Raw genomic sequence first — 144,179 nt, forward strand, 5'->3', positions numbered from 1 at the left:
GGCAGTTGGGGAGAGCAGTTGGAGGGGGGGTCCATGCCTGCAGGGGATGGCAGTTAGGGGTGACCAGGCCTGCAGGGGAGGGCAGTTAAGGGCAAACAGGCTGGCAGGGGAGCAGTTAGGCATCAGTTGTCTGTCAGGGAATGGTTAAGGGGTGGTCAGGCTGGAAGGTAGAAGTGGTTAGGAGCAATCAGGAAGTCATGCAGGTGAGCAGCTGGGAGCCAGCAGTCCTGGATTGTGAGAGGGATGTCGATAGGCCCGATCCTATCTGAAGGACACACACCCCTGTGCACATATTTTGTGCACTGGGCCTCTAGTATTTCATAAGATGGTAATGCAACCCTGGTAGGGAAGACTAGAAACTAGCAGGATGCAGGGTTTTTATTTATTTATTTTTTAATAGTGAAAGGGAGGGAGTGGAGGAAAAAGGTAAAAAAAAAAAAAAAAAAAAAAAAAAAAAAAAAGGAAGGGAAGGGGAGCAAAATAAGAAAATGTGAGACCGAAGTGCTGCCACTCGCAGGGAAGGCTAGGGAGGGAGGCAGGATGCAGAGCTTTTTTAATACAGTGAGAGGGACAAATCTAGAATGACTAAGAACTGCAAGCAGACTTCTCTATGAAGTGAAGGGCATATTTTGGAATGATGGTGATAAGAAAATTAGTAGGGATTAGAAAGTACAAACAGAATTTAGCATCCAAAGGGTAGAGTAAATTAGGCAAACAGTTGCATTAGGGGCTCAGAAATAGCAAATGGGTGTCCAAACAGTTTATCAAAGCCCAGAGATTGAGAATTCAGGAATAAGTCACTCTCCAAAGTCCAGCAAGACAGTCTGGGAGAGATAACAAGCTTAGGATTCTAATCCATTCCATTTAGAAGTAAGTAGCAGCTTAAAATTAGAATGAACTTGGTGGTAACATTCACCTAACAACAGGTGTTTACCACATGTGCTTCAAAGGGTTGATTTGTTGCGGTAGATAACAGGGACATGAGAGAACTTCATGGATTTGGAGGTGAACTATGGACAGTGAAATGCCTTCAAGTGGAGCCCTGATGAGTTTAGCAGGCCAGCCCTGTAGGAGGTGGAGTGGCAGTCACCAAAAATGTCATTTGATGATGGGTAGTAAACTCAGCTGCTCCCAAATGACTTCTTGATTGGTCTGCTGTTTCACTTGATATTTTCAAATCTGTTTTTTCCCCTTGTCTTCCCTAAAGGGTTACTTACTGCTTAGCTGATTGCCTATAAAATATAGATATTTTGCTTAGATAAAAGGTCATAATAATTCGATGTTGATATGTTTTAGTGTATCAGAGGCTCAGGCACAGAGAGAACAGGACAAAGAACAGATATGCTTAGTGCAGGGTAGATGGAAGAGGAAGGCAAGAATCAAGGACTGGGATCGGTATCTGCAGATTGCAGGTCTGTGTGAAGGGCAGTGATGGTGTTGAACAGCTGAGAGATTGTGAAGTCTGTTGGTGCTTTGGGGGAATAAGAAAAATTCAAATTAGGGAAATCAAGTAACTCAGTAAAAGCAAACAGCAGCTATTTCAAAATTGTGCCGCAAGACCAGTTCTGTACAATAATATTGAATAATTTGTCAGGTTAAGTAAAGTTCATTCATGAAGGAAAGAAAAGTCAGGACTCGTGTACGTGTGTGTGTGTGTGTGTGTGTGTGTGTGTGTGTGTATGTGCGTGCTTGAGCAGCAGCGGGGGGGGGACGTATGGTACATGCAAATACAAAAATGATGAAATTAGACTGAAATATATAAATGACAAGGCATAATGAACAGTGAGATGCTCTAAAGCACATGTGTCAAACACAAGGCCCTCGGGCCAAATCCGTCCCGCCAGGCCTTGCAATGTGGCCCACACCGCGCTGTCATCACTGCACTCCGCTGCGTTTCCATCACAGTGACAGTTTATGACTGTTCAGTAAACCATTCGGCCCGCGATTTAGGCTGGATTTTAGATTTTGGCCCCTTCTCTGATTGAGTTCAACACCCCTACTCTAAAGGGAAGAATAAGGACTATTCAGGAGGGTGAGTTATACATCCATAGAGTCTTAAAAAAGAAAAGGCATAAAAAAGAGAGATGAGAGACACTTAAAAGGATTTATATGTTCAAAGGATATAATGAGATGTTCATCAAAAGGCTTTAATGAATGACATAAGGAGAAGTTGACAGAAGGTTGATTGAGGAAGTGTTTAATAGCTACAGATTCAAGATACAGGGTTATAAACTTAATAAAACATTTGTAGCAGCAAAGAGCCTGTATGAAAACACTGAGCTTGTTCAGCATTGAATCCACATCATTGCTGTCATTCTTTCTGTGCCAAGTAGAAGTGTACACTGTCTGAAGAAAACTAATTATAGAATAATATACACTTGTGTATATAAACAGATCAAAGGATGATTGGCAGCTTCAGAAAGTGAATCATTTCGGCATTAATCATGCATTCTGAGACTCATCTCTTGGAATTGGCAGGAGCAATGGGAAAACCTGATCTGAGCTCTTACCAAGGCAGGAGGCTCATCTCAAGCAAATTAATTACATATTGTCTTAGCATTATTTTATAACACCTCATTGTGTACAGTAAGAATTTTGCTTTTTTACATTTATATATGGGATACTAAAGTAAGAAGATGTCCAGTCACTTAGCACATTAGGCTCTGATAGCCAGCCCAAGTGTCTACCTACCCAGCTTTCTAATATAACTTACCTGCCACCAATATTATCATATGTCTCCTCTATTGGAGATATTCCTCTAAGTGTTAGATTACAGAGACAACTAGAAGGTGATGCATCTTTGGACTCACACAAATCTGGGTTCAAACATTGGCTGCAAATAATTAATGTGAGTCAATTTAATTGTTTGTGAAATGGAGTTAGTGTCTAAGTCCTTGTTTTTTCTTATTCGTCTAACTGAGATAATGAATATTAAGTTACCTAGGACAGTCCCTGACACATAATGGGTGCTCAGTAAGTGTTAGATTCTTGTTCCACATATACTTCAGTTGTCCACTTTACTTGTGAATATGCAGCAGAGCTGTCTTAAGGAGAGGCTAATGTCTGCAACTATATGTCCTTTTAAAAGATATAGTTCTTTCCTTTTTAATATGTGCCAAACATCTAGCATTTTTGCAGGCTGTAAAGGATTCATAAAAATTCTTAATTTTGCCATATTTCTATCATTTTGAATCAGAAATTATTGTTTGAACTACTACAGAGCTTTGCTTAGGAATTTGATTTATCGATATTTGTCTTTTATCTTAACTGAAATAAACTTGGTATTAGACTTCTGCTTAAGTTAGCTGAATTAATTCTGCTTTAATTCAACTTCATCTCTGCAGTGGAAAATGGCAAGCATTATTGAGTTCTGTTACACATCTAATAAGGAATGCACACTTTTCATTCTTGTGGGAGCAATTTAATACACTGCAGAGTCTGTCAAAATTCAATTCAAAGTTGAATGACTAATGCATAAAAGTCAATTTTATACCCTACCAGAGATAAAACCAGTTATTTCTTTTTATCTAGTAGATGGGGATGCTATTTGGATCTCTAGTTGCAAAGGTCTGAAACTTCAGGTTTTGCAAAGTTAGAGGAAATGTGAGTGTGTATGTGTGTGAGTGGAAAACTCTGGCATTACAGGAGTGGTGTCTGCTTAGAGAAATAAATCAACACAGAGTCTGAGTTGATTATTTTATCCTTGGTGCAGGTACAATTTTCATAGCTTTTGAATGAAAGCACAGACTCAGTGCAAGCTGGGAATAGGAGGAAAGAGAGGTTTTGAAGGCTCTTAAATGTCCATGGATGAAGTCCTAATTCCATCTTATATCTGTGCATATGTGTGTACATATATGAGGGTGTATATATGTGGCTGTGCACCCATAAGTATGTGTGCAAATGCACAAGCATGGGCACAGGTCCTGGCACTGCAGGCAGCATCTATTCACAAACTACCGTGTTTCATGGAAAATAAGACATCCTCCAAAAATAAGACCTACTTACAGGTTTCCTTCTGAGTGAAATATAATGCATCCCCCGAAAATAAGGCCCCCCTAGGCTAAACATGAGAGATTTGATCCACTGATTCTGAAAGAAATGGAGTCACAAGAAATTCACCAGGAAATTCAGGAATTGGATTGTTATGATGATGTTTCAGAAGATGATGACATGATTGTCATTGAATAAATGAGTAAATTCTTGATACTGTAGGATTTACAGTTTGTCTGGTTTGTGTTGACAACTACTGTACTACTGTATCGAATACAGGTAATACATTTCCTTTATTTTCATTTAACAATAAATGTGTACCATATTCTTCTTCATGGAAAAATAAGACATCCCATGAAAATAAGACCTAGTGCATCTTTGGGAGCAAAAATTAATATAAGACACTGTCTTATTTTCGGGGAAACAGGGTATTAATTAAGCATCTTCTGAATGCTGAGGGAACAGGAGTAAAGAAAGCATACAAAAATCCCTGCTTTATGGAATCTTCTATTTTAGTTGAGGGAGAAAGATAGTAAATTAAAATAATAAGTACATCACATTGCATGTCAGATGTGCTATAAAGGAAAAGAAAACAGAGGCAGAGGAAAAGGAATATTGTCGAATGTAAAATTACATGAAATAGATTGACCAAGGGAAGCTGAAGTGACCCATACTAAAGAGAGTTCTTTGGGGAAGAGCATTTTAAGCAGAGGGAACAGCGGGTTCAGAGGCCCTGAGGATGGGCATGCTGGCCATTCTGGGGGAACGTCAGTCAGGGTGGTTAGAGCAGAGTGAGTCATGGAGAGTAATAGAAGACAAGATCAGAGAAATAAGAGGTCTAGATCCTATGAGACCTTTGACATGATTGTAAGGACTTTGTCTTGTTCTCTGAGTAAGATGGGAGCTATGGGATTGAGCAGGAGGGACGTGATATGTTCTGACTTTGTTCCATTGCTCTGGCTGCTGCATTGAGAATAGACTGTAGAAGAACAAGGGAGAAGTAGGGGGACCAATTTGTAGGCTCTGAGGATGGTAAAATGTCCTGTGCTGATAATGACACTATTAAATGTAACCAGAGGCAGCCATAGCCAGAGGACAAGATAAATGGAGGAGAGGAGGCCAGAGAGATCATCTATGAATCTGAGGCTAAAAGTTGCTCTTTAGGAGTCTGGCTGTGTAAGACCTGAGGCTATATGCCTGCTAAAATCTGAGGCCCACTGTCATTGTGCCTAAGGAAAACATCCAGAACACTCACTGGAAAGGGCTTGAGCAAACTGACTGACATTTTCTCATTGTTGACCTGTGCCCTCAGTCTTTCTCATTAGCTGTTAGCCAGATAGTTCCAAACCTGAGAATTAATAGAGTACATGTGTTAGGTACTGTTCTCTCCCACCAGTATCCTCCATCTCCTGTCTTCAACATTCCACTCATTAAATACATTTCTAATTCTCTTGGTATTGTGTTTTTATTTCTTTTGGTGGGAAATTCTTTGTTTTAATAGAGAAAATAAATCTTAAGTAGGTACATTTTTATGTTATTTAACCAGACAATTATGTGTCTTTTAAAATTTGTGTACTATATAATTTTTTTTGTGTGTGATAAATATAAGTCAGCATTCTTTCATCAGTCAGTAAATCAAAGCATTTCATTCATTTCTTCTATATGGACAAAACTATATAGAAACTCAGGGAAGAGTTACAAAGGGATTAGAAGATATGATTTTTTTCTTCATGAAACGTACAGGATATTCTGGCATATGAAGAGAAATATAATAATTTTCAAAGCAGCCCACCAAGCAATAATCTAGCCCACCTTGGAGTGGAAGTATAAACAGAACTATCTAGGCTTAATCATAAAGGGCTTAGAAAGATGGGCATTGCTTGAGCCAGGTTTTGTAATAGGTGAGATTTCAAAACTCCCTGGGAGGTGAGGAGGCCAAGGAAATTCCAGAGGAACAGAATGAAAAGAGGTCAATGTAGAAGATGGCAAAGTTGACATGTTTGGATGGAACGTGAAAGGAAGAGAAGGGTTAGAAATTAAACTAGGGAGTCTTCCCTGAGACATTGTTTGGGGGTTTGACATGTGGAGCAAAGGACTCTGGGCAATAGTGTGATGCCATGAAGAACGATGTGGGAGCAGTCTGCATGTGGACAGAGCAGATGTGATCTAGCACAGTGCTTGAGGAGCAAGAAAAATGTTACACTGAGGATAACACTTGAAGCCTTGGTGTGAACTGGATGTGGGAGGGCAGAGTGTGGTCACATTAATGAGGAGGATAGGGAGGTTTGGAACATGTGTTGACTGAAGAAAACAGATTAGGAGAAGAAAAGGTTCAAAAGTCAGACAAAGACCAAAACCTTGCCCTCACCGTTGACTCATCTCTTACATCCTTTCATCCAGTCATTTACAAATCATATGGAATTTATGCTCACAATTATTTAGAAACTAACCACTTCTTATCATTTCTAATAGCTGATCTAAGCCATATTCTCTCTTTTTTGAAATTTGATTTTATTATTGACAGTATTACAGATTTCTCTTGTGTGTTTTTTCCTCTTTGCCCCCTTCCGCCCAATCCCCACCCACCTAAGGCCTTTCCCATGCTATTGTCTGTGTTAATGGGCTATGCATATATGCATATATGTTCTTTTATTAATCTCTTCAAGTCCTCTCCTCCTCATCATGTCCCCCTATTGAGGTCTGTTATTCTGTTCCATGCACCCATACCTCTGGACACATTTAGTTTGTCAGCTTATTTGTTCTTCAGATTCCACTTATAAGTGATATTTGTATTACTCTATCTGGCTTATTTTGCTTAGCATAATAGTCTCCAGTTCCCAAGAGGTAAAAGATCCTTCATTTTTACTGCTCCATGCTATTCCATGATGTAAATGTACCACAGGTTTTTAATCCACTCATCTGCTGATGAGCACTTGGGCTTTTTCCAAATCTTAGCTATTGTAAATTGTGTTGCTATGAACACAGTGTGCATATATTCTTTCTGATTGGTGTTTTGGAATTCTTAGAATATATTCCTAGAAGTGGGACACTGGGTCAAGTGGCAGTTCCATTTTTAATTTTTTGAGGAAACTCCATACTATTTTCCATAGAGGCTGTATGAGCCTGCATTTCCTCCAGCAGTGTACTAATATTTCTTTTTCTTCCCATCCTCATCAGCACTTGTTGTTTGTTAATTTATTGATGCTAGTCATTCTGACAGGTGTGAAGTGATACGTCATTGTTGCTTTGTTTTAATTTGCATCTCTCTGATGATTAGTAACTTTGAGCATTTTTTCATGTGTCTCTTAGTCATCTATCTATATGACTACTTTGGATAAGTGTCTGTTCAGGTCCTTTGCCTATTTTTTAAATTGGATCGTTTGTCTTCTTGGTGTTGAGGTATATGAGTTCTTTATATATTTTGGAAATTAACTCTTATCAGATGTATCATCAGTGAATATGTTTTCTCATAGAGTAGGCTTTCTTTTCATTTTGTTGATGCTTTCTTTTGCTGTGTAGAAGCTTTGCAGTTTGATGTTAGTTCCATTTGTTATTTTTTTTATCTTTGTTTCCCTTTCCTTAGGAAATGTATCGCTGAAAATAATGTTATGTGAGATATCTGAGATTTTGCCACCTCTGATTTCTTTTAGAATTTTTATGGTTTTGTAACTTACATTTAAGTCTTTTATTCATTTTGAGTTTGTTCTTGTATATGGTGTAAGTTGGTGGTCTAAATCCATTTTTTGTATGCCAAATTTTCCCAACACCATTTATTGAAGAGACTATCTTTTCTCCATTCTATGTTCTTACCTCCTTTGTCAAATATTAATTGGCCATATTGGCATGGGTTGATTTCTGGAGTTTATGTTCTGTTTCATTGGTCTATATCCCTGTTCTTACATTTGTACCATACTGTTTTGATGACAATAGCTTTGTAGTATATTTCTATATCTGGTATTATAATCCTTCCAACTTTGTTCTTCTTTCTCAAAATAGCTGTGGCTATTTGGAGTCCTTTTTGGTTCCATATAAATTTTTGGAATATATGTCTTTGGTATTTTTCAAATATGTTTTTATTGATTTTAAAGAGAGAGGAAGGGAGAGGGAGTGAGAGATAGAAATATCAATGAGAAGAAAACATTCATAGTTTGTCTCCTACAGGCCTCTTACTGAAGATCAAACCAACAATCCAGGCATTTGTCAAAACTGGGAATCAAACAAATGCCCTATTAGTGCATGGGTTAGTGCTCAACCACTGAGCCACACTTATTGGGCAATGTTTGTATTTTACAGGTATTACGTTGAATGAGTAGATTGCTCTGGGTAGCATGGCAATTTTAATGATTTTAATTCTTCTATTCCATAAACACAGTATATGCTTCTACTTTTTGGTGTCTTCCTCTATTTCCTTTTCTAATGTTCTATAGTTTTCTGAGTACAGGTTTGTCTACTTAGTTCAGTTTATTCCCAGGTATCTTTTTTTTAAAGTATATTTTTATCGATTTCATAGAGGACAAGATAGGGAGAGAGAGAGAGAAACATCAATGATGAGAGAGAATCATTGGTCAGCTATCTGCTGCACACTCCCTACTGGGGATGGAGCTCATAACCTAGGCATGTGACCTGATTGGGAATGGAACTGTGACCTCTTGGTTCATAGGTTGATGCTCAACCACTGAGCCACACTGGCTGGGCATATTTTATTTTTTGTTGTTATAGTTCTTTTTCTGGTGGTTAATTATTGATGTATTAAAATGCTATTGATTTCCTGGTGTTAATTTTGTATCCTGCTACTTTGACAAAACTAAAAGCATCTATTAAATTTAGCAGGGATTTTTTTTGGTGGAGTCTTTAGGATTTTCTATGTATATTATCATGTCATCTGTGAATAACACAGTTTTACTTCCTCTTTTCCAATTTGTATGTTTGTTTTTTTTAATCTTCTTATATGTTTTCTGTGGCTAGAACTTTCCATACTATGTTGAATAAGAGTGGTGAAAGCAGACATCTCTGTCTTGTTCCTGATCTTAAGGGAAATGCTTTCAGTTTTTGTCCATTGAGTATGATATTGCCAAGCCATTCTTGCCTGGTTTATATTAATAACTTCCCATTTTCTTCCTTGCCTGCCCTATGTTCTACTTATAGCTAGCACAGATTTTCTCAACCTGGGTGCTGTTGACCATTCAGTCAGATAATTCTTTGTTGTGGGCATTTGTAGGGCACATAGTAGCATCCCTGCTTTTTACTCAGTTCGCAGTAGCACACCATCCTATCCTAAGTTGTGCAATCAAAATTGTCTCTAACCCTAGTTGGTGTGGCTCAGTTGGTTGGTCATTGTCCCATGCATCCAAAAAGTTGCTGGTTTTATTCCTTGTCAGGGCATAAGCCTGGGTTGCAGGATCCATCCCCTGTAAGGGGCATTGAGGAGGCAACCAATCAATGTTCATTCTCATATTGATGTTTCTCTCTCTCTCTCTCTCTCTTCCTTCTTCTCTTTATAAATAAAAATAAATAAGTAAGCTGAGAAAATTTGATTGAGATCTTCTAGAACAGTGTAGTAAAGCCTCTATTTTCACACACACACACACACACACACACACACACACAAAAAAAAAAAACAACTTTTTTTAAAAAAAGTAAGTCATGTCAAGTTGCTTCATGACTCAAATCTTTAATATTTTTTCATATTACCTAAAGAAAAAAAAACCCAAGTTCCTACAATGGCCTAAAAGGCCTTACCTATTGTGTGCTCACCTGTTCTAGCCAGGTATCTTTTTTTTTCACCTTGTAGTTTTGCTTATCCACTTTCTTGCTCTTCCCTAAATGTTCCAGGTACATTCTCAAAGAAGAGCTTGCCTCCTTGCTATTTGCTTCATCTGGAACATTCTTCTTCTCACACATCTTCAGGCTTGCTCCATCACCTCCTTCAGATCTTCATGGGAAGATCCCCTTCTCAGAGAGGCCATTCTAGATCATCTATTTAAAATTGCACCCTGTTCCTGCTTTATTTTTTCACACACTTATCACTATCACATGGTCTAAATGAATTACTTTAAAATGTCTTATTTTATTTATTGTTACACTAGGATGTAAACTTTGAAAAGCAGTGTTTTCATTGGTTTTAGTTATTTCTATATATAACCTAGAACACTATAGGAACATAGGGTGTGCTCAGCAAACAACTGCTGAAAAAAAATGAATGCCTGGCTGGCTGGCTGGCTGGATAGCAGCTGCAGGCCAGCTAAGGGAACTGAGGTAAGCCATAGGCCTGGTCTACAATTGGACCCTCCTGAACTTTCAGAATTACGGGCCATCTCTTACAGTCCCCTGCTACTGCCCTGTGCTGTGGAGCATGCTTTTCCTACTGTGAACATCAAGTAGTGTCAGCCAGCAAGCACCCGTGCTGGGGCTCTTACCAAGCACAACGAATGATATTTAGAAACAAAAGAACCTCTAATGAGGACACCAGCCAACTTGTTAAACAGACCATTAGTTTGGTGGCAGAAGCTGCTTATGTGATGAATCTACTAACTTTTTGGTCATTATTGGACATTAGTTAAATGCCAGGCAACTCACATCCTAGGAAACACTGGGGAAGCCTCTATTGCTATGGAGATATTGGATGTGCCAGCCCTAAATAATTGTAGAGCTTATATTTCATAATAAATGAGTGGGTAGGTCCTACATTTTCCTAGTGTTCTGTTACTATCTCCAGAATTGTTTCTGAGTTTTCATTTTGAAATAAAGTCATACTACATGCTGAATATTTAAGAGGAATATTTATAAAGAAAGATAAAAAATTAGTCTTTCTACTCAAAGTCACCTTCTGGATGCATTTTTAGGTATTACCCATAAATATTATTGTATATGTATATTTCAACTCTATACATTAATAATAAATATATTATATATTATATTATATATAGTATATGATATGTAGTATAGACACATACTATACAATATATATATAGTATATATTTAGTGTGTATATATTACACAGTCAGCTTTCTGTATCCATGGGCTCTTCATCTGAGGATTCAAGTAATGACAATGAAAATATTTAAAAGGTTTCATTGTTGCTCTGGCTGGTGTGACTCAGATGGTTGAAGTGTTATCCTGTCTTGTACACCAAAAGGTCACAGGTATGATCCCTGGCCCTAGTCAGAGTGTGCATAGGAGGCAACAGATTAATGTTTTCTTTCACATCTATATTTCTCTCTCTCTCTTTTTTTCTCCCTTCCCCTCTTTCTAAGAATCAATGAACATGTCCTTGGGTGAGGATTAAAAAAAGAGTTATGTTGTTGCTGACATGTACTATGTAGTTAGGCCTAAGATGATTGTGACTCTACTGAACATGTACAGACTTTTTCCTTGTCATTATTCCCTCAATTATATAGTATAACAACTGTGTACATAGCATTTACATTATATTAGGTGTTATAAGTAATCTAGAGATGATGATTTAAAGTATATGAAAGGATGTGCCTAGGTTACATGAAAATATTATGCCATTTTATACAAGAGACTTGAACATCCATGACTTTTGGTATATGCAGAAAATATTGGAGCCAATTTCCCATCATACAAAGGGGTGAAAATATATTACATTTATACTCTATACTACATATAGAGTAAATAGATAATATATATAGTATGCATATATTGTTTTTATATTATATACTAGAGGCCCGGTTCACAAAATTCATGCATGGTGATGGGGGATGGGGGCGGGTCCCTCAGCCCAGCATGTACCCTCTCACAATCCAGGACCCCTCAGGGGATGTCCAACTGCAGGTTTAGGCCCTATCCTAAAGGGATCCCCCTCACACAGGCTCCTAACTGCTGGCCTGCCTGCCTGCCTAATCACCCTTAACCACTCTGCTGCCTGCCTTATCACCCCTAACCACTTGGCCTGCCTGCCTGACCATGCCTAACCACTCTGCCTGCTGCCTGATCACCCCTAACTGCTCACCTGCCTGCCTGATTGCCCCAACCACCTCTGCCTTGGCCCCCACCACCATGGCTTCACCCAGAAGGACATCCAAAATGACATCCAAAAGGTCATTCAGCTCTTTGGTCTAATTAGCACATTACATTTTCATTATTACAGATATTCTCTCTACACACACATATACAAACACATGTTTTAAAATGTCACAGACAGGATTTTACTGTTTCACATCAGATTTCACGTAAAATCATATTTAGGGGATTTTTACAGTAGAAACAGAGTCAATTCTTGTATACATGTGTTCAATAATTAATAAGATAGTATTGATTATGTCTAAGTTTTATTTTTATAACCATTATGCAGATAACAAGATGGATGTACCAATAAGTATACTATGACATAATTTTGTGACATAAATTTGTGTTGCTAAGGCAGATTCCTAATAGACAAATATCTGGGACAAGAAAAATTTATATTAAAAATATGAAGCTGCCATATTTATACTCTAACAGAGAGATATCAGAGTATTTAATTTCTTTACTTTTCCTAACCTTTTATATTTTAAAACTTTTTGATCTGTGACAATCTGAAGGTTAAGAAAATTATGTCTAATTTTTAAAATTTGCATTTATTTAATTCTGAGTATGGTTGAACATTTTTCCCCCCATATATTGTACCAATTAGCCTTCTATTTCCACGTTTGTATGAAGAGGAGGTTAACCTATCATTCAAAACCTTTGCCTTTTTAAAGAGTGTGCTTGGCTTTTTCAGATAGTTATATATTTCTACATGAGATTTATTTTGATCTGTCCTTTTTATTACTCCCATAGGACCCCATAATAAAAGGATTATAGCATATGTAACCATTCCTGTTGCTGTGCCAGTTTTGTAGATGATTGGCGTTCTCTTACGTATGGATATTGTGAAAAATTGACAGGGAGTCCATTGATGTGGTAATCACCTTTAGTAAAAATAATGGACTAAGTGGCAATAAATCAAATAAATAAATAAATATTTATTTGATTTATTGCCACTTAGTAAAAATTTAGATAGGAAAATTAAGAAGTTTGAAGGTGGTTTAAATAGGCAATTTTCTAAAAACTCACTCCAATTAAGTAATCATATTTTTATAGTTTCTGATGCTGCATGACTTTTTCACTTTAGTTTGTGACATTTATAGTAAAGTAAATATATTTAAAATTTATTATTCACTGAGATCTCTATTTTTTTTGTTATTTTTATTTTACCAATGTTGGTATTTTCTTTGTAAAGCATGATAGCTCAAGACTGACTTTTATAAATATTCAGGAGTCCATTGGTTTCCTATTTAAAGTGGACATAAAAATAGAAATTATATAGGAAATAGAAATTACATATTAGAATTTCATTTACCTTTCAGGAGAAATACTTTTTAAAATAGGAATTGATTCAAGCTTTAAATTGAATAATCATAATATTTAGGATACTTCTTCAAGCCAAGTATCTCCTGGAATTAAATATATTCTACATATCAAATATGAAAGTCTCCTTTTCAAGCAGCAAATAACTTTAAGCATCGCCTATATCGTTTAAATGGATATGTGTATTTCCTTTTTCTCTCTGCATTGAAAGTAACTGGAAGGCTGTTAGGATTCATGGCCAGTTGTTTTAAAGTCACGATTGTCTCCATATTTGTTTGTGGTCACACATCTGGGAAGCACACATTAAATATAAAGAAGGCTCCTTTACAACCTATAGTTCTTAAAGAAATATACTGGAGCATCAAGAAAAATAACAAGATATTGAATTCCTATCTAAGATGTTGTTGGAGAAAGTAAACACAGGAATGATTCAATATAGTAGGCCCCTCTTATCCCATAGGGGATACATTCCAATAGATATCCAAAACCACTGATAATACCAAAGCCTAAGTTTTTCCTACACATTCTCTTTGCCATACCCAAATTGCTAGCATCACTACTCGTGTACTTTGTGGCCATTACTGAGTAAAATAAGGGTTACTTGAACACAAACGCTGTGATACAGAGAAAGTCAACCAGATAGCAGAGCCAGCTACCAAGTACCTCACGATGTGTATCATATCCAGTGTGTGATTGTGAGACTAAGGGATGACCCACATCCCAGGCAGGAAGGAGTGAGATTTCATCATGCTACTCAAAATGGTGTGCAACTGAACACTTACGAATTGTTTATTTTTGGAATTTTCTATTTAATAATTTTGGACTGCAGCCAACCACAGGTAAGTGCAAGTACAGAAAACAAAACTGTGGATAGACCCTCTGTATTAAAGAACAATAAAATACTCGGGAAATCAGTTGATATTACTAAAGAGAAAAAGTGTTCTTATCAGGAGAAGGGAGAGCTATATCTACTGGGAGAAGGGAGACACCATGAGACAGCTGAATTGTTCTGCATAAAAAAGACAGAGGGGAGGAGTGAGGGAGGGAGGAGCATGACTCACTTCTGAAGGGTTGGTCAGGAGGCAGAAAAAGGTGCATGGAAGTCATGAGAGGAAAAAATAAAAAGGTGGCAGCCAGAGAGAAATTGGACGGGTTCTAGTTATCTGATTTGTTGCATACAAATCACCCCTAAGTTTAGTGATGTAATATAATCATATTCATTATGCTCCCAGTTTCTGTGAGCCAGGAATTTAGTGACTTAAGTTTGGCTGGGCAGTTCTTACTTGGGGTCTCAGTAGTCACATGCTGGCTGGGGCTGCAGTCATCTGAAAACCTGACTGCATTGGAAGACCCACTCGCTCAGCCAGTGAATTAGTGCTGGCTGATGACTGGAGTCTTCTCCATGTGGGCCACTCCACGGAGCTGCCTAACAATCTAAGAGGCCACCTTGGAAACTATAATGCCTTTTATGACAGCCTCAGAAATGGCACATCATCACTTCCATAATTTGTTATTGATCACTCCAAGCCAGCTCTGATTCAGTGTAGAAGGAGACCACACAAGAGCATGGATGCCAGTAAATATGGACCATTGGGAACCACCTTGGAGGCTGGCTACCACAAGAGGGTACCACAGAGATATCTACTAGGGATATAAAAGTTAATTTTACATGTAGTGTGCCATGCAACCATTCCCCAGACTCCTCACATAATTTTCAATAAATCTAAAACACTTAATAATGGTTTGTGGAATTGATTCTCTCCCCCTTCTCCCACTCCCATAATTGGCCTGCTATAAAGGAATCAGAAAAATCAGTGTAGAAAATTCAGTAAAGTCCCATTTTTGCCATATTTACAAAGCCCTATTTGTCCATATAAGACCCTTTTTCCTTCCTCCTCTCCTTCTTTAACACCTTGAGGAGGAGACACAAGTTAGGTGAGGGTCCAGAACAAGAATCAGGAAGAGGAAGGAGGAAATGTTCTACTTCAAAGAACTTTGGATAGGAAAACTTTTTCCAGTTCATTTCATCTTCTCAATTGTGGGGAAGATGATTAATTCTGAAGAATGAGCTACTCATCAAAAATACAGTCGAGTGAAGACAAAGGTAGAGAAAAAGGCTCTGAACTACTGTAAAAAGGGCCAAGCATCTGTTATTGCTATTTCAGATTTAGTCAAAAGATAATTTGAGTAGCAATTGCTTTTTATAAATGCACTTTGGGGCACAAAGCTCCCTGAATAGTCTCTAACAAAACCGTTACTGTGAATCGATGAAATACTTGATAGCATTTCCCTTTGGAACCCAATTTAAAGTATCTATTATTGTGATGACTAGAATATGCTAAGTACATAGACTCTTATCTATTTGATTCTCTGTTGAGAATTATTGCAAGGTACCAAAGCAGTTTGATTATCACAGGGAGATTTTTATTTTCAGCTTTGCCAAGCTGTGCATTGGGTTGCTATTCCTTCATTTAAACATAAAGTTCTGAAATTAATTTACAATAAATCCAGGGAAAAGAATCATTGGTGTAAAGCAAAAAGCTACAAAAAAGTGGTAAATTTAGTTTCCCCGTAGACTTCATATTAAATTTCAATTCAATTGAATTAACAGTTTTTTTAATGCCTTCAGGGTGTGTGTCGCTATACTAGGTACCAGAATTTGAAATATGCATATGTTCAAGACTGTTTCAAGTTGATTTTGTGAATTTGGGTAGAGAAAAATTGGAATTATTTAAACTGTGTTCTTTTTGAAGTCTACATTTTCTTTGATAAATTTTCAAAATACTGTTCAATTTGATCAGGAACTCCCTAGGAATGGGGTGAGGAGAACAGAAAATGTTTTTTATTTTATTTTATTGGTCTTAAATTTGGCATCAAGGACTTTTTTAAAATATTATTTCAATAATGATTTAAATACTATAACATATTAGTTAAAAATAAATGAAAATGAACAGATATTAGTGTTGCTTTTAGAAAGACACAAATAAGGCTCCTGTTACACACACGTTAACATTTCAGATTTGCACTAACTTACCCGGTAAGAGCCATTCTGAAAAATAGAATAAAGAGTATTCTAGTAGCACCAGGAACCAGAAGGAGAGTGGAGTAAGTTTTATAACTGCTAGAATTTGCCAAGAGATGTACCAAAATTCAGCAAAATATGACCACCTACATGTCTCTGGAGCCCTTCTTACCTGAAAATGTTTTGCATAGCTGCCGATTCTTTTTCTTCAAAAAATCAAGGACGTGCTTAAAAAGAAAGTTGAAGTAATGGGCTCCTTTTGTAGGATCAAAACACACACCTTATCTTCTATTGATGAAAGCAAAGTCCACAGCAGATCCCCAAACACTAAAGCACTGTTTCTTTATCTCTGTTACACTCTCTTTTGTCCTGTTTATCCTGTGGAATTCTTTTTTTTTTTTTTTTTTTTTTTTTAAAGATTTCATTTTATTTTATTTTAGTCCGTATTGTTTCTTTCCCACTACACTTCAGTGGCACTTTTGTTATGCGTTTGTGGGTCTGTGACTGGACTCTACTTAGTTTCATTTTTCTATTTGTCTCTCCATACATCCATTCTACACTGTCTTCACTACTGTGATTTAACATGAAACTTTTCTATTTGAAGGAGCTCTGACTTACTTTTTCTCCAAGGTTGTTTTGAGTAATCTGCAGTCTTTTTATGTCCATAAAATTTTAGAATCAGTTTGTCAATATCAACAACAAAACACTGCTGGAAATTTAGTTGGAATTGCTTTTAATCTATAGAATAATTTGAGGAGAGCTTAAACTTTACAATGTTGAGTTTTCCAGTTCACAAATATGGCATATTTTATCATGCATATAAATTTTGATTTCCCTCAAAAATACTTTCTAGATAAAAGTTTTATATAATGTATATTTATTCATATATATATATATATATATATATATATATATATATATATACTAATAAAAGGGTAATATGCTAATTAGGCCGGGACACTAGACATCTTCCTATTGTCCAAATTTCTTCCAGACAAAACCAGAGTGGTGGGAGCCAAGACAGAGGCAAGTAGAGGTGATCAGGCCAGCAGTGGAGGGCAGTTGGGGGCCAGCAGAGGAGCAGTTAGGAGGCGATCAAGCCAGTAGATAGGCAAGTGGTTAGAAGCCAGCAGTCCAGACTGTGAGAAGGATGTCTGACTGTTGGTTTAAACCCAACAGTTTAAATTGGCAGTTGGACATCCCCCAAGGGATTCTGGAATGGAGAGGGTGAAGGATGGGCTGAGGGACAATCCCCCTGCCCCAGTGCACGAATTTCATGCCCTGGGCCTCTAATATAAATAGTCTCCCCACGGCCCAGAGGCCCATTTGCAGCCGGGCATGGAATGCTTGTGTCTCAAGCGTTCCCCTCCTGGTCTGTCTGTGCCCACTGCCCAGAGGCTTTCTGTGGCCGAAATGGAACACTTGCCTCATCGCCACAGTGATGAAGCAAGCATTCTGCCAGGCTGCCCATGCTGCCCGCTCTTAGTGGCCACACCCCTGGGACTGGGGGATATTGGTAGGGCTGAGATGACTGGGCACCACCATCTTGTGGCCATGAGTGCCACCATCTTTGTGAAGAAGTAACGATTAATTTGCATATTGCCCTTTTATTAGATAGGATTATTCGGTAGGATATAAATGCTAAGATAGAATTAAATTCTTTTATTTTCCAAATGTTTGTTGTTCAGAAATAAATATACATTTTTTTTTGTATACTGACTTTGCGTCTAGAGCCTTTCCTAAATTCTTAATATTTTGTTTGTATGTCTGTATGTGTGTATATACTATACCCGGATAATGGCAACTGCTATGGCTGGCCTTCTTTTAGGTCAAGGACTCTGATGCTGAAGAGGGAGAAACAGGTCTCTTCTCAGGTTGGTTGGTGCACATTCTTGTCTAGATTTTATAAATATGCTGTAAAAGATGGAATGCATTTTCTTCTAGCAGGCTTGACAGTTTACCCAAGGGGAGGGTTATATTATATGACCTTTGAAAGTCAATTTTCATCCCAAGATTTTATATTCCAATTATGTCTGATAGACTATTTAAATAAATGATGGTCTTTCTATTAGAAAAGAAAATGGACTGGAGCTGCAGAAATTTGAAAATAGGTCAACTCTTAATTATCCAGAGTAATAGGGAACATCTTAGATGGATTATTCTAAACCACAGGTAATTAACAAAATGTGCAAATTTAGGCACTGATTCATAGCATTCGTTAAAATTTACATTTAAACTACTACTTAAGCCAGCTACATTTGTAGATGAGCAAATCAACATGGTAAAATATAATTTTAAGATGGATACAGGCATTTTAAAGAAAATATTGAGTTGAAAATATTGCTGACAGTCTGGACAATCTAGAATATTTTATACTCTAAAATTTGAAACATTTAGCTAGAGCTCCATAAGGCATTTGACAGGTTTTAGCATCCTATTTTTGTAAAAATATGAGAGAGATCAGCAGAGGCATTGTACTTCATGGAAACTGCCTGGTGCTGTGAAAAGCAGCTCTGTATATTTAGGCCTACGGGGCTATCTCTCTGTCCACTCCCTTCCGTGAAAGAGCTAATAGCAACAGAAAGTCTAGCACAAGTGAGGAAGTAAGAAGGAGAAACTAGAGATACAAATAATAACAGGACAATCCTTAACTGATTATGAAAAACAAAATTTTATCTGTGTTCTTCTATTATCCTCAATTTTTTTTTTTTTTTAAACACCTGGTCTAGAAAGATCAATCTTTTGTTCAGTAAGTAAATTTTATTTTGTTATTCTAAAAGTATTTGCTAGAATAATGCATAATAATTTTAGTGCTTTTATTTTTATTGATAACAATTTATTGCAACCTGTAGGGTGCCCAACACTATTTTGAACACTTTGTTAATGTTATCTCCTCCTTACATGTTATCACAGCCTTATGCAGTGAGAATTTTGCAGCTGATTCTCAGGGAAGTTCATGATAGTATATGGTGGAGATGGCCTCTAGACCCAGACTGGTCTGTCTGATGCCAAAACCCATGTTCTTTCTACTAGGCCAGTGATTTTTAGTGTGCCCCTCTCTCTAGACTGGCTTTGCCACCCCCATCCAGTCTCCTGAGAACTTGGAAATATGAAAATTCATGCCTCACCCCAGATGAGAATACTGAGTTACTGAATCAAAAACTCTGGAGTTGGGGCACAGCAATCTGTTCTCATAGGTCTTATGAATCACTTTCATATGTAATTCTGAAATGCTCAAATTTGAGCAGTATTATATTTTGAGAGCATAGGTTGAATATACGGTGTGAGTGAAAGAGAAGCATCACAGATGACTCAGATTTTTGGTTTAAGCAACAGGCAAAAAAGAGTTGCCACAACTGAGAGGGGTAAGAATGTGATTAGGTTAGGGAAAATGAAGAATATTCATACTTATGCCATGCTTCCTTAAAAAGATCTTTATTTTTTTTGAGCTAGAGGCACAGAATTGTTACTGCTGCCACATGAGGAGAGATGTCAATGGTCTAATTTAACTGAGTATCTTTTTTATTTTAAAAATATATTTATTTATTTGTTTGTTTGTTTGTTTGTTTGTTTTTATTAGGCCGGTCAAGTGAAGCAGTGGGGGTGGAGAAGGAAAAAAGAAATCTGTAACTGGCTATGATCAATTAGTTGTAAGACATCACTGCACTAGGACCAGCCTAAAAATATATATATTTTATTGATTTTTTACAAAGAGGAAGGGAGAGAGATAGAGAGTTAGAAACATCAATGAGAATCATTAATCAGTTGCCTCTTGCATGCCCCATACTGGGGATGTCCCGGCAACCAAGATACATGCCCTTGAAGGGAATCAACCCAGGACCCTTCAGTCCCCAGGCTGAGCCATACCAGTTTCGGCTTGAGTATCTTAACTGGACTTTCTGTTACAAATTTCTTCTACTCTCTGTTTTTCTTGAAGTAACCAGGAAAAAATTTCCCACAGTCATCCAAGGAGAATATTCCATATTCTAAATCAGTGGTTTCCAGAGTGGATTATGTGCAATACAGAGGTTAGCAAGAGCATTCATTGAGTGGTTGGAAGGAAATATTAGAATTTCTAATTACATTTAATTTATACCTAAAATCAGAACAAAATAAACTTTATTAATATTTCATATGGTTGAGAGTAACACAGAACTTCTATATAGACATATATACATTGGCTGCACATATAGGCCTCCCACCTTGGAACACACTCTTGTTTTACCTTTGTACTATGCTATTTGGCAACTGGCTGTGCACAGGTATAACCTGTCAGCCTCTTGCATTAGCTGCTCTGTATCTCTCTCACCTGTTATCTGGGGCCTTCTCTCCCTTTGTCCAGACATTCTCATGCATGCACAAATCTGGAAGTGTAAGTACCTTGACTCAAATGAACAGAGATCCAGTAAATAGAAACTTGTCTTTCCCATGTCCCAGATGAACAAGTCTGAAGTACATATTGCATGGCTTCTCATAGGGTACTCAGCATGACTGACCTTATCCACCCTTAATAATAACTAGTCCAATTTTATATCTTTGAATTGACCTTTGACTCTTCTCCCTCATCCCCTTTTCAGTTCCTACTTTTGTTTTTGGTGGGATCATTACCGAAAACAAAGTCCCTACATAGAAGCCGCTGTCTTAGACTTTTTTTTTTTCCAGAAGAACCAGGCTAAGTAAGGTACATGCTAAAACATTTTGTGAAAAGACATAAGATAAACATTTTGGAAATTACTGGTCTAAACAATTAATTATCAACTTTTTAAAAAGAAATGAACCTATCAGATGCTACACTTCTATGAATGCATGCCATTTTTGTACCCATACTATCTCTAACTCAAAGCCTTCTTTTACCACTCAAGGAAGCATATCAAATGCAAGTCATAAAAGTGCTATTCTTAAATGTGTTTTAATTATTAGATATAGCTAATCAAGTATATAGCCATTAGTACTTGATCATTTACACAAAAAAAATTTTAACATCTCAATAACTGATGGTAATACAGATTTGATTCTTTCACTGAGATCAGTCTAAAAAGATTTGAACAAGCTTTAAAGCAAACAGACCCAGGTTTAGAACCAGGAACTTAATGGTAACAGTTATTTTTCATGTTTAAACAAATTAACTCATTAATTTTTAAACTATTACATCTTTACGCTAGAGAATAAGGCAAGAACTTTTTGCCATTTTATGTCTTGTTGAAAAATAAGACATAAAATGGCAAATGTATGAGTTTTCCCACAAAACTCATAAATCAGTCTAATCATGAGAAAACATCAGACAACCCAAATTGAGAGGCATTTTACAAAGTACCTGTTCAGTATTCTTCAAAAGTGTTAAGATACTGAAAAACAATGAAAGATTGAGAAAGTGTACTGATCCAAAGGAGACTAAGGGCACATAATGACTAAATATACTGTGATATCTTAGATTGGATCCTGGAACAAAGAACACTATAGTGGGAAAACTGATGAAATTGGAATAAGATCTGTAGTTTAGCCAACAGCATTGTGTCAATATTAATTTATTATTATTTTTTTAAATGGGGGTGCCATGATTTTGTAAGATGTTAACATCAAGGGATACTGGGTGAGTGGTATATGGGCATACTCTGAACTATCTTTGTAACTTTCTGTAAATCTACAATTACTTAAAAGAAAGTTTATATAAAACAAACAAAGAAAGAAAACAACTCAGGTAGACTGAACTTGGCCTCATGTGGGCAGAATATTGCGTTCAGGTAATACTGAGGAAATCTTGAAGAAGACATGGTCTGTAAAAGCAGAGGTTATGCATGGAGGAGTGAGGTCGACTCAGGCAAATAAAAGCACTCAACTGAGATTTTGCCAACGATACAAAGAGCTAATTTGTACCTTAGAGAGCCAAAGACTTTTGTTTTCTCCTAAATTTAAAGACTTTTTGGTATAGAATTATCTAATTACTTCAAGGTGTCACTTGGCTTTGCCAAATAAATCTAGCTGTTTCTTCAGAAGAGCAAGTGGTGGGCTCATCATTTTTGTAATTTTTTTTTCTTTTTAAAAATCTTAATTGTTGAAAGTATTATATATGTCCCTTCTTTTCCCCATTGACCCCTTCTAGCCTACCCCCACCTCAGCCCTAGGCCTTCTCCTCACTATTGTTTGTGTCCATGTTATGCATATGTGCATACAAGTTCTTTGGTTGATATATTTCCACTCATCCCCTCCTTTCCTCTGAGATTCCACAGTCTGTTTTATGATTCTTGTAATTATTTCTCTATTAGCAACTCTCAGTAAATCCTTTTGCTGTTGTTGCCCAAGGGATGCCAAGCACTTCAGAAATGAAGCCCCAAATCTAAAGATGGAAGCCCTATTTTTGAACCAAGCATTTAATGAGTAAGAATTCCACACAAAGCTGCAAAACCTGCCCTTGAGAAACTCTGACAACTAAACATTCTGTGGCTTTAACTGATAATCATGCTGTCAGATAAGCATTTTGCATTTTAAAAACAGCTGGATATACATTTTTTTTCTGTATGAATTTCTTTGAAAGAGAGTTTGATGCAGGAACTTTTAAAAAGATGGCTTGTCACATACCAGGAGGCATCAACAATCACCGAGCTCCTGCACAGTAACTACCTGTTCTGCTTGAATTGAAGGGTATGTCTCATGAGAATCATTGGGTGTATGGTGAGCTCTGACAGCTGTTAATTTGGGAGTCATTTTAAACACAAATGTGTGCTTAAAAATCTTCTTGGGTCATAATTAATAATCACAAAAAAAGCAACACTTCTGAATCATGAAATTAGGTATAATTGGATATTACACTTGGTTCAAATGAAGTGTATTTTCCATTTTATTCCTTCTATAGAAACCTGGGTGTGCTAAATGCCAAGGGAGTAGATGCCAGACTACAGCAGTGAGAGTGCTAAAGTGCCAGGTTATTTTAATGGGATCATTATGTTAATAACTAGACACATGTAAATAGATCCATCAAACTCTGTCTGTCCATAGTAGGTTACAAAACTAGATCAAGAGATCTGGCACTGATCCCAGTTGAATTTAATTTTCTTTCTCCATCTTAAACTCGATATTGTAGTTTAAATGGATCTTCTTTGTGGGCAATGAAATTATGGGGAGAAGAAAGTTTTTTTCAAGTCTGCATTCAGATTTCTTTTAGAAAAAAAATGAACTAGAAAAAAAAATCAAGATTTGGACTGTATTATAACTTTTATTTTTTTAATTTAATTTTATTGCTGAAAGTAATCACTCATTTCTAGAATATAATGAACAACATAAACTGATGAACAAAAACAGATCCAGAGAAACATTGATCAGACCGTCAAACCTTAGAGGGAAGATAGGAGAGGGTAGGAGTAAGGGGGAGAGATCAACCAAAGGACTTGTATGCCTGCATATAAGTCTAACCCTAATCAATGGAGACAGATAACAGGGGGATGAGGGGATGAGCGGGGGGATTGAGAGGTAATGGGGGTATAAGGAGATATATGTAATACCCTAACCAATAAAGAAATTAAAAAAAGAAAGCATTACAGATGTCCCCTCTGCTTTTTTGCCCCCAGTTACTCCCCTCCATCCTGATCCCTTCCCCTCCTCAGGACTTCCCAATACTACTGTCTGTCCATGGGCTATGCACTTATGCATGTAAGAACTTTGGTTAATCTCTTCCCACCCCACCCACTCCACCTATCCTCTGAAATACTTCAGTCTGTTGCATACTTCAATATTTCTGGATCTTTTTTTGTTCACCAGATTATTTTGTTCATTATGTTTCACATATAAGTGAGATCATGTGATACTTACCTTTCTCTCACTGGCTTATTTTCACTTAGCATAATACTCTCCATGCTGTCTCAAAGGATAAAAGAGCCTTGTTTTTTACTGTTGCATAGTATCCCATTGTGTAAATGTACCACATTTTTAAATCCACTGATGGGCACTTGGGCTGTTACCAGATCTTTGCTATTGTAAATAACAGGGATGCAAATATTCTTTCTGATTGTTGCTTTTGGCTTCTGAGGATATATATTCTTAGAAGTGTGATCACTGGTTCGAGTGGCAGTTCCACTTTTTTAAAAAAAAAAATATATATATATATTTAAAATATATATATATTTAAAAAATATATATATTTTAAAAAATATATATATTATTGAATTTTTACAGAGAGGAAGAGAGAGGGATAGAGAGTTAGAAACATCGATGAGAGAGAAACATCAATCAGCTGCCTCTTGCATCCCCCCTCTTTTTAGAGGGAAAGAATGGCCAGAGATGGAACTGGGGATGTGCCCGCAACCAAGGTACATGCCCTTGACCGGAATCGAACCTGGGACCCTTCAGTCCACAGGCTGATGCTCTACCACTGAGCCAAACCAGTTTCGCCGGCAGTTCCACTTTTAATTTTTTTTTTAAAAAAAACTCCACACTGTTTTCCACAGTGGTTGCACTAATTTGCATTCCCACCAGCCATGTATGAGGGTTCCTTTTTCTCCACATCCTCACCAGCACTTGTTCCTAGATTTATTGATGCTAGCCATTCTGGCAGGTTTGAGGTGATACACATCATTGTAGTTTTAATTTGCATCTCTCTGATGATTGGTGACACAGAGCATTTTTTTTATATGCCTCTTGTCCATTCTTATGACACCCCAATTTAAAAATGGGCAGAAGGCCTGAATAGACACTTCTCCAAATAAGATATAACTTTTGTTTTTATTATGTAGTGGAAACTTGGAATTCACATTTTAAAATTTATGACTCCTGACTACTGTGAAACAGGGAGATGCTGTGTTGCATATATAATGACAATGACAACCTACAATTATACAACACAGCTCTCCACTCTAAAGCCTGTATTTCTCATATTTATCATCATGCTGAGAACAAATTAGAGTCATGGGTACAATGATGTAAAAGTGAGACTTTAGCAGGTGAATATGCCTCACTTAACACCCAGCTATCACCTCTCATGTGATTTGTTATATATGTAGACACTCTTGGGAAGTTATTGTAAAAAAATATTCTACTAGTGATGGAAGAAAAAAAGAAAGTAAGTTAGAGGGAAAAACTGTGAGAATGAATTTGGCACTATTGAGAAAATCTCAGGTTTTATGCATACAAGGGTTAAGAACTTGTTCTTTAGAAAATAAAATGGTAGCATATAATTTCTTTTGTTACATAAGAAATTCATTAGCCATATATTGAACTACTAATTTTGATTTTAGCATGGTTCTTAGATGCCAAGAAATGAGGGAAAGAATGGCTAGAGATGGCATCAATCATCAAAGTTCTTCCAACCTTTCTGGGAAGACTAAAGTAATTTAGAAGAGACAATTCAAGAATAATAATTGTATCACTGTAAGAGGTTGGCCAGAAAAAAAAGCACTGAATTAGGAATCAGGATAGATGAGTTTCAAATCCAGCTCTTACAATAATCCCTCTTCAATGCCTCCCATAAGATAAATGGCCCCAGTAACCTGGACCTCAATTTTAACCCAAGACGCTCACACACCTGGGGAGTATTAGTATCACTTATGGGGGTGGAATGGGGCTTCATGAATAATTGTTTTAGGACAACTGGGATACATTGGGGCTGTTCTGGGCCAATCAGGAGGCAAAGTCATCCTAACTTCTGTACATCTAGGCCTTTATATGATCCTCTCAAGTCTCTTCCCAGTGAAAATCTTTCCTGCTTGGAGTTTATGTATGGTTCTATTGAGTGATAAATGCCTATATGTATTCGTTGCTTATATGCAGGGAAATAAAGTATCTCGTGTTATGTGAGAATTTTGGAAATTATGTCCTCATTTTGTATTTTCACCCATTAATGGGACATTCAAACTGGAAGAAAGAAAACTGAGCAACCCAAAGGAGATCTTTTGATCCAGGCAAGGCCTTCTGGTCTCTTTCAAATTTCTCTGCCTAGGCAGCATTAGAGCAGCCCCTTTAAAATAATCACTCATCCAGATACAAATAATACAAATTCAAGGAACTACTTTGTAGATTTAAGTTGATAACAGTATAACCTCATCGGTAAATACCTATGTGCTTACTCTGCACTAGGTGCTATGCCATGTGCACAACATGCATGTATCTATGTATGAGCAATGAAGATATAAAACTTGTTAAAATAATAAGTAACATGGAGCAGTGTATACAAAATATTTGTTAGAGAAATCAAGAACCACAGGACCTAGAAAAAAAGAGAGAAAACAAATTTTACCTGAACAAGAAGGTGGATAAGACTTACATGGAGTGGATTACTTGTATATGTGTGCGTTGGTGGTGGGATGGGCAGGACAACCAGATTCTCTCTCTCTCTCTCTCTCTCTCTCTCTCTCTCTCTCTCTCTCTCTCTCTATATATATATATATATATATAGAGAGAGAGAGAGAGAGAGAGAGAGAGAGAGAGATATTTAGAGAGCTAAAGAGAGGAAGGAAGTGAGAGAAGGATAGAGAAAGAGAAACATTGATATGAGAGTGAAACATTGATTGGTTGCCTCCTGCATGCCCCCTTCTGGGGATCAAGTCTAGGTGGGCATATATCCTGACCAGGAATACTAGTTCCTGCATGAGATGCTATCTAACCAACTGAGGCACACTGGCCAGGGCCAGATTGTCTCTTTTTCTATTAACACATGAGGAGATGAAAAATTCTTTTCTCTAAAATTGGCTTGCCAAATTCTCTAAAATTTGAATTGTATTTTCCCCTCAGAACTTAATTTGAATCACCTCAAAATGTGAGCATTAAATCTATAAGACAGATTTGATTAACACTTCATGCACTCCATGTGTGTCACCCATTCTTGAGGTAAGTGTGCTCTAAGACAGCTTGTTAGAAATACCTCTGTCTAAGTAGTGCTTAGGGCCCTAGTCTGATTTGCTCAGTGGATAGAGCATCACCCCACAGACTGAGTCACAGGTTCAATTCCAGTCAAGGGCAACATGCTCAGTTGCCCGCACAATCCCCAGTAGGGGACGTGCACAGCTAATCAATGATTCTCTCTCATCATTAATATCTCTCCCTTCCCCTCTGAAATAAATTAAAAAAAATTTTAAAAATGAAAAAAATAAATAACTGGTGCTTAGACATAACAGTGGCCTTGACAATGTACTTTGTATTAAGGTAAATTTGTACAGAAGCTCCATGTGTGAGTTTGTTGTGCAGTAAATACACAGCCAGCTGCAGATTTATGAGCATCGTTATCCTGTTGTTCAGATAGTGCCTCCATTGAATTTAATGAGCTGAAGTAGGTGAATAGTTCATTCTAATCTGCTGGTGCCTGAGACTCCCATAGTCCCTGAAATCATTGAACATATGTCCTTCTCTTGTTTTAAAAACCTAAGGTGCCTTTCAGATAAACAAGTCTCTCTTGAGGGTAACGACATACGAAGTGATTTTGACGACATTTTCTTCAGTGCGTTGATTGAATGCTAACCCGAGGCAGATACCTGTTGCAAAGCTGAGAAGTGATTTGTCAAATCCAAGATTCATGGCAGATTTGCTTTAAATGATTCTTGTTCCTTTGCATGAATTTGTTACATTGAAAATGCCTTACATTTTCTCACCCATATATTTCCTTTAATATTAAGAACAAACATTGAGCCTGTGCAGTTGGTGTGGTTCAGTAGTTGAGTGTTGATCTATGAAGCAAGAAGTCATGGGTTTGATTCCTGGTCAGGGCATACACCAGGGTTTTGGGCACAATCCCCAGTGGGGGGTGCACAGGAGGCAGATGATTAATGATTATCTCTTATCATTGATGTTTCTGTCTCTCTCTTCTTCTCACTTCCTCTCTGAAATTAATAAAAAATATATTTAAAAAAACACACAAAAGAACAAACATTGGCAAAAAACAACAACACTCTTCTGTGGTTCTTTATGTCATAATTTTGGACTGATTCTATCATGTCGATCACAATTTAACTGAAATGTTCATAAAAGGCATGTCTACAAAAACTAACCTGAAGTTCCCACCATATATTTAAACCACTAATAAATGAATTCAGGTAAAGATGCAAAAAGAATAGAACTTTTAAGATTTCTAATGGAGGATTTGAAATCCCACTATGGGGCCACATTTACACATGAGAAGACCATTGTTGAATTGGTGAAGTGAAAGAATTGGTATATTTCAATAGCGGTGCTCCTGGCATTTTGAGTGGGATGGTGTGTGTGTGTGTGTGTGTGTGTGTGTGTGTGTGTGTGTGTATGTTTAAATCTGTCTAGCTTATTTTATTGTAGGACTTTTAGAATATCTGGACTCAACATCCTAGAAACCAAGAGCACACTCCAGTTATTGTAACTATCACACCCATCCCACCACAATTATCCAAACAGCTCTTAAGGTATAATTCCTTGCAGATGGTAAAAGGGTAAACACTACCAGATGACTAATTTCCAACTTGAAAAGTTTATGTTTTCAAAGGTGACTTGGATGGTTAAAATCTAGGACACACTCTTTTAAATAATGGATATAAATGATGACTATGTTCTAAGGCTGCTGCCATCCTTCACCCCTATGTTATAACTCCTACCCTAAGTTCTTAGATTGAAGCCATGTAACTTCAACATTTATATCTTTTCCCATTTTCCTACATTAAACTCTCATATTAGATTTTTCTTAAAGTCTCTTTCGATCAAGGATACTTAATGGAGTTATATTTCAGGAGTCTATTGAGTTAAGACCAGATATTTGCCTGGTCAGAACTTGTTTTTAGGTCTTCCTTTATTCCCAGTGACCTAGTTCCCATCTTGCACCCCAGTTACTTGTTTGATTCTTACCTGCCCTCTTACACTTTCCATTTGCTTCACTTTCCTATCTGCTGCCACTGCCAGGCTCCTGAGTGCTGTTCCCACTGTCCTTGAGGTGATCTGTTTGCTGCTCATTGTGGAGACTTTTGTTATCAACCACCACCTGGACATCTGGTTGTCCCTTCCTTCTAGGCAGAAGATGCCATGTCCACTGGCTTATCGAAATGTCTTCCTAAAGATTGTTTTTGGATGTTATCTCCTGCCAGTCTTCAGCCTATTCTAGGATGGGCGTGGCTGAGCACCAACGTCAACAACTATCTTTACTGTGAACTGGATGCAGCTGAAATCAGGGACCTGGATATGGGAATCAAGAAAGCAGGGCTGTTGCAGTACAGTAATTAAATAAAACTAAAAACAAATTGAGTAAGAAATAGTTGCTTAATCTTTAAAGCTGGTGCTTAAAGGAAAGTAGTCTTAATTAGAGGAAAAGAGGAGCTACATGAAAGTTATTTTAAAAATCTGAATTATCTGATGTAGGCAAGGTCTTTGAGGCAAGGTCTTCAGGAGCTGATGGCAATGACTTTATGATTAATTTCCCTTCAGAATTTATGGATTTACTGTTCCTTGATATGAAAATATCATTAGCACTACTCTTTGGCTGATCAACATAATTACAATCATTTTTTTTTCTCACAAATGAAATGAAAAGAGAGATTCCTATCCTAGGATAACTCAGTTAAAAATGAAGAGTGAGTGAAATGGAGGAAAGCATTAAAAATAAATTTGTATGTGTGAGTAACCAAAACTGTAAGAGCTTGGTGGGGAGATGGGAATATCAGATAATGCACATAAACACTATTTTCCCCCAAAGAAAATATTTTGTTTTATGTTACAGAAATCAGAAGAAACAAAAAATGTGAAGTGAGTCTCCCTTACAACCTTTCCCTCCCACTGACCAGGTTGCCTTCCCCAGAAACAATAAATGTTATAGATTTCTCTGTATCTTTCCAGATAAATTCTATGCATATATTAGCATCTGTATGTGTGCATGCATTAATATATATCAATACACACACACACACAAACATAAATATATATATATATATATATATATATATATATATATATATATAAATAAAACACATGAGTTAACTATTTGGATGAATTTGTGTTTAATTGGTACTGAAGTCTCTAAGGACCAGATGGCTCTGTTCTGTGTGTATAGTTGAGGCCTCTCAGCTGCTGGGAGTCTCTGTAGTGAAGCAGGGCAGGAACCAAATGATTTGCTGATGAGTCCCGTACTGGCATCTGTGGATACTTCCTGAGAGAGAATCCCTCTGGTCTCCTAAGTTTTGGGGTTGTGAGTCTGGGAAAGGGATTGGTGCTTCCATCACTCAGTGTGCAGTTGGTTTTCAGCCTATTGCCTTATCTCTTTCCTCTTCTGTGCCTGATTTCCCCAAATTTGAACCTTTCTTGGTTCTATTTTTCTAGGACATAAAAATTATCTTTCTGTGGTGGTGGGGGAAGAGATGTCACCTGGCTACAAAGGGTGAGAGAGGAGAACTGGAGATCTCCCTCTTCCTTACATAGACTTTCAGTTGACCCCATTTTCTGTCCATTCCTTACCCCACCTTTAGAGGTGCCTGCTGCTTCCAATTTGAGTCTATCCTAATTTCTGTGGTATGAATTGGTATATTAGTTTCCTATTGTTGCCGTAACAGATTACCACAAGCTAATTGACTTAAAGTGACACAAGTGTATTTCTTACAGTTCTGCAGGTCAGAAGTCCAAATGGGGCTTAAATCAAGGTATTGGCAAGGCTGTGTTTTCTTTGGTGACGCCAAGGGAGAATATGATTTATTGCTTCCATCAAGACATTACTTTCATCTCTTGGCTTATGGCCCCACCACACTCCAACCTCTTCTTTAATCATCATAGCTCATTCTCTGCCTCTGCCTCTCAAGCTTCCCTCTTTCTAAGGACCCTGGTGATTCCATTGGGCCACCTGATAATCCAGGACACTAGCTCCATTTTAAGACTTTTAACTTGATCATACTTGCAGAGTTCCCCCTTTCCATGTAAGGTAACATATTACAGTTCTGGGAATTAAGACATAGTAGATATTTTGGAGGGCCATTATTGACCTTATCACAATTGACTTGTTTCTCAGACTTTGTCCTCTTCAGCCAGTTTGGTTGTAGTTTTGCTACTTTGCAGTCAGATACCCCTCATCCATCCACTTTCCATCCTCTGCATTAATGTTGACATGTCGTATCTGCTGTTGCCTCCTCTCCCACTCTGCTTTTATAGATCTATACCTTTTACAATCTTCTGCTGTCATTTTGAGATGTGTCAAACTTCTGTTTTTAAATAGAAACCCTCACTTTGCAGATAAGAAATCTCAGATGCAGAGAAATGACATGACTTGCCCAAGGTTATAAAGGTAATTAGTGGCAGAAATGAACTTTTATTTAGGAACAAAAACAATTCTAGTATTGTAAAGAAAACGTAATTTCAAAGTTGAAATAACATGCTGGAAAAAACTCACATTAGCACCTATTGATAAAATTAGGGTGTCGTTTTCCTAATCAGGAGATTTTCAGAGCTGACATTTTGGTTATCATTTCAAAGATATGAATGTCACTCAGATACTATTGTGAGAGTTAATGATAAAAGTTTCTGTGAAATACTTAGAGTATATATGTAAAATGTTAGTGATTCTGGGCAAGAAGTAACATGGAATTCAACTTAATTAGCTATTAGGGCATTATTCAGAGGAATGTGGTCTACATTTTTAAGACCAGAACTGACTAAATTCTCTGTTCCACAAATCAATGAATAAACTAAACTTTCTCTTGAGGGAAAATAAGATGTAAAAAAGGAAAACAACAACAACAACAACAACAACAAACTATTTCTAGGCATCTATTCACTTTGGTGTGTTTTAAAATAGAATTTCCAGGCATATATGCAATTATAATTGGTAAAGGTACGTAGAATTCTATGCTAAAGAATACTAAGTACCCTCCCTCCCCAGAGGATATGTATTGGGGGGGGGCAATGTAAAAATATGTACACAGATAATAATTTAATAAAAAAAAATACTAAGTACCCTCCCTCCCCAGAGGATATGTATGGGGGGGCAATGTAAAAATATGTACACAGATAATAATTTAATTAAAAAAAAAAGAATACTAAGTAGGTTTCTCCCTTACAGTGTGGCTTTAGTCTTCTTATGAAGTGAGAGAAATGATAGGCTTGTGTATCTTTCTGCCTAGGAATTTGTAAAGAAATGGTAAATGCAGCCAGACATAGAAGTAGTTTTATATCTCAGGACCGAGAGAGAGGGAGGGAGAGAGAGGTGACTAATACACACACACACACACACACACACACACACACACACATGAATTAAAAGAGTTCATTAATTTGTTCTTAAAATAAAACTTGCCTTTTGAAAGTCCATATCACTGTCTTAGTGACAGTGATTCCTTCTCTAAGAAAGGTGCACTCTGAGGGGCATTGTCACATTATATAACCCCCTTTTCTATAGTTGGAGGCCATAGTTCATAGCACAGCTAATCCTTTGCTGGGAAAGGAGAAGCACAGGACTCCTAGGGTGAAGGAGAAGTGTCTTCTGAGCCAGCAGCTACTTTTTTAGTGTCTCTCTAAGCCCAGGTCCCATGGCTCTTAGGATATGGCTATAGATTACTAGTCATCTAACTCCTGTTACAGTCCAGAAAGGATTAATACTAAATATGACCCTAGGGTTCAAAGTTATTTATGTTTAAATTGAGACTTCTCTGCTCTCCTGCTTAACTAACAGTTGAGAATACCAATATTCTGAGAAAAAAAGGAAAATGTATTTACCAAAATCTTATTGTTCTTTTTACTCTAAGTTTGTGTATAGTTACAAATAGAAACTAGTGCTGGTTTGGATTTCTTTGTGGAAATGGAATTACATATTGGAACTGTGCTGAGCTGGGAAGTGGGGTGTGATGAGGTTTGGGACAACTACTCCAAGACAAAGCACTTTGACATTCTGAATGTTTTAAGGTGAAAAAGTTTGAAAAAATGGTAGAAGCAGATAGGTCACTTTGACCTTCCCTCAAATTTCTCCCCTGAAATAGGTCATAAAACCCTCAGGTGAGGTGCCCACCCTAATACCCTAAGGAAAGGAGCATCCTTATCTCTAAGACAGAGGGACCTCTGAGAAGGATCAGAACAAACAGGCCCTGTTACTAGTAAGTCCCCTCTACCCCCGTCCCTAACTAGTATAATACATTTACCTCATACTCTGATCTATCCTATTTCTACATGACTGTCCACTTTCATCAAACTTAGTATAAAAATACACAGGCTTAACTGTTTCTTCAGGTCTTCATTTCCTTTTGAAGGCTTCCATGCCTTGTGAAATATCTATAATAATAAAAGCCCAAGCAACCATCACAACCGAAGGGACAACTGAATAGGCTGTGTGGGTTGACTAGGCCAGCGTGGGAAAGAGGGGGAGGTTAATGTGGGGTGACCAATCGACTGAGCAGCAGGCAGTGAGGAGCCACCAAGCTGGCGGGAGGTTAAAGGGAAGGTGGCAGAAAGGGATGATCAGACTGGTGGGGGGCAATTAGGGGTGACCCGGCCAGTGGGGGAGCAGTTGGAGGTGACCAGGCCGACAGGGGACAGTTAGGGGCAACCAGGCTGGCAACATGGACAGTTGGGGGTGACTAGGTTGGTGGGGGGGGGCAATTGGGGGTGACCAAGCCAGCAGGGTGACAGTTAGGGTCAATCAGGTAGGTAGGCAGGTGAGCAGTTATGAACCAGTGGCTCGGATTGTGAGAGGTATGTCCAACTGCTGGCTTAGGCCTGATCCCCAGGATAGGGCCTAAACCAACAGTCAGACATCCTCCAAGGGGTCTGGAATTTGAAAGGGTGCAGGCTGGACTGAGAGGACCCCCTCACCCCTACCTTCCATGCATGAAGTGCATGCACTGGGCCTCTAATATTAAATAAATATGTATGGTTTTCTTCTGTTAATCTGTCTTTGTCAGTTTAATTTTTAGATGCAGCCAGGGATCCTAAGAGGGTCCAGAAAAACTTTTTCCTACCTGTAGGGATTGGGGCACATTTGGAACTTTTGAAGATGCAAACGCTTCTAACTAAGAAGAATAGCAAATAAATAAACACAGGAAAAGAATGCCCAACTTTAAACACTTTCCTGAGTAACTAACCATTCTTGTACCTGCCTTGTCTCAATGACAGAGTGAGTAAGTATAAGAAGCTCATGTGTTTATAGTTGAGCAGAATGATCAGAAGAGCTGGTCTGTTTTACATACATTTTAAGAGCAGGAATGCAAGAGTATCAGGTTGTTTAATTATTAGTCTTTCTTTAACCACTGCTCCCCATCCCCAGTGGCTCAGGCTTTCTGTGTATAAGTTAAAGAAATTAGTTTGACGTAGCTAAGAGAAAAAGTTAGAAAATTTTCCTTATGGCCTTCCATGTTTGCAGGTTCTCTAAGAGTGATAAAAACCAATATTCATTAAGTGCTCATCATGTGCCAGGGACTTTTCTAAGTTTCCCATGACAACTCTATAAAATACATGTCCCTATAATCCCCATTCCACAGGCAGGAAATTAAGGAAAGAAAGTTCAGTCACTTGCCCCAGGTCACACAGCAAGGATGTGGCAGAGAGCAGGTTTAAATCCAGGCAGTCTGGCACCAGAAGCTTTGCTTTTGACCTCAATCCATACAGCCTTGTTAAAAGCTGAAAGAAGTAAGAAATATTCCTTCATATACCCTGTGCTTTGGTCATACTGGGTTAGACATTCTTCCTGTACAAATAATTCCTCAATTTGACCTTTCCTCATGTGTTTCTCTGCTCAAAATGCCTTTTCTTTCAAACACTGTATTCTATTCTTTTCTCTTAAAACCATCCCCCCACAATTCAAACAATATCCAATTTAAGAAGCTCTTCTAAGACCTTAGTAGTAATCTCTTCTTTTCTGAACATTAAAGGTGTTTTATGTTTTCCTCTTTAGTAGTACTGATTATTCTCTAGTTTTTTATTTAATTTTCCCTATTAAATTCTAAATTACTTGAAAACAGATCCATTTTATTTATTTTTTATTTATTTTTTATTTTTATTAAATGTATTGGGGTGACATACTATTTAATAAAGAGGGAATATGTTAATTGACCATCACACCCTCACAAAGATAATGGTACCCAGAGCCAATAAGGAGTTAATATGCTAATTGACTGTCACACCCTCAAAGATGGTGGTGCCCACAGCCACAAAATGGCAGCACCCAATCCCCTCGGCTCTGCGAGGGCAGCAGGCATGCAGCATGGCTGGGCCTGCCCTTAGGTGGGTCTGGCCACTCCGTGCTCCTTCCTCCAGAGACCCCCAGTCCCTTCAGCCACCAGCTTCCCAGGGCCGGCCCCATGAGCAGGCAAGCCTTGGATGGTGGCTGCCCAGCCATCCAAGGCCACCCAAGGCTCAGGTAACCAGGAGTGGCCAAGGCTTGCACTGGCAGCAGTGGCAGCAGCAGAGATGTGATGGGGTGTCACCTTCCCCTGATCGCCGGGGCACCTCCCTCTCCTGAGGATTCCCGAACTGTGAGAGGGGGCAGGCCAGGCTGAGGGACCCCTCCTCCAGTGCATGAATTTTCATGCACCAGGCCTCTAGTTGGTTAATAAGATTATATAGGTTTCAAGTGTACACTTTATGATACATCATCTGTATATTGCATCATGTGCCTGCCATCCAAAGTCAAATCTTCTTTTTGCATTGCTTTATGTTCCTGGCATAGGCATGCCCATGCCATGATAGATGCTTACATGTTTGGTTAATTAATATTACAAATATACATTTCCAAATTATGCATACTTTACACTAGGAAAAATTGAAGCCATGGGCAATGATTCACATATACTCTCTCTTTACTGTGTGTCCAGATATGATTGCCTCCATGTAACTGTCATTTTGGGTCAATCTCATTGTGATTTTTCAGAAAGACATCCATGGATACAGTCACAGCCCTAAACTTTATTTAATGGCACAGAATTTATTTTCAGAGAGGGTTATGTAAGGCAAGAGATAACATGGGGATTACATAGAGATATGGCTTCCTTAGTCAGATGTTTTATAAAGCATGGAAGAAGTGGTAGAGGGAATTCATAGGACTCCTCAATTGCTCTCTTGTTCTGTTCTGTGGATTGTTTGCTCTCCTGGCTCTCCTGTTCTTTGGAATGTTGCCAATTAAAGCAAGAAAACACATTTTACCAAATGATGAAACATTGGTAAGAGTGAGCCTTGAAGCTCCTCAGTTGCTTGTTCCATTTAATTCAAGCTATGTTTTTACCTGAATATTTCTTCCTTTTTGTTTGCATGCCCTTTTTAATTATACTCCTGTCCCTTACATCTTCTTAAAACATTTTATTTTTATTCTAATTAACTTTCCTCCAGATCCCTAGTGTTTACTCAAAGGTCTGTTGCTCCTATGAGTAATTCATCTTCCCAAGAGCCTGGGGGCATTTTTACTCTCTGGTTTATCTTCTGCTTCAGTTAGTATTTTGTTGCTCACATTTAAAAATATATATATTTTATTGATATTTTACGGAGATGAGGAAGGGAGAGAGATAGAGAGCTAGAAATGCCGATGAGAGAGAAACATCAACCAGCTGCCTCTTGCACACCCCCTACCGGGGATGTGCCTGCAATCAAGATACATGCCCTTGATCAGAATCGAACCCGGGACCTTTCAGTCTGCAGACCGACACTCTACCACTGAGCCAAACCGGTTTTGGCTGTTGCTCACATTTTTTTTTTAAGTGTCAATAACAGAAACACTTTCTTGTTTGCTGTTTATTTGCTTTTCTCAGAAAAACATCTTGTATGAATATGACTAGGGTTTGCAAAGAAAAAATGATAACTTCAAAAACATTCAGGAAATTAATAGGGGCGAGTATACACTGATGATCAGGAAGGCAAGTAAACAACATATTCTGAAAAATCTTCAATAATCTTGAAGCAAGCGTCTGTTCTGTGACAAATGACACTGACAGAAGTAGGAGAGAAGGTACTTAACTCTTAAGATAGTGTTGAGTTTCCTTCCACACCATCGAAAGTAATGATAGTCTTGTCGAAGAAAGTAGATTATTTTGTTGGGCAATGCAATATATTTTTGTCAAGTGCTTTCAGCCTTCTGTGGTTTTATAATGTATTGGTGCTTTGGGGGAATTTGTTTTGAATGGTTGTGCTAAAAAATTCATAAAAGCAGTGTCTTTTTAAATCATAATAGTAAGAAACTAGGAAAATTCCTGGCAAGTGGAATAGAGAAATTGAAACAACATAATTTAACAAAACCAAACTATTTGAACAACTTATAGCCAGCTAGTGAATTTCAAGACTTTATCTTGCTTAACCAAGGACTCTTGAGAGCAAATGGTTTATACCTCTCCTCCCTAACCAGAGAATACATAGCTTAAATCACCCTGGTCAGGGAGATAGAGAACAGAGACTCAATTAATGCCATTTGTGTCAGCCAAACCCAAGGACAGGTGAAGTCAGGGGGGAAATAACAAAGACAGATGAAAGCCAGACAACCCCAAGGTAAAAGTAAAGCAATGAAGCTGATGAGAAAATGATCCCAAGCTCCCCTATATGCTCATTTTGATACATCAGCATATTACCTGGGAAGCTGATAAATATTCTAGTGAAACCCTCTCCTAAGATTCCCTTCACCCCCCACCTCCCTGACCTTCTGCAGAAGAAAGATAAAAACCCTCAGGACAAAGACCCAGCGTGGGCTCCCTGAGCATGCTCATGCCCGTGCCCATTTGGGGGCATGAGCTTTTTATTTTCTTTCTCCTGAACTCTAAGTGTCCCAAGGAGATTTGCAATCAATGGAGCAATGGGCAGCAATAGCTCATGCTGGGTTTACCCCCTGAATATTTCACCAAGGCTCCCTTTCCTCTGATTTTCCAGTGAGTTAAAAGCAGCCTTGCCTTGGCTCATTTCTGGTATGGTGGCTTTTTCTTCCCAGTGAGCTAACCTACCATGTTCCCTACCATGCTCCTACTTTCCTATAATGTTTCTAGGGAGCCAAAACAGAGAACCGCTTAGTCTCTTCCATTGCTTCTTCCATTCTTAGTTCTTCCTGTATTTCACTGTCCCCAACTTTAATAAATGTACTCACAAAATCACCTGGTCTTGTCTTGTCTTATGAAATCCTTCCTGCATGAAGTCAAGAACCCACACACTCCGGACCTGGTCCTTGTCTAATCACAAGACCACTTAGTGTAATAGATGTATTGGGTGTAAGATTCACAGGACTGAAAGTAATATTTTCCGTGTTGCCAATGAAGTCAAGGACAAGAGGAGGCCTGGCATGAAATTAGAAAAAGAAGCCCAACTGAGGCTAATAGAGAGAAGTGACTGTCCAGGGTTTTTAACTTTTGGCTGTCTGGTTCAGTTTATCCGAGAGAAGAGCATGAACTCTTAACAAATACTGGGTTCAGAATCAAATTTCCATATCACCTTTATTAGGGTCTAGGTATTGATTGAACTACTTTGGAATGAGAGACCTTAACCTGTTCGATTCTTAAAATACTGAAATTAGAGGTCATCTTAGGAAATAAAACTCTAATGGATAAAAGTAAACTTGAAAGGTATTTTTAGTGATTATTTATTTATTTTTAAGAAATCATCCATTTTCAGGATTTTACTTTATTGTGCATGCTATAGAATTTAGTGGATTTTATCATCCAGATGCTTTAAAATTGTTCTTTCTAGTATTAAAACCTTTTCTTGTGTGTTTATATATATGTTTCATATGTTTTATAGATGCTTTATTATTTATTCTTTAAATCCTACACACTAAGTTGTTTTTTACTTCTAAATGTCAAAATATGCTGGCTGAACCACTTTTTGCATAAAGCTTCACTTGTATTTAAAATTATTCATTCAAGCAAGATAAATAGAATCACTAAAGGCTATAAGCAATTTGAGGTTTTTATTATTTATTTATTTATTTATTTATTTATTTTTAAATATATTCTATTGACTTTATACAGAGAGGAAGGGAGAGAGATAGAGTGTTAGAAACATCGATGAGAGAGAGTCATTGATCAGCTGCCTCTTGCACACCCCCTACTGGGGATATGCCCGCAACCAAGGTACATGCCTTTGACCGGAATCGAACCTGGGACCCTTCAGTCCCCAAGCCGACGCTCTATCCATTGAGCCAAACCGGTCCCGACCAATTTGAGGTTTTTAATACATATTCCTTTTTTCCCCTCAGAAAGATTACATTAATTTAATAAAAATCAGCAAAAGAAAGTTGTCCACTTAACTTTTCCCCCTGAATCTTTCAGCATTGGGTATTCTTTTTTTAATCTGTGGTGATTTGGTTATTATTATTTTAATTTGAATTTGGGTTATTCCTTTGATTAAACATTTTTATACATGTTTATTATATACTCACATTTCCTCTTTGAAAAATTATATTCCTATTGAAATGTGGAAAAATATCCTGGTACTTTTCATCTGATAGTTAACAGTTGGTTGTTGTTTTTCTGCTTTTTTTTTTTTTTTTTTTTTTTTAGATTAAGAAGACAAGTTCTTATAATGTTTTTGCAGGTATTCATATACTGAGGATTTTGGCTGTCTTAATTTTCACTGATGTTACTTTAGCTCTTGAAACAAGTGAAACACATCTCCAGGCTGATCACAAGCATATATTAAATGGCTGTCTGCATATGGCATTGTGTTAGAGACAAAACCACAGAAAGCAGTTTATCCAGCCACAGGCCCTGCCAATTCCTAAGTTTGGCCCTTGTTGTAAATAAAGCTGGTGAATTACTGTATTTATTTTGAAAACTAGTTATTCTGTGCCTGGTATCTGGACATGTTAATGAGTACTTTGGTCAACTTAGGATCAAATGACTTTAAATACTTCCCTTGTTTTTTTCTCTCCACTTTTCAGCTGTTTCATATAACACTGTTTGTAGTCTGATAGGTAGGTGCAAGCCAAAAACAATCACCAAGCATCCACAATTGCGTGTCAATCACTCTTCCACTTAAAGATATATTACCCATGACTGAGAATGAATTGGAAACAAGAGTTTTAAATAAAATGGGATTCTTTGTTTTAATTTTGATGACACTTCCCACTTAAGCATTCCTCAGTACTGCAGGGATGAGCACTCCTCTGGATTATTAGAACATTATGAGGTTCCAGCCCCTTAACTTCGGGCTGCAAGCTTCTTCAACCTTGAACTGAAAACTTCCTGCGGGTTTTTTGACTCAGTGACTTTCTTTCCAAAGCCCTGTAAGTGGTGCTGCCACGGGGGAGCTAGTTTAAGGTCTCTCATGCAGCCCAGGATGCATTTCTGTGCTCCAGAAGACACCTCTCAAAGCCCTGAGTTTGTAAGCAGACAGATCATCTGCACCTTGGATCCCATATTGTTAAGGAAGCAAACAAGTATGCTTACCACCTTGAGGTGGGCACACCAGTGCAGCTGCCCTCAGCAGAGACACACTGAACCAGATTGCATGTGCTTTGACTTGGAGACTGTATGGCTTCTGCCACATTTAATAGCTTCTTTCTTTATCTGCAAAACAAGGCAGCAGATGGTCAGAAAGATTCCTCCAACCTGTTCAGATCCATGAATCTGCCTCTGCTAGCCTCCATTGACTTTAAATTTTCTTTTATTTTTTATTTTTAATCTCCTTACCCCAGAACATTAATTAATTATTTCAGTGAACATTTTAGATTTCCTGTACTGTGCTAACCATGAGTATCAATCAAGAATTTGTTTGTTTCCATCCCCCTACCTACCCCCAAACTGCAGGAGCAAATAAAAATATCCTTAAGGTATATAAAGAATCCAAGTAACTCAGTAATCATATGTCAAAGTGGTAGTTATATGAAAATTAATAAACAAAACTCATTTAAAATGGAATTGGGAAGCCAGAAGAGAGAACTCTCATGCAAGTGTCACTCAACGCACATCACTGTCCCCAACAGGAAGAGATATACCTCATATCTCTAAAACATAGTGATACTACTTTGCAATCTCAGCAGGAGGAAGGAAATACTCCTTTTCTGCTAGTAACAACTCAGCCAATGAGAAGCCTCTATATTGTCCATATCTTCCATGGACTCCTTACTTATAATAGCCCCTCCTAAGTCCATGAAAGAGCTTTTTCTCTCTTGTTTCTCTGGACTTGCTTTAGACAGTATAGCCTGGATTAGAATTCTTTGTTGTTCCTAAATAAGGCCATTTAGCTGGAGAAATATCTGACTATCTGTTTAAGGTCAACAGTAATCAGCTCTGGGCTGTAAAACTCTGAGCCTAGATGGCAGTAGAGCCAGGACAGTAGACACAGACAAATATATATATATATATATATTTATATATATATATATATATATGCCAAGCAACCAGTCACTATGACATGCACTGTGGCCAGCTAAGCAGCCCAGTGGGGGTGGCTGACTGAACCCCACCCACCCACCCATGCATTAATTTGTGCACTGGACCTCTAGTTAAGGTATAAAGGGATTCTGACTATGATAAAGAAGGTATTGGAGTAGACTATCAAGCTGGACCCAGACAATTAGAGGCTCCTCACTCCATTCTCTGATTTGGGATGTATGCCCTTTCCACCATTATCATGCTAGTTGCTATTTTTAGGATGAGAGATAGGTGTTCCTGAGACCATCTAGACTTACTATGTGACTAATCATTTTAGGGCCTCCTATGAACTTTTAAGATTTTAGCAGGTAAGTGTGAAGATCTACTCATCTTGTGGCCAAAGCCTCAACTTTTCAAAGTTTCCACTTACCAACCAGGAGAGGTCTGCCTCTTTCTTTTATCTCTCCCTGTCTGCCGAGTATGGGGGCTAGTTTTCAAACCAAAACAAGGTCTGTAGAAGCTCTTCTTCTAATTAAGACAAGACAGTTTTGCATTATAAGACAAGGTATTTTGTTAAATAAAAGGACTGACAGCAATCCTCCACAAAGCTATGAAAAAAAAAAATAGACATAAGAGTACAGGTGAAACATTAGAAACTAGGACAGTATTGGGAAACAGAGCCAGTGTTATAATAATAGAACTCTAGATTTATTCTGAATGAAGCATAAATTGTTTGAAATGTATAAGTGTTTAACAAATTGGTGACTAGTCTATCTAAGGGGTTTTTTAAATTTATTCCTTTGTTTATAAAACTCAAATGAGCAAATTCTATTTAAATACAATATAATTGGAGCTGAGAAATGTAAACTAAAGTAGAACCAATTCTATTTCTGGTTAATACTGCTACAATAGGGACCAACAGATAATAGGCATCTGTAGCCCTACATCAGGGACTCTGCTTAAATTGGCACACACAGAGGCGGTCCTTTGAATCTATCTGTATGCATACTTATTAGGTTTTTCTTGTCAGGACAATATAAGATAGTGAAAATAGCATGGGCTGCTGTTTCATTGCATTGAAACCAACCCCAAGGAATCTATTAATATATAAGTGAGAGAGAAATGTAGAGCTCAAGAATTAAGAAAACAAAATAAACATAAGAAACCATTAGGGAGGCTAAATTTTGTTTTGAGCTGGTGCAAGTGGAGAGAACTTCAGAATAAGGAAGACTATAGAGTGGAGGTGAGAAGTTTCATAAGTGCTGTTTTGTCCCCCACCCCCCCCCCCCCCCCACACGTATTTTTGGGAACCTAATGCTACTCTTTCATAAGAGAACTCTATGGCTAAATCCAGATACATATTTGATGAGCACCCATCGTAATATAAAGGAGGCACAAGCTCTACTAATTGAGTTGATGAAAGAAGACTTTGGGGCTGAAATCATCTAAAGATTCATTCACTTACATATATGATGGTCGATGCCAGCTGTCATCTGGTCCCTTAGCTTGTATGATTGGCTGAAACACCAACATGTAGCCGGAGCTTTCACAGAAGATGGTAACTGGGTTCCAAGAGAGAGATCCATGAAGAAAGTGTATTCTCTCTTATAGTAGTTAGACATGATGTTTCATTGTTTTTATTAAGGGACTCACAAAGTTCTGTTCAGGTTCAAGAGGTTGGGGAAATAGATTTCAGCTCTTTATGGGTAAGTGACATGATTCTATGAGTACATAGAAACAAAATATTATTGTCAACATTTTTAGCAAATAAACTTGTCACATAAAATTATTTCTAAATAAAGGCCAGAAACTGAGCAACAAATGTCATCTGTATCAGGAGGTGAGATTGATGGAAGAAGAATTTTAATTTTAATTCAGGGGCAACAGTCTGCCAGAACTCTATTTAGACCAGGAGTTCAGACATGTCCTAGGAGAGAACTCATTTCAAGGAGAGAACAACAGACAGACAAACTTAGGTCAGGAATAAATCATTTCCCTCAGTGAATAAAACTGTTTTTGAATGGAGTCTTATGGATTGTTCTTGTCAAGGATGACTCATGGATGAAGCATTTTAAAAATGTGGGGGAAAAGTTTATTAAAGATTTTAAGACAAGCCTTTATAAGGACCAATTCACAAACTTAAAAATACAGCATTTAAAGAAAATATCCCCATGAGATCACCAAGGTGACCACGTTCATTAGTCAGCTCTTGACAATATGCTGTGTAACAAACTACTACAAACCCTAATGGTTAACAAGCATTTAAGCTGGTCAGCTGAAGCTTGTTAGTTCTAGTTTGGATTTGGCTGGGGCTCCAGGCTTCAGTATAGGCTCAACTCTGCTCCACATTATCTACTATCTCCTTGGTTCAGTGTGGTAGTTAAGGGATGTTCTTCTCGGGTGACGGCAGAAGCTCATGCTGCATGGATAAAGTTGTATCTTTCAAGGACTGGAGTCTAAACTGGCAAACTTTCAAACCATCTCTTTCAAACCATTGGTCAAAATAAGACATGTGGCCATTCCCAACATCAATAGTATGAGGAAGTAGCCTCATTTTCAGTGGGTGGAGCTGCAAAGCCACATGTCCAAAAGCAAGAATGGATGAAGGACTGTTCATGTTGGAAAACAGCAATTTTCCTCACATGATTTCCAATCCATAAACATTGTGGTACATGCACACACATACACACAAATATATAATTTTCAGAGATCATATTGTTTGTTTGTGAGTCAGCATCTTACAGGAAAGGTCATTTATTTTTTGAGACTAGAACTAGACAAGGGGACCCTTTAAATTTTTGGGGGGGGTTATTTCTTTTTGGGGGGTTATTTGTTTTTCCTTACTGTGAGAAGTTATAGTCATTTTTATCCATAAGGGTAGCAGGAACCCTCTCTTCCACATAAAAAATAGCTTCTAAATCTGACATGGGGAGGGGGTTGAGGTAGTATAACATAATACAATATAAGGCTTGGATCAGGTTGTGAATTGTATGTTTATCAGGCAAAGGAGGTTGAATTTACCCTTTGAGAAGTCATCAGAAGGCTTGACTACATCCGATTTTAATGTATCAGATAAAAGTTTTAGAAACCTGACTCTAATGACAATTGAAGAAAGACCAAATGTATCCTGATACAAGGCAAGATAACAATGAGAGAACAGAGAAATTAATCCCAACTGGGAAATTTGGGTAATACCATTAAATAAAATGAAAGTCAAAAGAAACTTGATAAATTGAAAACAAGTGATGAGAGAGGGAAGGCAATCAAAGAAAAAGAGCATTCATTTACTCAGCAAATATTTATCAATTACTAATAGGTTCTGAGCACTCTATTAGGTATTGTTATATAATTTTGGACAGAACCAAACTTATTTTTCTACCATTGAGGAGTTTATAACTAGTAGATATTTAGACACTAATCAGATGTTAACACAAATAAATTTGAAACTGCAACTGTAACAAGACCTGTGGAGGAGAGATATACAGTGCTAAGGGACTCACAAGGAATTTTTTCTGGGTAGGTCAGGAGAATCAGGAATTCTTTCAGTAGGAAGCAATACAGAAGCCAAGATCTGGAGGATTAGTAGGAGTTAATTAGGTGAAGAGAAGAGGGATGACATCTGACAGTGTTGAAAGCTTACTATTGCCAGATGTTTTCTAATGCTTTACAGGTATAAAATATTTTCATTTGCAGAATAACTCGATGATATAGACTTTGTTATTTACGAATTACAGATACTGAAACTGCAGTTCTCTGAGAGTTTAAGGTTATACAGCTAGTACATGGTGCACCTGGCATATGAATCCAGATGACAATTCCAATGCTCCAGTTCTCTCTGTTCTCATTATACCATCTCCCCAGGCAAGGAGGAGAACCCAGACAGAAGAATGACACATTCAAAGCTCTGGTGGAGGCATGTCTGGGACTGAAATGAGACATTGTGATGCAAGCAAAAGTAGCAAGGAATAAAGTGAGACAGCAAAGGCAGATAAAGGTCACTGATACAGGGCTTTGTAGTACATGTGAGGTCTCTGTTGTTGTTGTTATCAGCAACTGTAAGATTCTGAAGCATTTTAAACAGTGACATTATTTTAAGTACTAGAGGCCTGGTGCATGAAAATTCATGCACTGGAGGGGCAGGGGGTGGGGGGTGGGCCCTAACCTAGCCTACCTCCTCTCACAGTCCCGGAGCCCTCAGGGATGGGAGGCAACCTGGCGAACAGGGGAAGAGGACACCCCATCACACCTCTGCTACTGCCACTGACAGAAGGATAATCCTCTGCTGGCCCTGGTTACCTGAGCATTGGATGGCCCTGGGAGGCTGGGCAGTCACCATTTGAGGCTTGCCTGTGCATCGGGCTGGCCCTGAGCAACTGGGGGGCTGAGAGGAGTGAGAGACTCCAGAGGCAGGTGCATAGAGTGGCTGGGCCCATCTGGGGGTGGGCCCGGCCTTGCCAAACACCTGCCACCCTGGCAGGACTGAGGGGACTGGGCACTGCCATCTTGTGGCTGTGGGCATCCCCATCTTTGAGAGTGGGGCAATCAATTAGCATATTCCCTCCTATTGGCTGTGGACATCTCCATCTTTACGATGGCATGAAGGACAAGTAGCATGTCCCTCTTTATTAGCTAGAATTCATTTTGAAAATACTGTGGAGAGGGGAGGGAGAACCAAAGTAGATACAAATAGGCCAACTTGGTGGCTATTGTAATATGTCTAGCAAAAAATGATGTTAGTTTATAAAAGACTGTTCTTGCAAGAGATGGGCAGCTCTGGGTGGATCTTAGCTTTTTAGCAGTAACATCACTTGCACTCTATGAACTGACTATCAGAGGGGCAAGGGAAGGGGAAAAGAGGTGTTAAGAATGACTTCTCTTAATTAAAAATAAAACTGCCATTTGATCCAGAAATACCACTTCTAGGGATATATTCCAAGAAAACAGAAACACCAATCAGAAAGGATATATGCACCCCTATGTTCATAGCAGCATAATTTACAATAGCTAAGATTTGGAAACAGCCGAAATGTCCATCAGCAGATGAGAGGATTAGAAAACTGTGGTACATCTACACAATGGAATATTACACTGCTTTAAAAAAAAGAAGGAATTCTTACCATTTGCAACAGTATAGATGGACCTGGAGAACATTATGCTAAGTGAAATAAACCAGTCAGTGAAAGAAAAATATCACATGGTCTCATTCATTTGTGGAATATAAAGAAAATTACAAACTGATGAACAAAAATAGATACAGAGGCAAAGAAGCATCAAACAGACTGTCAATTACAGTGGGAAGGCTGAGGAGGGTTGAGAGGGAGGTAAGAGATCAACTGAACAACTTGTATGCATGCATATAATCATAACCACTGGATGCAAGATACTTTGTGATGGAGAAGGGCTTGTGCAGGGGTTAGGGTTTGCTGGTCAATGGGGAAAAAAGGAGACATATGCATTACTATTCATATATACTACTATTTGTAATGCTGTAAATAATAAAATTAAAAAAAACTTAACTGAAAAAAATAACAAAAAACACTTCTCTTTTTCTGGCTGTACAACTTGACACCTGGCACAGTGAGGAGAGGCTCATTTGATGGATTATTTTGGGGACTGGGCAAGGTCAGCTGGGGCAGGTTTGGGAACTGGAATACGGGAAAATGAGAAGCAGTCTAGGATCTAGAATGACTGTAGGAGGGGGTGCCCTGATTGTCTATTGCTTTTCCTCTTGCTCTGCAGATTGATAGCTGCCAGTTGCCATGAAAATATAGAAGCAACTAAAAATAGGAAAAGATATTTGCTTCTTCTGGCAGATAACATTAGATATAGAGATAAGGATCAGTTCATTAAGCCTACGTTTATTTTTAGACACATTGGATTCTGTGCTCTTGGTAACATAATCCAATGGTAGAACAACCAGAAAGCTGAATAATGTGAACTAATTTTGAATCAAATATGAGTTATAATTTTTCATCAACTAGACATAGGATTCTAGGATTAGATGGTATGCTATCTCAAAGTATTAAACATTCTGCTCTTTTTTCCTCCAAGCTCATAATGCGTTCACATTGCCACAAACTACCTCATTATTTTTCTTCTTAAAAATAGCCATAGGACACATATGTACTATCTTAAGCAATAAAGAAAAAAAGTTGCAAAAGCAAAAAAAAAAATAGCCATAGGAAATGAACCTTTATTTATATACAGGCAAATACTAGTAGTATTTGCTTTCTAAAAAGAAGAAAATAAATCTTGCAAACCTTTTTTCTTTTTTGTTATCAAAATCAGATTAATTCAAAGAAATGCCTTGCTTTAAAGGGAAGGCCTTCTCTGTTGCAAAAATTTAATTAAACATAAAATGCCATGAAATGCAACTGAACATTTTAAGCAAGAAGGCTGGAATAGGAGCTTCAGGTGACAAACAGGATTCTAAACATATTTCAAAGTGAGATTCAGATATAAAAGAAACTGCCTCACTAGAAACTGTTTTTGATTATGCTGTGCTTTTGGTTCACTTGTAAGAGTTAATAGGGGTACTTAAACCCATAAATTTAATTTTGCTTTTATGCTCTATTATTGAAACAGCAAATTATCATGAGCTGTAAGATCACAAGAAATGTTATTTTCTAACTCTTAATTACATTCATTGTTAGAACTTCATAGCTCAATCAAAAACATGGTCTAGGCAGTTTTTCAGTGAGGTTGATAAAATATTTAGTAAACCATACATAAACCTATAACCATTTTTAAGTACAGACATTTAAGTTTCTACCATTAAATAGATAATGCATATAAATTTGGTTTAGTCACTTTCTCTGGCTTATTTCTAAAACAATTTAACAAAAGTAAAATTAGCTGTTTAACATTATAAAATATTTAAATGTTAACATTTATTTCATATATATACTATTGAGCCCTACAGAACATATTTTAATTCATATAGACATCACACATACCAAAGACGAAGTAGCCTTAGTCCCTTTAGCCAGATTGTCTGTCATGACTTAAATTTCTTATATACATTAAATATTCCAAATGTGCTGCCTAACCTAAAATATATTATGGCATATTTAAGATAAAAATCTTCATTTCTTGTACCAAACTTTTCTTTAAATTAACCTTACTAATAATTTCAACTCAGAATTTGTTTTCTTAGAAGATTCAGGTGCCTGTACAACTAACTCTGCCAAATGGATTCTGAAATTTGAGCTGAATTATTATGTGAAATTCTGCCAAAGCTAATATTCAGGCTTAGAGTTTGTAAAGTAATAGGTTATAATTATTTAAGAAAATATGCAATTATTAACTCTCATACATTCAACATTTGTATGATCAACAGTGATATAGTCAACATGAGCACCCTTAAACTTCTTTCCTTACACTAAATTGACATTCTTTTTAAAAAAATTATCTGTATTACTGAAAGTATTACAAATGTCCCCATTTTTTTCCCCATTGACTCTCTTCACCTCATCCAGGCCTTCACCACACTATTGTCTGTGTGTCTGTGTATTAATATATGAGCTATGCATATAGCATATACACTTAGTGGCCAGATTATTATGATCTCTGAACAGATAATAACCTGGCCACTCAGTGTATATCCTATATAATAAAAGGCTAATGTGCAAATTGTCCCCTCAACCAGGAGTTTTACTAGCAAGCAGGCAGGTTGGCCAACCGCTCATATCCACTCCCCCTGGTCAGGTTGGCCGGACCCTACCCATGCACGAATTCATGCACCGGACTACAATATATATATATATATATATATCCATACACACACACACACACTCTGAGTGGCCAGATTATCATGCATTCAAAAACCATGTTATTAATTTTCATTTTCATTTTATACTCATATTCTGCTTCAACAATTAAATTATTTTGCCATTGGAGGGATTGAGATAACACAATGATCGAATATTATTTCTTTAGTTCTTACCAAAATTTTTGAAAAGTTGTTATTAATGTAACTGTCTTCATATTAACTGACATCCCTTCCAGATAAACACTGCATAGGAAATTATATTCCTCCTAATCCCGTAGCATATATATTTCTAAAAATTCTGTATTTTATGTAATGTAAAACTTTTTCAAAGTTTCTAAAAAAGTGTTTAGCTATTTCTATTTATTTATTTAATACAACTTATTTTCCTTTATTGATTAAGGCATTACAAATGTGTCCTTATCCCCCATTGTCCCGCCATCTCTCCTCTCATGCCTCACCCCCTGGTGTCTGTGTCCATTTGTTACGCTAATATGCATACATACAAATCCTTTGGTTGATCTCGCCCCCTTAGCCCAGCCCTCCCCTGCCTTCCCCCTGAGGTTTGAGCATCTGATAGACACCTCTCTGTCTCTAGATCTATTTTTGTTCATCAGTTTATATTGTTTATTATAATCCACAAATGAGTGAGATCATGTGATATTTATCTTTGACTAACTTATTTCACTTAGCATATGCTCATCAGCTGTCAGCTCCATTTATGCTGTTGCAAATGGTAGGAGTTCCTTCCTTTTTACAGCAACATAGTATTCCATTGTGTAAATGTGCCAAAGTTTTTTCTTAATTTGCTTTTATTTTCATGATGGGTAAAGATAGATTATTTTTTTAAAATCACCCTTAAAGCTCAAAGTAGTACATTTTCCCCTAAGAGTTTGGTTCTACATGGCTTCCAATGTGCAAGTTTTACTTTATATTTGCATGCACAAAGAGATTCTATTGAATACCTATTAAGTACTTCTCATATATTGATACCAGAAATATTTTAATTCTTGAAGTCAAAATTCTTACATGGCAGTTAAAAATGTGGAAAATATAGTAAGTAATTATCTATTATCTGTTCATTCTTTAAGTGAAGAGACAAAGTCAATTTGACTATGGTCCTATTGGAAATAATATACCAGATGGGACAAAAGTAGGTTTATAGTTGTGAGTACATAAAATGCAGAGTTTATGATTATATTATTTAATTATTATATTATTTTCCACACAAACAACTGTAAACCTACTTTTGCTTTACCCTGTGTTTGGAAATAGAAAGTCAGTATTGTGTGGAAATTGCTGGGGGAAGGGGAGAGGGGAAGTAGAAGAGGGTATAGGAGGGGTAATGGTGATGGAAGGAGACAATTTGGGGATGGTGAACACAAGATACAGTGTATAGATGATGTGCTGTGGAATTGTGCACCTAAAAACCATATAATATTGTTAATTAATGTAACTCCAATAAATTCAATAAAAAAGAAAGAAAAATGAAAATCAATGGTTAAAATTTAATCAGTGAGCCAATTTTCTACCAGAAAATAGACTGACTTAAAATATAGAATGTCTCATACAAACAGAATAACAAAAAAATCAGAGACATTATCTATAGATGAAGGATGAGTAGAAGAGATCACACTGAAGCTGTCATTGACAATATAGTGATGACAATATAGTGATGAAAAACCTACAAAGTGATGTAGGTTTTTCAGTGTACAGGGATAAGAACATTTATTTCATTGGCTCTAGTGTCAGGAACTAACTTGTAGGTTTCTTATTTTAAAGCATAATTGACTTAGGGAATGCTATAGAATGTGCTATTTGTAAACTATTTTTGTGATAATAAAATTTTCTTGAATAGGATCCATTCAAACTTTTATCCACTTTCTTCCTGTCCATAAGTATGGGGACACTGAGAGCCAATGTGAGGATTCTGCCAGGATCTAGACAAGTCCATTTCAATTTCAGAAACTGAGGATGCCATCACAGGGTCAATCATGGACCCCTGGGCCCACTGCAAGAAGAACTTGAGGCAAAATTTCAGGAATCACTGACCACTGGTTGTTCCCACTTTGATAGTGGACCACTGTGGTATTTTGAAAAAAGAAACAGTGTTAACTTACCACTTATGTCTAGAAAACTCTAAAATGCATATCCTTTCTCTAGTATGTGGTTACTTAAGAAAAAGTAATACTTTGGGGAGATTATTGAAAAAAATGTTCAGTACATATTTGTGCAATCCAAGATGCTCATTTCTCAATGAGGCCCTGTGTTGTGTTTGGTTTTCTTTCTTTACATTATACTAAAGAAGTCTTGGTTTCTCAAGCACACCAAGCAAACTGCTGCAACACTTCCAGCTATTAGAACAGGCACATGAAATCCAGGATCTCTGGCAATGCACTCCTAGTAGTAAATTCAACCTGATACAATGTCAAAATCCATCCATTTTAGCTTAACAGTCTTAGAGTCCATTCACATGTATATCTCTCAGGTTCCTGCCAGTATAAATTGGCATCGCCTTGCAATTTCTTTGGAGTATAAGTCATTTCCCCTCATATCACGCTTTGCACTGTCCCCTCAGAACATGATGAGATCTAGCTCTACTTGCTGGTCAGGTGGCATCAGGATGGTGTGGACCTTGAGAACAACAGCCATTTCTTTTTAGGGAGGGACTGGAAAGCTAGGATTAAGACCTCCTTTGGAAGAGGAACTGTTCCCTCATCTCAGCAGCTTCTTTCTGGGCCTCTGAACTCATTTGGGCATTTTTGGATATTGGAAAAGGAGTCTGAGAGCCTTGAGGTTCCAGATGATCACCTAGATTAATAGTGACACTGACATTTTTTGAACCAAATTCTAAAAGGCTGACTCCATGACATTGTCAAAGAAGATTTCTTCCTCCTTGCAACTAATTGGCTTTTAAATAGCTGTGTATGTTAAATTCACCCACAGCTCTATTAAGAAAATGCTGAATCAAGGAATTGCTTGAATAAGAACAATGTAAAGGATGTCATTCTAGAAGGATAATATAATTACTATTGACTAATATTCACATGGTGCCTAGTGAATTTAAAGCACTTAGGCAGGTTTGAAAGCCTGCATCAAAGATGCCTGGCTCAGGAACTAACTGGCTATGTGTGACTTTGGGCAAGTCATTTAATCCGACTCTTAAATTGTTTTTTTTTTTTTTTTTTTTATGTCACATGGGTAGACTAATACCACCTGACAACCCACAAGGCAGCCTTGAGGCTAAAATAAATGTAAAGTTGGCTTGAATGGTACACAACATAGGGCAAGAGTTCAAGGTTGAAAAGTGTAAACATCTACAGACAAGACTTGTTCTTGTTAATTTTTGGTGCAGGAGGAAAACGAGGTTCATATATGATTGTAGTAGTCATGTACTGATTTTATCTTATTTTTTAAATATACAGTTGCCTGTTGAAGCACAAAGAAGTTTATTAGGATACTCTGTATACTTTTGTTGATGTATGAATTTCACATGATTAAATGTTAAACACTTAAAAATCAGGTGCTCTGAATTTTAGATGTTCTTCTGGACTCCATATTTGTTGTTCTAAATTCTTGTTAGAACACATGCTTGTAGATTAATAGCTGGAACTAAACTCCATGTCTTCAGAAAGGTTAAGGTTTACCTGCAGGCTAGTAATTCACCTGTTCACATTGTTTTCATTTAAACTTTCTCCTAATGTCATTTTAAGCAGATACTGTACTGAAACAATTCCTTTTCCATAAGTGGATCTAAAAATAACAAAAATTAATGTATTTTGATATGGCCATTATTTCATCTGTCTAGGACAACATACATGAAGTTGGAGTGTCTTCCTTTTATAAGATCTGCTCATCACTGAACCATGGTGGCAATCCCAGCTACAGTGACAAACCCCAACCCACTCCCTGCATTTGGCAAGTGTCAATGGACTTCATTGTTTCTTATAGGTTTAGGAAAATATAAAATTAATTTAAGTAAATAATTTGTATTCCAACTGTGAAAATTATGAACCACAAGATTAATAGTAGAACTGGGTACTGTCAGAAAAAGTTTTTCTGTTTTATCAATTTTTATTTGTCTAAAATTTAGCAGCATTTGTTACATCAGGCTAGGAACAGAGTTTATAATTCAAATCAATGTGCCTAACATTTATGAAACTGAAATTCCATTTAATAAGTCAACTACTGATTTATCAGTAGTCTATTTAGTAAGACAACACCACCATCAATATCACATAGGAATTTGTAGAATCAGTTGCTCTTCAGAAATGGTCACTTGTTTTTTGCTGTAAATTCTGCAACAATATTTGGGTAGGAATAATTTGTGAGTCAACATGAATGTTGTGGTATGGATAATTCAGAGAGAGAAAGTTTGAAAGGAAGAAAACATGATCCAAGATAAAGGGCTACACCATGAAGCTGAAAAGAGGGTCAATCAGAAGATAGAATGCAATATATAATAGAATTATCTAGAAAGTGATAAGTATATGAAGGGAAAGGTCAAGCAGAAAGAGCTTTAGAAAAGTATCAAAAATAAAAAACAAAACACACAAAGCCAAAGAAATAAAATAAAAATCAAAGAATTAGAAAGTAAATGAGTGTATTTCCACTTTGGCTACACACTAGCATCACTTGAGGAGCTTTAAAAATATACTAATTGATCAGAGCTGAGATTGTGCATAGTCTTTGAAACTTCCCAGGTGACTAATATGTTCTTCCAGGGTCAAAAACTCTAAATTAAATGATGCTTTGAAGTCTATTTATAGGTCCTGACTTTTGAGAGATCAAAAATGTCGACTCTGAATATTAAATTTTATGTTAGTAACATTTTCAAAATATATGTTTTCTGTGGAAGTCCTTAAGAAACAATTTGACTTATTAGAACGACAAAATCCCCAATGGCTTACATTTGGCTAAGTCTTTCATGACCTTTCATGTTTTGATGAGAATAATATGTTCTTTGAAATTAATGATGACTTTTGTTTACTCAAAATAGCTATGAAAGAGATGAAAGGAAAACATCACTCGATTCAGAAAAAACTCTTAAAAGGCTGCAGCTCCATTTCTTCAGGTTAATTTAAACAGCAGATGCCTTGCTCTTTATTCTCCTTCTGAAATAAGTCATCAAAAATGTTTTTTAGTATTTATATAATATAAAAACATCTGTTTTGTGTATATAAAAAATATGATTTCCCTCAATTTTCTTCCCTCAGAAAGTGTTCAGTTTGCCATAAGTGCCAGGTGAAATAAAAGTGACCTTAGCAAAGTCTGTTTTATAATGTGTCCCAGGTCAGAATGAAGTCTAGTGTCTAGTGTCCATCCATCATGCCTGGATCAGTATCATCAGTAACTGACCTCTCCCCATTCAGTGCCCGAGCTTGTCTCTCTCTTCACATGGAATTCTGGGTGAGCCCTCCCCTCATCTACAATGACAACTGCTGAGAGAAGTATTATATTTCACAAATGCTTATCCTCCACTGTTTCATAGGCTATTGTAGTTATGGAATAAATACTAATTGCATTAATTAAATAACCTCCCCACACTCACCCTGTCCTATGTAAAGAAAAAGGCAGACCTCAAGGAGGTGTTCCTGTATGAGTAACCGATGCAATAGGAAAAGCCCCACATTTTTAGGAAAGAAGAGAAATGTTTCCTTTTAGAGTAGCAGCCAATGAAGTTTAATGCAAATTCTCAGTATCCAGCCAGTACAGCAGTTGCTGCTTGGCCAGTCCATTGCTTCTAAATTATAACTGGTATAATTAATTAAAATGTGGATGAGTTTCAACAGAAGTCATGCAAGAACTAAAAAGGGCCAGTGAGCCTCAAGTCGCTAAAGTATGATATGGAAATGTGCCAATCCAAGGAAATTGGGCAACTTTAAAAAGGCTGAGGATTTGTTTTCCCAGCAAGAGTCCCTGACCCTTGGTTTCAGAAGATACTATTTCCAGCATATCAGAGACATGTGGGTGGACTGAGTCATTCTCATTCCCTTCAAAGGCACTTCCTTCCCCAGTTTCCACCAACCCCCTGAGCAAGCTGCTACTTTCTGTCCTGAAGAATGCAATAATTTACTGAAAATACTTCTAAAGGAAAACTCAAAAATCCAACCAGGCAGATAAATTGATTTCAAATGAGAATTTATTCATTTGCCTTACATTTGTATCTCTTAACTCTGCTTCCTTCTACCACTCTAAACTGGAATATCAAGAAAGTTGGATTAAGCATCACCAACAATACCAGGCCATTTTTAGGGTTAAATTCTGCTGTGGGGTAAAAAGATGAATAAGGAAACATAATACATGGTGCCCCGTGCTCCTTTTTTATTAACAATGATGGTTTCTTTTTCTTTCTTTCTTTCTTTCTTTCTTTCTTTCTTTCTTTCTTTCTTTCTTTCTTTCTTTCTTTCTTTCTTTCTTTCTTTTTTTTGCAGTTTACAAAAATGAGATATAATTCTAAGAGAGAATCTGAAAGTATTTGCATCTGCAAATCGTACAGCTTCAACAACCCATAAAGCTCTGGGATCCTTTCAAAAATATTTTTGGGACACCCCAGGAGATTCTCTGGACTGATAAGGCCAGGGTCAGAGGCCACACTTTGCTGTCACAATTGTGCTGTCTTCTCTTCATCTGGAAGGTATGCTCCCTGAGCAGTTTTATGTCAATTAATTAGATATTAATAGCGGAACATTTGTACCAGTCTCCCTGCTGCCCCTGGCTTTAACCAAGCTGCTGAGGGCCAGAGGAGAGGCGAGCTGCTGATATACCTGTGAAGACCTTAGGGGGCATAGGGGTGTGTGAGAGGAGAAGCACATAGAACCTCCAACCTGGCATCTGACTGCTTGTTCCCAACTCCTGCTGTTCTGCTGTCCCAGACGAAGCCCTCCTCCTGCACCTGCCTCTCAGCATTTTTGTCCTTGTAATTCTCCTAGAAATAACTCATTGAATCAGAGACCACGTGCCTTCCCAATGGCCTGCCTCTTATGACCTCCCTTAGAATACATTTTTAGGGATAGCCAGAAAACATCCATTTAGATTCTGTTTTCAGGAAAATAAATTTGAGGAAGATAAATTGTGCTTCAATATTTGATAGACAATGGAGTTCATACTCCATTCCTGTACTATGACCTCTCTCATAATTTCATGCCAAGTATAATCTCTTGAATGCAGCTTCCTGGACAGAATTTGAGGGTGAAGAGCCTGAAGTCCCATTTTTCACTTATTCTCTTGACAACCCCAATGCTGCTTACTTAGAAGTCTAGAGAATAGTCAGACCACTCACTGTTTGCTAACTGTGCTTTATCATGCCTCTTCCAAAGAATGTCAAATCTTCAGGACAGCCTATTGAAAAAAGAGCTGCTTTGTCAAACTATTTGTACATTAAATCAGGTGCTCATGAAGACGGAGACTCGCCCTATTTATCACAAACATATATGGTAAACTTGCAGTATCTCTGCCCTGAATGAAACCTGTGGGCTCTGGGTGGCACAGGAATGATAATACTGGTGGTACAGGGATGATTGCATGGGACCCTGTTTAGGAAAAGTGTGGTCTGGTTTTATTTTTTCACCAACTAAAATGTTAAGTTTCATGAGTTACTTGGGCAAGTCAGCTCTGAGCTCAGTCTTCTGATCTATTATATGAGTGGATTGAATCAGATGATGTCTTAAGTCCCTTCCAGTTTGACCACCTATGAATCAAAAGAGCTTTTTAATTAGTACATTCTCAATCACTGTCCATTAATTTTATGACAGGTTCTAGGAGAGATCTAGCTCCATTTTTGTTCTTAAAGACCTGGCCTGTTTATAAATGGTTATTCAACCATGATCATTCCTACTGTTATATAGAGATAGATAGTTTTGTAAAGTGTTGTCACATTGATTATCTCAAATGACTTGCTCAGGAAATTTTTCCTAAAAAAAAGAAATCTGGGGCTCAGGACATTTTGATATTTTTTCAAGGTCTTGAAGGTAATACACTGTTAAGCAGGGACTAGAACCCACTTTTTTTTTTCCACTTGAAATCTAGTACAGTTTTTGCCTCACTGTAATGAAATAATACTGAAACAGTAAAAGCCAGGATGCAGTAATGTCATCCAAATAGTGCAGACTGTGCTCTATGTATATCTTTTATAAAGGAGGGAGTACTAGTAAGTGGGTGGGAAAAGGTCACATTTTACTCTCTCTTAAAAGATACATGAAAAGTTAATACTATCTCCATGGTGAGAATTTCTATAAATTGCATCTATTCTTTTTTTTAAAATATAGTTTATTGATTTTTCACAGAGAGGAAGAGACAGGGATAGAGAGTTAGAAACATCAATGAGAATCATCAAACAACTGCCTCTTGCACACCCCCTACTGGGGATGTACCCACAACCAAGGTACATGCCCTTGACCAGAATTGAACCCAGGACCTTTCAGTCTGCAGGCCGACTCTCTGTCCACTGAGCCAAACCAGTCTCGGCTACATCTATTCTTAAAATACACAGTCACCCATACATTTGCTTTTATGAACTAGACTTTATAGTAGTGCTGATTGTTTTCCAATTTTGAGTTGTTTTCCCTACCACTGATCTCATCCATCTGTTTACCATTTCCTTTCTTTGGTCCTTGAAATAAATTATTAGTAACCTTGGTAATCTTAATATCTGGAAAAGCCACAAATAGACTTCTCTGTGAGAAATACTAACTACAGCACTCTTCTCTGTACTAGAAAACAGACCCTAGGTATGGAATCAGATTAACTAGATGACTTTTTTTTAATCTTTATTGTTGACAGTATTACACTTGTCCCCCATGCTCCCCATTGACATCTTCTAACCCACCTTCACCTCCCCAGCCTAGATTACTCTTTAAGTCTCATCAAAGGCTCAGTGGAGGGAACTCTCTTAAATTGGCATGACTAAAATTACAAACTACCAGAGGGCAGGGATCAATGAGAAATTGATGGCTTTATTTTATTATTATTATTATTAAAACTGACTCCTAATATGATCTATTCTGCACCTATTCTGGAAATTTTAGTTGAATTAAATTTCATCAAATGAAAGACAGTAGCAGTTGAAGTCTATGGAAGTGTTCAATATTTGGGGGTGGAAAAGGAGATAAAAGAACAATTAATTTTTTCTTGTGAACTTTGTGTGAACCTTTTATAGTTAGGAGAGCAAATTGTACTCAAAACTTTATTGTCCAGGAAAGAAGCCTTTGTTTAAAGAACTAATGTAAATTCCAACGCTTCAGCTTAAATAATTTAGTTAAGTGGCTTGTGGCCAAAAATTTAATGAGGACTGAAACTACTGATATCTCCTGCCATTCAACTCTACCACTGGGACTACAGTTGATGAGAGAAAGAGTTGTCTTAAAATTCAAAAACAGTTAATATATTCTATTTGTAACTTCCATCAAAATGAAGTCACCTTCATAACAATGACTTGTAGCAGAATTGTGTCCTCATTTGCCATTTTTAGCTGGGTTTTTCAGGGAAAATAAATCACTCTGTCCTCTTTCTCCTTTTACCTTACAGAGTCCTTCCCAAACTTCAGAGAAACAAGGATGAGAGCAAAGGAGGGAAGATCTTTGTAGTAGTTTGCAAAGTTAATTTTAGTGGTTTGCTTTGTGGATACTAGAAGGGCAAACTTAGAATCCTGTCTCACTGAGAATTTGATGAATAATTCTGAGTGAGCCAAACTAAAGGAAAGGATGAAAAATGAGAAGGCAAAAACAATACAGTTCTTTTTATATTTCCTTGTAAACAATAGATTGCTTTTTGGTTTTTCAGTGTCTACCATTTATTGAATATCAGATTAATACATAACTATGGTATGCTTAGGGTCTCTGAAAAACAAATTATGTGACTCCAAGTCCTTCCCATATGGAGTACAAATGTCAATAATAATAAAAGGATAATATGCTCATTAGATCAGACATCTTCTGGATATTATTCCAGACATCCTTCTGGATGAAGCCGGGGCTTAGGGGAAGCCAGCCCAGGTCCCGGGTGCCTGCCAGTGGCCGGAGGATGGAAGCCTTGGTCCCATGTGCCAGAGGGAAGCTGATGCTAGCAGCCAGGGGAAGGAAGGCCTACTCTTGCACGGATTTTTGTGCATCGGGTCTCTAGCATCTATATAATGAGAATTGGGTAATTATAGCCATTGTGTGTGTGCATGCATATGTGCCTCTGTGTTTGTGTGTGTGCGTGTGTTTGTGTGTTTGTGTGTATTTATGTATACATATTTTCCTTCTGGGATTTTGATAAGAATCTTGGTGAATACAAATAACACTTTTCAGGATTAAAGATGAGTAGGACTATCAGCAATGAACACCAAATACATGTAATTTTCTTTTTCTTTTTTTGTTTTTTAGTGTAAAGACCATCAGGAAGCTGCCTTCCTTGCTCAATGTCTTACAGAGTCTGGAAGAATAAAACACTGGACATAAAAATAGAAAATAAACCTGAACTAGAATGTTATTTGGGTTCTTCCAGCTTTTAGCCTAAGGATGTGTTTTTCATGCCAAGCAACATTAACTCTAGGCAAATTAATAGCAGCTTTTAATCTGAGTCTAAACTCTAGAGATGATGGTTCTATTTTTCACAAGTGAATACCTGAAGCTCAGACTCTGATGTTTTAACAAACAACATAGTTCAGCTGAAATAGACTTTTACTGTATGTTACCAGGCAGGTGAATTTAATTTGAAACTCATTTCCATAATTAGGGCTATTGAGAGTGTCACTGTAATTATGGTTACTTTAAAAAAAAGTTTTTTTTCTAATTATCATCTGAGGGGTGTGTTCTCAGAGGATTAATGAGAGCATTACCGTTGCTGAGCCAGACTCAGGATTAAATAGACCAAACATCTGCTGCCGTGACAACTACCCAATGCACTTTACAGTGATATATTAGGTCAGGTCTTTATTGATTTGTCTTTAAAAATCTATGCTTGCCCCAATTAGTTAGAAAGTTCTAGTAAAAGTGGACTTAAAGCCTGGATTAGTGGGAAAAGTCTTTCAATTTCACACTTTATTTTGCAAGTAGTAAAAGAATTCTTATACATGGTACAAAGTAAATGCTGAAGCTTAACTTCATATGAATTTTATTTTAGCTTTAATCATTTTTTATTTAACATTTTAGAGTGAAATTTGCTAGAAAGAAGAATTGACTTTTAAGCTTTTGAATTTTTATTGTAAAAAATATGAATTGACCATGGGGAAATAGGAATTCCTTGGGGATAGCAGGTAGAAGGTAGTCTTTTGTCTTTAAATTGTAGACTGAGGCAGTAAGAAGTGAGGTGAACTGTCTCCATACACATAAATATTGTGGGTCATATTAATTTGAACAGTAAATTTTTTAGGGGGTAGGACTGAGTTGGACAGATTCTTTAGGATAATTCTATTAATATGTAAATCTATTTTAGTTAGGTAATAAAGAGACAGAGCCCCAGCTGGTTTGGCTCAGTGGATACAGTGTCTGCCTTTGTACTGCAGGGTTCCAAGTTTGAGTCCAGTTAAGAGCACAGGAATCAGGTTGCAGGCTCAATCCTTAGTAGCAGGCTAAGGTAATGTTTATACATTAAACATCATTGATGTTTCTATCTCTCACTCTCCCTTCCTCTCTGAAACCAATAAAAATATATTTAAAAAAATAAAAACACAAATCTAACTATTTCAGGGTTATAAAAATAAAAATAAAATAAAAATAAAAAGACATAAAATACTCACTGTTTATTTTTAATATAGACTGGAAAGAGCTGAACTCTATAAAGAACCTGGTTAATTGTCATGAGAATTTCTACCTAAAATATATATTTTTCCCCAATATGAGTTTATTTTAATAAACTCAATATGGCTCCAATATTCTATCAAGATAGGTTTTACAAGGGATGTCCCAGTTAGAGACAAGGTAATGAGCCAGTGGAACCTTTTGTGAGATTTTATGTGTTGAAAAAGTTCTTTAGGGATTTCCAATCCAACATGTAAGGAGCTAAAAAACTGCCACTCCATTCTGACAACAAATACGAAGCTGAACAAAGTGTAAAATCAATAACTCCTCTTACATTCATCATAGATGTGAGATCACAGAGCAAATGGCTGAACCCAAAATTGGAGAGAGGCAGATGGATACAAAAAAGTCACAACTTACTGGTCAGAAATCCATGAGCAGCAGCCACCATGGAAACCAACAACAAGGTCGGAAAGTCTGACCTGTAACTGATGAACTGCCAGAGGCTTAGTGTGGACAAGCCTGAGAGATAAACATTCTAGCGGAACTGGATCATGAGTGGGCCCCACACTTTTGTCCTCCCAGTGAATATTGAAAAAAAACTGCTACATGCTTCCAGCAGAGGGAGCAGTAAGGAAACCATTTTGAAAATCCTCCAAGGTATGCTGTCCTTTACAAGGTCTGTCCTCAGGAGAAACTATTCTTTCCGGAGCCTGACTGCTGGCTTTTTATCAGAGCCTAACCCAACTCTAGTGCCTTGTAGCCTTTAAAGGAGTAGAAATAACAAACTGAGAAGTACTAGTAAAGTGTACAGTCCAGAGCACAGGCACCAAAAGACTAAGACCTACTCATAGGACAGAACACTTTCCTTCCCCTGTACCTTTCCAGGACACCACTAGGTGCCTATTTACCTGTGTTCCTTTTACCTACTACCTCATGTGAAGATAACAACAAAAAAATTACAAGGCACACTAAAAGATAAAACATACAATTTGAAAACCTGAACAAGGATCAGAACCAGTCAGATATGGCAGACATGTTTGGATGATCTGACAGAGAATTTTAGACACATATGATTTATATGGTAAGTATTCTAATGGAAAAAAGTAGAATACATGTAAGAATGAATGAATAATATAAGCAGAGCAATGAAAATTCTAAGAAAAAATTAAAAAGAAATGCAAAAGATAAAAGAAAATACTGTAAAGGCCACAAAGAATGGGCTCATTAGTGGCCTGGACACAGTTGAGGGAAGACTCTCTGAGCTTGAGGATATGACAATAGAAACATCCAAAGCTGAAAATCAAAGAGAAAAAAAAAAAAAAAAGAATGAAAAAGCAAAACTGAATATCCAAGAATTGTGGGGCAAAAGGATAAACATAGGTACAAGTGGAATACCAGAGGAAGATGTATGAGAGAAAGGAATGAAAGCCATATATATGTGAAGCAATAATGGCTGAGAATTTTCCCAAATTAATGTCAGATGCCAAAGTACAGACCAAGAAAACTCAGAGAACATCACCAAGATAAAAGTCCAAAAAGAAGACAAAACAACAAAAACCCTACACTTAGGTATATCATATTCAAACTTCAGAAAATCAAAGATAAAGGAAAAATCTCTAAAGAAACCAGAGGAGGCAAAATACCTTGCCTTTAGAGGAGCAAAGTTAAGAGTTACATATGACTTCTCCTCATAAACTATTCAAGGCAGAAGAGAGTGGAATAAAATACCTACTACAGTTCTGACAAAAGAAAGCCACCCATTCGGAGATATGTATTCCTACAAGCAGAGGAAGAGAATGCAACTCTTCAGTCTCTGGGACCTTGAACTCAGAGGGCCCTGCTAAGTCAGATTGTACAAACAAGAGGTTAAGTAATGTAGGTCCAGCTTTTCATGCCTGCTTTGCTGAAAATATTAAAGCTGTGAAGCTATACGGTTGGAAATATATTGAGTGTCAAAGTCAGAAATTCATGGTGTATGTGGGTGTGTGGGGATGTAGGGGCGTGGGAGGGTGTGTGCAAAAGTCATGGATTTTATTTAGCAACAGGGATAGAACCTATTGCTCATTAAAGGCTGGAAAGCAGGCCTCCCTAAGAGGTGAAAACAGAAGAAAAATGACCTCCTAGACTAGAGCATACAGAAACTTCATTCTGAGGTCTGCCTTCCCAGCAATATTTTCATAGACAAGAGAAAGCTCTAGATATGGCCAATAAATGTTCTCCATCTCTAGAGAGAATCAATAAATATTTTGATGCCTAGTTGGGTGATTTACTCAGCATGACCCTAACCTGGTTGTTAGAATGCTTACCACATGAGCACCCTTTCCATGAAAACACAAGCTATGTTACTTCTACCCTGCTCTCCAGTCTTCTGATGAAATTGAAACTATTTTACAGTGTGCAAATTCCAAAGGAAAAAATATGTACATGTATTTATATTTTTTCTATTAAAGCATATATGTCAAAATGTATGTTGTTTTCTGTTACAAAATAACTTGTCATATAATTTATATTTAAACTCTTACAACCAAGGAAAAGGTGTTAACTTCTGTGTTTCTCAGAACCACACTATAACACAGGGATTTTTGTGAATGTAATTTATTAGGGAATGCTCCCAGAAAAAGACTGATTAACAGCATTAGAAATGAGCCAGGGAAGAAAGAAAGGCACTTAGACTCACCCACAGAGAATGGACTGGTCCAATTCTCCAGGGGTTTTTAAAGACAGTGTACATCACACCTCAGAGTTGTCCCCATGTCGCCATCTGAAACAGCAGACCCAGCACTGAACAATATTGCTGACCATCTTCTGCTAAGGGCCTATTGAATATTCCACTCTCTTCACTCATTTTTCTTCAATTAGTGGGAGACTACATTTGCTTTCTAATTTGTTGAAGTTGATATTGCAAATGGAAGAAGAGGATCTTACTAAAATCTTGTCCATAGGCAATGTAACCTTCTGTCATGCTCACTTCCTTCATGGGTCTGTACAGTGTGACCCTGGTACTCCCTGCTTAGATTGTTCTTCTCTCCACAAACCACGAGGTTAAATTCCTGTCTCAGCTCTAGCATCATTTCTCTGTGGAAGCCTTGCTTTGTTGACTGGTTCCAGTTCTTATTTTGTTTTCTCCCAGAACTATGTCTTAGTCTTCATTGCAGATTTACTTTGTGTGATTATCTTATTAATGCTGGCCTCTCCCACTAGGTTGTAACTTCTATGCTTGCAAAGATTATACTCTATAGCTTCAGAAGGAAGAAGGTGTGGTGGGGCACACTAGTTGTAAACCAAATGATTTTGTATAAGGGCCTGACTATGAGAATGAATGACGTTTTAGGGTGCTTACTCTCTCTAGCCCAGTGGGGGACAGGTTGGAGTGCAGCAGCCACTTTTCAGACCACTCTGATTAAGGCAAATGTGCAGCACTAGAAAGAAGTTCAGGGGAACCTAACCTTTTCTGTCAGTCTGTTTATCACTAACCCTGATCCATTAAATCGTTTTCACAGAAGCCACTTGACACAGTCAATGCGGAGTGACATCATTTTTTTCTCTTCACATGCATGTTTCTTATTCACATTTTTTTCTATTGATCAACTTTTCTCTTTACCTCATTACTCATTTATGTGTCCATTCTTCTCTTCCTTTATCTCATCTTTTCTCCAACTTATGAAAATGTATTCATTCAAAAAAATACTGAGTGCCTACTATGTGCTAAACATTGTGCTGGGTGTGGAATGTATAAACATTAGTTCAGCCTAATTTTTATCTGTCAACAGGAGGAGACAAGTGTAAACAAAGAATTGAGATACAATGTTATTTTCCCTATATCAGAAGTGTTTAGAGGGGAGATTGGTGCCACACAGAAAGGAGTGGTCAATTCTACCTCTTTTGTGGAAAAAATAAAATAAAAATAAAAAGATTTTTTTAATACTTTTTCATAAAGAAGGCGATTAAATTGAGTTTTCTTTCTTTTTTTAAAAATATATTTTATTGATTTTTTACAGAGAGGAGGAGAGAGGGATAGAGAGCTAGAAACGTCGATGAGAGAGAAACATCGACCAGCTGCCTCTTGCACACCCCCTATCGGGGATGTGCCCGCAACCAGTGTACATGCCCTTGACGGGAATCGAACCTGGGACATTTCAGTCCGCAGACCGACGCTCTACCACTGAGCCAAACCGGTTTCGGCCTGAGTTTTCTTTCTTTCTTAGTCTTGCCCAAGTATAAACATTTCAAGGGACTTCCCCAGCCTTTTTTTCCCACAAGAATTTTGTTTTCTACTTAATAAAATATATCAATCCCATACTATGCTGGGCACCAGGCAGAACACTAAATAAATAATTAGTTTCTGGACCTGTGTTTCTGATGTGTTACAAAACATTTGGATAGCAAGACATTGATGGCTAAAGGGAAAGACTCAAAAATAAGATTTTCCCAAAAGTTGTTCCCAAGTGTAAGGGAAGGACCGTGCATGTGCTTAGCATTGACTCACGTGCTGTCATGTATGCTCATTTCAAAATCATTTTCAAGCTACCATAATAACAATAGTAACAACTGCGACCTACGAAGTCTGCAAAGGGCCTTGCATGGTTTAAAACCCTTCACAAGTATTACTTCAGAAATATCAGGATATTTGGGGGAAGATATCGAAAAAAATAACAATCTTCATTGTTGCCACTTATAGCTCCACAAAAACATAGAAGCTAAGTGTCTGCAATGACTAGGTTTCTCTGAGCCTATTGTTTAATGAGGAAGGAGGACCTGATTATGGTGCAGCTCTGAGAAATCACGTTGGAAAACATTACTAACCTTTACTACCCTTGGCAGATGCACACTGACATGCACCATTTTGGGTACAACTCACACACCCATCCTGGGGTACTATACAGGCCAGCAGAGAGATACAGAAAACTGAACAAAAAACTTGTTGTTATTTCAATAAGTTATAAATGTGAATGAATAGGTGGCTCTGAAAATTGATGTTCTTAAGAATATCATAAATCAACATTTCTTTGGCTTTGAAAAGTTGTCTGGAGGAAATACATAATACTATTCATCTTTATTCATTTTTCAAGGACTGGAGGAGAGGCGATTTATAGGAGCCTAGAATATCATTTTTCTCTTTCTACTGTATTGGGATCTATTCAGATTCTGCTGGTGTCACAGTTCAGTAATTCTTGGAGAAGAGCCAGGAGAACCTGGGAGAATGACAACACTACATTTGTTTTGAAGATAAAAATGGAAATTATACCATCAACATTGAGCTGCAGGAATATAATTCATCATGAGAGAGTTATGCAGAGGTACTGGGCCTATTAATAGGATGCTCTTTAGGGATAAGATTTTAGTAAAGCATTTAATGATTCAATTCAAAAAACAGATTTCAAAATACAGTGTCAGGCAAAAATGGTAATGTATATGTAGTGTATCCATGCCATTTGAAGTCAGTTTTATACACTTAAGTTGCTGTTTTCTAATAAATTATTATCCATTTACCCTATTTTTTTTCTTCCAACCCTGCATGTCCACAATGGCATATCTATAATAAAGCATAACCAATGGACACAAGACACTGGTGGGAGGTGGGATATGAGAGCATAAGCTGGGGGGTAAGGGAGGCTAGGGGAAGGCCAATGCGGGGCTGGAAATGAGACATATATAATGTTATTTCTAATACTTTAAACAACAAAATAAAAATTTTTTAAAAATAAAGTGAATTAAAATCACCTGGCCAAGCATAACCTTAAAAACCAGTAGATCACAGTGAGATTCCCAGTTAGGGCACATGCCCAGGTTGTAGGCTCGATCCCCAGTGGGAGGTGGGGGTGCAAGAGGTAGCCAATCAATGACTTTCATCATTAATGTTTCTATCTCTTCCTCTCCTTTCTTCTCTGAAATCAATACAAATATATTAAAAAAATAAAGTTAATTAAAATGTATTTACACTAGTTTTATCTATATTGATATTTGTGACCTTCCATGATGAAGGGCTAAGACAAGAGTGATAAGAACATTTCCCTGGAGGTTAGGAATTCTGGATTCTAGGTCCAGCTACATCCTTAATAAGCTTTGTGACCTAATAAGCTTTATGACCTTGGGTAAATCTTGTAATTTTATTAATCTTCAGTTTTCTCATCTATAAAATGAAGTTGGACCATATGATATTGAAAGTCCCTTTCATTTCTAAAATTATGTTGTCCTGTCAGTTCTAATATTTACTAATTTGGAGGAGCAATCAGCTATTGCTATGGCACAGTGGATTAATTCTCACTCTTTTTAAAAAAAATATATTTGATTGAATTTTTACAGAGAGGAAAGGAGAGGGATAGAGAGTTAGAAACATTGATGAGAGAGAATCATCGATCAGCTGCCTCTTGCACACCTCCTACTGGAGATGTACCTGCAATCCAGGTACATGCCCTTGACCGGAATCGAACCTGGGACCCTTCAGTTCGAAGGATGACGCTCTATCCACTGAGCCAAACCGGTTTCGACTAATTCCCACTCTTTTAACCTACTTGGCATGGGAAGTGACAGAAACTGGGTAAGAGATGTAGCTAAGGGAGCTTAGGCTCAAGTTAAAATCTTGGTTCCTCCATTATTAACTGTGTGACATTACCCTACACTTCAGTGTCCTCAGTTTGAAGAAGGGGCTAATGGAAATATCTAGTTCACAGTGTTAGTTTTAGTGATTAAATAAAATAGTATGTAAAACCCCAAAAAGAATACCTGCCACATATAAATGGCTTCATAAATGTCAGCCACTCTTATAAATACCCTGTAAGATTGTTGAGAGAATGAAGATGATGTATATAAAGCTCTCATTCATCTGTGTGCTAAGTTCCTGGCACATAGAATCCTTCAAAAAGATGGGTAAGAATCACTGAGGTTTTTTATTAAGACTCCTTCTGTTTCCCATTACATCGTATTTCTCACTGGGAAGGAATCTAGGCTTGGGGAACAGAACTTTGATTCTCTCTTCAAGTACAGAAAGTGTCTATAAAATGCCAAACAGAAAAAGAACCAGAAGAATTCAGCAGAGCCTATTGAATTTCTTTTAGACCCTTTGTTCAATAACTTGTCTCACAGGAAATGAAGGAAATGAACTCATTTTAATTTAGGAGCTTTTGATGAGAGGAAATAAAATGATAGAAGAGAGAAGTAGATATGGAGAAATAGTCTTTGAATATACCCTTAATTTTTTTTTTAAAGCTGAATACCTGAGGGGAAGGTTGACTGGATCTTACATTAATGAACAACGTGACTAAGAAGATGTCAGAAACACTAAATGCCACCCACATCCCTAAAAACTAGGAAAAGGGAGGTACTTGTTGAAATCTGATCGAGATATATATACATTTTTAAATATATTTTTATTGAATTCAGAGAAGAAGGGAGAGGAAGAGATAGAAACATTGATGATAAGAGAGAATCATTGATTGGCTGCCTCCTGCATGCCCCCTACTGGGGATCGAGCCCACAACCTGGACATGTGCCCTTGACTGAAATCAAACCTGGGACCCTTCAGTCTACAGGCCAACACTATTCACTGAGCCAAAACCAGCTAGGGCTGGCAATATATTGAGAAAGTTAAGAGAATGACTTCCATACATAAAGTGTCATATTTAATATGGAATTTATTATTTCAAGAAGTGGTACTGTATAAAATATTTTGAAGAAATGAGAAGGTCACAAATAGTTATTAAAACTGGCTGAGATACCCTGGCTAGCATAGCTCAGTCCTTGAGCATTGACATATAAACCCAGTGGTCACTGATCCAGTTCTTGGGCTCAATCATACAGGAGGCAGTGAATCAATGATTCTCTCTCATCAGTGATATTAAATATTTCTCTCCATTCATATCCCTTCCTCTCTGAAATATATATATATATATATATATATATATATATATATATATATATATATATATATATATAATTTTTTTAAGTAGCTGAGATAAAGGGTGATATCATGGGGAAAAAAACAAAACATATTTTTAGAGGATTTCTCAGGGGCTTTTGGCAACAGGTCCACACTGAATGGACTGAAAGTCTAATCCAGTGTGGCCTTGCTCTGAAGCTGTGAGTTTTTCCTTTGCAATTTAAGTGGATCATTGATTACTATTATTCTGTTAAAATCTTTGAGCTTTTATTAAAATTTAGAAAAATGCACATAGAAGAAAATTTATAGCATTCTCTACTTTAACAATCAATGTGTAACTTTCTCCCAGGACATTCCTGGTTAGGGTTATGAATACAGCCTTCATGACATGCTGAAGCCATATTTTGCTTTTCGCTTAGATGTTGAATTCAGTTGCTCTCTCTAGGTAAATATTAGCCCTTAATAAACAAAGAAAACATAAGCAATCAGGTGTCTTTAGCCATTTTAAAATGATTTTATTTTCCATCCCTTTAATTATCTAGTTTTTCAATAGTTTTAAAACTGTGGGACCTTCCATAAGGTCTGATCTGAGGCTTATGTGAAGCACACATCGTTCTACTTACTACCTGGTCACTAAGCTTTTATCTACAAGAAGTCTTTCCAGATATGTATCTTTTTGCACATTTCTTTATACCTTTGACTGATGAATTACTTAGAACTCATCTTTATCTACTGTTCCCTTTAATTTACCCATCTCACTATATTTTAAACCAGGCACCTCAATTTACATTTTCCTGTAGGTTTGTTGGTACTCTCTTCCATTTAGCTATTTCATTATACTTTCTCATTACCATGCTCTCTTTTATTGGATTTCTTTCTAAGAAAGAAGAGGGAGACACATTTTTGCTCTCCCCTCCACCTTTAATATAACCTCACTTAGGTTTTTTAATTTTTTGTAGCCATGTTCAAAAGGTCTCCAGGGACTGTTCTAGAAATGGTGTTTTTATTTGTTTGTTTGTTTTGTTTTTTTGAGTAAATGTTCTGCTTTGGCTGTTTTCCATTAACTGTTTTCCATCTGTGAAAACCTGCTACTATTCATTCAAAACACTCACAGACTTTATGCTAGTTATTTTTTTTGGGGGGTGGAAGGAGTGGAGGAGAGGGGAGAGTTTTTACTAGATTTTAAGTTTCCTTATAATCTAGTAAAAACAAACAAACTAACAAACAAAAAAAGGCCAAATAGGCTGTGCATATAGACTTCACTTTGTGTGATCTTTGTCAAAAGAAAAAAAAATACTGAAAAAACAGCTCTTACTTATTTTCCACAGGCTCTCAAAGCAATTTTGTTTTGATTTGTCAGCCTTCCCTTGGCTCCTAAATTGAACATCTCAGGGAGTGCAAACACCTTCTCAATGTTATTAGTTGGGATTATCCTTAGAGACAGATGCCTGAAGTTCATGTTTCCAAGTAAGGTCTTTACAGACATAGAATAAGCAAACATGAATGTAGGTGATATGCAGGACAAGAATGCTGCCCACATTTGTTTGTGTGTGAGCCTACCATTACTTGAAATTCTCAAAATTTTAGTTATTGGCAAACTATTTTCTCCCAGCATCAATTAAAGGTTCAGGGACCAAGTGACATAAAATGATTAGGAAATACTGTTAGCTTAACTGAAAATAATATTTGACTACCAGCTGTTGGTGCAGTTTCCCAGCTTTCTTCAAAAATGCCTCTATTCATTTTTTATTCTTTTTTAAAATATATTTTATTGATTTTTTACAGAAAGGAAGGTAGAGAGATAGAGAGCCAGAAATGTTGATGAAAGAGAAACATCGACCAGCTGCCTCCTGCACATCCCCCACCGGGGATGTGCCCGCAACCAACGTACATGCCCCTGACCAGAATCGAACCTGAGACCTTTCAGTCCGCAGACTGACGCTCTACCACTGAACCAAACCGGTTTCGGCCATTTTTTATTCTTTTATTCATTTAATAAATACTTACTGAGTGCCTGACATGTGCCACAGCTCTGTAATTCCTGCCCAAATTTAAATAAAAGATTATACCACCACTCTAAACAGACACTGGGAGTCAATCTATTGACCAAAAATGGAAGAATTTCTATTATTTGGAAGGAATTAATAAGTGTATGCATAAAAACGGAGTGGTCTGCACCTGTTACAACCTCTAACTTAAAGCAGCCCTGTCAACCTGAAAAAAAGAAAGCTATTTATTCTTCACTGCATGCTTGCCTTTGGGTCTCACTATGCTATCCTAAAATCGGGCAGCTGTCTATTATCAGTAAGGTACTTTTCTGTGTCCATTTAGAGCAGAATGCAATTTGGGGGTGCCAGAATTCTGAATCCTGGGAGGCAAAGGTCCTCATAGTGGGGGACAAAAGAACCTGGCCTATTATGATGTTACTCTTTGGAGGTTATGATTTTGAATGTACTCCAGTTGGATCAGAGGATCACGTGATGGGCTGGGGAAGCCCTCTCCAGTAGAGGCCCTGAATACCGGAGGCTGGTCTGGGAGCACCGATGTACTTTCTGTTTGATTTCTACTTCTTAGCATGACAGCTTGCCTTTTAATTATTTACAAATAATAAATAATGAGTAAACACAGTTATTTTATCATCTATTTCAGATCCTTCCAGTTATCTGACATGTGTCTGTTTCTATTTGTCCTTTCTCTGCTGGTTCTTACAGGTATCTCGCTTCCTTTTGTGTCTCATTTTCATTCACCATGTCTTTCTCAGTGTCCTTGAAAAATAAGTTTTGGTGAATTTCCACCTTAGGATGATGGTTTCTTTCTCTGGACAGGATGTGAGTTGGCTCCTTCCAGGTGCTGGGGGTGCTTCCAGTCAGGAACCACTTTTAACCAAGTTCACAGCTTGGAGTTCTCTAGACCATGAAGAATATGTTAACTGACCTGAAAACTTGTGTGAACTTGGACTATAACCTTGTTTTTCAGGGCATTTTTTCTTCTTCTTGTGTCAGTGACAGTCTTCCCTGAGTTTCTATGGTGGGAAGTGAGGTATTTGGTTCTGGTTCACTCTTACCCTAATGGCTTCATCTGCCCTCTTTTCATTCAATAGGTCCTCTCTGGAAAATTTTATTCAGCTGTGTGACAATTATTACTGACAATAAAATCTAAATTTATCTTCCTCACTCTCTCTCTCTGAGTGCCAGATCGGTGTTTCTGACTGCTTTCTGGACATTTCCATGATCATGCTGAGTTTATTGCTGTTCTCACTTATTTTCTCCTCATCCTACTTATCTCACGTATAACATGTTCTCTTCCTGTTTGATCAACTTGCTTATTCCCTTCAGTACCTTGCTGATGCTATATTTTTCCATTGTAATATTTAAATATTTTTTTGGAGAATTTTAGCTGCTGATGCCTTAATGTAGCTTCACATATATTGCTCATCATAGAACAACTTAATTGCATACTTGCCCTTGCGGAAGCACTCTTTCCTTCTCTACAAATCTATTGCATTCTTTCTGCCCAGGAAACTGACCTTTATGGCTGGTGCCCTGTACCCACAGGGCCCTTGTGCTCTTATTTCTGCTAGGCTCAGGCAATCGGAGGCCATGGCAGAAGATGGTGTATAGGAGGGTAGTGAGGGCAGGTTATTATCCTATTCTTTCCCCTTGGGGTCACCATGGTTGCCTGCAGCACTCTTTTGAAGAGCACAGCTCCTGTTGGATGATGACATTCTGACACATAGCCCCCTCTTACAGGCAGCTCCTCTGACAGGTGGTGTTCTATGACAGGGGACACTCTTCTGGCCTATTTGAAAGACTATATTCCTTTGCCCTTTAATCCTAGAAGGGTAAGAACTCATAGATTACTCCACTGTTCTTCTTGTTATCTCTAAAACCTCACACATTTGTGAACAATTCCTCCAACTCTCCTCAATAATGCTGTTTAATTGGGCCATCTGAATGACCCTGACCCATGCAGTAACACACAGAGTCCTCTAGTTCTGGTCTCATTTCTCATCTGCACACCTCACAATCTTTCATTAACTTCCCTATCCACATATCCAGACAGTAGAATATGCTGGTATATACTGTTTTTGAGACCTGAATTGTTCTTGCACAATTCATAGCTGTTTATTGTGATTGTTCCATTCCTTGGAATCTTCCTCTTCCTCCTTCCTCCCCCTTTCTTCTCCTCCTCCTCCTCCTCCTCCTCCTCCTCCTCCTCCTCCTCCTTCTTCTTCTTCTTCTTCTTCTTCTTCTTCTTCTTCTTCTTCTTCTTCTTCTTCTTCTTCTTCTTCTACTTCTTCTTCTCCTTCTTCTTCTTCTTCTTCTTCTTCTTCTTCTTCTTCTTCTTCTTCTTCTTCTTCTTCTTCTTCTTCTTCTCCTTCTTTTTACTTTTTTACCTTGTCTGAAAAAACTCTGTTCTACCCTTTTTGACCAAAATCAACCATTACCTCCCTATGGTACATTGTATAATTGTACAAATAATTGCTGCCCCTCCATCTCAGACCTTTCTATAGGTCCTATCCGTGGAACAGGATTATATATTCCCTTCCATTAACAGCAGCTTGTCTATGTGACTTGTTTTAGTGCATGAAGTATAAGTGGAAAAGCCTTAAGCTTTCCTATCAGGAGCTTTAAGAACCATTGTGTGGCTCTGCCATCTTTCCTTTCCCTTTGCTGTGAAGATGGCAATGACTTTGATAGAGGTCCTCCTCCCACCTTGCTGCTGAGGCCAGAGCATAGCTACATTTGATTTACCATAAACCGATGTGATGTGAATAAGGAAACTAACAAACAAAACCTCCCACAACAACTTAATTTTGAGATTATTACTACAGTGTAACTTGGATTGAGCTGTTTTACTTCTTTCATAGTGAGAGATACACAAATATCTTTTTTCAAGAATTTTTACCTTTCACTGTTTTATAGTAGTGTGAATGGGTTTTAATTAAGTTAACAAGGGATTTTAAAGTAAATCATTCATCCGTGGGATATAACATTAAGCATTAATTAAAAGTTATATTTGAAGAATATTTAATTATGAGGCCAAGTTCATGATATATCATTAAAAAAACACTTTACCAAATATTATATATTATGATTCCATCTGTGTAAAAAGAAAATGAATTAAATATACCCTTTTTAAAATAGTTTTCTACATTTTTAAAGTGTTGTACAATAATAGTCTTGCATCACTTTTATATTCAGAAATAAAATGTTATTTAAATATTACCTTCTTTCTAATGCCATCCCCAAATTTTTCTAGGTGAAACTTAATATTCTTTCCTCTTTGACTACATGCTATTATGATATATTATATTTTTGCCTATAAATCTTTTCCCTTATAAGGACTTAAAAGACATACCTATCTCATAATATTATTGGGATGATGAAAAGAGGCTATTCAGCCAAAACCGGTTTGGCTCAATGGATAGAGCGTCGGCTTGGGGACTAAAAGGTCCCAGATTCGATTCCAGTCAAGGGCATATACCTTGGTTGCGGGCATATCCCCAGTAGGGGGTGTGCAAGAGGCAGCTGATCAATGACTCTCTGATCGATGTTTCTAACTCTCTATCCCTCTCTTCCTCTCTGTACAAAATTAATAAAATATATTTTTTTAAAAAGAAAAGAGGCTATTCAGGTAAATCACTTTATATAATGTCTTACATATAGTAACTACTTAGTAAGTACTGTTTTATGATCCTATTTTGGTGTTTTGGAAATTTAAAAAAAATGAATATACTTTTTTTGGGGGGGGAAACAAAAGTTAAGTGGCTGAATGACTTTTGGACAATCAGTAATATCTATTGCCCTTAGAAAGTTATCATCTTCTTGCATTTGAGTCTCCTCTTTTTGTGTGGGAGACTAAAGGCTGTGCCTATGAAATTTTAAAAAGGTAGTGGTTGAAAAATCTTTTCTTTTTCTAAAAATGAGTATATGTCTTCCTTGAGTGCCATAAGCATTTTAGAGCCCAGGTTCTGGAATTCATACCTGTATTTCCTGTTCCCAACATGATCCTTTGGAAGGTGCCAGTAGTATAAAGGATATTGCAAATATACAATCCATGAGAGATGATTCAAAACCAACTTATTTTTGTTTTTCATTGTCTCTTAAAAATTTATTCGGAGAGGCTAGCTTTTCTTCCCCTGCCACTGGAAATGCAGAATTTATCTGACTCACACATAATGGGTATTTTAAGACTGAAAACACATTTTCAATTCAAAAGTATCCATGTTCAACCCAAGACATTAATCAACTCTTCATTCTTCTTTCAAAGAAGAGGCCTCTCCATGCTCTCTCCCAGTTAAGTCTGGAGGCCTGCTTTGGCAGGTGGCCCAGTTTGGGGGAAGGAACTCTGACTTCTTGTCTCAGCTGTGCACAGGCTAACTGGCTACGTTTTAGATACCACCAGGCTTTGGGACTAGGAGGAAAGCAGAGGTCAAGCAATAGCATAGAAAAGTGTTTACTGTGTTGGTATTTGGTATCCTCTCAGGTTTTACACTCTGCCTGGCAGAGGGTTAAAATGAATGTTTTCTACATACATGCTTATTCGTATTTCCCTGGGCTTCATGCTGGGCTTCTCTAGACCATTTGTCATAACTTGGATGAGACCCTTAATTAGGTCTGTCCCTTCTTCCTACTTGCTGCTTCTCCATGGTCCACCTCACATGCAGCATTTTGGTGGTACAGTCCCCTCCTCTTCCAGGTGTCCTCTTGGGCCAGGTAGACTCTCCATGTGGCCCACATTTGGCCCCTGGGAAAGACCCAGACACAAATGACTTCAACATGGGTGGTAGTGTAATTTTAGCAAGCAGAATCCCATCTTTAGTGTCTCTGAACTACAGGAAACTAATATTAGGTTCTCAAAGTGGATTAGTTAAAGCTCTGTCCTCACTAGTCTTCAAATGAGAGGGTCCCAGCCTTCTCTATTTCAGGGGCTCTATTTCATAACCGGGATTTCACCAGTGATCTCTTAAAGCTTCTTCACATTCTAGCCACTTTTTAAAAATTTGGATCTAGCTGAGGAATTCCAAAGTGATAGAAATATTTGTTATGTATTTCCTTGTAAATTCTGCATTTTTGTCTGGTACTTCACTTTGGTATTCCAGGATTATTATGTCTGGTGGCTAGGTGGACACTAAAGTGCTGACGTAATTTCTATTAACATCTGGAAATGGTGGAGCATGCAAGTAAGACATACGAGTTGAGAGAAGCAACACTCTGGCAAGTTGGAAAGCCATGAGAGGAAGGATACTTAGTGATATTTAAGAATCCAGATCAACATGGATTTACACTGAATGGCAAGATTATTATGATCTCTGAATGCATAATAATTTGGCCACTCAGTGTATATTCTAATATGATAAAAGGCTAGTATGCAAATTGTCCCCTTGACTAGGAGTTGGACCAGCAGGTAGAACGGCCAATGCCCATGTCCCCTCCCCCTGGCCAGGCTGGCCAGACCTCACCCATCCATGAATTCATGAACCAGCCTCTAATATATATTATAAATTTATATATATTTTATAATATATATTATATATATATAAAATATATCAAAATTATATATATAATATATCAAAATTATATATATATATATATATATATATATATATATATATATATATATATATATATATTAGAGGCCTGGTGCATGAATTCGTGTAATACATTCAAAAATCATAATAATCTGGCCATTCAGTGTATATTTTATTAGTAGCTCTTCCAGTGACTAATTGTAACTTTAGGCAAGTGGCTCAACCTTGGGTTTTCATCCGTAAAACTAGAATAATAATAGTATCTATCTTATAGGCTGTTGTGAGGATTAAATGAGATAATGCAGTGTCTGAATGGAACTCAGCAGTGTCTGGCATGTGGCATGGTACTAGGCCAGAACTGGTAATAAAAAATAGGCCACACATACTATAAAAATATCATGCCCATGCATGTGTATGTGGCTTTGTGATTTCAAAGCTCCTTGTGGCAGAATCCTAAAGGCTCTCTGCTTCTGATAGCCACCCTCTTCTCACAAGCTTTTCTGGTCCTGTCACCTGTGATCCCCATCACATAAAGTTGAGTGTTCCATCCAGTTTTCAGCCTAAGGTAATACCTAGGTATTGTTTTAGGCAGAGGCTGAGGGTGGCTTTATTATCTCATGACCATAATTTTCATGTGAATCCAACTTCCAGAATGAGTTCTATAAGTCCTGGCCCTTGTCTGTCTGAGCTGTAATCCATGTAATTCCCTTCTCATTCTTGGTGCTAAAATGACCTTGGCTAACTTTTCCACTCTGCCTTTTTTTTTTTCTTTTTCTTTTTCTTTTCATTCTGCACCACCAATAGGATGCTGTATTGATTTGAGTAACATGACAGCTTTGTCATTTGGAGAAAACTTTTTATATGGTTCCATAGGCTCTTTCTAAAGCACAAAGCAATTTTGTCATTAAATCCTAAATGCTCTCTTTAGTTCCATTTCAAGATGGCTTTCCCAGAACCAGAGGAAGGTCTTCAAAATGACTTCTAACAACTATGAAATGACAGTTGCATTCCTATCACCATGTTGTTTGTAATCTACAGGAAAGGATCAAAGGCATTAAAAAGAGAATATAACAGCTTTCACTAAAGAATTGCTAATTTTGTAAGGTTATCAAATCTCCCAAATTAGCATTTAATTATTTCTTTAAAGGTTTTTACTATCTGATTTCTTTAAGCATACACTTTGGGGGCAGGGATTATAGTAGTTCTTATCTCCAGATAATCAAGCCTAAACATCTGTTGACACTAAATTGCACCACCCTATATTCAGTTCAGTGGTATGGCAGAGTAACTAATTTTTATATTTTAAAGAAAGTGTCTGATAGTTAATGGATGTGATTTTTTTTTCTTCTTAAGCATCTGAGAAAATCCCTTTAAGCTATACTTTCCCTTCAACTATAGCTGACAGAAATGTGCATTTAAAAATTTACTTGCATATTTAAAAAAAATACACTAAAGATTACCGTAGTATCTACCAGTACATAATATACCAGGCTACTCAAATTTTTTCTTTTCAAATGTTTTAATTATTTCATTGATGCTGTACGGAAAGTACCTGAGCATCTGGGTGCCCTGCACTTGTCTTTGTTATCTGGTAATCTAATCCTGAAAAGTAAGTCTATGATGGCACTACTTTCTTCACTGAATATCATAGAGGAAGGTTAATTGGATTTATGGAATATTACCATCTTATATAGACCAGTGACCCTTATAAATTAACTAGTGACCTGGTGCGTGAAATTCATGTACTCAGGGTATGTGGGGGTCCCCCTCAGACTAGCCTCTGCCCTGTCACAGTGCAGGAGCCCCTCGATCCATTGCCCCAAAGAGGTAGACCCCACCCACCTATCCAGGGATCTTTGATGGATTGCCCCAAAGAGATAGGTCGGAGCCAGGGGAGGTTTACAGACTCCTGGGCCAGGCTGCGGTGAAAGCCTCTCTGCTACAGCCCCACCTCCATCCCTAATGCTGTTAGTCCCTACCCACCTGCACCTGCTGCACACACAGCCTGCTTATTGGTTGTTACTGTGACAGCATACCAACCAATTTGCATATTACCCTATTATTAGTATAGATAATATTTATTTTCCTAATAAATTGCTTACCTTTATTTTGTGTTATTAGTGTGTGAAATGATGCTAGAAGTCCCTGATGCATTGAGAATCTGATTTTATCCCTGAGGAACTCCACAGTTCTCATTTTACACTTGTGTGTCTCGGGCATCTGAGCTTCTGCAAATGACAAGAGGCATGTAAAGGGCTGCAAAATTAAGTGAAAGATAAGATAAAAACTAGCAAATTTTCTTTGAAGACACTAATACAATACTTAGAATGATTAAATAATTTTTCTCTATGATTTTGTTTCACAGCACTTTTACAATGATGTTCCTAGGTATATTTTCGTTATTGTTGTATATACCAGGCTTGAATTGCATGATATGTTTTGAATCTGTGGCTTAAAGTTTTTCTTCATTTAAAAAAAATTCTCAGATAATGTCTCAGATAATGCTTCTGTCCCTTTTCTGGTATCTGTGACTCCTGAGATTCCAGTTATGTTCATACATCACCTTTTCATTGTGCCCCTCAGGTCTTACTCTTCTTTTCTATAATTTCCAATTCCTTTCTTCTGTGTGTTCCAATCTGTATATCCAGTGCATTGATTCTTTCTTTAGCTGTATCCAATTTGATAAAAAGAAGACTTTTTCTGAAGATTGTTTCTTGGGCCCACGTATCAGGCATGAACCTATACACTGGGAGTGCATTAGTGAACAGACAAAAATTTCATCCTTTTTAAAATTACACTCTTGTGGAAGGAGATAGACTTTAAACAAAAATATAGTAAGTATGCAATGAAGTCTTATAGACGGCATTAAGTACTGTGGAGAAAATAGAGCAGGATGACTTCAGCAAGCCAGTTCTTATCAAGGAAGTTGACATTTGAGCAAAGAGGTGAGAAAGTGAGTGACAAAGTAGTCAAACAAAGACCCTATGGTGTGTGTGTGTGTGTGTGTGTATATATATATATATATATATATATATATATATATATATATTGATTTCAGAGAGGAAAGGAGAGGGAGAAAGAGATAGAAACATCAATGATGAGAGAGAATCATTGATTGACCACCTCCTGCAAACCCCCCCCCCCCACTGGGGATGGAGCCCACAATCCAGACATATGCCCTTGACTGGAATTGAATCTGGGACCCTTTAGTCTTCAGGCCAACATTTTACCCACTGAGCCAAACCAGCTAGGGCAATCCTTAGTTTTAACAGAATCATTCTGGCTACTATTGAGAATGGATTGTAAGAAGCAAGAGTGAGAAAAATAAAGACATTTAGGAACTATTGAAATAATTCTGGCTCCGACCAAGATGCTAGCAGAGGAGATGGTGAGAAGGGACTAGATTCGTGAAATAGTTTGATTATGAGATCAACAGGATGTACAAATGGACAAGATGCATAGAGAGGAAAAGAGATGTCAAGATTGACTACAGGCTTTTTTGCCAGTAGCTGAGATGGGAAAGAGGTATGAAAGGAAGTCAAAAGTTTAGTTTGGGGCATAGCTATAAAACAGTCAATTCAATGTAATTAGACAAACTATCACACTTTCAACCACTTAACCCAGCCTTATTTACTCATTTGTCTTATTTTATGTGTTGTTTACTATATGCTTGTACTATTAGGATGTGAGTGCCAAGAAAGTAGGCATCTTTTTCAACTTGTATATCAGTGGGTCCTAGAATATTGCTTGACAAAAAAAACAAAACAAAACAAACAAACATGTGCTCTATAAATATTTGTTTAATGAATCAATGAATGCATGTAATTTTCCAAATTTGTCATCTTATAATCTGACAATGGATTGTGTATGAAACCTGGCCCTTTGATGTGTATATATACCTCACCTTAAGACAAATTCTGTTAATAAAAAGCAAAGGGTCCTGAAACAAGAAGAACTTCGTTCCTTTAGCTAAGCTCATAAAAACTCCCCAAAATGCCTTTGAAAATGATGTTTTATCTCTGTACTCTTATTTAATTTATGCACAGTGCCTTCTCCAAGTTTCTGAACCCTTCTAGATGCCAAATCAAGATCACAGGCTCTTACTTGTTCTTTGCTTCCTCTGACCGAAAACATATCCCATTTTACTAAAGTAAGGGCATGTCATGTATGGAACTATTAATTTGGGCACAGAGGTAATTGGCAGTCTGGCAGTTTACCCAGATTTGGTTCTTATTGGTCAGTTTTTATGTCAGTCAGCGTCTCCAGGCCTATCTTTGGGCCTCATCAGAGAGGTGGGCTGATCAGCAGTTCCTATGGCTGCTGTCAAGGCCCAAAGAGAAAGAGATGCATGGCTGCTGGTGAGGCCCAGAGAGAGAGAGAGAGGCAAGGGCTAATCAATAGTTGCCATGGAGGCTTGGATCAGACCCTGCTTTTGTCTCCAGGCTTCTCTCCCAGCCTGATCCGCTGCCCCCTCGGCAGAGGCAGTGCTGGGCCGTGGTGCCTGCAGCTGCAACAGTCAGTACTGGGTCGCCACTGGCAACCCAGCACTGACTTCTGGTGTTTGGTCATCCATTCGGTCGTTTTGGATGTTAAGGATCCTGGCTCTTTATATATATATATAGATTGTTTTCCTATTGTTTGTCCTATCAAAATAGACAGCTAACAAGCTCTTTGAAGGGCAGGAGACATGGATCTGTTTTTGTGAATACATCTGTGTATGTTTGCATAAAATAATTACTCAATAGATATTGGTTGAGTGACCTACTTAGCAAAGTAACTTAAAACAATCTTGCAGAAAGTCTTTATTTCAACTTCTGTGCAGAATTAATGACTTAACTTCCATTCTCTAAAAGTTTGGGTGGGCCTGGAGAGTAAGCTCCTTTATAAATAGAATATTTTAGGGCTAAGAAGTGTCACTTGTGCATTATTTGTTTTATGGATCATGAAATTGAAGGCCAAGGAACTTGGAGCTAGAGACTCATGATAATATTTTGGGTTTGAAAGGTTGAAAAGGTTTGTAAGACTTGGTGTTTTACATTAGCTCAGGGAAACTTCCTCTGGGAAGCCAAACTACAAAGTCTAAGAAGCTCCTGATTATAGAGTATGTACTCACAGATCCTCTAAATTGAAATAAGTTTTTTGACTAGTAAAGAACTATTTTTGGAGCTTGAAACTGGAAGAAAAATTTGGATCAGGGATCTGAGTCATTCCCTGTTATTCCGGTTAATTACCACAATCCTGCTTGAGGGAAAACTCTTGCTAAGTAATAAAAATAGATAAGGCCCAGAAAAGAATATGGGTAACTGTTATGAAACCTGAAGTCATTTTAGGAAGACAAATTATATGAAAAGGGAAATCTTACAGAACAGGAAATCTATCAAAAAAATTAAAATACTATGATTTCATTAAAGCCTACACTTAGATGTAAATAAAAACAAAACATAATATCATTGTTTATAATTCAAATATTTCTTACAATCCTAATAGATTATTATTAAATTTATATTTGAAGGTTTTAAAAAATTGCTATATCATGATACTCTCAAGTGGAATAAGCTAATCTTACTCATTAGAATCGAAGGAATAAAATCTCAGAACGTGAATTCTCTTCCACAGGGAAGTATTATTTATAATGGCAGCAGTTATGGATCAAACAATTGGACCTTCAGAGTTAAAAATGAGCAGGTCAAATGATTTTTTAAAGTCTTAGAGCTGTGAATAACGATTAATTTAGTTACAGTCGGTCTGTGCTAATTGATAACAGTAACTTAACTGTTACTGTCACCGTAACACTGTTGAACTTCCTTGTTTTGATGCTTTTTTTCTCACCTTTTTTCAATCTATTCTTTTGCTTTACTTCTGTCTTTCAATCTAACTTTATCTACACTTGCATATTAATTTTTCTTTATTTTCCCTCTCTACCTCTTTTTCTTACTGTTTTTGTTGTTGTTTTTATATCTCATTTCTTGATCAATATCTATTTAATGGGGCATCATTTTTTCACACCTTAAAATTTAGCATCAATCATTATCTATGCTTCTTAGTTTTGGCCTTTTGAATTTGTTGACTCTTTATGCCTATCACAGAACTTTGTGAGCCTTTAACATGTCCCGGGGTTACAGGTGATGGAGGGAGCTAAGAAGATACACACTTCATTTTCCCTGGCCTTGAACTGCCCTGAGACTGCTGAGAGAGAATCAGGCTTGTAAAGAGATATATGTTGGAATATCAAGTACTGTAATTCAAATAGGAACTTGGGCTGTGGGAGAGAAGAGAATGATGAACAAACTGCTTGGGGTGGGGAGGAAAGTTCTCTAGAAAAGAGTGTACTTAAGGGGAGCCTTAAGACAAGGACAGGGGTGCAGGTGAAAAATAGAGAAGAGGGTTTTGGGTTTTACTTCTATTTAACCCTGAGCTAAGTCTTCTCTATAATTGTTAGTGGCTTGATGAAAAGGTGTTTCCAGGAATAGACACCTAAATCATTTAGGGGCTTTCAGACTGGGAGAAAGGACTTCAGATAAGTTCTGCCAAGAATAAGAGTTTTGGATTCATGGCAGCTGCAGGGCATCATGAGGAGGCAGACAATTAACACAACATCCACCAAAGAATTTCTCAAATTGTTTCAGAAAGATGTTAGTAGATGAAAAATAGCATTCTATGGTCAAATAGTTCAAGAAACAGTGAGTTTTAAAATGTTATAAGCTGTAATCAGGGCTATTCTAATATGCTAATATTCACTATTTTTTTTTCTCAAAGGGCTACATTAAGTAGCATTTTTCAAACTGATTTGACCTTGGGTACTCCTGCCCCCAACACACACACACAAAGGTAAGCACACACACAGAGACACATATACAGGTTTGGAATTGAGCATTCCTCACACAAAACCGATGGTTCTTCATCTAAAGTTTAGATTCTAAACCAAGTCATTTGCACCTTTCTAACCATAGAAGTTATAGTCTGCTTCCTCTCCAGAGCCACTGCTCTAGGAAGATACTAATAGATTTTCAAGCTGTGGGCCTGCCTGCCTGCCTGCCACAGCTCAGAGCAGAGAGAATGGAGACAGATCTGGTGTGACTCCTTCCAAAGGCTCACTCCTAAGCACTAGCCACTTACAAGTTGTGTAACCCCAAGCAAGCCTCAAACCTTCTCTGAACTGCTGCTTCCTTTGCTCCCACTTCATCTCTGGCAGTTAAGGGGATGCAGGTGTTGCTAATAAACTTTGGAGATTGTACCTTTGCCAACTTTATTGAATTTGGGTTGGGAGCTAGATCTTTCAAAGACAAAAGAAGAAATCTTCTATAGGTAGTTGTTTGTTTTTTTTAAAAGGATTTTGTCCAACAGGAAGAAGCTGGTTTAGAATTAAATGGGTAAATCAATGCCACAGAGTCTGTTTTATCTATTGAGCCTCTGTGTGAAATTTATTGGAATAGTTTCCCAAACTCCACTCTAGAAAAAAATGCTCAGGGTAGACTAGAGAGTCAAAAAAGGGCATAGAAACCAATTAGTACTTACCCTTCAGAAAAAAGGCATTTGGAGGTTAAATCTTGTGTCTTCTGAGTAAAAATGGAAGGAGGGATGAACTAAACAAACAAAGGAAGACCTTTGGCTTCGTGGTGGGGGAGGGGATGCAGACCATTTAAATTATTTAATGCAATTTAAATCACTAAATTTTTTATGTATGGCACCTATGACCTTCATTACATTATGTCTCAGTAAGATAAGCAATTAGAAAAAGAACTCAGTGAGGAGTGAATGTTTATAAAGAATTCTTAATTGCGAAGAAGCACAAGGGTCTTTGCTTTGAGGAAAAGGGTTAATGAGGAATTGTTCTGTGTTTTCTTGGGAGTCTTAAAGTAAACCTGTATTGCATTTGTCAGATCCTCCTAGTTATATAGGGGTCAATCTGCAAACCAGTGGTTGGGTCCAGCTTTGGATATGGAAAGTCCAAAGTCAGGACCAAGAGGTTCAAATTGAAATAGATAAACTGAGAAAAATAAAGGCAAATGGAATGCTAGCTTCTACTCTTTGTCACTCTGTGAAATATCTGTAGTTACAGGGCAAGGAATTCTTGAGAATCCAAGACATTAAAGAGGTTGTTCACTAAATATCATTTAAAGCATGAAAGAAAGAGATTCCATCAACTCTCTTCAGTTTTGTACTCTGTTACCTACCCTCAAAAACTTCTACATGTTTTGGTTACCATAACCACAACCTGATTGTGACCAGGCCAATACAAATCAAATGTGTTCCCCTGAAAAGCATGAATCAAGTAATGGGTTTTCTGAGAACTGTGTGTCTAATGGGGTTAGGTGAGGAGAGAGGAGTAGTATTTGGGAGACATTGCCTAATCAGCCAAGGAAGATTGGTGACGGTGGGAGGGGGGGGGCACTGTAATGTCTTTAAGGCTAGTTGTAGCTTCATGGAAGCATCCCTAGTGCCCTTAAAGACACAGGAAGACAAGGGATATTTCCAAAGCCACCAACCCAGCAGTTACAAAGACCACTCTGGGTTGGTGGGAAGCCAAGCTCCCTTTCACCTGTCTGTAACTCTTTAGTTCTAACCACAGACCTTATTCACATCTGCACAGCTCTAGTTGAGTGGTAAGGAGTATAAGGAGCTAGCCTTCTTAGGGACTGGAGATGCTGAATTTATTTTTCTTTTGTTACCTTAGTGATACTGGAAGTAGAGTCCAAAGTGGGATTCAGGAACCATATAGATCTGAAGTGAACATTTCCACAGAGTAGAAGACTGACTGGCTATGCAGGGTTTGATCATTGATAGCAGCAGGAACTGAGTAGAGAGCACAAATTGCTGTTGGTGAACTTGGATGATGTGTTATATAAACACGCAGCTTTCTACTAAGTTGGCATAGGGCAATTCTATCAAAATATAAGATAAGAGGACCAATTTTAGTATTTGATTATTGCAAAGATAGGAAAGAAAACTGTTCACATAAGAAAGAGTGCCATCTAGAGGCCCTGCCTGGAATTACACTTCAATCTCAAGAATCATCTTTCAGGGCGACCTTGAGCCTCTGTAATTGTGGTGTTCATGATGGATAATAAGAGAAAGGAAGCAGTAGGCACAGCCATATGGTAACAGAGTCAGGTATTATGAGGACTAACTTGTGTTGGCACAGAGTGACAGTACTCTAGACCATATCAATTACTAAATAATGCCCTTTGCCTGTCTTTGCAGGAATGCTTACAGTCAGTGGAGAGCTTTTATACTCTGGTGGTTTGCTTCTAGGTTTTAGCCTTTTTCTTTAACAGAATTACAATGCTTAGAAATTATATTCCTTCTTTCCTGTTGTGTTAGGAAAGAAAATTGTTGAGGTGATACGAAGCTCTAAAAGGAGAAATTGTAGAAAATAAAGAACAACATGGAAATTCCAAATCATTTATAATTTTGCTTGACATGTCTAATTGTATTAATTTATAGGCCATGTTTCTGAGGATTGTCCCTCCCCCAATCTTGAGTCATATTACTCATTAGTATCAAACAAACAAAATATTTTCCAACTTAGCATTGATGTTTACGTTCAATCTGTAGGCTCACAATGAGCAATAGGTTTTAATAAGTGATCAAAAACAGGTTTGAAGTGGTCCAGCTGGTGTGGCTCTGTGGTTGAGCACCAAATTATTAACCAGGAAGTCAGGGTTTGATTCCGGGATAGGGCACATACCCAAATTGCGGGCTCAATCTCACACATCCCTAGTGCAGGGTGTGGAGGAGGCAGCTGGTCAATGATTCTCTCTCATCATAAATGTTTCTATATCTTTCTTCTTATCTGAAATATATATATTATTTAAAGTCAACACAACACATCAAAATTATCATGCTACATGTGTGATAGGGTTTTCTTAGAAAACAAAGTAACATATGAGTTATGATTTTATTGGACATTAGTGACCGAGATGGAAGCCACATCCAAAGAAACTAGTGAAGTTGGCAATAGATTGTGGACTCTATAGTCTCCAACTTAGAAACTAATTCTAAAATAGTTTCCCTGCAATGGAGAAAATGGGTATACACATGCTTGTGTCTAATGTCTGTAGTGTTAGATTCTTTTATTGTGAAATCTGTACAAACTCCTTTGTTCTTTAGATAAAGTTTGGTCTTACTGTTATAGAAAACCAAAGAACAAAGCAATACTTACAGATATGGAATTAGATTTATTACGCATTTATTACCAGAGGAAAATGTATATCAAATTCTGGGCCCTGACATGAGGAATTTTTCCTATTTATATGTTTTTACCTTCTTTGTCTCCCAAATATGGAGTGTTTCCAGTCCCTTCTGCAAGTTATTAAAGAGCCCATATGTTCTTACAGAGGCCTAACCTGGTGCCAGCACTGATAACCTTGTCTGAGGAAGGTTTAATGGCCTCTCTGAAGTGGGAGTAGTCTTAGCAAGCAAGAATTTACAGAAGCCAAATAGCAGGGTCAAAATTTCAAACATCAGTTTTCATGCAAGATGGATACTTCATTATTATAGATGCTTCTGGATTCTGCTAAAATAGGTGAGCTACAGAGAAGCAGTGCAAACTTCAAAATCTTCAGTGATAATATTTTTAGAATTTGTTTAAGATAATCCAAACCCCTTGAGATGGTGATTATTGGTATTCAGTTTACTAATGACACATAAAAAATTATGGTGTCATTTGTCTCCAAACTTCAGCAGTCAGCTATAAAGCCACAGAGTTTGTTTGCCTCATTCTTTCAGTTAATTAAAAAGAAGGTTTTTTTTAATAGCCTCAAGTGTGATATAATTTATAATAGGCCCTTCTCCCTCCTGTTTTTAATTACCATCTTTGCATGGTGTTTTTGGACCTTTTCCCTTTAAAGACTACTTATGCATAGTTTCCTGAGACCAGCTCTACAGCTGCTAATAGGAAATAAAGAAGTTTTATGTATGTTAGGCATCTTCAGCTAAGCAGAATGGAATTGCCTCATGGAATTGCCTCATTGGGGTTTATTTCCCTTCTTTTATCCCCAGTGGTAGGGAAAATCTTCCCTACCAAGTAATGGTTTTCTTTTCAAAATATGTTATTGAAACAGGAATTTTGGGGGTAAAATAGTACAGGTTTAGGAAATATTAAAAATTTTGGAAATTAAGGGGACCATGGAGGAAGCACAGGGCTACAGAGCAGCAGAAGGTATATTTCCACGGAATAGGGAAGCTGGAAAGATGAAACAGGTACATTTCCATAGAATGAGGGAGCTGGAAACAGCAAAAGTTCTATATTTACAAAATAGAGAAGGAAGCTCTTTATCCACAAGAAGAAAGGCCAAAGGGAATAGGAAAATAATAGGGGGGGGGGGCACTTCACATGTCTCATGTGAGACTCTACCTTTGAGTCCATGAGTTACTATAGAAACCAGTCTAAGGGAATAGTGACCAATCAGAGGGGATATCAAGGCACCAGGATCTGCAGCCCTTATAAGACACAGGGAAAAGGAACTCAGTGGGACCCTTTCTGCCACCCTACGTGGGAGTCCATTCTGTGAGACTCTTTCCCTCTCCCCATGTGGGAATCTATTCTTGTTCTTCAATAAATTTCCACCTTTTCTGTACTACTTTCTGTCTCTGGATTCATTCTTCGATTCTGGTGGAACAAAGAATCTGGGTTCCAAAAATTCCATATCATTATTATGAAAGTTTAGGAACATTGAAATGCGAGCCCAGATATTAGTTAAAATTCTCCTGACACTCTGGCTAGTACATAGAGAAGGCAGAAACTTTCAGGGCTGGCTTTACAGTGCTCTGCACAGAGCTCTGGACGTTGCTAACCCATTACATAAACAAGTGAATGGATTATTTAGTTTATTGATTCATATACTGAGCAGAACTATAAGTGACATAATTCATGGGGGCTGGAGAAAGAAAAAGCAAACAGCAAAACATTTTGAAAATATAGAATTTCAAATAGTTGAAAGTCCAGAGTAAATTTCTTAATGTTAGTTTTGCTCAAAGAGTGTTAAACAGGTACGTGCAGAGATAGGAACTGCCACAGGATGTGCCATGGGCTCCCCTGTTAATTCAAGCTTAGAGCTGGAGCTGGGAAAAGCTTTCCGAGCAGAGAATAGCACTGTCAGCTCAGGATATCAGAATGCAACTTTTTAATATTTATATTCTTTCTTCTTTATCCCTTCCTTCCTTTAAAATGAAGAAGGAATCCAAAATGGCAGAGGAATTTGCTCTGAGTCCTCATAGCAGTATCTTAAAGCACTCATAAATAAGAAAGTATATAAATCTTAAAGTGATAAATGCATCTGATTAGTTTTTCTTTTAAAAAATTAAGACGATGCTGCCCATCTTGCAAATTAATCTGGGGAGCAAGCTGAAATGTTACATTTTCATATAATCAGCACAATCTACAGATATTATTTTTATTTTAGAGATAAAAGGAATTACCCAGACACGTCAAAGTTGTAGATCAAATCACAACATTGTGATTATTCCTTATTTGTACTTTAGTGTTTTTCACTGTTTGTGAAGAAACCTAAAAACAAATTAAATGATTTAAAGAAAGAAATTACTTAGTAAATGACAGAATTAAAAGTCAAATTGACTTTGACTACCTGCAAAGCCCTGATTCATGACTGAGGATACACGTGTAACAAACCTGGAACACTTTCACTTTCTTCTTCTTTGGGACAGTAAAACTAAGTTAAGACTTCACCTTGCCTTAGTTTTGCCAATAGATTCACATATGATGGGAAGAGTCATTAGTCTCTTTTCTCCTTCCAGCAAATCTTTAAGACACATGTGCCCTGAGGCAGCCTTCACTTCCAAAGGCACTTTCCTGCCTTCAAATGAGAATACAGTTGACTTTATTCTCAATGGTTTTATGAATAAAATTATCTTCAAGTTTCTATCATGCTATCTTCTGTCATCATGGCACAGGCACTCCATGTTTACCCTAACTCTGTGGTTCTCACATCAAATAAAGTATATCTGAGATCTGCCTTATACATAGATTTTAGAAAGATGTACTATGAATTTCAGTCTGTACAAGGATTTGAAGGGAAGAAACTCTGGTGATAATGGTTTTGTCTTGCCCAAATTGCAACATTTTTTAACATGAATTTTGTATCAATTTGTCAATATCTGACAAAAAAAGGGGGGGGGGCAACTGGAATTTTGACAGGAATTATACTAAATCTATAGATCAACTTGGGGATTGTTGTCATCTTAAACAATATTTTTTCCCCAGTGTATAGTGTATTTTTTACCTACTTATTTTTTAGATACTATTGAAAATTAAATTGCTTTCTTAATTTTATTTTTGGGTTATTCATTGATAGTATATAGAAATACAAGCGATTGTTGTATTAATATATTGATTTTAAAATCTTGTAATCTTGTTGAACTCAATTACAATCTCATTACTTGTAATAATCTATTCATATTTGCTATTTCTTCTTGAGTCAGACTCAGTAGTTTGTGTCTTTCTAGAAATTTGTATATTTCATATAGACTATCTAATTGGCTGGCATACAATTATTTATAGTATTTCTTTTTGATCATTTTTATTTCTAAAAAGACTATAGGTATGTCTACTTTTATGTTGAAGCTATTTTTCTATTTCATTTTTGCAATTGGAGTCTTTTCTCTTTTTTCTTGATCAGTCAATACCAAACAGTTTTTACAACCCATGAGTGGGTTTCAATCTTCATTTGACCTTGGGCACATTGGGTAATCTGCCTCGCCCTCCAGCAATTTAAGATTCTATTGAATTTCATTCCACATGATTGTGAGTTTCTTATTACATTTTTTTCAAAAACGGAGTCCTATTTAGCTAACTGGTAAATCTGGAACAGTTATTCCCATAATCATCATTATGGATCATCATCATTACTTGGGAACTATTTAGAAATGCTAATTTTCTGACCTACTGAATCAGAGCTCTGAGTAGGGGTGGTGGAGTGGTGGTGGGGGAAGCCCAACAATTTGTGTTTTTTATAAGTCCTACAAGTGATTCTGATATATGGTGAGTCCTCAGAAACATCAGTCGAGGACCTGGGTCAGCAAACTGCGCTCTCTAGCCACATGTGGCTCTTTGGTCCCTTAAGTGTGGCTCTTCCACAAAATACCACAGGCTGGGCGAGTCTATTTTGAAGAAGTGGCATTAAAAGAAGTTTAAGTTTTAAAAATTTGGCTCTCAGAAAAATTTTCAATCTTTGTACCATTGATATTTGGCTCTATTGACTAATGAGTTTGCCAACCACCGGTCCAGGACAACTATCTTCTCTGAAACAAACAAGCTCCCTATATGTCTAGTCTTCTGATTTGAGTGTTTCTATTCTCACAACTCTTTCTCCCATCTGCTCTCCCATCTTTTTCTTGAGGAAAATTGGTTTCTACAATATTTTTCCTAGAATGATGTAGCAGAGCACTTCAGATAGACTAGAAAGTAACTGAATTCATTCCAGGCCTAATATGTACAAAGACTCTGCAGAGATATCTCAGGGTTCTTGAGGAACAAGTCCAGTTTAGAGAAGAATTTTTGGGCCCTCCAATGGAAAAGATCACAGTCCCTCATCTCTCCCAGCACTTGTTTATACCTTGTGCCCAAATGAATGCATTGGCATGCTGGGCTGCATGGTTGCTGTTTTGAGTAGATATATGATATAAGAATTGTTCCTTTTTTGTTTTCAGAACCTTTTTAATTTTTGTCAACTTAAATAGTGGCAGCATAGGTATTACTCTTTCTTTGGGTCATAAAAAGCCCCTTAAGATATCTATGAGGTAAGTAGGTCCTCTAGACTAGTGCACACTTGTGATGGACTTCTGGAGAGTGAGATTTAACTAAGTAATGGTTATATTTTTCTGTATATTTATCTCAATATAGAATACTAGTAGCCCATTGCAGGAAGATTCCTGTAATAGGGATTCCTGCTGCAGTTGCTGCCCCACCTGCTTTCCTCCCTTCTTCCCCAGCCCTGCCTGCTTTCCTTCCTTCTCTGCCACACTGCTTGCTTCTCCTCAGTTTCGCTTGCTTCTGCAGGCTTGGTTTCTTTCTACACTGTCTTGATATTCAAATTAACCAAATTAAATTAACCCAAGATGGGTTAATTTGAAGACTCATCCTGATTGGCTGGTGGGCATGGCTTGTATAGCATAACAGAGTGATGGTTAATTTGCATATTACTCTATTATTAGGTTAGATCAATGAAATTTTTATACTTAACAGTCCTAAACAGCTAAGGAAAATGGATGGTATTTAGCCCACAATTCTTTTTTTTTTTTTTTTTAAATAAGGAAGCATACTTTATTCTGTGAATTTAGCCATTTTGATGTATTCAAAGTTATTTTTCTATTTCCACAACCCTATGGTATTATTGTGTAGTTGAAAAGTCAAGAGACTTAGATTCTAAAGTGAAAACTAGAAAATGGTAAAATAACAACTAACTTCCACTCTTGAATAAATCACAAATCATCTTTGACTTTCAATTTATTTTTCTATGAGATATAATGCTGTCTCAAACCTACTCACAGCATTGCAGTTGGAGTTTAATTAGCTAGTTCAACATATACAGTGCCTCCTATATACTAGCAATAGGGATAAAACAAAATTGGAAAATTCATGCTCTATTAGAGGATATATTCCTACTGGCATATAATTTTAAAAAGTAAAAGAAAAAGATAAAAGAAAAATATTCAATTCCAGGTAGAAGGAAAGGTAAGCCCAAATCTCTGAGTTAGGGGTGATCCTGGTGTGTTCAAGGACCAGAAAGGGTCCAAAGTGCCTGGATTGGAGCTACATGTGGGGAGATGTCATGTTTGGTCATGAGGTCATTGTTAGGACTTTGGATTTTACCCTAAGTGAGATGGGAGCCATTAAAGAGTTTGGAATAGAGGAGTTATATCATCTGATTATTTTTAAAACAATCACTCTTACTTTTTTTGTTAAAGAACAAACCAGTGGGTACAAAGGTGGAAGGAAGAGGCCAGTTAGAAGGATGATGTTGGTTTCATGCAGAAAAGTAGCCAAGAAGATGGTGAGAAGTAGGTCAGATTCTTGACATAATGTCGAAGGTAGATTCAACAGGTGTTGCTAATGGATTAGATGTATAATTTGTGAAGAAGACAGAAATTAAGGAATTGAACAAGCAACCTTTCAATGCAGACGGTGATGTGCAACCAAGCTACACTGGCCAGGGCAGGGAAAAAAAATTACTAAAATTATATCAGAGGTTGCTTCTGCGAAAGAACCAGAATTGGAGCTTGGGTACCAAGGGACCTGTTAGGAAATCTGTTATCAGTTTCAAGATGGAGGTGGATTAAGTGGAAGCTACACTGACTTTCTCTCAGGACTAAACTGAAATTACAACTGAAATATAGAAAAACCCTCCTGAATAATCATATGAAGAATAAGTGGTGAAAACACCTACAACCAAGGATGTCAACTGCAGACGACATAGATTTGCAGGAAGTATAGAGGCAAGAGAGAGCTGGTTAGGCTCCCATGAGCAGCAGCATAAGTTCCAGAGAGATATCACAGCTGTAGGGAGTTCCCACTGAGAACTTTGGGGTCTAAACCCCAAGCTGAACTCCCTGGCCCAGAGCACCAGAACTGACAAAGGTGCCCACATAACCTCTGTGAAAAACAGTGGGGTTTTTGTCTGCCAGGGAGAGACGACTAGAAATATTAAAGGGCCAACAAACAAAATTTTGTGTGCAGCCACCCACCTTGCACTCTGGAAGAGGAAGGACAGAGTGGACTAGATGTGTAAGTGTCCACACATCTAGTCCACTCTGCCCTTCGGAATAGAGCTCTGAGAATAGAGCCCAGAGGGCAGCTGCCTGGAATCTGGTGCTGAGTCATTCACCTATACTGCAGAGCAAGCATGTCAAACTCAAAGGCTAACACGGGCCAGATAAACAAGGTTTAAGTTTATGTGGGCCACAAAAAAACAAAAGTTTCAATTTTCATAGAAACATAGGTTTATTTCCATAGAGACATACTGAACACAAGGGGCTGAAATAAATGAATAATCATTAACATAAAATAATAGAATATTTTAATAAAAATTAATATATTTTCTTGAACATTAACTTACCAGACACTGAATAACTGCACCAATTAATAAGCATAATGCAAATAACCTTATTTTTTTTGTTCTCCAAAAGTGAAATATGACCAAACAAGTTAGTATAAGACCATATATGTGTGTGTGTGTGTGTGTGTGTGTGTGTGTATATATATGTATATATGTATATATACATGCATAAATATGTATGTGTATATATGTGCATATATATATATATATATATATATATATATATATATATAAAATCATGAAACCTTCTTTGTAAAGATACCCAAGATTTATGAACCTTTAGCCAGATTCATCAAGAAACAAAGAGAGAGGACCCAAATGAATAAAATTAGGAAATAAAGAGGTGAAGTAGCAGCACACACCACAGAAACATACTTGTATAGAATTGTAGATTGTAAGAAAATATTGTGATCATATACCCAAAGATGGGACAATGTGGATGAAATGATGAACAATATAGACTGGTGAACAAGAACAGCATCAATCAGACTGTCGGACCTCAGAGGGAAGGTAGGGGAAGGTGGGAATAGGAGAGAGAGATCAACCAAGGACTAGTGCGCATGCATATGAGCCTAACCAGTGGTCACAGACAAGAGGGGGTGGGAGCATGCATGGGGAGGGGTTTGGGACGGGAATGGGGGGGTATGAGGGCAACTATATGATACCTTAATCAATAAAGTAATTTAAAAAAGAACACACACACACATCTCCCAGTAAACATAAGCCCTTGTCCATATGGCTTCACAGTGGCATTTTACTAAACATTCAAAGAAGAATTAACACCTATCCTCCTCAAACTATTCCAAAAAATCCAGGATGAAGGAACACTTTTAAGTTATTTTTATTAGGCCAATATTAGACTAATTCCAAAACCAGATAAAGACTACAAAGAAAGATAATTTCAGACCAGTATTCCTGATGATCATAGATGCTAAAATCCTCAACAAAATATTAGCCAATCAGATCTAGCAATATACTAAAAAGAACATACACCATGACCAATTGCGACTTTTTCCCCAGAATGCAAGGGTGGTACAATATTTTTAAATCATTAAATGTGATATACCACGTAAACAAATCGAAAGACAGATATTACATGATCATATCAATAGATGCAGAAAAAGCATTTGACACAATCCAACACCGATTTTTTACAAAAACTCTGCAAAATGGGAATAGAAGGATCATACCTCAACATAATAAAGGCCATATATGACAAATCTTTAGCCAACATCATACTCATGGGCAAAAATTGAAAGCAGGAATAAGACAGGGATGTCTGCTTTCACCACTCTTATTTAACAGAGCAATGGAATTCTTAGCCACAGCCATTAAACAAGAAGGAAATATAAAAGCAATCCAAAGGAGGAAGTAAACTTGTTATCATTTGCAGATGACATGATATTATACCTATAAAACTCCAAAGACTCCACCAAAAAACTACTAGATATAATGAATTAATTCAGCAATTTAGCGGAATAGACCAATAATTAATTCTCAGAATGAGAAACTAAACAAACAATCCCATTTACCATTGCAACAACAAAAATTAAGATACTTAGAAATAAATTTAACCAAGGTGGTAAAAGACCTGTATTCAGAAAACTTCAGGATGTTGAAAAAAAGAGAGAGGACGCCAAAACCGGTTTGGCTCAGTGGTAGAGCGTCGGTCTGCGGACTGAAAAGTCCCAGGTTCGATTCCGGTCAAGGGCATGTACCTTGGTTGGGGGCACATCCCCAGTAGGAGGTGTGCAAGAGGCAACTGGTCGATGTTTCTCTCTCATTGGCATTTCTGGCTCTCTATTTCTCTCCCTTCCTCTCTGTAAAAAATCAATAAAATATATTTATTTTAAAAAAAGAGAGAGGAAAATATAAACAAGTGGAAGAATATACCATGTCCTTGTGTTGTTAGAATTAATTAAAATAGTCACATTACCCAAAGCAATTTATGATTCAATGTACTCCCTATTAAAATACCAATAGTATATTTCAAAGACCTAGAACAATACTGCAAAAATATTTATGAACCAAAAAAAGATCCCAAATAGCAACAATATTGAGAAAGAAGAGCAAAGTTGGAGGGTTCACAATACAAGATATCAAATTATAATACAAAGCCATTGTAATCAAAACAGCCTGGTACTGGTACAAGAACAGGCATATAGATCAATGGAACAGAATAGAGACCCTAGAAATCTACCCAAGCCATTATGCTCAATTAATATTTTACAAAGGAGGCAAGAGCATACACTGGCATAAAGGCAATCTCTTCAATAAATGGTGTTAGGAAAATTGAATAGATACATGCAAAAAAATGAAACTACACAAAATTATGCCATACACAAGAGTAAACTTAAAATGGATAAAAGACTTAAATGTAAGTCATGAATACTTAAAAATCCTAGAAGAAATCATCAGCAGCAAAATCTCAGACATGCATTGGTGGTGAGGATGTGGAGACAAGGGAACCCTAGTACACAGCTGGTGGGAATCAAACTTGTGAAGCCACTATGGAAATCAGTATGGAGTTTCCTCAAAAAATTAAAATGGAACTGCCATTTGACCCACTGATGCCACTTCTAGGAATATATACTAAGAATCCCAAAACAGCAATTAAAAAGAATATAACCAGGTCTATGTTCTTAGCAGCACAATCTACATTAGCTAAGATCTGGAAACAGCCCAGGTGCCCATCAGCAATGAGCGGATAAAAACCACTGTGGTACATTTATATCATGAAACACTATATAGCTGTAAAAAAGAAGCATCTCTTACTCTTTGAGACTCTGTGGAGGACCTGGAGAATATTATGCTAAGCAAAATAAAATAGTCAGAGAAAGACAACTATCGCATGATCTCACTTATATGTGGAATCTAATAAACAATATAAACTGATGAGCAAAATTGATCCAGAGACACAGAAGCATGCAACAAACTGAGGAATCTCAGAGGGAAGGAAGGATTGGGAGATGGGTGGAGAGAGATTAGCCAAAGACTTTATATGCATATGTGCATAACCCATGGAGACAGACATTAGTGTGGTGAAGGCCTGGGGGGCGGGGGGAGGGGCAGAAGGGTGGAGGTGGAGGGGGTCAATGGGGAAATAAAAAGGGACATGTGTAATACTTTCAACAATAAAGATAAATGAAAAATAACAGACGGGAGTCAAGGAGGACACCAACACTTGAAATTGAGGGATTAGAAGGATATATAATAGTTTTCTCTCCATTTTCACTTTCTCCATTAATTTCCCCAGCTTAGAACAGAGATCTGTATATGTATTCTTTAAAATGACATCTGTCACTTGCTTCAGGCCACCCTCAGTCATCCAAAGTCTGTATCTCAGAGTACTAATCTCATAAGCTTCCCTGTGGAAAGTGGTTCAGTAGGCAACTCAATAAGCTTGGTAAATGCTATATTTATATTTCCTTCAGAGACATTCCATAAAGGCTCTGAGGAGCTCTGCAAATAAACCTCCCATTTTACTTTGATTTAGTATAGCCACCCTTTATTTGATTTTAAAGCATTTTTGATAAAGCTACTTTCTACTTATATTCCAAAGAATATACCAAGTTATATGTTAGGAAGTACCAAATTAGGCCACTTTACTTCCAGGACATCCTAAATACCTCGTATGAATTATTGTCACATATATTTTACCCAAACACACTTTTGCCATAGTATTCCCTTCTCAAATATCACATGGGGATCTTCTTATCTATAGAAGTAACTCTGGATTCCTCAACTCCATACTCAGCTTTGTCCATGGTTCAGCGCCAGCCTTCCACATGCAAGCCTGGTGCTCAGATGCTCTCAATGGCCTCCAACTCCAAGGATACATTTTGATCCTTTCTCTGGTAAACCCTGGTAAGCACTTAAATAATTTCTGCTTATCATACATTACCCATAAGAATGGCTATTTCTTCTGGGAAGCTTTCTATGATCCTCTCCAGGCCTCCCTCCCACCCCAAATTCCCCAAGCTGAGGCAAAGTCTCCTATTAAATCCTATAGCACATACTACACATGTTATTTATATCGTCCTTAACATATATTGCCAAGTGTAAATATTAACACTTAAAATTGTGTGCTTTTATCTGAAAACATATTCCCTTAAAAGCAAGATTATCTCTTGGTCTTCTTTATATCTCCCATGACACCTAACTTAGTAACTTGTTTACTCTGTTTATAGATATGTTTACAAATATTTGCTGAATACCAGCAAGCTCTGATATTTTGTAAGAGTATAGTCATAAGATTTCCTATTTTCCAGATTTATTATGCTCTCTAAATGGCCTTTTCCTGACTCACATCCTTCCATTCTGTCTGCTGGTGGGCTTGCCTGTATTTGGACAAATGTGTGCTTGCTCTCACCAGCAGCTGTGCATTTGAAGGAGGTTTATCTCTGGAGGGGCAGTAGCAGTGAGTGATACTTCAGGCCAGGCAAGCTGTCCTGACACAGCCTGGGGGTCCATTGGTTAGAGCATTGTCGATGCCAAGGCTAAGGGGTGTAGGAAAGGGATTCAGCTTCCTAGGGAGGGGCTGGAAGGTATTAGGCTAGGCATTCCAGATAGGCAGTCAGTCAGCTGTGCTAGTGAGGACCTGGATGCTGGACAGAACCTTTGGGCATACAAATTGGGCCATCAGCTGTAGTGAGAGTCAGAGACTGGCTAGGTGGGCTCAGAGCAGGTCAGGAAGCAATTTATGTCTAAGCCTTTGGAGGCACCCACGGAAGTGTGCCACTTACAACTGTACCTCTTTAAGTTAGGGAACTTAATACCTACCTTGAAGTGTTATTGGGGCAATTAAATGAGATAATGTACATTTTGTGCCTTGTGTAGTACTAGGCCAGTTGTCGGCAGACTGCGGCTCACGAACTACTGTTTGCTGCTATGTTGACTAATGAGTTTGCCGACTGCTGCAGGTTCTCTTCATTCTGTGTATCTGCCAGTAGGACATTGAAGCTCCTGCTGTGGTCAGTATTAGTTCAGAAAGCGGGTAGACTGAGCCAGCAGATAAATCTATCAGCCACAACAAGGGCTATATAGGCCAGGGGAAGGTTGGGGCAGACAGATAAAACAGCTAGCTAGATATTAAGCCTTAGTCTCAGCATGCTCACTCACCCTATCCTAACAAATGGAAATAAGGGAGCTAAAAGAGCAGCCAGGAGAGAATAAGAATAAATGCTACAAATTACAAGCATGTTAGTGCTTACCAAGTGGCAGCTACTCTAAACACTTGACTTTCCCTGACAAATCTGTGGGTAAGACTGTCATAACCCCATGCACTCATGTGAAACTGAGGTATTCCAAGGCCAGGTTATGCAGCTAATGAGCATCAGAGCTTGGCCTCACACCAGAAAGGAGGATTCCCTGGTGGTTTTGAATTTTGCATTAGAATGAATGCCTAGAATAGATGTTTAAAGCTCTTTGAGTCAGAAAAGCCATGTAGATCTGAGAGTGTTGAAACAATCTTACCTAGAGCTAGGAGAATGGATTAAATCAGTGGGCTCCCACAAGTCGGTCTTTCAATGAGGTAAAACTTCCTGCATCAAAATCACCCAGAAATCTTTTTTAAAATGCCATTTTCCCTATCCCTGGAAGGTTGTAAGTCAGAAGGGTCTTGGCCATTCCAGGAATCAGTGTTTTAAAACCACATCTGAAAAGCAGATGCAGTTGATAGCCTGTTGGCCAGGTCTCTGGCTCAGCTGCACACCTTGATTATCATTTTGCAATTTAGAAAAGTATGCTGTGTGGTTGAGGTTTGCTCAGATTGGAGTAGTGATTTCTTTTGTTCCCGGTTACCTAGCAAATTCAGAGCCTGCGGGCTGCATTCTAGCATTTTTTTGTGGAGACTGCTGAGGCTCACTGGCAGCAAAGCCTCTGCCTGACCACTGGATGGCATCCCTGTCCTTCCTTTTCTTACAGGATTCCTGTGTAGCTTTCCCCATTCTTGTCAGAGTTCTCAGCAGCCTCTTGCCAGTGTCTGTCCTTACAACAATGAACTGCGGCCCACCAAGCTCCTGGACCACTGGGGGAAGGGGGGGGGGATTTAAGTCCCAAGAATGCCCTCATGAATGGGCAAATCAGGCACCTTTTAAGGTGAAGGAAGATTTTTATTTTACAAAAGCAGAAAATTTACGATTTCATACTGGGATATGGTTACAGGTCATGCTGTCAGTGACAGAGAATGAGAATAATAAGAAGTCCAGGAAGAGTGATCAGATAAACATTTTCAGTGCTGAAAATCTCTGAGCTTATAGTAAGGGTTAATGGGGAAATGGAATCAATCAATTTTAGAAGCAATTGTGTTCAAGGAACAGGTTGTTTGTTTGTTTGTTTTTTATTTACTGCCCTCTGGTGGAAACTCTTTTAATTTTATTAAGCTATCCATGATAGAGGGGAGCAAAGAGTTTAGTAATATTTCTAAGACACACAGAATCCTGGGAAGTTAAACCATTTACTTATCTGGAAATGTACATTGAAAGGGGGTCAGTTTCTTTGCTCAAAAGACAAAGATTAAGCAACATCTGTCATTTGGCATACATGTTTCCATCATTCATATGATCAGAGGTCACACACACAAAAGCTTGACTTTAGAAAAATTGGGCACTGAAACATGTTAGAACACTGCATTTCTGCTTTTCAGGTTTTCTTTTTTATCTCCTTTACATATGTGCTTAGTGAACACATAGTGTTTTAAAAATTATTTTGTCTTCTGACCTTTATTTTTCTCCCTTAGTCTCTTCATATTTTGTTAAACATTTAGCTTTCTTACAAAGTCCAAAATATCCTTTCCTGGACAACTTTGTTTGCTGGAAGCCACTATGATTGTGATGGTCTTTTTTTGAGTTTGTCTTGCTTGAGTCTTGTTAATGCACTAGGAAGAAGGCCAAATCTGATTCCTGGAATTGAACCTCAGGCTTGCCATGGAGAAAGATGACTAAATCCTGGATTTAGGGGAAATCTCAGCTCTGGGGACTGTATGGTATTTTAGTGGGAACAGAGAGAGCTGGGCAGCTCCCAAAGCTGCTATACATGTAGCATTTTATAGTCTGCAGTTTTCTTTGCTTGGTGTTTTCAGTTCCAGAATAGCAACAGAGAGAGCCCCTAGCAACCAAGGGGAAATACTGAATCCTTCATCTTTTCCCTTCCTTAAGAAAACAAGTATTCAATCGCCTTTCCTTTCCTTTCTCTTTCAATACTTGGTAAGTTTGCATATCACATTAGACTATGTGCACACGCATGCTATAAAAACTGATCTATTCACTGTCCCTTTAAATTTTTTAATTCACAGCCCTTTGCAATACCTCACACAGTCACATCACAATCCAACTCATCCTATAGAAATCACAGAGGGCAAAGAATCAGCTATTGTTTGTGTGTCTGCTTCTCTGCTGTATACTGCGAGCTCCTTGAAACTGGCAACAGTATCATTTCATCTTTGAGGAGACTAGCTCACCTTGTATAAAGTTTAGAGATGGTTGCTTGGATTGTGTCTCTGCGGAATCTTGTAGATTTGTGGCTGTCAGATAAATTTAAAAAAACCAGAACATTTTTTTTCTTGTCATAATGTGTGTCATCCAAATGCCATTTATTTGAAGTCTCAGACACTAGGATAACAATTGCATAGAATGCTTTTTGAGGTTCTCATGCCATGTAAGGTGTAACAGAGTAAACCTTGGGTAAGATACTAACTTAGAATTATGCTATGTGCCAGACAGTTTCTATTTAATTCTCACCACAAGTTAGTATGTTGACAGAATTTTTATCTTTGCAGTGGTTCACAGAAGGTATCTACCAATATATATATAAATGCTTAAGTGACTGTTATGATGGAATGACCAGAATGACCGGAATGACCAGCTGATGTGCACTGATCACTAAGGTGTAGACGCTCAACACAGGAGCAGTTCCCTGGTGGTCAGTGTGCTCCCACAGGGGGAGTGCTGTTCAGCCAAAAGCCAGGCTCATTGCTGGCAGGAGCAGCTGCGTTGAGGTGGCAGTGCTACCAAGCGGTGGCGGCAGGTGCACAGTGGGCTGGGATGAGTGTTAGAGGCCAGGCAACCAGCCCCATATCGGGCTCTTCCCTGCCTGCCTATTGATGCACTGCTACATCCCCCTAGGTTTTCCAGATTGCAAGGGGGTGTAGGCCAGGCTGACAGATCCCCCTTCCTCCTCCAACCTGTGAACAAATCCATGTACTGGGCCTCTAGTATAATATAAGAGGCAAATCTATCTTGCATATAGAGCAGTTACCCTGTCAGTCAGCCCATGGAGTGCTAATTATATTAGGGAGTTTGCTGGAGCTCAGGCTCTGCTCTTCCAACCTGCAGGCTTCAGAACTTTTGAACAAGGAATCCACTGAAGGAGATGAGGCTGACTCACAGAGCTAGATTCTGGCACACCACAAGCACACTCACATACAGTATCAGATGCAATGATCATTTGTTTCAGGCTGACTCACCTATCATCTCCCTGAAAACAAGCTGTGTGGGAAGCTGTGGTGTGGTGAGTCTGGAATTGGATCCAGAGTAAGTTTGCTGTCAAAATCGTAAGGAGGCTTTGGATCCTCTCATCTAGTGTGAAGTGGGTCTGGCCAAACTCGTTATCTCTCTCAGACAGTGTTTGGATGAGAACTACCAGTGTTCCTGTTACTCTCTGTTCCTGTTACTCTTTTCATTTCTGTTATACTTACAACCCCCCCTGCTGTTCACATGATCTTTCTTCAAACATGGTTTAATGGAATTGCTTAAATTTGTGCTTAACTAAATTACAATCTCATTTCAGCCTCACTTCACCTCCTTGAGATTCTCCCCAGTTGCCTTCGTGGGAGTGTTGGACATTCTTGATTCATTGCCACACACTGAGGAAATTTCTGAGGCTGTTCCATAGATGCTGATCACTACCATGATATGGGGATCCTGCTACCTTTAAACATCAGTAGGCAACTCTATTTTAAAGTTTTTGGAGAGAATCCGTTGTATTTCCCATGAAGAAACAATGATATTGGCTCGCTATATACCCTCTTATGTTCTTATTAAAAAGGTAATGGTCCCTTTAAAAAAGAACAGACTGTATTCAGAGCATGTTATTCCTGCTATGTTCTGGAAACCTGGCAGAATCATTAATAAGGGAACCAGTTGTGTGTAGATTTAAATTAATCAGCAAGCATCCAGCAGCTAGAAACCTAAGGGGAGGGGAGAATATATCTACTTGAAAAGAGAAAATATACTCCCCTCTCATTGGGAAAACACACACACACACACACACACACACACACACACACTTATGGAGAAACAGACATATGGTGTGGCCGTAATCTTTTCCCTCTTGTGATTTCGGTCAAGCTGTGCGAAAGGAAAAGTTTAAATCTATGAGCTGCACCCTCAGGAGAATGATTTCAGAACCTGAAAGATGGAGAGACTGAGGTGGATTGTATTCACCACTGTGAAGAGAGCTGCTTTGACTTCAACGTCAAGAGCACAGGGAGCCATGTTCAAGGTCCTGTTAAATTAAATGAGAGCAGAGTTGCAGAGGTAGAAAAGAGAGAGAATGGAGCAGGCTGCTGGGAAATTGGGTTTTCCTATCACCAATACTATTGGTCAGGCTTTTTCTAGTAGTGTGAACTGCTGACAGCTAAGATTAATGGTAACTCAGAAGTTTTATTTTTTCTCTTTAGTTAAGGCAATGGAAACTAGGAACAATAAAAAAAAACTGGGAGCTTGACACTTGAGAAAGTTATATACGGCCTTAAATGTTTGAATAAGTTCCATAGAAGCAAAAAATAAATAAATAAATAAATAAATAAATAAATAAATAAATCAAAATTATCCATAATTGATTGAGATTTGCTGAGATATCTAAGTTACTTCTTTGAATTGTTATATATTAGTTAACCCTCTTATTCTTTAACTAGAGGTCCGGTGCATGAAAATTCATGCACTGGAGGGGGGGGGGGTTCCTAAACCTGGCCCTGCCCCCTCTCACAGTCCAGGAGCCCTCCAGAGTGGGAGGCAACTCGGCAATCAGGGGGAGGCAATGCCCCATCACACCTTTGTTGTTGCCATTGCTGGCAGGGAAAGACTCAGCCAACCCTGGTTACCTGAGCCTTGGGCAGCCCTGGGTGGCTGGGCAGCTGCCATCTGAGGCTTGCCTATGCCTTAGGCCAGCCCTGGATGGCTAGGGAGTTGAGGGGACTGGGGGACTCTAAAGGAAGTCATGAGGAGTGGCTGGGCCCGCCGGGGGTGGGTCTGGCCTTGTTGTATGCCTGCTGCCCCGGTGGGGCTGAGGGGACTGGATGCCACCATCTTGTGGCTGTGAGTGCCACCATCTTTGAGGGCAGGGTAGTCAATTAACATATTCACTACTTATTGGCTGTGGGTGTTGCCATTTTGTGATGGTGTGAGGGTCAATTAGCATATTCCCTCTTTATTATATAGAATATTAATGTTTAACTATTAATATTAATTACTCCAGCTTTTATTTTAAAGGCATTAAGTTAGTTGAAAATCATGTGGCGGCCTTTCTGGCTGTAGTTATTTGATGTTTATAAGATATTTTCCCACATGAATCAGGAGGATATTGCACAGTGGATAACATGGATAACAACGTGTCTGAGGACATGGTTATGACCCCACCTCTGCCCCTTACAATAATGTACTCTTGGGATAAATTCTTTATTTCATGTAAAAACCTGGAATAAGAGAAAAATTATATTTCTTGGCTGGACTACAAAGTTATTGTGACATTCAGATGAAATAAAGTAAAATCGATGTAGAAGTGCTTGGAAAATTAGAAATTACGATAAAAATGCAGTTTCTGAATTTTTAAAGAATAACTTTTTGAAATAGATTCATACCTCTGCTACCATTGCCATGATTTGGGAAAAGTTGTTTCTCTTTGAAGGATCTTAGTCTCTTCAACAGAAAGGAGATATCAGCCATTCAGGGAACTCAGGCTGCAAGGCAGGGGCGATGCTAGCTGTGAGAGTTATCCTGGTTCCTGAGGGAACACACTCCACCTCTATCTGATTTAATTAGTCTTCTGAATAAACTGTTCTTTATTGAAAGGATTCTGCAGCGAAACAGAAAATAGTGTTAGGAAACCATTAGATTAGATCATTTAAAATTTCCTTTCAAAAGTCTACACTTGTATTTCTGTTATAATGTTTGTTGTTGTTGTTGTTAATATTACAGGAGAGGCACCACCCTCATCCGTGGCTACACACTGAAAGGGCAGGCATGGAGGAAATGTCAGCTCTTGGAAACTGCCTAGCTTTGCAGACCCAGGTAAGTGCTGTGGTGGGAAACAGCAAGCCTTTGTTTAGGTCAGCCTAACTGACTGGTAAGGAGGGTCACACATCCAGTAAGAGAGTGTCTGCTAATCAGCAGGAGCTATGGGTGCTATCCTTACCTTAAAAGAATCCATGATTTCACTCAGGTGCTTCCTTTCTGAAGCGGTATCAACACTCATTCTCCAAGGCTTGCTCTTCTCCTTGACCCTGTAGGATGCCAGCTTCCCAATGCTCCACCTTTCAAATCACCAAGACATCTAGTGTGGTTTTTATTTTATTTTATTAAGATATTGACTTTACTTATGTTTGTACATTTTATAACATTGAGAAAAGCTAAGTGGGGGGCATGCAGGAAGCGAACCATTGATATTTTGCTTTCAAATCAATGTTTTTCTTTCTCTCTTCCTTCCCCTCTCTCTAAACATCAATTAAAAAAATCTTTAAATAAATGACTCCACAAATAAGGGACATATCTGTGGATAGAGGCTAGTGGTAGGAGTAAGTCAAAATGTGATAAAAGAAATATTTAAATCAGGTCTGATGTAATGTACCCGATTAATGAGGTACCGGCATCACCATCAATCTATCCATAGAGAAGATAGATATATTTTGGGTTAGTATAGTGGCAAACTGGAGTTGAAATCTATTTATATATAAGGAGTAGATAAAACAATACAAGTTTAAAGAGTAAAATTTTTTAACTTTTTTTCTTTCTTTATTGATTAAAGTATTACATATGTGTCCTTACCCTCCATTGCCCCCAAACCCTCCTTCAACCCCTTGCCACTCATGCCCTCACACAGTGTCTGTGTCCACCGGCTATGTTTATATGCATGCATACAAGTCCTTTGGTTGATCTCTTCCCCTTACCCCCACCCTCCCGGACCTTCCCTCTGAGATTTGAGCATTTGATCAATGTTATTATTGTTTTTAAACACATATCTCCAAACCATCAGCACCATTTCAGGTAGCATTAACCCTTTCGGGTCAATTCGATATTAGTGAATATGCTAACATGAAATTTACTATTAAGGAACCTCATTGAATTAAACGACTTACTATTGATTTAAAATATTCTTCAGAGTCTTCCAAAACCTTCCAAAAATGTTCCAACGTTTTCTCCTTTGAAAGGAATTTACCCACATGTCACATCTTGCTGTTTTTCTGCAGATTATACTTTTCCATTATATTTCTGCTTCTGGTCATCTAATTCCACAGTTTCTTCGGGCTATTGTAGGCAAAAATGACAGTCTTGCAGCTAATATTATTGGGAAATAGTTTAGATACTTTGTTAATGTAAACCGCAATGTATATAAAAACTATAAACATTTAAACTATATTTGATATTTTATTTAACATTATTTAATAACATTTAACTTCATTGCACTGTATTGAAGATCATTGATATAGTGTTTATAAAAATGATACTAAACACTTGGATTAAAATAATGGCAAAGCAGTTCAAAGCTGAAATTTTCTTTCTTATTAAAATTATGTTCTTATCTCTTTCCTCCAGTTCAACACAACTTATAAGGCTGACATGGTTGTTATTTTAAATTGCTTCTTAGTGGCTCTTGCTCTAAGACTTGCAATATCTATTAAAATCTTAATGAGGGGGATTACAAACTTTCTTGGCAAAGATAAACAACATAAATGTTTCGATTAAAATGGATAAACTGAAATGGGATTTGAGGCTGGGTTAACAGAAGCCAGCAGAGTGGAGACTTATTTTCTCTTGAAGACAAACTTCTACCATTTCAATATGGAGCCTGAAGTCTGGCCCTAAACCCTAGAGAAAGTGGGCCAATTTGATTACCTGGGGTTAGTTTTTGGCATATACATCTCCTTAAGAAAAGCATGTCCTGTGTGCTCTTAGTGCGGGAATATTTCACATTAAAATTTTGCTTTTTATTAGGCTACTGATGTTTTGAGACTTAATGCACTATTTCATTTCTGGTACTTGGAGAACATATAGAAAAAGCTAATTAATATTCAATCATTTTTTATTTTTCTGTTGATTTTTAATAAAATGATTTTGAGTTAAATAGCATGAAAAACAGGGTAGACACAAGGAAAACTCTTGAATGTAGCAAAAGTTTGAGTTAACATGTGTGTGTGAACACATACACTTATATAATATACATATGTAACTAAGTGAAAACTTGAATCATTTTACATTCTGTTTTATAATCTAATTTTAGCATTATTTTATTCAATCTTCATGTATCTGAATACTGCATCATTTTTGCCTATTACATAGTAGGTACTGTAGTCAAAATTTTTACAATGAGTTTGCTTTTTAAAAAATATATTTTATTGATTTTTTTACAGAGAGGAAGAGAGAGGGATAGAGAGTTAGAAACATCGATGAGAGAGAATCATCGATCAGCTGCCTCTTTCACACCCCCTACTGGGGATGTGCCTGCAACCAAGGTACATGCCCTTGACTGGAATCAAACCTGGGACCTTTCAGTCCGCAGGCAGATGCTCTATCCACTGAGCCAAACTGGTTTCTGCTAAAACGCGTTTTTAATGACTACAAAAGGCAGAGAATATATATATATATATATATATATATATATATATATATATATATATACACACACACATATATATATAGTGTATATACAATATATTATATATATAATGTATTTACAATACAATGTGAGGTTAACAGTTGTGCATATGAAAGATAATACAGTAATTAATAAAAGTACAAGAATAAACTTGGTGTTTCACATACTCATAACTGTAAACCTACTTTTGCCCCACCTTGTATATTCAGTTGGCTGCTTGATTTACAGATTGTTATATCTTAAAATTAAAAAAAAGGAGGGGAATGAAATATGTAACCTCCAAAATTCTAGAAAGAATTGTTTTAAAAACAGATATAAATGTCTTATAAGATACCACCATATCTTTAAAGTACTCATTAGCATTATTTCATACTGATGACTATTTGGAATACATTTTCTTCTACAAATCTTGTGTTTAAGTAGTGGGAGGGACATCTGAAGATCCAAGATAGGCTTCTGGTAGTATTTGTGGCAACTACTCAATCAATAAATCAAGTTGCATATGTATGTCCATCTCATTGTCAAGATTTTTTAAGTACTGTAGGGGGATATGGAAACAATGAGAGACATGATTGGGACTCTCTTGCTTGATCTGTTTTCCCATTTCAGGCTTAGTTCAAGTCATATGTATTGATCCCATTGATCATATTTCTTCTTCTAGGACTTCAATCCAACAATTTTTGTACACATACCTCCTCCCTATGACTTCATGATTTGGCTTGGCTCATCAATATCACATAACCTGTGCTTCAACCACACAAATCTACACACAAACTTTTGAAATACAATGTTTCCTCAAAGTCAATTTTTCCCCTCTTAAGTGACTTCCCTAATCCCCTCTCTTTTTAGTGAACTCTCAATTATGTCTCAAAGGAAGCTCAAATATCAGCTCCTCTGGAAAGCCTTCTCGGACCTCCCTAGGTAAAACTAGCCACACACATCCCCCCATCTTGGAGCTTCCATAATACTAACATCTGACTATATTTTTTAACATTTATCATAATGCTATGATTGTTGTTGTTAGTGTTTGTCTTCCTAGATATAATTCATCTATCTATAGCACTGAGGGCACCATTCCTGACAATAGAAAATATTTAATATCAATATAACCAGTATATGACTGGGCCTCCATAGAAAACCTCTTGCTCTAGGGCTGGCATCAGCATTGAAACAAACTATATTTATGAAATCTTCAGAAAACAGATCTAACTTCAGGAAGCATTAGCAGCAATATAAATTTTATTAAATATTTTGGGAAAGAAGAAGACTAAGGCTTTACATCAAACACAGAATCACTGACAACTTGATTAAAAACCTTTCCCTTCTTTTTTATTTCTTTCTGTTAAACTTCTGCATCCTCCAAGCAGAGGAAACACATCAGAGTTTTCATGTAGGTATATAATGGTGCTGATACTTGTGGCTGATGGATATAAGTTGTATATCAAATGGGCACATTTTTTTTAAAGCTAGAATTGTTTATAAATGGCCACTTGATAATTACCCATGAATAGGCCCTCTGTGACCTGGCTCCTACAACTCTCCAGCTCCAACTTTTGAAGTCCCTCTCCTTGCCTACTATGCTTGTATTAATAGTTTATAGTGCATCCCAGGATGTCTCACTATTCATGTTCCCAACAGTGAGACTATTTCCTCACTCATGTACTTTGCTTTTTCACTATGTGGTGTCTCCCATCTTTGCCTGAAGAACCTCAACTGCTTCTTAAAGTTCTCTAAGGATCTTATCTAAAAATGGCAAGTGTTCCTTCTCTGTGCACTTATGTATAATGGAGCATTAGTGGGAGAAACAGCTTTACAGAAAAAGTGTAAAGCATGAGCAAATATCAGCATGACAATGAGCATGTTTTGCTACAAACTAGGAAGAAAGCATGTAGGAAATAGAGGTGCAAATATTGACATGCTCTTCTTTACAGTCCCTTTGGCCTGTGAGCTTCTCAAAGGTGGACAGTATGGATTTTTTTGTGGTATATAATAACAGCTTAATAAATGTGTGTTGAAATGAACTACAGTCTATTCCAAATAGAATATAAACACTTTCAGGGATTACAGCTTCCATGACGCTTAACTCTTACCACTGGCTACAGATTTATTGTTTAACAAATATTTTTTGATTGATTTTACAATTTCTCTCCATTTTTTTCTACTAAAAATTGTATCAATAGAGATAAATCTCTAAAATGAGTTTCCATCATAAAAAAGGTATTTGAATAGTTCACAAGGAATTCAATTGTAATAGGTCAATTCACAATTTGCAGCTTGTTAATGGCAATCTTTGGCCTTAGATGGAGCAAATCACTGTTAAGACCAAATCTACTTTGTCTTGATCTATTTTTGGATTGTTATGTGGGGACTTTTTGGTGATCAGGATATGCAATTTGGTGCATTTAGAAAAGTTTGTCATTGTTTAAAGAAATAGAAAAGCTGTTTATTCTGTATGGCTCTTAGAAAATCCCTTAATCACTTTGAAACTGTTTTATTATGTACTAAACTGGAGGTTATACTTCTGTAACTACCTGAACCCATGACTCACTTAGGTTCCATTTAATTTACACTATTTGATTCAGCTACCTTGATTATATACATTAAGGATCAGCAAAGCATAGACAGTAGACTAAATTTGCAACACCACTTGATTTTCAGATTCAGTTGTATTGGAACAGAATTATTCTCCTTTGCATATTGTTGGTGGCTGCTTTCAGCAGCAAAGATGAGTACTTGCTACACAGAACCAAAGACTGTGGTTCAAAGACCAAAATATAGTTACTCTCTGACCCTTTATAGAAAAAGTTGGCTAAACTCTGATCACATTAACCCCCTCCCTATTTTTATTTTGAGAGAGAGAGAGAGAGAAAGAGAGAGAGAGAGAGAGAGAGAGAGAGAGAGAGAGAGAGAGAGAGAGAGAGAGAGAGAGAAGCATCAATGAGACAGAGACATCAATTGGGCATGTGTCCTGACCAGGAATTGAACCAGGGACCTCTGGGTGCTTGAGTTGATGCTCAACCACTGAGTCACACTGAGTGGGCTCACATCCCATTTTTATTAATCTGCATTAATCAAATACATTGATTAAATAGTTACTGCTATAGACTGTTTGTGTCCCCATATCCCAGTCCTTAAAATCATATATTAAAACCTAACCCCCAATGTGATGATGTTTAGAGGTGGGACCATTAGAAAGTGATTAGGTTATGTGGGCTTTGCCCTTATAAAAAAGAGGATGTGTCCTTATAAAAGACCCCAGAACCTTCCTTACCCCTTCCGCCCTAGGAAGACACAGCAAAATGTCACCTGTCAATGAACCAGGAAGCAGGTCCTCATTAGACAGTGCCTCATAGAATTTGCTAGTCTCTTGATCCTGGACTTCCCAGCCCTAGAAATTATGTGAAATATATTTCTATTGTTTATGTCACCCAATCTATGGTATTTTGTTATAACAGACCTAACAGACTAAGATAGTTGTCAAACATCCTGTTGGGGTCTTACTGTATATATTTTCCCACATAGTCCATAAATGAAATTAACTGAAATAAAGCAAAATAAAATTAATTAAAAAACCCAAATGCTTGATCTACATAATACTGAATATCCCATATTTTTTGACAATTGGACTTTAAAAAATATTTTTTATTGATTTCAGAGAGAGTAAAGGAGAGGATAGATAGAAGCATCAATGATGATGCTCCTGCACTCCCCATATTGGAGATCGAGCCCACAACCAGGTCATATGACCTAACCATCCAGGTATCCAACCATGACTTTCTGGTTCTTAGGTCAATGCTCAAACATTGAGCCATGCCTGCTGTGTGACAATTGGACTTTTTATTTCTACCTGGATGCTGGTATGCAATTGGCTCTAGGGTGCTCCACGCCACCCCTCCCTTTTTTAATTTGAAGATGCAACAGTAATGACCTTTGCATTTAAAATGAAAGTAAAAATCTTTTCTCTTCTTTCATGCACGAGACTTATTACCTTATTACATTCTTGACTCTTGTTCAAGCCTCAGTTACTTTGGTCTTATGCATGGACTATACCATAGATAAAGCAAGAAAACTGGGAGAGACTTCCTATGTTTTATTGGAGATATAGTATTAACAATAGTAGTTGTCTCTCTTATCTAGATTAAAATAAATATGAATAATATAGTGTTATATTCTGGGCTGATGTGGCTGGGTTGGTTGGAACATCGTCCTGTATATCAAAAGGTGGAGATCTGATTCCTGGTCAGGGCACATACCCAGTTTGCAGGTTGAATTTCCTGTGGGGACACATTCCTAGGTTAAGAGTTTCATTCCTGGTCAGGGCTTGTTACAGGGGCAGCTGATTGATGTTTCTCTCTTTGTCTCTTTCTCTCTCTCTCTTTCTTTCTTCCTCCCTTTCTCTCTCTAAGATAAATAGTAATTTAAAAACAGAATGCAGGGGAAACAATAATGAAATCTAATGCTGAAAAGATAGCTGGTACCAATCAATGATATCATTTAACTAAAAACTATATGTCCATAGTCAACAGTAAATGTATGTTATGAGTTATCTCTTTTGGCAGAAGCACTTAGGAGCTATTTAAGAACTTTCAGTCAGATGCATAATTTGAATAGCTTTGAAGAAATGTGGCATTTATTTTCATTGTATTCTGACAGCCTACCCATGTGATTATGCATTATGATTATTTTTCCTTTTCAGAGCCCTTATCACATTTTACAAAATTAATGCAGTTTATTCACCATCAGCATTTAGTAAAAATTGAATATTTTCAATCAGTAGACTAACCAAACAAATCACCTTATATTCTTTGCATGTTTTTCTATCTGAGAAGGATTGAGTGATTTTTTATTTATTTAAGCAAACAAAAAAAGAAAAAAGAAAATGGGGAAAAATACCCAAGTTGTATACAAAAGTGGGGTGTCAAAAATAAAAGCTTTCTGATAATCATAACCACTATGGCAATGCTGAGGGATGTTTATTTTAGCAGTCAGGTATTTCGAAATGGAAAATCTCAGCATTTTTTGGAGGTCATATTTGCTTAGATATTTTCCATTGTGTTTCCTTCCTTCTTGTGTTTTAGTCATTCTCTTCCACAGCTCCCCACTTCAAACCCAGCCCCCCCCCCCCCCACACACACACATGATTGTTTTGTTCTTCTTCTGGGAAAATGGCTCTGAGAAAAGAAATATTAGATCCTCCAAAATATTGTTAAAAACTGAGCTAATATTTGAAATGTATTGAAAGTACAATTTGGAATTGGTTTTAATCCCCTGGTTGATGCCTCCTTTTCAGTTCTGCCTCGGCAGGTTGGCCTTTGTTTGTTTAGAGGCTGGCATGATGGATGAGTTGGTACCAGGCCAATGTGTTTAAGTAAAACCTGGGAGTTCCTGGGCTAGCAGAACACAATTCATGTAAAGCCTTGGGAACATCCAGCAGCTGTATTGCTATCTACACCATCAAGGAAACTAATTGGCCCCAATCACATCCTATTTTTATTTTCAGGGGAGAAAAAGAAATAATTTGAGAGTACTCTCTCAAACTTTGAACCCAATTCTTATTCAAGCAGAAAACTTTGAATTTTTTCCCCAAAAACCTGTAACAGAAACACATGGAGAATTTATAGTGAAGAATACTCTGGGCTCCAAACTCATTACAGACTTTCCCATCTGGCCTGAGATGGTAACAAGAATTACCTTCATTTCACAGGCAAGAAAATAGAGGTAGAGAAAGAATAAATGATTTCAGCAAATTGGAAAGGGAGGAAATTGAGCTCTAGTCTCCTGGCATCCATTTATCTATCCTAGAACAGTAAACTTGCAGCATGGGAAGATTATGTTTTGTTGTTACTATGTTGTTGTTTTTGTTTACACAGTCCAGATGTCATTGAGTGGGTGGATTTTACAATATTCTCACTTGGGCATCTGGTCAATGATTGAAACTAAAGTAGAGCAACCCATGTAGTCTTTGCATACTTTTGATTACTAAATTCACCTTCAATATGTTTTTATTGAATTCAGAGAGAGAGGGAGAGATAGAAACATCAATGATGACAGAGAATCATCAATAGGCTTCCTCCTGTATGCCCCACACTGGGAATTGAACCTGCAACTTAGGCATGTGCCTTGACCTGGAATGGAATCGTGACCTCCTAGTTCATAGGTCAACCACTGAGCTACATCAGTCAGCAAAATTCACCTTTAGATTAACTAAAATATTTCTCTTTTATTTTTATTTCAGTAGTTCTAGTAGTTCTACTCCTTGGAGCCATATAGGACAAATTTAAATCTGAGTCACATCCAAGCCATTGGAATGTTTGAAGATGTTAATCATACTCTCTTTGGGTTAAAATGTCCTCTACCCTTCAGCGTTTCCTCAGTCATTTTGGGCTGAAGGCTTATTCTCACTGTTTTATCTTTCTGAGTTACTTTTAATGAAACATATGTTTTAAAAAATGCGAAGTCTAAACCAAAAATGTTACTCACCAGGAATTGTCTGAACATAGAAAAAATGCAGGTTTATAAATTTCCTTATTTTAGATTGTGTGCTTCTGTCACCTTAAATTAAAGCCTCAGTCTTTATCCTGCTTCTCCTTTACTCTCACACTTCTACCATACTCACAATATTTGTGATACCAGATGTGTGGGATATTTCCCCCATATCAAGCGATTCTGCCATATCACCTGGGTGTCCTTATAATTTAACAAAATTCTGAGACTGCCTATCTGGAGATGTCAAATCCCTCAGGTTAAGGGCTCAGTCCTATGAGACTGCCCCCCACTTCAGATGCCAGTAACAAGTAGTAGGTTCTTAGATCATCCACAACTTCTGCCTGACTTGGCCATAAATCATATTTCCATGACGGCTCCCTCCCCTCCATGGATTCATTTATTTGCTAAAATAGCTCAAGGAACTCAGAGAAACACTTACTTAGATTTATCAGATTTTGAAAGGCTATGATAAAGGACACAGATGAACACCCAGATAAAGAGACACATGGGGCAAGGTCTGGGAGGGTCCAGAGCACAGGAGCATCTATCCCTGTGGAGTTGGGGTTAGTCACCCTCCCAGTACAAGGATGTGTTCACCAACCTGGAAGCTCCTCAAATCCTGCACTTTGGAATTTTTATGGAGACTTCATTATATAGACATGAGCAATAATTAATTCCATGTCTGCCTCTTCTTCCCTTTTTAGGAGAACGAGTGGGGAAGGGCTGGTAATTCCACATTTCTAATTATGACTTGGCTTTTCTGATGACCAGCCTCCATCCAAGAGTCATCTTATCAGATGCTCCTAGTGCTCTTATCACTTAGGAAGTTACAAGGGTTTCAGGAGCCTTGTGTCAGAGATGAGCTCAAGACCAGATATGAAAACAAGAGATGCTCCTATTATTCTTATTACTTTAATTTACAGGAGCTCTGTACCAGGAATGAGGTAAGAAGACCAAATATACATTTCTTATTATAAATCACAAATATCACATAGCTGTTTCACCTTTTTTTGATGGGTTACCTTACTCTCTTTACTCAAATTTAGTTTATTGTTAATTAAAATGCTTAAGACCTAATCATATGTTATGCTGTCATGTCATATCTTTATCTTTTCAGGCTGGGTTAGTTTTCTACTCTAAAATGCACACACATTTATCTCTGTTGAATTTTATCTTATAAAGACCAATTTTTTGTCCAGTCTATCAAACACTTTGAAATTTGATTTAAATATTTAGCATGCTTATTATCCATCTTGAGCTATGTGTTATTTGAAATGTGATGAGCTATCATCCCAGGCTTTGAAAACTTAAGAAGTAATACTAGAACTAAAGGGGAAAAGGCTTTCTTACTTATCTGTATTCATTGCTTTGTGGATGTGGATATTTAAAAATTGTAATCTTCCACCTAAAACATTCTTATTTCTATTCCATTATTATCAAGATCATGGTGACTGACATCATTATATATTTTGCTAAAATCCAGGCCTACCATATTATTGTTTATCATGCTTTCTACATGCTAAAGGTATCCTACAATCCTTTTAAAGTAAAGAAATTTGATCTATTGTCCATAATAAACCTAAGTTGATTCCAGTAATTCTAACTCAAGTGAAACATTATAAAAAGTAAAATGTAGTGCATACAAAATAAAATAATTAATTTTGGCTCATTTTATGTAATGTTTTGTGTTTTTAAATATTTTTCAACCCACTACTGAAATTTTCTATTTTACATGCTTCAATTTACATGAAAATTAAGCACATAGGAAGTTGATAGTACAACTGTTTTTAAATAATTCCAATGAAGTGTTCACAACTTTTTTGGATATTGAGAAATTATCTCAGTCAGAAATGTAAACATCTGGATCAGACCTCTTATGCACTGTGGAGCTACCCATCCATTAAGAGAGAAGACAGATCCAATTCCTATGAAATCTATCTGATCCATGGAAGTATGTCAAAGAATTTCTAGGAAAGAATAAGAGAAAATTCTTTTAGTTAGCCAGAGAAAGATTCCTATTATCAGTCTACATTGCAAAGGGGAATTACTGGCATATTTATTTTTTTCTCTGCTCATTTCCCTGGCTCGGCAGACAGTTGCTCTATTCTAGTGGATATGAGGAGAAAGAGAGAATGAGACTATGAAGAACAAAAACCAAAGACCCATATAATTTTGGGGGAAATCCTTAGATGTCACTAAGTTCAACTTTCAAACAGGGTCATAACTCTCTCTGAGAGCCTTGACTACTAATGGACATCTAATCTTTACCTGAATATCTGGTATTGCAGGGAATTCATTATTAGCAAATGGACTACTACTCTAGTTTTAGGAAGTTCTAAGTATTACAGAGTTCTTTTATATTGATAAATAGAAATTTGCTTTCATGTAGCTTTTGCCCTCTACTCTTTTTTTAAAAAAATCTACTGCTACAATTTGAAATGTATTTAATTTATTTTTTAATCTTTTAATATATTTTATTGATTTTTTTACAGAGAAGAAGGGAGAGGGACAGAGAGTTAGAAACATCAATGAGAGAGAAACATAGGTCAGCTGCTGGGGATGTTCTGGCAACCAAGGTATATGCCCTTGACCAGAATGAAATCTGAGATCCTTCAGTCCACAGGCCTATGCTTTATCCACTGAGACAAACCAGTTAGCGCTACCCTCTACTCTTGATTCAATATATATATATATATATATATATATATGTATATATATATATATATATTTTTTTTTTTTTTTTTTTTGTGTGTGTGTGTGTGTGAAGATACGGTAAGCTCAGAGTTTCCTTTATCTGGAAGCTCTTTAGATTTTAGAATCTCTTCCTTCCCTCTTTCTGGTCCAGAAAAAGGGTAGGGGAGGGTATGAAACTCCTGTGGGGAAAACATAGTGGTAAGATGGACTTGAAATCAATGGACTACAATTTACTTCCAGTTATTTAAATGTGATTTGGAGTCATCTCTATGCTTCAGTTTTACCATCTGTAAAATGAGACTCACGGTATTTCTCCTAATTGATTCAGAAGAATGTTATGAGAGAATGAATGCCAAATATATTTTTTTAAAATATGTATTTTGTACATATACACACTTCAGACTTAAGAGAAAAGCCAAAAGACTTTGTATCAGTGCCCCTGACCAATAATCTATGTTCTATGTTCTGGTGCTTTCCCAGTCCCTAATACAATGGAATTCTTTCCTCTAAGTTCTCCCTGTGCTAACTACATCTTTTCTTTCTTTTTTCCTTAAGTCTCAGCCAAGAACTTTAAAGCCCTTCTTTTAATTACTTACTAGTAAGTCCTCCTGTTCATCTCTAACCAGCAGTCACATTTCTATTAGAAAAAAAAAAGTTAAAAATCTTCAAATCATAACTCTACCTCTGTTCAGTCCCACCCTGTTTCACTATAACTTCATGTTCACAAATGTATTTAATCCCTAATTAATATAAAGTAAAATATAAGCCTCTTTTGGGTTTGCCATATATAATTATATTTTTTCTTCTCTCTCTCAAACCACTTACTCCTGCTCTATAATCCTTGCTACAAATCCTGCTTTTACATTACACACACACAAAAAAAGTCAAATACCTACACCTTCTCCTGTTAAGACCTTATTTCTAGTTTTTAGCCTCTGTAACTCCTCAATACCTAGTTTCATTTCCCATTTAAATCAGTCTTTCTAAAGGAATAATACTTTCCTAGTCTTTTAATCTGCATACTGTGAATATAACCACAGAAGTTTTAAAAAATAAAAACAAAAAAAAGCTTTTAGAAGGAGTGGAGAGAAGTTACTGTACACTGAGGATTCTGAATTTTGATGTTTATAAAGCATCAACTCTGGGCACCAGGTCAGAATGTCTGAGATGAGCCTAAGTTATTCAGGTTTTACCATGATCATTCCCGAGGCAGAGAAGGCCAGGGCAAAAAGGAAAATGTGTCCTAACAGACAATATGTTTTTTTCCCCCTGCTGTAATATCATTACCAGTGATGGTAATCACATTGCTCTGAAAAGAAAACAGATTTTCATTTTATTTCATGGTCCTAATGAATAGATCTCCATTTATGCAACTGCAGAGTCATTTCAGGGTATGGGCTCTTCTCTTCCAGTAGTTAGAATAATGGATGATCTTTCCTGCAATTACTTGGGAATAATTAAATCTGTGAATTTTTGCTGACGACTCTAACAGTTAGGCACTCAAGCTTGTTCCTAGAGGTTTATTATATCAATTGAATGGCAACTCTCCTGCTTAGCCCTGCCCCTGTAGATGAGTTAGTGGATTTATGGTACATAGTGCCCTTTTCAGAACATCCTTGGTACATCCAAGAACAGTTAGGGAGGGAAAGGGAAGCATATTTCTGCTGGGATATATTCTAGTTGTGCTTTTATTATGTCTGAGGAAGGCAGAGACTTGAAGAGGTTCCTTATGAAATAAATCTGCTTAGGTAGGCAGTAAACTTTTAAGGAGAAATAGAACATCAGGACATAATCACTAGATTGACCAAAAGTAATTTGGGGAGCAGTCGTCTTTTCCTGTTTCTTTTTGTCATCACCACCATGGTGATTAGCATATGCAAAGTTCTCAACCAACAATTACTGAACTGGGCAAGGCCTAGGAAAATCACACTAAAACTAGGCACCTTGATTCAATGTTTAATTTATAATTGCTTAGTATTCATAGAGTTAGAAGACAACCTGACCCTTTCTGTTTGGATACAAGTATTCCTACATAAACACACATGAAATAGTCTATTCTAATCTAAAATCTTATCTGTACAGCTATCCTCAAAAGCCATACACATTTCTAATAGCTTGACAATTCTACCAAATACCTAATGCAAATCTGCCAATACACACTATTTTTTTCTGTTTTCTACTGCTCTCAGTGGAAAATAGTTTCCTTAAAATATAATGCTGCAAATTTCTTGTACTAGAAAATGAACTGTCTGAAAGTTTTCTCACTTCTCTCACTACTTGCTTGGAGAACAAGAACAACAATAAAAAAGCAGAAGAGGGTATAATTAGAAACAGAATATAGGCAAAAGGAGGAGAGGAGAAATCATAGCTTCCAGAGGACTTCCCTAGAACAAAATGAAAGGAACTCTAGACTTCTAACATACTCAGCACATAGTACTTATCTCTGCTCTCTTATCCTGGCCCTATGATTCTTTTAAGAAAAGTGATTGTCCTAGGTGGCTAATCTCTGTTTCATAATGTCAATTCCTTTCTCAAATTCCTTAATTGTTACTGATTTCCTCATGACCAATGCTTAATTCTGTACTTCTTTACATAAATAATATAAAATAGGACAGAGTACACTTGGAGTGTACTTCTATATTACTACAATGTACACATCTTGACCCACTGACTTATCTCCATGTGTTACCTTGACAATATCCAATCATATTATTTCTCATTAGAGAGTGAAATTCAGTTGGCAAAGGTGACTCTTTTTCAATTTGTTTCAGAACATTAATTTTTACTCCCATCTTCTCGACATGATGATCTCAGGCAATTCATAAACGGTTTTTGCTGGCTCCAACATTGAGTTCTCATGGGGGGAAAAAAACAAAAAACCACACAACATTTTTCCTCTTTTGTCTGAACTAGATATCTATATTTAGATCACATTTGAAAGAAGGGTTGAAGGTAAGGAGTCTTGGTGAGATCCTTCATTGGTTATATTAAGATTTTATTTTTGGCTAAGTGGTTAGGAATAAGGTTAGGTGAATAACAAAAAAATTAAACTTTGTGGGAAGAAAAAAAACCTCTTACTTAATATCAATTCACTGGGTCTTCTTGTTTCCTCACTGATAGAAAGGATGTGTTTGAGCAATTATTTGGTAAGATCATTATTTTTGTTGTAAACATTCAGAAGTAATTTTCCCTATAGCCGAGTGAGAATACAAGAAAGGTCCAGAAAAGATAGGCTACAAAAATAATAATATAGCAAAGTGAGATTATCCTAGAATATTTAAGGAAGGAGACTGTGGGCATATTCTTGGTGACAAAGCCTAGTCTCTAGGACAGAGGTTCTCAAAGCGTAGCTTTTGGGCCAGTATCATCAGCAACTCAAGGAAAATTGTTCAAAGAATAAATTCTCAGTCCCACCCGAGACCTACTGAATCAGAAGTTATGAGGTTAGAGTGTTTCTGATGTGAACTCAAGTGTGAGAATCACTGATATAGTGCAAGATGTTTTGCAACATGTAGACCTGGACTTAAATGGCACCTCTAGCACTTGCAATCTCTGTATTTTGCATAGATTACATGGCCTGCTGGAGCCTTAATTTTCTCATAAATAAGAGGTGGTAATTGTTTATTTCTATAACCATTGTGCAGATTATGAAGATAGATAAATGTAATATTTATTTAATACTGTGTACTAAGCACTATTCAAAGGGCTTTACATGTAAGGACTCAGTTACTTCTCACAGAAACCTGCTGGAGATGATGTGTTACATATGAGGAAATGGAGACAGAAAGAGGTGAAATAACTTGGCCAAGCTCACATAACATGTAAGTGGTGGAGCCAGATTTGATCTAGTCAAAATTTAGAGTCTTTTCTCCTAATCACTTGCTATTTATAAGGTACTTGACATAGTAAGGACCTGATACATGTTTATTCTCTTTTCTATTTCATCTTCTTTGGATACCAATATAATTAACTATGGAGAATTCATTAGTTGCTTATTTAATCTGGTTATATTAATAGGAAAATATTAACTTTAATTAATGTAAATTGAAATCAGAGGAGATTCAAATTGATGCTTGCAATGTAATTCCTGGGCATTTGAGGGAGCCAGTATTAGCAACCCTAAGGTCTTGACCTTCTCTCTCCATCTCTCTCTGCCTTATGAATTTAGCATGAAATAATTAATTGGAAGTTAGGTCAGTGGTTTGCAAACTTTTTGGCTCCAAGTCCCCTTGAACTCTTACAAATTATTAAAAACCCCAAATAAATGTTATTTATATGGGTTTATCAATCAGTACTTATATTAGAAATTAAAATATTGGGTCGGCAACTACGTAATTGCGGGTTTCACACATATATGGCTTCAGTTGAATTTTTAGGTTTGCAGACGTAGTACAAATGTAAAACACATTTTGTTATTTGATAGTTGGCTATTCAGCTGTTAATCAGTAAAAAAAGTTTTTTGATCTGTTTTGTAGTTTTCGTTTGGCGTTCGTTGAAAAATGGAAAATCAAAAGGAACATTTTCGTCATATTTTGCTTTTTTATTTCCGCAAAGGGAAAAACGCATCACAAGCTCATAAAAAGTTATGTGCTGTTTATGGTGAAGAAGCCTTAAAAGAATGGCAGTGTCAAAATTGGTTTGCCAAATTTAGTTCTGGTGATTTTTCACTCAAAGATGAAAAACGCTCTGGTCGTCCAGTTGAAGTTGATGACGCCCTAATCAAAGCAATAATCAATTCGGACTGTCACAGTACAACACGTGAGATTGCAGAGAAGCTTCATGTATCACATACATGCATTGAAAATCACTTAAAACAACTTGGCTATGTTCAAAAACTCGATACATGGGTTCCTCACGAACTGAAAGAATCACAGTTAACGCAACGCATTATTAGCAGCTGCGATTTGCTAAGGAAACGTAATGAAATGATCCATTTTTAAAACGACTGATAACTGGCGATGAAAAATGGGTTGTTTACAACAATATCAAGCGGAAAAGATCGTGGAGCAGGCCAGGTGAACCAACTCAAACAACATCAAAAGCTGATATTCATCAAAAGAAGGTTTTGTTATCAGTTTGGTGGGATTACAAAGGAATTGTCTACTTTGAACTCTTACCACCCAACCGAACGATCAATTCTGATGTCTACATTGAACAACTAACGAAATTAAACAATGCAGTTGAAGAAAAGCGGCCCGAATTGACAAATCGAAAAGGTGTTGTATTCCATCATGACAATGCAAGGCCACACACATCTTTGGTCACTCGGCAAAAATTAATGGAGCTTGGTTGGGATGTTTTGCCACATCCACCATATAGTCCTGACCTTGCACCATCTGATTACTTTTTGTTTCGATCTTCACAAAACTCCTTGAATGGTAAAAATTTCAATAATGATGATGATGTCAAATCGTACCTGATTCAGTTTTTTGCTAATAAAAACCAGAAGTTTTTTGAACGTGGGATTATGATGTTGCCTGAAAGATGGCAAAAGGTCATTGATCAAAATGGGCAATACATTACAGAATAAAGTTATTTAGTTCCATGAAAAAATTGTCTTTGATTTTCTTTATAAAAAATCCGCAATTACTCAGTTGCCGACCCAATATATATTGTTAAAAACACTTATGTAATTTATTTTAAATAAATAGTTACATGTTAACATAGCATATTTAATGAAACATAACTACGTTTCTAAAAGAAAATCCTTAGGAGAAGAGTAGTATTATTCTAAATTATTACACACCCTTTTCATGGCTGATTTAATGGAAAACTAGATTCTCATCTGCTTCTGTATTCAATATCATATTCTCTGGAAAAGTCCCCAGGATACTTGTGAGATAAATAATTTCCTAGTGTTCTAAAATACTGTTTTCATATATTTTCTTAGCATTATAACAATAATTTCTTAGTATTAAGTAATCATTAATTAAAAAAAAACATTTTATTGATTTTTTACAGAGAGGAAGGGAGAGAGATAGAGAGCTAGAAACGTTGATGAGAGAGAAACACCGACCAGCTGCCTCTTGCACACCCCCACAAGGGATGTGCCCGCAACCAATGTACATGCCCCCGACCGGAATCGAACCCGGGACCTTTCAGTCCGCAGACCGACGCTCTACCACTGAGCCAAACCGGTTTCGGCAAGTAATCATTAATTTCTTAGTATAAATAACACTCAGCATTAAATATTCTTTTTTAAAAATATATTTTATTGAGTTTTTACAGAGAGGAGGGGAGAGAGATAGAGAGTTAGAAACTTCGATGAGAGAGAATCATCGATTACCTACCTGCCTCTTGCACATCCCCTACTGGGGATGTGCCCGAAACCAAGGTATCAATACATACCTTTGACCTGAATTGAACCTGGGACCTTTCAGTATGCAGGCCTACTTTCTATCCACTGAGCCAAACCGGTTTCGGCAAATATTCTTATATTTTTTTATTATAAAAATAACTATTCATAAATAATTTCATATTATTATTAAAAATTTCTTAGTATTATAATATATTATAGTATTATTATAATTTCTTAGTATTACTATAAAAATATCAATTTTTATATCACAGGTTCCCTGAAAGGATCTTGGGATTGCCAGGGGTCATTGCATCATACTTTGAGAACCCTCTGGGTTAGTTGATGGTTGGATGGAAGTGTACAGTTAATCCAGAATACTCATACTCTGAATCTTTTTTTTTTCCATCTCAATAACAATTTTTTAAACATTGGATTATCAGCTAAGAATGAACCAAGTTGAATTCATTTATATAGAACTATTCCAGGAATCCCAAAGAGTAAAACACATAATAATGTAGTACAACTGCAAAAATAAAACCTTTATTTTGATTAGTTTATCTTTAACTTTGACAGCTCAGTAAAACTATTTGTAGCACCAATGGAAGTAGAACAGAAATAAGATAGTGAAAAGGAGGATAGGTGAGTTTCCAAGACAGAACAGTGTATGTGTGTACAGGCTCATTGCTTGTAAATGTTTCAAAATACCTGAAAAATATACATGTGTCTACAATATCTATTTGTGTTAAGGAATATGTAGACTTTAGTATTTCTATTCTTATTAAACAAGTGTGTACTTGAAATTGAGTTTAGCCCTAGCTGGTTTGGCTCAGTGGATAAAGCATTGGCCTGTGGATTGAAGGATCCCAGATTCAATTCTGGTCAAGGGCACATGCCCGGGTTGTGGGCTCAATCCACGTAGGGGGTTTGCAGGAGGCAGCCAATCAATGATTTTCTCTCATCATTGATGTTTCTATCTATCTCTCTCTCTCCCTTCCTCTTTGAAATCAATAACACACACACACACACACACACACACACACAAGTGTGTATCTTAATTGAGCTTAAGAAATATCTAAAGTTTACTAATAGTAAAGTGTATCTGTTCTAACAAATGTTACTTGGGCACCAGTCTTTGTACAAGAAAATGAATAAATGGAACCCCTTAACCTTTGGGAAATTTATTTTTAATCAACAGGAATGGTGTGAAGTGAGGATAACATGATGGAGCGAAGAGGATATTTTCAGTCATTTGTTTTATATCTAAGCAGTCTACAGGGAGATTTGAGGCAGCAATTATTTATTCTCTTGCCTACTATTTCAAATAAGTAAGAGAAATATTTAAATTTACCACAGCATCTTTGCTATTTTATTTATTTCATTTTTTTAAAAATATATTTTTTATTGATTTTTTACAGAGAGGAAGGGAGAGAGATAGAGAGCTAGAAATGTCAATGAGAGAGAAACATTGACCAGCTGCCTCCTGCACACCCCCTACCGGGGATGTGCCCACAACCAAGGTACATGCCCTTGACCGGAATCGAACCTGGGATTTTTCAGTCCGCAGACCGACGCTCTACCACTGAGCCAAACCTGTTTCGACTATTTATTTCATTTTTAAAATCTTTAGTATTGAAAGTATTTCCCCCTTGTTATATGCTGAGATTATTAAAGTTTATACTTGACATGTGAATATAGCATACTTATCAACCACTTTTTGATATTAAGAAATATAGTATATTAGTTTGCTATATACATATAAAAAAGTTTAAATAATTTGTACTAAATAAATATATGATATCCCAATTCAATGTCAGTGTAACTGTTGAGTAAAATCACAATAGGTTAAACAGGATGACTCCTGCTATAATAACACACAATTTAGCCAGAAGTGGTACATAAAATATATACAATGAACATAATTTTTAGAATAGTATAAATTATATTTGGAATGTTTGGTAGTATTTTATAAGCAAATCTGAAATTTTATATCATCCTCAACAGATGGGAAATAAATAGTAATAGAATAATAAATAGAAATAAATAAAAAGTAATAGCTGTTAATTTATTATTATTATACAAAAGGAGGAAAGAACTAATAATGTTATGAAAAGCATATTGAGGCTAAACACCTATATCAAATGTTTTTAAAACTCATTTTAAATTTTGAGAAGAAGAAATAAAAAGTAAGTTAAAATGTTTCAACATCTGTTATCAGTAATGGCAGCCCTAAAAAATCAGTTGCTGGTAGGTAAGAAAAAATATTTTAGGCTTAAAATACAGCCAGCTGGTTTTTGAGATGCTGGGAGCAAGTTTTTGCTCAGTAGATAAAGTGGAAGAAAACTTAAAAATCTCAAGTGTGCACATGGTGTCAAAATAAGCCAAAGAAAATCATTTGGGCAAAAATAAAAAGAATCCCAAGTCAATTTTATAGAAAAGATTCCTTTATTAACTTTTGGTCGAGAATATATTTTCAGAAAACTACTCCAAGATCATGGGGATTCCTGCAACAAAGAGGAGTTGTCAGGTCTCTCCAACCACAAGGACAAGAGGAGAAACAGCCCAGAGATGGAAAACACTGTCGATGCCTGGCCACACTAGCAGTCAGCAGCTGTGCATTGCTGCAGTTTGCCCAGGACCAAACCAGAGAGGGTCAGACCTGCATTGTCACCATCTGTCCATCATCCAGATATCATTGCTGACATGTACACATAAGGAACTATTTTTCATTGAAACTGGGTCTCAGAACTGTTAGACATTGAAACTGGGACTCAAACATTTTTTTTGTTATTGTTTTTGTTTATTTCTAGTCTGTAGTTGCAAGATTTTTCAAATAAAAGAAATGGGGAAAATAATTATAAAGAACCATTGAACATACTATCAAACTATAACGGAAAGACAAGGGAGGGGGGGGACTGTAAGAGATCAACTGAAGGACTTGTATGCATGCATAAAAACATAACCAATGGATACAAGACAAGGAGGGGGGTTAGGGGAGTCAAGGGGGAGGTCAAGGGAGGGGAAAAGGAGACATAAGTACTGCTATTTGTAATGCTTCAAACAATTAAAAAAACAAACAAACTCAAGTGTGAGGCAAATTAAGAAAAGTTCAATTCTCAAATACTGGTTTGGGTTCAGAAGCAATTGAACACACACACACACACACACACACACACATACTGGACCATGTGAGGACACCTTTTCATCTAGTCACCTTTGTGCAAAAGTATAGTTAAAGTTCTCACCATCTTTTCCTGATTTTTGCTCCTTGCTGGTATACCAGAAATAAATCTTTTCCCGCTGTATGTACCCTTCCATATTTCCTCCACGGTGATCTCACAAACAGATATGTTCATGTCATTCCCAAGCTGACCAGGCTTTGTTAACCCCCGTTGCCCCTGTATGGCCTGTAAGATTCTATTTCTGACCAAAAAACTTCCTGAACCTCATCTTTGGCCATCTGTGCTGCATCTGCTGTGCAGCCACCATCTTTTTCCCATACTGAGCACTTCAAAATTTTTCTGTTTTGTGCCTGCTCTTCCTCCGGTCTGGAGAAATGTGCTTCTCCATGAACTGCTCTACATATGAAGGTCCTGCTCATCTCATAAAATATTGGCCAGATATTTTCTTCTGTGGAAAAGTAGCTCCATGTGTCTCAGGCAGGGTGCCTCTGTCTCAATCAGTATTCTTGATAAGGAAACTATTCAGAACTCAATGGACATATTTATTACATTGTGCATTCATTATAATGCTTACAGGTTTGTTAAAAGGTAAACTGGGGCATGCTAAAAAAAATTGAGTTTATTTGAGCAAAAATTGATTCCAAATGGGCAGCACCAAACAGGAAGTGGATAGGAGTTCACCACTTGCAGGAGCAAGGAGAGACCTTTATAGAAAAAAAGGTAGAAACAAAGTCAGGAAATTATTGATTGGCTGAAGTTGTGTTTGGTGATCTTTATGTTTGTGTCTGGTGATCTTTATGTTTTAATTTTATAATCCTGATGCATTTTAATACTTAGATTTCGGATTGCTATGTAGGCTGTGAAGGAGAACAACAGAATTTGCCAACCCCAAAGACTCCTCTTTGGGACATTAATCACTTTAAGCTGGCTATTTTTAAGAAATAAAAGACTCGGGAAGAACCTTTGACCTCCCTCTAACTGGCTAAAAGAAATTTAGATAAAGAACCTGTTTCATATAGATAAGTATAGTTTAATATGAACTAGTGTGTGATAAAGAGGAACCTAGCAAGGCCCCTTTGCTCTAATTTCTCTCTGTCCCATTGCTAAAGATGGCCCAGCAAACATTTGTTAACCAAACATTTGCTTTTCCATCTCAGAGTGAAGTGCCTTCTTAAGTCTTAAACCACAATCCTCAATGATACAGAATTTTTGGACTGGAACTGAATTCAGAGTCAAAGAATGAATCCATGGACAGAAGGTGGTATAGCAAAGGGGGGGGATTTATTGAAGAACAAGTACAGACTCCCATGTGGGGAGGGGGGGAAAGAGTCTCACAGAATGGAATCCTGAATGGGGTGGGGTTGGGGATAGGAAGGGTCCTGCTGATTTCTTGTTTCCACAGTTTATAAAGACTGCATTTCCTGTGTCTTGACATCCCCTCTGATGGGTCAATATTCCCTTTCGAATTGGTTACTATAGTGACTCCTGAGGCACTCCTCTTTCATTGTATTCTTATTCCTTCTAGGCTTTCTTCCTCCTTTATTTTGTAAATATAGATCTCTTGGCTACTCCCAGTTCCCTTGTCTTATGTAAATACTAGAGGCCTGGTGCATGAAATTCATATGCTGTGGAGGGAGGGGGGGGTCCCTCAGCCCAGCATATGCCCTCTCACAGTCTGGGACCCCTTGCTCCTTACCACCTGCCTGCTCACTGCTCCTTATGATTTGGCTTTCTGCTTCTTAGTGCTGCCCTGGATGTGGGAGAAGCTCCTGCCACCGTGGCTGTGCTCACCAGCCATGAGCCTGGCTTCTGGCTGAGCAGCGCTCCACTATGGGAACACACTGACCACCAGGGGGCAGCTCTTTCATTGAGCATCTTACCCCTGGTGGTCAGTGTTCATCACAGAGACTGGTCATTCCAGCAATACTGCTGCAATGATCTCTTAGGCTTTTATTATATAGACTGGAGGCCCAGTGCACAAATTTGTGCACCAGTGGGGTCCCTAGGCTTGGCCTGAGGGATTGGGGGAAAACCGGTTCTCCAACATCCCCTAAAGGGTTGCAGATTGCGAGAGGAGTAGGTCAGGCCAGGGAGAGATTTGGGAGGTTGGCCAGCCAGGATGGGACTATGGGAGAGCTCCAGGGCGTGTCTAGCCATCTCACTCAGTCTGCCCCCTGGTGGTTAGTACACATTATAGCGAGTGGTTAAGTAGCCTTAGCATATCATTAGCATATTATGCTTTGATTGGTTGAATGGTTGACTGGTCAACCAGACACTTATCATATTAGGCTTTTATTATATAGAATATAGGATAGCTGTTGCCTCTCCCTTGTGTTATGGAAATGTACCTTTTCCCAGTCTGTAGTGATGTGTTTTTTCCATGGACCTCAATTCTAAAAATTCCCTAAGCCTGCCTATATTCCCCTAAAATTCCTATTTCATCAAGATGGCATATAAGCCTTACCTGTCTGATTCGTCCACAGGCCCCATATTCATATGTAACCCCTGTTTGTACATATGTGACTACATTTGGTTGTCTTTTATTTGATTACTCTGTCTTGTGTCATTTTAATTATTGGACCAGCCAAAAGAACTGAAACAGGAACTTCAGGGGAATATAGGCAGGCTTAGGGAATTTTTAGAGTTGGGGTCCATGGAAAAGCACAGGGCTATAGACTGGGAGAAGGTACACGTCTATAGCACAAGGAAGCCAGTTGCAGCTACATTTCCATAAGATGTAAGAACTAGAAGTAGCCAAGAAATGTCTATATTTACAAAATAAAGGAGGAGGAAGAAAGCCCAGAAGAAATGGAAGTATTATGAGGAAGGAGGGCCTCAGGAATCACTATAGTAACCAGTTAAAAAGGGAATATTGACCAATCAGAGGGGATATCAGGAACCAGGAACTGCAGCCTTTACAAACCATGGAAACAGGAAGCCTGTGGGACCCTTTTCCCCTCCCCACATAGGAGTCCATTCTGTGGGACTCTCTCTCTCTCCTCACATGGAAGTCTGTACTTGTTCTTCAATAAAACTCCATCTTTGCTCTGTCATCCTCTACCCATGAATTCATTCTTTGACTCCAGGTTCCAATCCAAAAATTCCATATCAGAACTAAGAGAGGAGAGGGAGAATTTCCTATTCCCCCATAGCCAAGTCAGTATTAGAGCTATCTCAGTCTAATGGCCTCTTGGTTTAATTAATTTCACACTTTCCCCTGGATTGTGGGCTCCTTCTGGACAGAATCTTGTATTTCATCTCAGTAGCCCTAAAAGGGGCTCTCTCTTGATGATCAAGAAATATTTGTTGCCTGAATGACTAGCTGGTGAGAATCTCTGAAATGCCTTTAGCAGTCAAAGGAGTTTTGGGGGTTAAAAATAGGTAGGTTTAGGGAGTGTTATGAATTAGGGGTTCCATGAGGGAGAACTGCAGGGCTGCAAAACTGAGGGCCTGGGAGCTGCCAGAAGACACTCATTCACAGAATAAAGGGGAAAGCCACAGGGGGTAGAAAAACAAAAGGGAGAAAAAGAGAGGAACCCCATTAAAGGTTTGAGCTTTGAAGTGCTGTAGTAATCAGAGGGGATATCAGGACACAAGGAGCTGCAACCTTTATAAATCTTAGGAAAGAAGGGCTTGGCGGGTCTCTCTCCCTCTCCCATGGGGAAGTCTGTGCTTGTTTCCCAATAGATTTCCCCCTTTTCCTATGATGCCTTTTGTCTATGGCTTCATTCTTTGAATCCAACTGGACAGGACCTGGGGAATCACCTTTGCAAATTGCCCAGAGGAAAGACAATGCCTTTCAGTCTAATTTTCACATTTTCATGGTCATGGAAGCCTGTTATTCCAAATTTAAAATGAGGCTAAGAATGTAAATCCCCATGAGGGAATAATTGAGGTGGTGGTCAGATTAACTTGAAAGCAAATGCCAAATGCCCTTCTCTAAGAGCTCTAAGCAGAAAGACAGGGAGAAAGAAGATGTGTGAGAAAAGGTAGCAGCAGAGTTGGGAATGCCACGGAAAAGGGTGGCTAGGGACAAGCAAGGAAAAAGAAGGTCCTCTTTGTACTGTTTCTTTCTCTGAAGGACAATCTGATAGAGGCCTTTAGAATTTGAGGAGGAACATTTCATTTGTAAATTGTGTTTAAAATTTCTAAGTGCTTTGTCTTTATAAAAGGTGGTAGACCTGGCAAAGAGTTAATGCTATTTTAAAGAAAAGTGACAAGAATAGATAACTGCAATTTAATTTTTCATCCAGATAATAAAACCCAGGCAGCGTTATTGAATGCAGATGTGAGGACATTTGTGTCCCCTATGTGGTGCTCCTTTGACTTAGTAAGTTGCTCGTACTGACTTATTCTGCCTTCTATTTTCCTTTTGGGACCAAAAGAAGCAAAGAGCCTGCATTGTAGTTTTAGAGATTTGAAGAAGGCTGGCATTCTCTAACTTTCAGAGCTGGCTAATCAAATTGTTGGGTGGCAGGTTGGCGATGTCTTCCATCCCTTCCAGGATATGTAGGCTGCCCTCATAGCCCTTGACCTCTACCCTTCTTTGCTCTCTCTGTGCCTCCAAAGTAACCAGTACCTGACCAAGCCAATCAATTAAGCTGCCAGAGCCTCATTGGATTGAATCTCTTTTCCCTCAAACCAGGAATTTTTCTCAACGAAGATGCTTTGAGAAGAAAACTGCTACCAGAAAGGAATAAAGTACTGATAATGGGTTTCAAGCCTTAATTGGGGGAAGGATTTGCCCTCTAAATATGCAATGTGGCTGGTGGCTTGGTCTGTCTTTACATATGGCTGACCTTGCCCATTATCTTTACATTATCTTTATGTATAGTTCACATGGTACTGAAAAGAATAATAACACATGTTCACACATGGGAAAATACTGAAGAATTCAAGCTAAGTTAAATAAATGCAGTTTTATTTATCTGGCTAATGAGAGTCTACTTACCTAGGCTCAGAAGTGAAAGCCGGTGCCTGGCTCAGCCAGCTCTGGGAAATGGAGGTAGGCTGACCTTCCATCCGTGTGTGAGAGGCTTCCAGAGCAGCAAGGGGGATAGACAGGCTTCTGCAGGCAGCTCTCTTCTTACCCAGGCTCTAACGAAGCTCAGAGGAGCTCAACTCTGCACAACCAGTTGAGCTGTGCCTTACTCACTACTAATTCCTATGAATCTAGAAAAGGTAGCTGGGGAAGCAATTATAGAAGAAAAAAAATATTTTTTTCAGAGTCTAATTGCCTTTTGTACAAAGTCAGGTTTTTGTTGCTTCTGTTGTTGTTTTTTCCAGCACAGAGCCAAAGGAAATAAAACAGTCCAAGACTTGGACAAAAAATTTCTGCTTTTGAATTGTCAGAGGAAGAAATGCTGTACACAGGATACAGAAAATACAGTATTCAGTTGAAAAAGCCTGCATACACTGACCTGAAACACATATGTTTCAAATTATAAACTTTCATGATTATGTACTGTGGTGGGTTTTTTGTCACATTAATTCATTTTAATTTAACAAGCATTAACTATGTTCTGTTTGCAAAACACTAAGTCAGTGGTAGGCAAACTCATTAGTCAACAGAGCCAAATATCAACAGTACAATGATTGAAATTTCTTTTGAGAGCCGAAAACTATCTTCTCAGCTACCCCTACACTTTACTACTGTGCACAATCTATAAATTTACCTCCTCCCTTACCTGCCCTCTACCTGGTATTTTTCTCCTCTGTTGGACTACAACCTACACCTTTGTCCCCCAAGACCTGTCACACTCACTCTGCCTTTATGTCTTCCTAACCACCAATCTTTCTATCAGAACAGAGGGAGAACTGAATCCTCTCTTGGTCTCAGACCTCGCCACAAAAGGGTGGCCCTTGTTCCCCTTTTAGTGGATTCAGGAGTCCTCACGGTAGTAGGGATAGGAGTGAGAGGAATTTCCTCCTCTGTTCATTTCTACCACAAATTGTCTGCTGAATTTTCAGAAGATATTTCCATCATTAGCAATTCCCTTCAATTCCTTCAAAGGCAGGTAAACTCCTAAGCAGTGGTAGCCCTACAGAGCCGGCATGCTTTAGACCTCTTGACAGCAGAAAAATTGGGTACCTGTGTCTTTCTTGGGGAAGAATGCTGCTACTTAATGAATCAGGAATTGTCAAAGATCACATTAAATCCTTCTGAGACAGGATTGACCAAAGACAATATAACTAGCAGGAAAAGGGTATGCCATTTTTGGCTCACTTGCCCCATGGCTCCTCCCATTATTAGGCCAACTGGAATCTATTCTTTAATTTTGCTCTTTGGCCCCTGTCTCATGGGCTGTTTCACTAGTTTCTTACAGAATGAAATGCAGACATTTACCAACCAGAAAGTGGGAGAGATCTATCTGGCCTTGAACTCTGAACAGGGACATCTATATCGCCAGAACCTTTAAGACCCCGGGTAAATGCCTCTGACTATTCCCCTCTCAGCAGGAAGCAGCTATGAAAGATGGATCTTCACTCCCTGACCCTGCCAGTACTCTCAATGTTTTACTTTTACCAAAAGCCTGGAATGATAGATCAACCCTTCCCTGAAGTGACAGGAGGAGTAACGGTAATCATGATGTGGCCTGCATCCTGGACATACAAGAAGTGGCAGTAGTCATGACTTGGTTGGAGGCCTGCAGCCCAGAAATACCAGGAGGCCCAATTCTGTATCTTATAGGACTACACATTGAATCACCTATAAGCACCGGCCGAGTATCCTAAGCTGCTGTTCTTTCCTCATTCCTCCCTTCAAAAAGAGCACTCGCCTCTGCCAGGGCCACTGCTTTACCTTTGCAAGACAGCCTTGCAGGTCTTTCTCTTAGTAAATCCTATAATACCTGGTTTTCGGCCCCCAACTGATCTTTCAGCAACAACAAAAAGTTTAAAGACAGAGACAGTTGGCGTAGTGGGCATTGTGGTGCTCTCCCCAACATCTGTCCATTTTTTCTGTATATAGTCATGTGGTCTGGATGACAAAGTTTTGGAGACACCCGTGATTTTTCCCTTTAGCGCTCACCTATGATTACTCATCATCCAATGAATGACTCTACATTTTGTGTAAGGAGAATCTTACTGTGACTCCGCACTGCACTATCACCATACAACCTCAAAATAAATTTCCCACTACCTTTCTAAGTGTTTGGCTAAGAGACCCTGTAACAAAAGGCAGATTAGTAGGAGAAAAACAAACATCATTTTAATAACAAGTATACTTCCTGTATATGGAGGAGAGACCCAGGAAAACTGAGTTACTGAGAAATAGCCCAAGCCATGATCTTAAATACCAAGAACAGCTAAAGAGAAAAGAAGTTTTTGGGGTTGAGGTGAAGATGAGGAAGGTCAGTTATGGGTGTTTACCAGAAAAAGCAGAGTAAAGAAGGGTAAGGCTATGCAGATGTAGGTCATTGCCTTCTGCACTGACAGAGTTTTTAAAGATTTTGTCATGCTCCTTTTCCTGGTATAGAGAGGAAGATGCCCTTACATATGGAGATTTTCCTTATAAATGTCAATGTCTCTTACGAAAGGTAACTTTTACTCAATTTTTGGAGCTTTTCCTATGTCTTCTGCTTCTTAAAAAATAATTAGCATAAATAATGTTTATATTAAAAGGACATATTTTTGAGTGACAAATTCTCCTTCCTTTCATCTGGATTCTTGCCCAATTTGCTTCTCTGTCCTCCTATGACCTATGTCCTACCTATTCCTATTATAGCACTTACCTTACCTGCTTTGACACTTTAATTTAACCTTTGGGAAATGTTTCTGTCATTCATATAGAGTTAAGTGGTTATGAATTCAAGGCTGGATTGAATATTCATCATCAGCATCTCAATTATGAAACTGAGACCCAAGGACACATTGGGAAATTTTGTCTTATATGCTATTCTGAGCTAAGGAGGATGGTTGTGGTTTGGGAGCAGGTCTCTATTTAAATTTCTTTTTGGCAATTAGGGGGAAGACCAAAGTGTTTTTCAGAGTTTTTCTTTCCTTAAAAATAACCAGCTTAAAATATTATCCTAAAGGCATCTTTTGGGGAGGCATACTCTGCTTCCTTTCAATGAAAAGAGACCAAGATCTGGTAGAGATACTTTGTACATTATAAAACACCATTTATGTAAAAGGAAATCACCCTCAATGGTCTTATTGTGTATGGGGACAGGAACCCTTTAAAAGAAATTGTCACTTTGGTCTTTAAACACAACAATAAATCAATAAGCTTTGTGTGACCATAACTGGTTAGTAAGATTGGTAAACATGGCTTCATAGAAAATTATCCAGCACTTATAGCTCAATAATCCTAACACTGCTCTAATGTAGAGTTGACTCTGATGTTCTGAAGGCCATTGATATAACTCTGACAAAAATATCTGCATATCTCTCTTACTGTAATTCTTCAGGTACAAAAGTTTACTACATTGAAAATTTTCTTCCAGTCTAGTTTCTTTCTCCCTTCCTCATTCCTCTCTTTCCTCCCTCATTTCCACCTTCTTCCCTGCCTTCCTTCCTTTCTTTCTTTTTCCTTTCCCTAAGCATTTATTGAATGTCAAGTGGGCCTTGAATAGCACAGTGCTGACATAAGTTCCTAGAGGAGCCTTGTCCTGTGAGCGTGGAAAGGGCACATCCTGGCCACAGGATGTGAATGCAGGACTGAGAGGCTGAAGCCTGTCTGGGAGCCCAGCTCTGCTATTCAAATCACTCTGTGACCCTCTGTCTGTCTCTTAACCTGCTGTGCAGTTATTTGCTCATCTGTAAAATTGCCTTCCCTCTTGGGTTCCTCGTCAGGATAAAAGAAAATAATAGGTGGCAAAGTGCACTGAGTGGTAAAGTCTAATACTAAATCAAAGTATTATCATTCTAGAAGTTTATTCCTAAATAGTGCTGACACTGACATATGGAAGTTAAAGCTGCAATTAGGGGACTGCTTTATCTTTAATCCACCAATAATAAAGCACTCTTCAAGTGGTGACCCAATTTTAGGTGCCCCATAGTTATTTGCAACTTTTCTTCTTATTATTGGTATAAGTACAGAAACTCAATTTTTGAGGACAATTCTGATATAAGCTAGTCTGAAGTCTTGCTTCCATAAGTATGGATTGAGAGAATGTATCATTAAAGCTGTTAGGAACTTTATTAATGGATGTGGGCCTGTGTGATGGTTTTGTTTTGTTTAATAAACCTTGACTGAGGCCTGCTATGGGACAGATTTTGGAGATGCAAAGATGGAAATATATATCCTAGACCAGAGGAAACATATTAAGAAAATGTCTTCAAAGGGATGGACATATAATTATAACAGATCTCCTGTAGTAGACATACCCTACATTACCAGACAACAGTACTAGAGCTTTTCATAAATTATTATTTTTAAGCCTCCACACAACAAAATGAGGTAGGTAACTTCATAAAACCATCTTCAGAAGGAGCAGTTGATTCTAAAAAATGTAAGGAAACTGGCCCGGATTCATCCAGGACAAACATAAGTTTTATCCATTGACTTAAGGATGCTATAAGGCAACAGAGAAAAGCACTTACTGCCTCTGGGAGGGTCAGAAAAGCAACTGAAGGATTGCATTCAAGACTCAATTAAGCAGTGTACCAGCCTAGTGTTGGAAGATGGGATATGTTCCCTTTACCATCTTGATTTTGGAAAACAAGGTAAGTGTTTATCAAAGAATCCTTATGATCATATAGATAATTCTAAGATACAAACAGGTATAGGTCACCCTAATGTTTTCATGATCCAAATCTCAAATTTCTAAAATAATAAATAAAATTCATTTTTTTGTGAAAGCTATTCACTTTGTAATCCAAGCTAATAAAGTATTAACTGCATAGGTACCTCTTGTGTACTTAACTCTAACAAAAAAATTAACAAAGACTAGATTAGACCAGGGCTTTATTTGTGTATCTCTTGCATTTACAATATTCTTTAATAATGATCTCTCCTTACTCTCCTGATAATTACTCATTCCCAAAGTTCCACTGTGAGAGCTTAATTCCTTTACCTGAGAACTTTGGAGTCTATTATGTCATAGTGTACCCTGAGACCAGTAACCTTTTAAATCAGAGATTGGCAAACAAAGGCCCCTGGGTAAAATCTGGATTGATCTGTTTTTGTATAGCTTGTAAGAGCTAAGGATGACTCTTATGTTTTTGTTTTTGTTTTTTTGTTTTTCAAAGAATGTATAACAAAGTCCATATAGTATCCCAGAAAAAGCCTAAACTATTTACTATCTGGACCATTAAGAAGTTAGCTGACTTTGCTTCAAATTATGACGATTTATTTCCCCCTGGATGGGCAAGGTTTTAGAAAAAAGAGAGAAAGGCCTTGTGAGCTCTAGTATGTTTCCCACCAACTGAGGGGCTGTGAGAGGTAGGGAGGTGCACCACTCAGCTCTCCCTTCAAAAGAACTTGCTCCCTCAGGGAGTGGGGTTCCCATCTGTGACTCCTCTAGAATCAGTCTTACTGTTTAAGCTGAGGTCATGCTCTTCCTGGGCAGTGATGGGTACCAGAACATGCTGAGAAGGCTAAAAAGAGATAATTCCAATGTAACCCTGATATTTGAGTGGCTAGCAATCTGAATCCATGCCAGCAAGCTCAGTGTACATTCTTGATAACCTATAATTACGTCACTACCTCTTTCCCAGGAACTGGTCTTGCAGAACCTGTTACAGAGGCCATAAAACTATGGACAGTGCACGGCTCTAGAGGGAGGGTTATTAACGCTGGTGCCAGGCCAGACCATCAGAAATGGCCTGGAGACTCCCAACACCTGGGGGCCTTCTTGCAAGGACCAGAAGCATAATCCATATTTGCGGGACAAAGACCCCAGGAAGATATAAAAGAGAAGCCTCCCCCCTGCATGTTACTTTACTCTGATTTGGAAAGTTATTCCCTGAGTCCGCTGGAGTGTCACTCCTTTTCTCTAAAGCATCACTTGGCTTTTGTTTGGTCTTCTGCAACAATGCCACTGTGAAATTTGCCTCTTTCTCATATGGATTATTTTAAGCCAAAAGCTATTAAGAATGAGCAGATGTGGGAATAGCTCTAAGGTGTACAACTTATTCTTTAAAAAAAATAAATTTATATTAAACAACCCTTCTTTATATTACTTTTTCCTATAACTTGCTTCCTCTGACCCAAAGCGCACGTGCCCTTTTCCTTTGTTTAGCCTAAGATGGTTTACAAGCCCAAGTTCTACCTCTTTGGGTTACTTAACACTGGGTGCTTCCATGTGATTGGGTGTGACACCCTGTTAATAAACTTCTATCTTTCTCTTGTTAATCTGTCTTTTGCCAGTCTGCTGTATAGGCCCTAGTCAGAGAACCTAAAACGGGTAGAAAAAATGTTTTCCCCCCTAGAGTAGCCTCCACCATTGTCTGGTCATGACAGGTATTCAATGGATTATCCCAAATTGTAAATCATAGTTTTACTTACAATTTTGCATTGCACTGAACATAGGAGGTGAGCAAGAAAGGAGAAACAATAATAAGACAATAATAAGGTAAGGTAATTTGGGGATGGCAAAACATAATTTGATTTGAACATTGTATAAGTTAAGGAGGTTATCTCTAAGGTTGCCAGATTTAGTAAATGAAAATTTAGGATACCCAGTTAAATTTGAATTTTAGGTAAACAACAAATCTTTTAGCATGTTCCTTAGCATATGCATTTCTTAAATAAGATTATCAGAGTAGATTGCCTGTTAGAGAAATTCTGTATTAGATTAAAAAAAATTTTTTTTAGTATGAGTATGTCCCAAATATTATAAAGAATATACTTTTACAAAAAAAATCATTATTAAGCTAAAATTCAAATCTAACTGTGACCTTTATTTTGACTGGCAACTCTTGTTATGCTATTATCAGCTTAAAGAAAATCTACTGAAGCACATGTATTAATTCATCAGAAAGACTAGTATTTTAAGGCTTGATTGAAATTTGAGATTCTTTAGTCTAACAAGTTTATTTTTAGATGAGGGTAGAAAGTGTGGTGTTATGGGTCATGGAGCAAGTTAGTCTTAGAATTATTCTACCCCCCAAGCTTTCTGACTCACAGTTTACTCAGTCCCCTTCCAAAAACAAACAAACAAATAAACAAACAAACAAAAAGAAACACATTTTTAATACCTGTGTTTCAGCTTTATTCTTCTAAGTTTCATTTGCCTTTGCTTCTTTGTCCCTTTTCTTATCAAATAGATAATCATTAAGAGGCTTTTTTTTTTTTTAAATCTTTGTTGATAGACAATCCAAGTAGTTAGTAAGACATCACAAAATGATAAACCTATCTGCTTGGGTTCACATATCTATAGTTCTATTTTTGGATTAAAGTAGTTATTGAATATAATTCTGAAAGCATAAAAACATAAAAAGAATAAAATAAAAATTACCCATAATTTTTCAAAGTATTCTGCAGAAAATTTGGTCCAGTAAATAGCTGATGGGCAATATATTTCCTTCTCTTTTGTCAGCTGTGGTGATTGGCAGTTAAAAAAAAACAAAACAGTTGTTCCTGACCTGACTGTGTTGCTCAATTGGGTGAGCATCATGCAGTGCACTGAGAGATTGCCAATTTCAAATCCTGTTGATGCATCTGGTTGTGGGCTTGATCCCAGAGGAAAGGATTGATGATACACTCTCACATCAGTGTTCCTCTCCCTCTCTATTTCTCTCTCTCTAAAAATTAATAAAAGTGTTTTTTATAAAAGTATTCCTGAAAGAAGTAAAACAATGACATGAGGTTATTTAATTTTTATTTCATTGGTAAAAAAGGAGAGGTCAAAAAATTTTCATACATTTATAGACCATTTTACTTTTTTTATAGTTAACTGTACATTTTTCTTTTTACTTGTAAATATATTTTTTTCCCATTAGAGTGTTCATTTTATAACTAACAAATTAAAAATATATATATATTAAGGTTCTTAATCTTTTGTTTTATTGCATGCCAGCAATATTTTTTCTAGCTTGTCATTAGCTTTTTCATTTTAATTGTGAATGTTATTATGCAAAAATTCTGACTTTTATGTAATTAATTCTATCAATTTTCTTCATAGTCTTTGAACTAATGCTGAGAAAGACCTTCCTTCACATGCAAAATATAAATACTCATCTGTATTTTTCTTCATTTTTTAAACAAACAAATTGAGTTGTTTGCATTTATTTAACTCTTTAACACAGCCTGACTTTTTTGCTGTGCAGTTTTCTTCTTGGTTTTGGAGATCTGGGCATTTTAAATAAATTTAAAGAAAAATAATTTGTAATAAAAACAGATTTTTACATGTAATCATTTCCTCCATTTTTACATATAAGAAGTGGTGAATTCTGGGCCATTCAGGAGAGAACTTTTTTGTTTTAATGCTTCAAAGGACCTTTGAACAAAGAAGGTTTTTCTTTTTTTATTTACCTATTATATTTGCATAATCTCTCCTGATGTCACATAGAAGAGAGAAGACCTGTTATAGCATCAGAAGGCAGAACTAGGACAGATGGGTGAAAGTTACAAAGACAGAAAGAACTCAGCTCAATGTAGGGAAAACAGTGCTGCCTGGAAGTCATTGTTTTGACCTTGAAGCCTAGTCTGTGCTGAGTCTGTGTGTGCCTTTGCTTAGAGACATGCCCCTTTTCAGGCTGCTTTGTAATTAGAGTTAATGGGCAGGTTCTCTATTGTTATGAGAATAATTCTTTTAGTTAAACAATTTAAACCTCATTCTTCAAGTTACTATTTATTATCTTAAAATTAGCTGCTAAGAGAACATTTTTATTTTGTTCAAGATTTTATGTGTCAGAAATTAATGTTAATTTGGGCTTGGGATGTTCTGGGCATTGCAATCAGTTGCTGGCTGGGTTGCATCTGAAGGCTCCACTGGGCTGGATGTTCTAGATGGTTCAGTCACATGGCTGACAGCAGATACTGTCTATTGACTGGGAGCTCAGTGAAGATTATTGACTCCTGAATGTGGTCTCTTGAGCATGGTGGTCTCAGGATTGTCAGAATTCTCAAATGGTACCTGGTTTTCCCCAGAACAGGTGTCTCAAGACAACCAGGTAGAAGCTGAGCTGTCTTTCCTGATATAGCCTTGGAAGCCACATACTACAACTTCTATTTTACTGCGTTTGTTAAAGCAGTCACAAGCCTACCCAGATTCAAGAAGAGAGTGTAAAAATTTATTGAAAAGGGTGTAAAAATATTTGAGACCATTTTTTTTAATTGCCACACCTGTTGACACATGTTTTCTGTTTCTTGCTTTTCCTTGACCCATGCTTCATGTTTCATGGCTTCTCATCTTTATGACTTTACTGTGCTTTGTTTCACTGCAGCAACAATAGAGTTTGAAGGAGTTTGCCAAAAAAAAGGGGACATATGACCTCTGTCTGTTTATAAAACACTAAAGGCCACAGTGCATGAGATTTATGCACTGGTAGGGTCCCTAGAGACTGCCGGCTGCTGGCTGCCAGCCTGGTACTCTCTCCCTTCCCCATGCCACTACCAGTGCCAGGGCCTCCCTCCCTTCGCCCCGGCTGGCCAACTCTTTGGTCGAACTCCTGGAAAAACTCTGGTCAAGGGGACAATTTGCCTGCTTTGCTTTTATTATATAGGATTTTAAGCCAACCATTTGGGTAATATTTCATTTCAGTTTTACAATGATGTACTATCTTCAGATTTGTTGATCATCAAACACTTAAGCACACTCTAATTTCAATAGGTGTTCATTTACTTCTAGAAAAACTCTAATAGCTAAAGAGATATGGTGCAAATATGGCACATTGTTCTGGGCTCCATTTCAATTTCTATGCTAGAGTTCTAAGGTTGACCGCAGCCACTGGCCCACAACACTCCAGGACAACAGTCTGAATCTGCTGCTCTTTATGGGTTTCTGCGATTGACCCTCTCAACCCCAGACTTGGTTCAGCATTTGTTCAGAACCCTTTTATACAGATGACATGATACAGTGAATGCTATAAAGAATGCCTTCCTGGATAGAATGTCCTTTAAGCTTGTATATTCTTTTTATACAAAAGTTTTAGAGGCTAGGTAGGTGAAATAGGCACAAGCCCAAACAATTTAAGTGAAGAATACTAAGTTACAAATAAGTTTCTGTTATTCACATGGCATTGCCCTAACCTGGAAGCTAAGGAGTCAAGCAGTTAGCTCCTGCCTTTGCTGTCTGGCTGCATCTGCGGAGCTGCGTGCCTGCTTTAATTGGGGCATGTTTACAGTTCCAGGGGGTATGGATGCAGCATCTATTTCATTGGTTTATGTCCCAATAACATCATGCTGATCTAGGATTTATTTGAATCAACTGCTCTGGAGTGCAGATAGCTTTTTGCTCCCTTGCTCCATGCAGCCTGTCAGAGACCCAGAGCGGTGGAGTGCAAAAGCAGTGAAGTTGTGGAACAGCAGCTGAAGTGCTGAGCTGTGCTGTGCTTTTTAAGGAGCTGGCAACCACAACCACATGATTGGCCTAATGAGACAGTAAAAACTGGATATGGTGAGTTAACCCCCTCCCCCCTTTTTTTTAACCTACTTTAGAAACAAACCTTTGTGCTGGTCAAGTTAAAAAAAAATGTAAATTGGCTGCACAAAAAACACTGGCTATAAAATAAATTATAAGTTCAATTAACCATTTGAAGGGCTATTCTCTCAATAAAACATGCATTTGTCACATTTTTGTTCGGTGATATGTGGTCATCATCTAGGTATCAGACTTCCCTTTGTAAGCAAGAGCTCTGTTATTTACCCTTTCGCTTCTTAGTCTATCCATTTTGTGCCCACATAATATCAGACCAAGCACCTGGGTTACCTCAACTTGGAGATTGGTCTCTGCCCTAAACAGAAAAGCTATCAAAGTTCTCTAGCATTAGCAAATGTTGGCCAAGCACAAGGCCCTTTTCCTGAGACCACTCCTGTATTCCTGAATCACAGCTCCCAAACTCTCTTCTTGATTTTAGATCTTCATCCTGCCCTGGAGGTGGAAGCCTGCCCACTGCTCCTGCCTCTGCCCTCCTATTGGCCTCTTATGTCACAGAGTAACACCAGGGACACAGCCATTGAACATTACTCAGCTGCCAGGTGATGTTGGCTTAGCATGAAGCCATTCAGGAACATGTTCCCATAATAAAGCAATAATGAACAGAGTCTGTGCATTCCTCCATAGTAGCCAGGAATTGGGTATGATTGTGTTTTCTACAGTTCAATGATTAATCCAACACACATTTGCTGTATAATTAATATGTGCAAGGTGTGGGAACACAACAAGAACATTTGACATCATAAAAGGTGCTATGAAAATAATTTAAGCAAGACGATGCAATAGAGAGGGACTGGGGACCAGGGGTTGAGAATTAATTATAAATTCAGTTGCTAGAAAAGGCATCTTTAGTGGAATAGAGACCCACAGGATACAAAACTAGTCAGGCAAAGTTTTGAAGGAAAGAATATTCCAAGTAGTGAAGTGTGTTAAGGGCCTAAGGAGAAATGGATCCTAACAAGTGCACATGGGCAGAGGTGAAGTGAAATAAAATCAAGAGGTTCACAAAAAAAATCTTTAAAGACCTTGTCGGTCAGAGTGAGGAGTGCAAGTTGTATTCTTAACAGTTATGCTAGGTCATTGGAGGGTTTTAAATAAGAGAATGAATTTATGTTGGGGCTAAGACTTGAAGCAGATACCAGCTAAAAGGCTGGATCTGTTTTTTCAGGTAAGAGTTGATGATGAAATGCATGAGTGTAGTATCCCTACTAAAAAGGAATGGTCAAATGACAAGTAGGACTTGATGGACTTAGACAGTGAATGGAAGAGAAAAAGAAAGGATGGCTTCTAAGTTTTCAACTTGAACAGCTAAACAGGTGGTTCCATTTACTGAGGTGGTTAAGACAAGGGAAAGTGAATTTGGAACTTGTGTTTGGAGTCCACAAGAAAGGCCACATTTGGAACTGTCACTTTATACTAGGACATGGGATCTGACCTCCATCAACAAGATGCAAAGAGTTTTTCAATTCAAGTGTTACAAGACATCCAAAATACAGGGCAATGAAATAATTCATTAACTTAAAAAAAGAAGACTCTGAGAAGTGGCTTAAGGCTTCTATTGTATAGAATAGCAAGCAAAGAAAAAACAGACTTTATTATATCTAAAGCAGAAGAGATTTATTGGAGCTAAATAGACACCTGAACAAAACTGGACACTTGAAAGGAACTAGAACAACTTCACCATGATTTTTAAAAACTACATGTAAATATGTGGCTACATTATATGTGTGTAACTCATTGCATTTTCACAAATGATCAGCAAACATTAGCAGTACTATAGAGACCCACCCATGTCCTCACTATTGAAAAAGTGACTTCTAATAGCATAAATTAGTTTTGCCTCTTTTAAAACTTTACATTAATGGAATCATATGTTACTAACTTGTATCTATTTTCATTTAACATTGGGCTTATGAGATACTATAATTTATTTACCTATTCTACTATTGATGAAGATTTGCGTAATTTCCATTTTGGGCTAATACTAGTATAAATAATGCTATTATGACCATTCAAGTACATATCTTTGAATATATTTCTGCTGGGTGAATAACTAGTAATGGAATTGCTCAATTGTAGTGTCTGCCAAAGTTCATCCTTAGTAGATACTGCCAAATATTTTCTTTTCTTAAAAATTGTTTTTATTAGAGTGGGGTTGGTATATAATATTACATTAGTTTCATGTATACAAAATACCAATTCAACATTTATATACCTTATGATATGATTACCACACTAAGTCTAGTAACCATCTGTCACCATGCAAAGGTATCATAATATTAAATATTTTCCAAAGTAGTTGTATCATTATACACTTGCATTAGCAGTGTATGATAGTTAAGGTTGTTCAAAAGCCTTAATACTACTTGTTATTGTTAGTCTTTTTTATTGTAACAATTTTGATTACACAAGTGGCATTTCATTATAGTTTTAATTTGCATTTCTCTGATGAGTCAACAATTATAACACATTCTCATATTTTAATGCCTCCTTGCATATTCTCTTTTGTGGAGAGTCATTTCAAGCCTTTGGATTATTTTTCTATGGATTTATGGATTTTCTGTTTTTTCTTAGTAGATTATAAGAGTATTTTG

This window comes from Pipistrellus kuhlii, unplaced genomic scaffold (genome assembly GCF_014108245.1).
Source record: "Pipistrellus kuhlii isolate mPipKuh1 unplaced genomic scaffold, mPipKuh1.p scaffold_m20_p_1, whole genome shotgun sequence".
Classification (NCBI taxonomy): Eukaryota; Metazoa; Chordata; class Mammalia; order Chiroptera; family Vespertilionidae; genus Pipistrellus; species Pipistrellus kuhlii.